We start from the raw sequence: 144,179 nt of genomic DNA, 5'->3' as shown, positions 1-144,179 counted from the left end.
TGGGGGGCGTCATGGAGCCCTTTTGCCTAGGGCACCAGTTGACCTAAGGCCACTCCGACAATAAGGAGAAATTAATCATAGGCACTAAACAGTCTATTATTGCAAAGTACCTTGCAAAGGTAAGGGAAAACAACTCTTAAACTTTACAAGAAAGCACTAGGAAGCCTGAAACTGATTCAAGCACTCAGCTCTCCTTGTCAATAAGTAGAAATTAATCATAGGCACTAAACAGCCTATAATTGCAAAGTACCTTGCAAAGGTAAGGGAAAACAGCTTTTAAACTTTACAAAAAAGCACCTAAACAGGCATGTCCAAGGGTCAGCTTCCGGTGGTTTCTCCTGTCCACCTGGTGAGTCTGGGCATACTGGGGCAGTGTGGCAACTGCCTCATGTACACAGAGAATCCTCTCCTCCTACCACCCAACACTACAACCTGCGAGAGACGCACTTACATAGCCAAACTGGAAGCAAAGCTCTCTCCAGCAAGATTGTGCTAGACAGTCAAGAGGAGAAGGCTAACACCTGCATTACACCTCAAGCAACTCATAACCCTTCAAAACCCACACCATCAACACCCACACATAGCAACACTAAATCCACATATGCAGAGGCCCTTAACATTAACCTGCCCAAGCAACAAGGACCTCCGAAGCCGAAACGCAAACAGACTCCAGTCACAACCAAAGTGACACATAGCTCACAGCACCAGTGTGCCACCCAGCAACAGCCCCTAAGGCAAGACAATGTACCCAACACTTTAGTCATAGGTGACTCTATAGTCAGGCACACTGATGTCCCACTCACCAGGCTGAACAAGGAGAAAATTGCAGTCAGCTGCCTGTCGGGTGCCCAGATCCGCCACATAACGCATGCACTCAAGTCACTCCACAACAAGTACAAATACAGCTCTGTCATTGTCCATGTTGGAGTGAATGACTTGAGATGTACCTCCCTGGACTACATGAAAAGAGACATAGAAGAGCTCTTGGATCATGTGACCCTGGCAGGTATGACCCTAACCCAGAGTAGCATCCTGCCTTCGCCCAGAATGATACCACAGTATAAGGACAAAATGATTGACTTCAACAATTGGCTAAGCTTCTGGTGTCATTCAAAGGGGATCCAGTATTTGTCTGCCTGGGAAGACATGATCAACAAACCACGATGCTTTGCCAGAGATGGTCTGCACCTGTCACCCCTGGGATTCAGGTTACTGGCTAAAGCTCTTGCCACCCCTATAGTGCCTTTTTTAGGCAAGGTTCAAAGGATAAAACCACCACCGTAACAGATACAAGCATGCAAAATCTGAAGATAATGCTACTCAATGCTAGAAGTCTAAACCTCAAAATGCACTCTCTCGAGGCACTCCTAAAAATGGAGAACATCGATATCTGTGCAGTAAAGGTGGAGGAGTGTCCATATTCACCAAGGATATTCACACCTCCAGGCTAGTTGCCCAACACAATGTATCTGAAATTCTCCAGGTGCAACTAACAATAGGTAAGACTGCAATCCAAATTGTAGCTTGCTACAGATCCCTCACCATGCCCCAAGATTCTCACTACACCTTTCTAAACATACTGGAAAATATTAGGATACAACCAAACACCCTAATACTGGGTGATTTCAACTACCCTGCCATTAATTGGGAAAACTACTTGGGTACCAACTTCTTTTCCCAATGGTTCTTGGAATTCATAAATTCCAACGCCCTGGATCAACTAATCCATTGTCCCACCAGGGGCTCCAACATCCTAGACCTGGTCATTACTAACATGGGAGATAGATGCTCCACACCAGTGGTCACCCCCTCATTGGTTAGGTCTGACCATAAGCAAATCACCTTTGACATCCACATCCCACCCCACCCCCCAATAAGGAAACCTCCTTAAAAAACTTCTCCAAAGCCAACTTCATGCTACTGAAGTCAGAAATGACAAACTTCACAACACCCACACAGACGGGATCTGGAAGTTCGACCGCAGAATCCTACACTAAGGCACTGTGCGAGCACATCCACTCATGCATGAATCATGCCATCCCAAATAGAACCAAGATGCTCTTCTCCAAAAAAAGGAAGCCAATCTGGTGGTCCCCTGCTATAAACAAACTATACAACAGAAGGAAGAAACTGTTGCAGAAAAGAGGAAAATCACAGGATGCAAAAAACTCCCTCAACAGCCTCAGTAAGAAGCTGAGATCCCTCATAAAATCCTCAAAAGCTAGTTACGAAAATAAAATTGCCAAAGATTCCAAAGACAACCACTAGGCATTCTATAATTATGTCAAGAATCTAAATGGCAATTCTCAGATCAGCTCTGAGCTACAACAGAATGGCATTAAATATACTGATCCCAAGGATATTGCCAATATCCTGGAAGATCAAATTAGTGTCAACTTCAACCCCCTCTCACCCCCTAAAGGGCCCATCTCACTACCAAAAGATTGCCAAATTCCGGTAATCATGGCCACGCAGGTAGAAACCGCACTATCCAAAGCTAAGAATACAGCATCCATGGGACCAGATGACATCCCAGGCTGTGTACTACATGAACTACAAAATGAACTGGCACCTCACCTAAGTGTCATGTTTAATCATAGCCTCACCTCAGGCTACGTGCCCACTGAGTGACACACAGTTACAGTTATCCCTCTCCACAAGGGAGGATCTGCCTTGGATCCCAGGAACTACAGTCCCATCAGTCTGACAAGCCTTTTCTGCAAGGGCATGGAACGCATTATCATGGAAGTTATAAACAAAGACATTGGCAACCTTCAAACACTGGACCCCACCCAGTTTGGGTTTGTGAAGGGCCGACCTTGTCTCCTGAATCTGATTGACTTCTTCGAATCAGTCTCCAGAGCTGTGGACGAGAGTAAGGTGGTCCACAAAGCCTATCTGGACCTCGCCAAGGCCTTCAAAACCATCCCCCACTCTGGAATTATAGATAAACTTACTAAGCTGGGCATAAATCCCTACGTCACTCGATGGGTTGCCAACTGGCTTACTGACAGAACCCAGACTGTAAAAGTAGCCAACTCCAAATCCAGCTCCAGACAAGTGACAAGTGGAGTACCTCAGGGTTCAGTCCTGGGACCACTCTTGTTTGGCATCTACTTCTCTGAAGTACAGGCCAACACTAAGGAACTCTGGCTAACAAAGTTTGCAGATGACTGCAAACTGGGAGCCATTACTGAATCCCCAAATAATGTGGATATTCTACAAAAGGGCCTTACAGAAACAGATGCCTAGTGCCAGAGCCATGGGCTCAAGCTTAATGCCAAGAAATGTATAGTTATCCCCTTTGGAAAAAAACATGTACACATGAATTACCACATAGGTGGCAGGACACTAAACATCAAAAGTGTGATGAGAGACTTAGGGACACAGGTGGACAGTGGTCTCACTTTCGATAACCACATCGCCACAACAGTCAGGAAATCCTTCTATGTGGCGCACCTCATCACTAAGGCCTTTTCATCCAGAAAAAAGGAGGTCATTGTCCCACTGTACTCATCCCTCATTAGACCCATTATAGAGTATAATGCCCCGTTTGGTATGTACCTCACAAGACATCAGCAACAGCTGGAAAGGCCACAGAAATACCTCACTAAAAGAATCACAGGCCTAAAGCAGATGCCATATGCTGACCGTCTAAAAAACACCAGCTATACTCTGTGGCATATCGTCTACTCAGAGGTGATCTCTGCTTAACATACAAAGCCATGTCAAACCCTGAGCTGTTGGACATGCTCCACTTAAAGAAATCCCAATCCCTCAGAGCCACACGCTCCAGGGATCTAAACCTTGTCATCACAATGAACAAAACATGCTGGAGGGATAGGTTCCTGACCCAGAGACTCCCCATACTCTGGAATAGACTGCCCATACAAGTCAAGCAGAGCACCTCATTGGCCCTCTTCAAAAGGAACCTTGATGACTGGATGGGAAATAGGAAATTCACCCCAGGGATCATGTCAGTCGCCCTGCTAGACAAGGGTTCAGAGAAGTAAATATTGTGGGAAGAAATATCCAGGGAATTGTTATGGCTAGGCTTGCATAGGCCCTAGGGCAGATAGCCTCGTACCAACCTATGAACCTATGAACATATGAACCTATAAGTTTGATGACTGGGGAAGTCCACTGGGCCAAGAAGAGCTGTTTTTCACTGGAGGCTTGGGGAGAAAAACTCCACAATAATTGCAAGTTACATTTCACATGTTACAAAAGGACATAGTTCATACAGCTACTTAAACATTTACAGATAAGTTCCATAAAACTTGCAATGGACTTGTCACAATGTTACAAAAATGAAAGGACACAATTCAATACAGAAATTTCAACATTTACATAAAGTGAATATTTTTGTTATAAACTCAATTGTAGGTTTAACATTTCAAAATATATAGCTACTAGCCATCAGTAGGTTAGGAAAATATTATGCATGGAGAGGGTAATAGTATATTTGAGATTGGAGAGTATAGTTCAACAGATATTACAGAGAAAATTATTTTTTAGTAGTGGAGGGATTGTTTTGAGTGGGATGAAGTAATAGTAGACGTAGTTGGATGATGGAGTCAGTGCAAGGTGGAATGGGTGGAATGGAGCGTGGCAAGGGGATTCCCATTTGGAAGAAAGATGAGACAGTAGCTGAGATTTGAAATTTGTATGGTTAGGTAAGTTCCATAGGTGTGTGGGGAGAGAGTTCCACTGTTTAGCTAAGTAGAGGGACAGCAGTAGATGGCCAGGAGGTCGTGCAGGTTTGTGGACCTAAAGGAGATTTTGCTTTTTGGATCTGAGTGAGCGGTTGGGAATGTAAGGTTTTAAGGAAGTAGTGAGAGCTGGGCAGTTGGCAGGTATAAAGATCAGCTTGTGGGCAATGGTGAGTTGTAGGTAACTGAGGTAGTTGGGTAGTTCAAGCCAGTTGAGGGTGAGGAGGGAGTGGCAGTGGTGGGAAGAGTTTTTTGAATTGGCTGCAAATTTGGAAAACTTGTGGTAGCAGGATTCAAGTTTGGACCGAAGGCCAAGATGGAGATTGGTGAAAAGAGGGCCACCATACATAAGGAAAGGGAGTAGGAAGGTGGATGCAAGAGTTTGACGGGTAGAGGGGCTTAGGAAGTGGTTGTGCCTGTATAGGAGACCTAACTTTTGGTGGATTTTCTTGATTGTGTAGTGGATGTAGGTGTCAAATTTTAGTCCGTCATCAATAATGATGCCAAGAAGCTTGGTGTTGGGAACAATTTCAAGGAGGGTATTGCTTTGGCTCTGTATGGTGAATGTGGATTTGTCAATGGAGTTTTTGGAAGGGGAAAAAAATTAGTTTGGTTTTATTTGCATTTAGTGCCAGATGGTTAGACTGTATCCAGGTGTCTGTTTTGGAGAAGGCTAGTTGGGTTTTTGCTAGGAGCCTGGAGGGGGAGAAGGCTGAGCAGATGATTGTTGAGTCATTTGCATATTGGATAATAGATGAGTCTGGGCTAGATTGGTGAAAGTTGTTAATGAATAGGTTGAAGAGAAGAGGGCCAAGAACAGAACCTTGTGGAACACCTGTGGGTGTGGGAAGGAAGGGGGAGGTTGAAGTTTTCCATTGGACAGCTTGTTGGCAGTTGGACAAGTAGCTGGAAAACCAGGCGATGGTGTTGGGAGAGAGATGTAGGATGGAGAGTTGGGATATAATTATGGTATGTGAGATGGTGTCAAAGGCATTTGACAGATCTAGGAATAGTGTGGATACGAACTTGACTGAGTCGCGTTTGAGGTTTATGGTTTCAAGAAAGGAAAGAAGGACAGTCATGGTGTTGTGGCCAGGGTGGAAGCCGTGTTGGGTAGGGGAGAGGAGATTGTTTAGTGTTAGGTGTGCCATGAGTTGTGCTTGTATTGTTTTCTCTAGTATTTTAGAAAGAGGGGAAAGGATGGTAATAGGCCTGAAGTTGGTGGTATCAGTATTTTGCCACCTTTGTGGAGGGGGATGATGTAAGCATGGCGCCAGATAGAAGGGACGTATAAGGGAATTCTCCAAGATACATCTATTTCAAACCTTGGACAATTCCTTGCAAATATGCTTAATTTTTCATATTTCTGAGACTGCACTTACTATTCTCAAACTTACAATGGGAACCCAGATTAACAGTATGTGTCAAAATATGGACTATTTTTTTTAAAACTAAATAATACAGAAACATTTGTTCTTGCCTTCTTATCTACATAAAATCCTAATATTGTTTGAATGACAAAACAGTTGTCGACTCATTTTTCCATATTAAAGAACTTAATTGCTTTAGACTGTGTTAATGTTCACAAAGATAACTGATTCTTAATCAAATCTTTCTTAGAAAATAATTATGTATAAGGTATATTCTAATGAAGAACTTTATTCTAACTGTCCCTCATAAACATTTAATTCTGGCTAGCCACAATAGTATCAGTATATAGAATTATAAGATATCATAGAATGCATTATCCAGTTTTGACTATTGAAACAAGTATTCAATTATATTATACTTCAATTTGATAAAACAATTAATTATTACAATTTTGAAACCTAACTAGCAATTATTTTGGAAACAATGTTTTAGGTTTATCTCATTTCTAAGATTGTTATATAACAAGTGTATGATTTTGCAAAATGGTTATGTCGCTACAACTAACTTCATTAACTTCATCTAGTTCCCCAAATATAATAGAAATATTTAGGATGTCTGTCATTTAGAGGCAAATAGTAGGCATATATTTTGGGACAGTAAATATATTTCCCCCTTATGGAATTTTCTGTCAATAATTTATATAAACCAAAATATCTTCAATTACAACTTCCTTGAAATTAAGCTATTTTCTGGATACTTGGGGATGACGTTTGTTCTTACCATTGAACAGACACTAAATTTATCTGCTTTGTTTTCATATTATATTACTGTGTAGTAGTTAAATACAATACCTGACTGCACTGATACTGAATGTCAAATGTAAGTAGGTATTTGTGGAATAATAACCAATGTTCATACCTCTCAACCTCTTATTGCAATAAATCTGGACAAAGCCTAAAATGATGGGAGGACAAAGACCCAAAAACGGGGGCAGATTTTAAATGTTGCTCTTAAACTTAGAAAGTTGCTAGAATGACAGAATTTGTTTTAGCATGCATTGTCTAAAGGATATGAAGTCTGAAACTCAAATGTATGTCATTATATATTAATCTCAATCTGCAGGAATTTGCCAGAAAACTGCAAATTTTATGAGGAACAGACCAAAAATATGACACACAATTCTGGATATTCTGTGAAAATCTGGACAGTTGAGAAGTATGCCAATATGGTTAAAATGTGGTAGCTATTTCAAAAGAGTTTGTACTGTAGAAACACTTTATTTTATTCCAAAATGTAAAATTTTAATTACATTTATTTGTTGACATTTTACTCCACCCAATTTATTATGATTAATAAAGAGTCAAACTTCGCAGAGTCTAAACCAGTGAGAGAGGATTGATTTACCTTATTGATAACACCAGGAATACTTTCCTATGTGATAGTGAAAAAGTCCCAAAAGGCAAAAGTGTCAAAACATTCAAAGGCTTCACTAACTCAGAGATCCACAATACAGCTGTGACCATTTATGTTACTATCCATTACTTCAAGGTAATGGATACATAATGGGAAATTGGTAACTAGTCCTTCATATAGGGAATGCCACTGAGAAGTTCAGTTAGGTCACCTATATACAGTAACCAAAGGACCAAAGTATCTGTCACTAAATGCTTGCTACTGTTTTTACTAATCCATCCACAATAATATGTTCCAAAATGACAAGGAAATATTGAATTTAGATAAGCTAAAGAAATGTTGTTCTTAGCAAAGCTATAATGCTGATGTATTTTTCCTGCAGCAGTTTCTAATCTCTTAATGTAAGTCACAACATTTTGTACAGCTTAACTCATCCCAATAAACCCAATTTAAAACATAGGACAAAGCAGATAATATAAAATAAAGATATAGACCTTGACTGCACAATGTATCCAACCTAGTATCTATTGACTGTTTTTCTGAGACAGTAGATGCCGGAACTCAGCCCCATTTCTCACCATAACCTCATTCCCACACACACCTATATCAATAAATATATATTGGACTAGACACACCTCTGCCTACAATCATAATATGTATGTGTGTATGTGTGTGTATATATATATATATATATATATATATATGTGTGTGTGTGTGTGTGTGTGTGTGTGTGTGTGTGTGTGTATGTGTGTGTGTGTGTATATATATATATATATATATATATATATATGTGTGTGTGTGTGTGTGTGTGTGTGTGTGTATATATATATATATATATATATATATATATATATATATATATATATATATATATATATAGTGTCAGTGGTGCAAGAGTTAGCTTTGGGTTCTATTCCCACACCATGATGATTGTGTACTGACAATGCAGTGAAGTATAAAGGGGATGCTGCACTCATGAATGTGTTGTCCTGCTTGAGATGGTGGTAGCTCAAGTGGATGTAAAAGATCTCATAGCACCAATTGAAAAGAATAGGAGGGAAGTTCCCAATGCCCTGGCCAAATTTCCCCAAGTAGTATAAATACGATGATGGGTCTCCCATGAAAAGAGGCTACTAGCCTAGTGGAACTAACCAGGTCAAGAAAGGATAAGTAAATAAATACAAATAAAAATAAGACTACTCACACCCATTAGAAACTATACATACCCCCTGCCCACTCTCAACCAGCAAAATGACTAGATTACTCATACCCAATGAACATCACTAATAACCCCTCCACTCGTAAGCCGATGAATCACCCAGTACATATCAGTCTTACTTCAATCCCCCATCTGTACAATACAGTAAAAACAAAATGAAAACTCCAGCAAAGCTAAAGCTTCCACTGAGTGACCTCCCAAACCTCTTGTATCAGAGGCACATGGGATATATGCAAATAATCCTTAGGAACATCAGATGTTCGGGAGGTCACTCAGTGGAAGTTCTAGCTTTGCTGGAGTTTTCATTTTGTTTTTACTGATTGTTTTTTCAGTGACCTTCTTACTTATTATTTTAGTTTGTTGTTTGGGATATTTTTGCAGTGGCCCTAATGATTATGGACATCAGCTGGGTGTAACAGCCCTGTGTTTCTAATGCTTAATCAAACACCCTGCTTGTGCTGTGCTGACAAAGTCATAACAAGGCCGAAATATGCATATCCACAGCTAGTGGGGTTTGGCTTTATTGGTCTGCAATTGTCCAGTAGAACGAAGAAACAAGTCATGGACATTCAGAATTGCCAGGTAGCTGAAACACCTGATGTTCATAAGGATCATTTGCATATATCCCATGTGCCTCTGATACAAGAGGTTTGGGAGGTCAGTCAGTGGAAGTTCTAGCTTTGCTGGAATTTTCATTTTGTTTTTATTGATTGTTTTTTCAGTGACCTTCTTACTTATTGTTTTAGTTTGTTGTTCGGGATATTTTTGCAGTGATCCTAATGATAATGGACATCAGCTGGGTGTAACAGCCCTGTGTTTCTAATGCTTAGTCAAACACTCTGCTTGTGCTGTGCTTACGAGGTCATAACAAGGCCAAAATATGCATATCCACAGCTAGTGGGGTTTGGCTTTATTGGCCTGCATTTGTCCAGTAAAACGATGAAACAAGTCATGAACATTCAGACTTGCCAATTAGCTGAAACACCTGATGTTCATAAGGATCATTTACATATATCCCATGTACCTCTGATACAAGAGGTTTGGGATGTCACTCAGTGGAAGTTCTAGCTTTGCTGGAGTTTTCATTTTGTTTTTACTGATTGGTTTTTCAGTGACCTTCTTACTTATTGTTTTAGTTTGTTGTTTGGGATATTTTTGCAGTGATCCTAATTATAATGGACATCAGTTGGGTGTAACAGCCCTGTGCTTCTAATGCTTAGTCAAACACTCTGCTTGTGCTGTGCTTACGAGGTCATAACAAGGCCAAAATATGCATATCCACAGCTAGTGGGGTTTGGCTTTATTGGCCTGCATTTGTCCAGTAAAACGATGAAACAAGTCATGAACATTCAGAATTGCCAATTAGCTGAAACACCTGATGTTCATAAGGATCATTTACATATATCCCATGTACCTCTGATACAAGAGGTTTGGGATGTCACTCAGTGGAAGTTCTAGCTTTGCTGGAGTTTTCATTTTGTTTTTACTGATTGGTTTTTCAGTGACCTTCTTACTTATTGTTTTAGTTTGTTGTTTGGGATATTTTTGCAGTGATCCAAATTATAATGGACATCAGTTGGGTGTAACAGCCCTGTGTTTCTAATGCTTAGTCAAACACTCTGCTCGTACGGTGCTGACAAGGTCATAACAAGGCTGAAATATGCATATCCACAGCTAGTGGGGTTTGGCTTTATTGGCCTGCAATTGTCCAGTAAAATGACAAAACAAGTCATGGACATTCAGAATTGCCAATTGGCTGAAAAACCTGATGTTCATAAGGATCATTTGCATATATCCCATGTTCCTCTGATACAAGACGTTTGGGAGGTCACTCAGTGGAAGCTGTAGCTTTGCTGGAGTTTTCATTTTGTTTTTACTGATTGTTTTTTCAGTGACCTTCTTACTTATTGTTTTAGTTTGTTCTTAGGGATATTTTTGCAGTGACCCTAATGATAATGGACATCAGCTGGGTGTAACAGTCCTGTGTTTTTAATGCTTAGTCAAACACTCTGCTTGTGCTGTGCTGATGAGGACATAACAAAGCCGAAATATGCATATCCACAGCTAGTGAGGTTTGGCTTTATTGGCCTGCAGTTGTCCAGTAAAACAAAGAAATAAGTCATTGGCATTCAGAATTGCTATTTAGCTGAAACACTTGATGTTCATAAGGATCATCTGCATATATCTCATGTGCCTCTGATACAAGAGGTTTGAGAGGTCACTCTGTGGAAGTTCTAGCTTTGCTGGAGTTTTCATTTTGTTTTTACTGATTGGTTTTTGAGTAACCTTCTTACTTTTTGTTTTAGTTTGTTGTTGGGGATATTTTTACAGTGACCCTAATTATAATGGATATAAGCTGGGTGTAACAGCTCTGTGTTTCTAATGCTTAGTCAAACACTCTGCTTGTGCTGTGCTGATGAGGTCATAACAAGGCCAAAATATGCATATCCACAGCTAGTGGGTTTGGCTTTATTGGCCTGCAATTGTCCAGTAAAATGACGAAACAAGTCATGGACATTCAGAATTGCCAATTAGCTGAAACACCTGATGTTCATAAGGATCATTTGGATATATCCCATGTGCCTCTGATACAAGAGGTTTGGGAGGTTACTCAGTGGAAGTTCTAGCTTTGCTGGAGTTTTCATTTTATTGTTACTAATTGTTTTTCAGTGACCTGCTTACTTATTGTTTTAGTTTATTGTTTGGGATATTTTTGCAGTGACCCTAATGATAATAGACATCAGCTGGGTGTAACAGCCCTGTGTTTCTAAAGTTTAGTCAAACACTCTGCTTTTTCTGTCCTGATGAGGTCATAACAAGGCCGAAATATGCATATCCACAGCTAATGGGGTTTGGCTTTATTGGCCTGCAATTGTCCAGCAAAATGACGAAACAAGTCATGGACATTCAGAATTGCCAATTAGCTGAAACGCCTGATGTTCATAAGGATCATTTGCATATATCCCATGTGCATCTGATACAAGAGGTTTGGGAGGTCACTCAGTGGAAGTTCTAGCTTTGCTGGAGTTTTCATTTTATTTTTACTGATTGCTTTTTCAGTGACCTTCTTACTTATTGTTCCATCTGTACTATATACAAAATTCTTCCTCATCTCTTGCACCACAACAATATCTATATAAAACAGCATTCTATCTATAGCTCAGCTAACTAACCCTTCGGCTAAACAACTGCAAATAAATCTCCCTACAGCAAACTCCTTTCATAACTATTCCCCTACTCCAACTTTCTTCTCACCTCCTCCAACAATGTGGTAGGTATCCACATTACTTTTCCTTCTTCTTACCTTAATAATTCTCAATAACTACTAGCTAAGCAAACTTAAATTCCCCACACATGTACCTATCCAAATATCTTCAATCCAAAAGCCAGAAATTATACCATTATTAATGCACACCCCTATTACATGCAGGGTCTATATTATATAGTCGAAGTTTCAAAACTTCGAACCTCACATAAGCCAACGCATATGAGCAAAGTTTGAAACATCGACTATATAATAAAATTTAAAAAAAACTTACCTTACCACTCTGAGCAGGGGGGAAAGCCCCCCTGCACCCACCACACAACCCCTACTTAAATATACCAACTCCGAGAACACACTTCAGTGCAGAAAGGGAAAATTTCCTATTTTGCACGTGAAAAGCCATTGACTTTCACCTTCGGCCTTTCCGACGTTCAATCGTATGATGTCGACCATCTATGATTCGAACATCGGAATGGTCGCTCATCTAATATAAACCCTTAAATGCACATCACACCCATCCAAAGAAGGTAAGTTACCTAATACAGCAATCACATAATTTCATACTCACAAACCTCAATCAGCAAACCTTCTACTTCTTTCAGCTTTTCCCGGTTAGGGGTCGCCACAGCGGATCACCTGTCTGCACATGATTGGCAGTGGAGTTTTACAGTGTCGAGTTGCCAGCCCAGCACCCAACCTTCCACAGAAGGCACACACATGCGCACACTCATGCCTAGGGCCAATTTAGAGTGTCCAATCCACCTACAGCATGTCTTTTGGGATGTGGGAGGAAACCGGAGCACCCGGAGGAAACTCACGCAACCACAGAGAGGACATGCAGACTCCGCAAAGAAGGCACCCCAGCCGAGGATCGAACCGGAGAACCTTTTGCTGTGAGGTGGCAAAACTAACCGCTGCACCACCGCGGTCGCCCAAACCTCAATCAGCAAACCAATTTACTCAAAACAACTACTGAAGGGAAAATAAAAAAAATATCTTTCCATACCAAGTACCTTTTGTTCCACCAAGAAACCTCTTGCCAAGTAGTGATATACACCCACATCTAGGACCCAAAAAATGCAAGTACAGCTACACCCTACCCCTCTAAAAACTGTTAACAGCTCTACTATGCTGCACTCCTAGACTGCTATACACAACACTCACATTCTTGTTATCAGAGAAACATGGCTAAAACTCCAGGTTAAGGATAAAGACATCCTTGCTTGCAACTAAAACATTATAAGGCTTGCCCATAAATTTAAATATGCTGGCAGAGTAGCAATCATATAAAAAATTCTCTTCCCCTCACTACATAGTCAACCTCTACACATAACTTTTACGCAACAGACCAAGAACTTTGTCTCCTTAATATTAATCCTCATAAAGGAATCTGCATAAGTGAAACCTTTATACCATCCAGTCAAAGCAATGTACCCCCACTCAAAAGAATACTCTACTGGGTAAGTAGCCAAATACATCAAGTATTTATTATTCTAAGTGTAAATTCTGACAGATCTGATCAGTTCTCTAAGTCCCCAAAATAGCATCAACCTATTAGGCCTAACACAGATAATATAGAAAATTACACCTACATGCTAAATCAACTATCAAAGTTAGAATACTAAATACTCACCTTAGACCCAAATAAAATAGCATCATCAAAGATACTTACATACTTCCTAAGAGATCACCATCCAACCTACATGCTCAGAAACTACCAAAAGTCTCAGAAAAGTATAATCTTCATTGCAGTAACAGATTTAACAAAAGTAAAGAAAGACCTCTTCTGTGAGATCAGTAGATATTGCAACTGGGCACCACTTAAAACCTTCTCTGTAGATAATGCAGTCTAATATTTTATTTCAAAAGTCCTATCTAATTGATATGGTAATAAAGAAAAGTTGGCCTTATTTGCAGATGACATTTTGTGCTTGACAAATCCAGAAAAGGACATTTCATTGTTGAGGAACATTTTGAGACAGTTACAAGTATTCTCATGATATAAAATGAATGAAGATAAAACAAAGACTATAGCCATGAAATATGTATCCACTCATGACTTGATTCAGTAGTAGACATGATAAAATTAAATATTTAGGAGTATGGATTAAAAAGACTTCTGTTATGGCAGCTAAATATATGTGGGAAGAGATTAAACAAAAAGTAATACAAAAACTGAGAAACTGGAAACTGGGTGTTTTTATTTATAGATATGGCTAGTTAAGCAGTGAAAACGTTTTACTCCCTTTAGTTTTATATACAGGTCAGGCATATTTTTTCAACCACAACAAAAGTTGTGGACAGTAATTAATAAAGAGTTGAAGGAATTTATCTTGGAGGGAAAGATGGAAAGAGTTAAGTGGGATAAGTTGATCTTCCCAATAGAACAAGGTAGTTTAGGATTACCTGATTTGAAGGGATATTTTAGAGATACACAGTTAAGGCTCATATACAGAAAAGATGAAGAAGGTTATGATTCAAAGTGGAAAGGAATGATGATGATGAAGTAGGGGGTTGTTCAACATATAAGGAGAGAGTAAGGTTTCGGATGCAAATCCTTAGGAGAATAATAACCACCATACAGAATATTATATTCATAATGTTGCAGAAAGATTCTAAGAACTAAGCCAACATGTAAATAGAGAATGGAGATTTTAAAAATAGAAATGATTGCAAGTACGGGTACAGAAAATAGGCAAGAGGGGGATGGAATTTACTGGAGAAAACTGGCAAAGGAACCAAGGTATTGAGAACAATTAAACAGAGAGGGAAAGGTAACAGTGTGAGATGAGACCAAGAAGAAGTTAATAACTGCAGGTTACAGCATGCCTTCCATATCAGGGATTGATATCAGAATATAGGCAAAGAGAAAGGGGGTCCTAAATGAAAGACCTGCTCTGGTAGATTTTTTAGTCATATCTAGAAGAGAAGCTGCTGTTAAAAGGGGGCTAATTAGTAGGGCATATAAAATATTACATGATAGGTATACAAATCAATCAGAGGAGGTTAGAAAAGATTGTGAAGAAAGACTGGAAAAGCAATTTAAAAGGGAACAATGAGAGGACATATGTATGGCTCCCAAGTGTGCAACAAAATCCAGAAGATTTAGGATTTTTGCTTGGAAGTGTTTGTATATGTATTTTATACTGCAAGTAGACATCAAAGACTTATTCCTCAAGCAAATATCAAATGTTGGAGGTGTAAAGGGGAAGAAAGAGGAAATTAGGAACTGTTCTTTGGGAGTGTAATGAGTTGGCAGATTTAAAAAATCTATACAGAGTACTCTATCAGAATTATTGGGGGAACAAATGGCTGAAAACTAAGTAAATGATTCTTTTGAGGTGGGACACAGGATCTGAATTGCCTAGACTTAGTAAGACCATATTAAGTTTAATTCTGTTGGCAGCCAAAAAGGTAATTACTAGAAAAAAGAAATACTTCAATATATTAACTAACTGTATTAGAAGTATTGTTTATTGTAAAAGAGATAAAAGAATTGGAAAATAGATCTTTAGAAAAGGGGGCAAGCAAATTACATAAAAATAAATGGAATTTATGCGAACAGGATATGCAGACTAATGTTCAGGAGGAGTGAGGTTTAAAGGAAGGCAGGAATTGATTGATGTACTGTATGTAATGTTGGACTGAAAGAGAGTTGTTATAAAGAAAGAGAAGATGTAATGTATAATCTGTGTAAATGAAAATGAATGTTAATATGGCTCGTTTTCTTTTCTGTTAATGGATGAGCGCCCATGTATTAAGTGATATTATAATAAAGGTGTTTAAAAATAAAAAAAGATCTATCTATAATCTGTGTAAATGAAAAAGAATAGTTGTGTAAAATCTTACGATAGCCATAGATGTCCTTCTCTTCTATGTTGCAGTATTCTTTATTTATGGATTGTATTCCACTCCATGACCCATCATCCGGCCTGTATACAAAAGCTTAATGCCACTGCCTGTACGTGGGACATTGCACAAAGGTACAGAGAACGTCAGCTATAAAAGGGATGTCTGCATGTACAATCCTCAGAATAAGGTAGTCCCATAAGGAAATAATCCAAAGGAAGTCAAAAAAGGAGTCATCATAGTAAAGAGCAAGATGTAGGAGGAAGGCTGGTGGGATAGAATACTGCAACATAGAAGAGAAGGACATCTATGGTCATGTACTTCTATTCAATGTTGCAGTATTCTTTACATATGGGAGAGTGAAAAAGCTGAAAGGGAACCCAGAGAGGGGGAAGGAGCATAGGAAGACTAAACAGAAACATTTTCCACAAATCTAAACAGAATTGCCCTGGCAAATCCCGCCCTAGATCTAGAGATAGTATCCAACTTATAATGCTTTATAAAGGTTTTAACAGATGACCAGGTGGCAGCTTCCAAAATGAAGTGAGCTTCTAGGTCTTTGAAGAAAGCCCCCAAGGATGAAAATGATCTGATGGAAGGGGCCTTAATGGAAGAGGATAAGGATCTCCCATAAAAATCATAGCAAAACATAATGGTCTTAGAAATCCATGAAGAGATAGTTTGTTTAGAGACAGGTAAACCCAGCGCCCTGGAATGAAAGGACACAAAAAGTTGATCAGACTTCCTAATGGACTTAGTTTTGTCAAGGTAGAATCTGAGTTGTCTATGTACATCTAACGAATGCAGAATCCTTTCACTAGATGAATGAGGGGAAGGGAAGAAAGCATGCAACTGGACAGACTGATTCAGAGACAACTCATTGACCACTTTGGGTATAAAGGAAGAATTACAGAAAACCAAATATGAGGGTGAAGCCATCAATGCCTGAATTTCGGACACCCTTCTAGCAAAGGTTAAGGCTACCAGAAGTACTGTTTTCCAAGTGCAAAACATTAGAGAAGCAGAAGCAGCTGTCTCAAAAGGGGCCTGAGTAAGCTTCTCTAACACACAGTTATGATCCCAAGAAGGAGGAACTAGTTTCCTGGGAGGTTTGAGTCCCATCTGGGGAGATATAATCTTTCATTGCTCTGAACATCACATCTCTGACTGCATTTAGTTTTGATTTGAAGCTCTGTATTTAAGGTCTGATCACTTCTATTCTGTATCTTATTCTAGTATTACATTTGTTTTGTTTTAAGTTTTCTGTTCTGTTGGAGTTTTAAGAGTTCTTGGCTAGGGTCAGTTAAAAAAAGTTACCAAAGAATTCCTTTGCAAACTGTGAATGGCATCACTTAATTAGTGTGTGTGTGTGTGTGTGTGTGTGTGGGGGGGCTGAGAAACAGCATTGCTCTTTTATTTAGAAATATCCGTATTTAGCTGAAGTGTTTGTGTATACTGCATTGATCTGAATGTCACTCATCTCTGACTGCATTTAATTTTGATTTGAAGCTCTATATTTAAGGCTTGATCACATCATTTTGTATCTTATTCTAGTATTACATTTGTTTACTTTTAAATTTTCTGTTCTGCTGAAGTTTTAAGAGTTTTTGGCTAGGGTCAGTTAAAAAAAATACCAAAGAATTCCTTTGCAAACTGTGAATAGCTTCAGTGAGTTAGTATTCTGATCCGTTTGTGTGATTCCTGTGTTTCCTGCTACACCATCTTGTGTTGGCAGGGGCCTGCTTGCATTTAATGAGAGTAAGTAAACTGATTGGAATTGGTCTGGCATAGGGTGTTGAGCTAAGAGCTCAGTAACAAATGTTGTTTGGTCAATTCCAGTGTTTCTATTTTACTTTAGTTTTTGTGGTATTTAAACCCAGCATTTGCATGGATTTGTGCTTGTTTCCCTGACACTCCTGCAGCTGATCTGTTTTAACCCTTTGCAAGGTATCTCAGTTGCATTTTTTCCCTTATAAGCACTCCTGTGTAAGTGAGGCCCTCACCACCAGCTACTTTATTGATTTTATCCAGCCCTACTCACACCTATAGGTACTCTCCTCAGATAGTACACACTCTACTATCCTTGACCTCTCTTCCACACATTCTGATAACCATGGACGGACAATTTCCTATGGTTTCTCCTGCTAGTCTGGTTGATATGGACATCCTGAAACAGTGTAGCAACTGCTTTATATACACAGACAACCCTCTCCTACTACCACCTAGGAACACAATATGCAAGAAATGCAATCACATTAAGAACCTAGAATTCTTGCAGTCTCAGTCACAAGCCAGTACATTTGGCACTGAGAAGGTTGTCTGCACAAACACTATGAACACCACACCTCTAACACCACCTACATCTGTAAAACATACTCCTACATATGTGAGGGTTCTCAACAAAAACATACCTAAACAAAAGAGACCTCTGAAGCAAAACACACACACATCACAAGCCACAGCACCAAGCATCACACATAGTACACACATCTGTGTCTCACAGCCTCTAAGGCCCGGCCACAAACCCAACATACTAGTCATAGGAGGCTCTATCGTGAGACACACAGATGTGCCCCCCATCAGGCTAGACAAGGAGAAAGTCATGGTAAGTTGCTTGCCAGGTGCTAGAATCCACCATATCATGCACACACTCAAGTCTCTTAACAACAGGTACTGTTATGACTATGTCATGGTCCATGCTGGTGTAAATGACTTGAGACATACCTATCTGGACTATATAAAGAGAGAAATGATTGAAATCACTGAATATGTGTCCCAGGTAGATATGTCCCTAGCCTTAAGCAGCATCCTACCATCACCCAGAATGATGCCTCAATACAAACAGAAAATGATTGAATTTAACAATTGGCTTAGTTTCTGGTGTCATTCCAAGGGGATCCAGTACCTGACAGCCTGAGAGGACATTATTGACAGGCCATGATGCTTTGCCAGAGATGGCCTTCATCTGTCTTCCCTGGGTTTCAGGCTTCTGGCAAAGGCTCTTGCCTCCCCCATAGTGCCATTTTAGGCAAAGTCATGAGCACAAAAATTACCAACATGAAAAATTATTTTAAACAAAATTTAAAGGTCATGTTGCTAAACGCTAGGAGTCTTACCATGAAACTGCACTCATTGCAAGCATTTCTTGCCCTGGAACAGGGGTCTGCAACCTGTGGCTCTGGAGCCACATGCGGCTCTTCCACCCCTCTACAGTGGCTCCCTGTAACTTTGAAAAATAATGGCCACTCTGCCACACCACACACACACACACACACACACACACACACACACACACACACACACACACACACACACACACACACACACACACACAGAGCGATTGAGCAATGGACTTTAAATATTGCTCTTGTAAAGTTAATAACTTGCTAGAATAACATGGTTTCTTTTACCATACATTCCACACACACTAAGAGCGAGTGAGCAATTCCTTGGCAGCATCAGCATCTCCTGAAAGGTTTCCGTACCTCTCCACCATACCTCTGAACTCTTACCACAAGAAATCTGGACAGAACAACAAAAAAAGGGAGAACAAAGGAAGAAAAATAAGGACAAATTTTAAATATTGCTCTTATAAACGTATAAACTTGCTCGATTAACACTTTTTCTGTTATCATGCATTACACACACACACACACACACACACACACACACAGAGCAATTGAGCAATGGACTTTAAATATTGCTCTTGTAAAGTTAATAACTTGCTAGAATAACATGGTTTCTTTTACCATACATTCCACACACACTAAGAGCAATTGAGCAATTCCTTGGCAGCATCAGCATCTCCTGAAAGGTTTCTGTACCTCTCCACCATACCTCTGAACTCTTACCACAAGAAATCTGGACAGAACAACAAAAAAAGGGAGAACAAAGGAAGAAAAATAAGGACAAATTTTAAATATTGCTCTTATAAACGTATAAACTTGCTCGATTAACACTTTTTCTGTTATCATGCATTACACACACACACACACACACACACACACACACACACACACACACACACACACATACACACACACAGAGTGATCAAGTGAAACCAATACAAATCTCAACAAAGGAACAAAAATAGGGACAGATTTTAAGTATTGTTCGTATAAACTTAGTTATTTTATATTCAGCATAATAACTATATAAAACTTAATATGCTGTGTTATCTTCATTTTATGGGTCAGATATTTTTTGTGGCTCTAGATGAATTTTGTTTGGTAGGAAAAGGGCCAAAATGGCTCTTTTGGTCGTGAAGGTTGCAGACCCCTGCCCTGGAGGATGCTGGCATTTGTGCAGTCACTAAAACCAAGTTCAAAGCTGTGGAGAGCACCCCAGCCTTACCAGGTTACTCATCCTAACATACTTTCAGACCCCAAATGGAGGGCTGCAAAGCCAAAGGAAGTGGAGTTTCAATATTAATCAAAGACATGCACACCTCCAGGCTGGTCAAACGGTATGATGCCCAGGAGACACTCCAAATTCAGTTAACTGTTGACAAAACACCTATTCAAATCATAGCTTGCTACAGAACCCCAACCGTAACTCAGGATGCCCAATCCACATATCTGGACTTATTTGAATCCATCAAGATTCAACCCTCTACCCTGATCCTGGATGACTTTAACTACCCAACCATAGAGTGGAAGACCTATTCTAGCCCAAACATGAATGCTCAGAGATTCCTCAACTTTGTCAATGCCAATGCATTGGATCAGCTGGTCAACACCCCCACAAGAGATGAAAATATCCTGGACCTGGTCCCAACCAACATAAGTAGACACTGTAGCACCCCTACAGTGTCATCCTCCTTGGTAAGATCTGACCATAAAGTGATCACTTTTGAAGTCACCATCCCCCCCTGCCCCCCCCCTCCGCCCATCAGGATCAAACAAAAAAACTTTTCCAAAGCTGAATACAATCTCCTCAGAGCAGGTATAAGCAGCTTCACAGCCACCGTCCCTTCAATTGGAACTAGACTCATGTCCAAGCCTACACCAGCAAACTATATGAGCTCCTCCATAGTTGTAAGGACTCAGCAATACCTGACAGGACAAAATCATCTTCCTCAAGGAACAGTAAACCTGTCTGGTGGACAGCAGCAATAAAGAAACTCTATAATAAAAGGGAAAAAAAATGCAGTCCAGGACCAAGAAGGAGCAGGTGTCAAATTGGAAGCAATCTCTCCTTTGTCTGAACAAGCAAATAAGGTCACTAGTGAAATCCCCTATGGCTAACTTTGAGTCCACATTGGTCACATCCACTAAGGACAATTACAAGACCTTCTCCACATATGTCTGTAATCTCAAATGTAACACCCAAATCTGCTCTGAACTGTTGATCAATAACACCACATACACAAATGCCATAGATATAGCCAAACTGCTGGCAGACAGGTTCAGTGAAAACTTCACCCCCCTGTCCCCCATCAGTAAACCAGGACATCCCCAGCATCTGCCCCCCTCCCCTCATCACCAGGGAGCAGGCCTTTAATGCCCTCTCAAAGGCATAAAATACAGTCTCCATGGGACCCGATAACATCCCTGGCTGTATCCTACATGAACTCAGACATCAGCTCTTAGCTCCATTAAGCACCCTATTCAACCAAAGCCTGATCACTGGTTTCATCCAGCTGAATGAAGGAGGAGATCCAGTGTCATCCCTCTACACAAAGGTGGAGCATCCACTGACAAAGGCAGTTATAGGTCCACCAGCCTAACTAGCCTAATCTGCAAGGTCATAGAACGCATTATCATGGACCTAATAAACAAGGACATTGGCAACCTCCAAACATTTGATCGCACACAGTTTTGTTTTGTCAAACAGATCATGCCTGTTAAACTTGGTTGAATTCTTCGAAACAGTCACCAAAGTCATGTATAAGGGGAAGATGGTGCGCACCACCTATCTTGACCTAGCCAAAGCCTTTAACACTATTCCCCACTCGGGCATAATAGATAAACTCTTCCAGCTAGGCACCAACCCATATGTTTCCAGATGGGTAGCTAAATGGCTCACTGATAGAACCCACTCAGTCAAAATAGGGAAAGCCACCTCTAGCAGTAGACCCGTAATGAGCAGTGCACCCCAAGGATCGGTACTGGGAACTCTACTGTTTGGGATATACTTTTCGGAGGTGCAAGCCAAAACCAGTGGTCTGTGGCTGACCAAGTTTGCAGATGACTGCAAACTGGGCACTGTCTTAAATTACCCCAGTGATGTGAACATCCTCCAAGAGGGCCTTACCCAAACTAATGACTGGTGCCAGAAGCATGGCCTCAAACTGAATGCCAAGAAATGCATCATTATCCCCTTTGGGGGAAAATGGCATCCCCACTAATTATCACATTAATAACAATGTACTAAGTAAGCAATCAGTCATGAGGGACTTGGAAACCCAGATAGCAACCTGACGTTTTACCACCATGTTGCCTCCATTGTACAGAAGGCTTTCTACATGGCCCACCTCATAAATAAGGGTATTTCATCCAGGAACAAGGAGGTCATAACATCCCTGTACTCCTCCCTTATCAGACCCATTATCGAATACAATATCCCCTTCAGCATGTACCTTGCCAAGCACATGCAGCAGCTGGAGAGACTACAGAGGATCCTGATCAGGAAAATCCAGGGTCTCAAACACCTATCCTATACAGATAGGCTAAAAGCCCTTTCCCCTCTACTCAGTCTCGCACAGACTGCTCAGAGGTGACCTGTGTCTGGCATACAAGGCCATCTCAGACACAGCCTTGATGGAGTTGCTGAAGATCTCTAAGTCAAACTCCACTCATGCAACCCACACACAAGGTCTTAACCTGGTCTGTGACATTAATAGAACTTGTGGTGGGATAGATTTGTGTCCCAAAGACTTCCCCATCTGTGGAACAGACTCCCTCTCCATGTCAAGCAGAGTACCTCTCCAGCTCTCTGTAAGAGGAACCCGGATGACTGGATGGGAAACAGAAAATAAACCCCTGAGATCCCAGCTGTGTCCTTGCTGGACAGGGGGAAATAGGTGCTGACTTTGAGGGAACATAGGCAAAATTCTTAGCTAGGCTTATATGGGCCTCTGGATCAATAGCCTAGTATCATCCTATGAACCTATGAGGTACCTGAAGTGGTAAGCTAGGATTCTGACTGAGTTGCTGCTTCCACCAACGTAGTTTCAAGCAGGGGAGAAGAGGACTCAAAACCTCTAAGGGATGAGCATGCTGGGACCAAACTGCCTTTAGAAACCACTGGAACTTATTCATATGTAGTTTAGCAAATGGCACCATGGGGATTGTAGAGGCCATGAACCCTAGCAGTCTCAGAAACTCCCTGGCCATGATGGAGGAAAGGGACAGAGGAGACTCTATGAATTCTATGAGAGAAAATGCTTTTTCTGAAGGGAGAAACACCATCATCAAGTCTGTCCTGAACCTGCACCCCAGGAAAATGAGATCCTGGCTTGGGGTCAAACTTGATTTCTTGAAGTTTATTGATAAACCTAAGCCCTGCAGAAAGGGAATAGCTAGGGCCAGGTGTTGAAATAGTAGGTCTGGACTGCTGGCCAGAAAGAGCAGATCGTCTAAGTAGGGGTAAATTTGAAGCCCTTTCAATCTCAAATAAGCAATGGCTGGGGCTAGGCACTTTGTGAATACCCTTGGAGCAGTGGAAAGACCAAAAGGCAAGGCAGAAAACTGAAAATACAATGAACCCACCAAGAAATGCAAGAACTTCCTGAACTGAGGGTGAATAGGGATATGCAGATAGGCATCCTTGAGATCCAGAGAAGCTAGGAAAGCCTGTGGTGCTACAAGGGGAAGAAGTGATTGCAGAGATAGCATCCTGAAGGAAGCCACCACCAGGAAGGTGTTCAAAGTTGAGAGATCTATGATAGGCCTCCAAGGACCGTCCTTTCTTGGCACAAGAAACATCCTGGAGTAAAACCCCCTTCCTTGTTGGTCTGAAGGGACAGGTTGAATGGTGCCTTGTTTGGAAAGTTGAGCAAGTAACTGAGGAAACAGATGCAGTTGACTGGAGTGTGTGAGGTATCCCCTGAAAGGGGGGAAGAGTCTTCTAAGTCACAACATATCCGTTTTGTATAACTGAAATCACCCAGTGATCATGAGTCGCTGACTTCCAGGATGAAAGGGAAAGAGGAAGGCAAAATGACAAAGTATGACTTGGAAGATGAAGTCGAGCATCACAGGGGGCTTTGTCTGGGCTGAAAGGGCTGCTGGGGAGAAGGAGCAGAAGCAACAGCCTTAGACTAACGGGGGTCTCCTGGAAGTCTTACATGGCCTAATTACAGAAGGAGTAGAAGAGGATGAGCGAGCAGGTTTCCTGATAAAGGGAGTCTTGGCAGGGAAATCCCTATGGAATTTAGGGACTGGGGAGATTAGCAAGTGCTTAAAATCCTGGAGCTCCTTTCCTTTTTCCTTCAGATTTTTAAAAGTTCTGCTGCCGCTTTGCCAAAAAGGACAGAATTGTCCAAGGGAGCATCAAGTGATTTGGCCTTGATGTCATCAGGGACAGCCTGAAGACATAGCCAGGAATGCCTCTTAAGAACAGAAACAGAACCTGCAGCTCTGGAAGAAGCTTCAACAGCATCCTAACTGCATTTGATTGAATGGTTATCAGGGATGATACAGAAAACAGAGAAAGAGTCAGTGACTTAGCCTCTGAATCAGGTAATTGGGAAAGAGCCTGGGTAGCCTAAGAGAGCAAGGCTAGAGCATACCGAGACGTGTATCTGGTAATTAATGTCTCTGATAGCCAAGGTGGAAGAGGTATAAACCTTCTTTCCTAACCTTTCCAAAATCTTACTTTCTTGGTCAGAAAGGAGAAACAGTGGAAGTTGCAATATTTGAGAATTTATCAGAGGTAAGGATACCACAGCTGGATCAGCTGAAAGGCATTTAAAAAGAAACTTGCAATCCCCGGGGACCTTATAAAAATAGTCAGGTCTTTTTCGGGCAGGAGCTTGACAGTCTGGAGTTTTAGACGTAGACTTAAAAGCATCAAAGAAGGCTGGGAGGACTGGAGTAAGGGCCTCCAACTGAAGCAGATCATAATATCTTTTTTTTGCTCCTCTGAAATTTGGAAATAATTCCACTTAAAGAATTCCCTCATTTTATTAATAATTTCCCTAAAGGAAAGCTCTTCCATGAGGGAATGCCCCCATTAGACTCTTCCTCTGGAGAAGCATACTCCAGAGGGAAAGGAATACGCTTCTCCAGAGAAAGAAGCATATTCCAGAGGGAAAGGAATTTGGGTAGAATATGCTAAAGAGTCTTCATCTGAAGAAGACCCCTCAGAGTTAGACTCTTGTACTGGATAAGAAGCACACTTCACAGAAGTGGACTCTTGAGAGGCAGATAGCAGAACAGGAGATGAAGAAAAAACGGGCCCTGAAATGGGGAAAGCAGAAGTTGGAGGTCTCAAGGCCATCAGATGCTTAATGAGACCCTCTGAGTAGGCATCCCAATTCGATGGAGACGTGGCAGGGGCAGTGGAATGCCTAGTCTTCTGCTTCTTAACACGTTTCTCTTGCGGAGGTGAATGGGCAGACATAAGCCTTACACCTGCCACTTTGTTAGGCAGAGAGGTAGGAATGGTTCCCAAGTCCTCCAAAATAACAAGCCATCCTGAACGGACATCTGCATTGCCTCGGATGTGCTCAGATCCTCACTTCTGATGGCTTCCACTGTGGTACCCAGTGAAGACATGGATCCTACCTATGAACACACTGCCGGGTTTTTATAAACCTCAAGGGGTACTTCAGTGAGAGAAGGCACAGCCAAAGACGGTTCATGCCTGGCTTTGCTGACTTTCCTCTTCACAGACAGCTTGGAAGAACTTGCTGAACCCTCTATCACATCCCTAGCCAAACATTAAGTCTCTGGTTTTCTAAAGAGAGATTTAAAGCCAACAAATGACTGCATAATGTCTTGGCTACAAAGGCCTGACAGAGCAGGACTGATGGTCATTTGTAGGCCCTAAACAAAACAAGCAAAGCTCGTTACTATCCTTATGTGGAATTTGCCTTCCACACCTACACTTGCCCTTCCTGGATGACATTAACAAAAACAAAAGGCAGCAGCAACAAATTAAATCCCCTATGGGAGACTTATCTAAAACTGTAAAGTGAACCAACAATATCCAGTGGCAGACTGAATGTACGAGCTGACCTTTCCGAATGGCGGCGAAAAAGTTCTGAAGATTGTACTTGCAGATCTCCCTTTTATGGCTGACGTTCTCTGTGCCTTCATGCAATGTCCCACATACATGCAGTGGCATTAAGCTTTTGTATACAGGCCGGATGTCAGGTTGTGGAGTGGAATACAACCCATATATACAGAATACTGCAAAATTGAACAGAAAGACATCAAATGTTAATATGGTTTGTTTTCTTTTCTGTTAATGCATGATCACCCATGTATTGAGTGATGATGTAATAATGGTGCTTAAAAATAAAAAAATGATCTATGTATCTAATCATTTGTTTATTTTAAACCTCCTAGTTTCAATTCATAAAAAATGCATCAAATTAATAATTACTTCTTAGCTAACTCTTTATAGTAAACATCTAACAAATTCCAGAAATATAGCACAGAATGTTTGGCATAAAGATAAAACCCATCCAACCAATGAATCTACAATGAACTCTGTAATGTACTCCAATATCTCATCCTCCAAGATAAAAAATACAATACGTCCATCTCCAGCAATCTCTCCACAAAAACAACAATTCTGGCACACATTAAACAAGTTCCATAGCCTGGTGACTTTCACCATGATTAAACCCATTGCAATAATAATTATTCCAGAGGAAACTTTAATCTATAAAATAAAGATTTGCATGCGCATGTCTAAATGAGCACTGCAGCTTTTCTTTTCTGCACCTGGTCAAGCCACTCCCTAAGGAAAGAGTCTTCATGGACATTTTATGACCCCTACATTCCATAGCCTGGTGACTTTCACCATGATTAAAGTATGGGTACTATGTTATCCTGCCAAATTAATACTAGAGAAGCATTTCAATTTGTAATATTTTGCTAGCAGTGACTTAAAGGACTGGCTTGCATGCTGTTAAGCACGCAGCTAGAGGAATCCCCCCTCCCCCACATAGTAGCACAGATTCTTTAGTAACCCTTTTTCTCTGACTCTTAAGAACATAATTGGATAAAAAAAAAAAAGTCATATACTTACCACAACGTTCCATCTGTGTTGTCTCGGCCTTCACTAAACCTTGTGGCAAGCAAAAAACTCTCAAGCTTCTCCCGTACCTATAATGCACCAACTCTAAGGTACCTCAGATCTTGTTTGCTGATTTTTTTTTTTACCAGAAATGAAATAGCTAACATGCATAAATATAGGAGATATAACACTGCATGTACTCTATACAGAAATAAGCTACATATCTGGAGCTCAATATAAGGACAATAATTTCCCTCTAAGGGCTCCTTCTTCCAGATTTTGTAAATAGAAAGGATGGGGGTTGGTGGGCGGGAAGTTGAGGAAGAATGAAAATGGACAACACAGATGGAACGTTATGGTAAGTACATGACTTCTTTATCTGATGTTGTCAATTTTCATCCTACCTCAACTGATGGGTGGACTCTAAGGAAGGATATTCCTGAGTACAGTTGAACCAAATGATGCTCTACCCCTGGAGACCAGATACAATTTGTAATGAGTAATAAAAGTATGGGTAGTAGCCTAAGTTGCTGCTGAACATATCTCATCCATAGACGCTCTGGAAAGAAAAACTGAAGAAGTTGTTATGGACCTAGTTGAATGAGCTCATGTTGGTTGTGATAAGGTAATACCCAATTTGTTATAGACAAATGAAATACACTCAGTTAGCCATCTGGCTAAAGTTACCTTTGCGACTGGTTTGCCCAATTTCAATTCTGCAAAGGAAACAAACAATTGGTCTGTTTTTCTGATGTATTTTGTTCTATGCAGGTAAAAACATAATTGTCTGTGAACATCCAATAAATGTAATATGTAGTCACCTTTGTTTGAAAAATTAGGGAAAATACTGGCAAATTAATGCATTGATTAATATTAGATTCTGATATCACCTTGGGAAGGAAAGAGGCATTAGTTCGAAGTGTCAATCTATCTTTGTGAAAGATTAAGTATGGAGGTTTTGCAGACAAGGCTTGAATCTCTGAAATTCATCTAGCAGAAGTAATTGCTACTAGAAAAATAGTTTTCCAAGTAAGATACTTAAGGACATATTAACTACTGGTTCAAAGGGGGAATGCATTACAGCTTGCAGTACCAAACTGAGATTCCATGGAGAAGTAGGGTCCTTAAATGGAAGTCTCAAAAGCAGAGTGCCTCGCAAGAAAGTTATACCCAATTTGTGAGGGGCGACTGAAGAACCCTCAAATCCAATGTGAAAATTTTATATTGCTGCTAATTGAACTTTAATGGTTGAGGGAGGAATTAGTCCCTTTAAAAAGTAAGGCTAAAACCTCAAGTATGTTATGTATCAGAGCTGAAAATAGTCCAACATGATTTTCTTGTGCTCAGCAAACAAATCCTTTCCATTTACCTGTATAAAGTTTTCTTGTTGAAGGTTTACGGGATGATAAAAGAATGTCAGACAGGGGAAGAGAGCATTGGTTGTCTAGCTATTAATGGAACTGGAGAAATTCGGCCATCAGCTTAAGATATGAGATGTCTGGATGTATCATGCCCATCGGGTAAGAGAGGAGATCTGCAGTCAGATCCAGGATCCAAGGTTGTTGAAATAAGTGAGGCCAAAGGAGAGGAAACTAAATCTGTCGAGGCCAGTATGGTGCAATAAGGATGACTTTGCTCTTCAACTTGACAGCTTTCTATAGAAATTTTGGAATTAATGGGATTGGTGGGTAGGCATAAAGCAGAATGGGGGGCCAAGTAAAGCATGCCTCAGTGATTCCCCCCAAGGGAGAATTAGGGCAAAGTAGCTGCTGCATATGTTGTTTAGGGAAAAGCAAAAAGATTGCAGCAAGGCTGGCCCCATCGACAAAAAAATAATTTTCATCACATTCTTGTTAAGAGACCACTCATGAGGTAGAAGAATGCACCTGCACACTTTGTCTGCTAACATGTTGGACTTCCCCAGAATGTGCATTGCTATGAGAAAGAGGATGGATGAGATCACCCATTGCCACACTCTGAGTGCTTCTTGACACAAGGGATTATGATCTAGTCCCTCCTTGTTGATGTACCACACTACTGACATATTGTCCATTTGAACTGCAGTTGTCCCTGAAGGGAGAGCATTTTGAAAGGCTTGCAATGCTAAAAGCATTGCTCTCATCTCTAGGACACTGATATGCAAGTTGGCTTCTTCAGGGGACCAAGCACCTTGAAATGTATTCCCCAGAAAATGGTCCGCCCGATCCCAATTGGGAAGTGTCCATTGTCACTATGGCCTTGGGCTGAGGGGGAATGAATGGATGGCCCTGTAGAATGCGATGTGACTGAATCTACCACCTGAGATCTCTCTTGCGTGTTCATAGGTTCATAGGGTCATAGGTAGGTACTAGGCTATTGGCCCTAGGGCCTATATAAGCCTAGCCAAAAAGGTACCCTGGCTTTCGCCACCCAAGAAAATTATTTTCCTGTGCCCCTGTCGAGCAGAGCCACAGAGGTGATCCCTGGGGAGAATTTCCTATTTCCCATCCAATCATCAAGATTTTTCTTGAAGAGTGTTAATGAGGAGCTCTGTTTGACATAGATAGGAGTATGGGATGTCCCTGGGACAGGAATATATCCCTCCAGCATGTTCTGTTTATTGTGGTGACAAGGTTTAGGTCCCTACAGCGTGTAGCTCAGAGGGATTGGGATTCTTTAAGTGAAGCATGTCCAACAGCTCTGGATTTGACATAGCTTTGTATGTTAGGCAGTAATCGCCTCTGAGTATTCGATATGCGACAGAGTAAAGATGGAGTTTTCTGAGATGGTCTGCGTAGGGCATCTGTTTGAGGCCAGTAATCTTCTTTGTGAGGTATTTCTGTGGCCTCTCCAGTTGTTGTAGATGTCTTGTGAGGTACATACCAAAAGGGGCGCTGTACTCTATAACGGGTCTAATGAGTGATGAGTAGAGGGGAACAATGACTTATTTTTTTCTGGATGAGAAACATTTGTGATGAGGTGTGCCATGTAGAAAGATTTCCTGACCACTGTGGCGATGTGATTATCAAAGGAGAGACTACTGTCCACCTATGTCCCAAGGTCTCTTATCACACTTTCGGTGTTAAGTAGACTACCACCTATGTGGTAGTTCATGGGTACAGAGTTTTTACCAAAGGGGATGACAATGCACTTTTTGGCATTGAGCTTCAGGCCATGGCTTTGACACCAGGCATCTGTCTCAGTGAGGCTCTTTTGTAGGATATCCACATCATTAGGAGTTTCGATTATGGCTCCCAATTTGCAGTCATCTGCAGACTTCATTAGCCAAAGACCTTCTTTGTTAGCCTGTACTTCAGATAAGTAGATACCAAACAGGAGAGGACCCAGGACTGAACCCTGTGGTACTTCACTTGTCACTAGTCTGAAGTCGGATTTGGAATCCGCTACTTTCACAGTGTGGGTTCGGTCTGTGAGCTAGTTGGCAACCCATCTTGTGACATAGGGATTTATACCTAGTTTAGTGAATTGATCTATAATTCCAGAGTGGGAGATGGTGTCGAAAGCCTTGGCGAGATCTAGATAGGCTGTGTGAACAACCTTACCCTCATCTATGGCTTTGGTGACTGCTTCAAAGAAGTCTATCAGGTTTAGGAAACATGATCTGCCTTTTACAAACCCGAACTGGGTAGGGTCCAGAGTTTGGAGATTACCAATGTCTTTGTTTATGAGTTCCATGATGATATGTTCCATAGCCTTGCAGACCAGGCTCATCAGGCTAATGGAGCAGTAGTTCCTGGAGCCCATCGTGGCTCCCCCTTTGTGAAGTGGGATAACCGTCGCGGTGTGCCATTCAGTGGGCACAAAGCCTGAGGTGAGGCTATGATTGAACATGGTACTTAAGTGGGGTGCCATTTCGTTCTGTAGTTCGTGTAGAATTCAGCCTGGGATATTGTCAGGTCCCATGGATTCTGTGTTCATGGCTGTGGAGAGTGTGTTTTTTACATGTGCAGCCATGATTACAGGAACCTTGCATTCTTCCGGTATAGAGATGGGCCCTCTAGGGGGTGAGGGTGGGGTAAAGTTAGCACTGAAACTATCTGCCAGGATGTTGGCAATATCGGTTGGTTCTGTATATTTAGTGCCATTGTGCTGTAACTCAGAGAAGGTCTGAGTGCTGCCATTGAGATTCTTGACATAGCTATAGAATGCTTTGTGGTTGTCTTTAGAGTCAGTGGCAATTTTGTTTTCGTAATAAGCTTTGGAGGATTTTATGAGGGATCTCAGCTTCTTACTAAGGCTGACCAGGGAGATCCTTCAGTCATGGGATTTTACTCTTTTTTGCAACAGTTTCTTTCTTCTGTTGTAGAGTTTGTTTATGGCAGAGGACAACCAGATTGGCTTCCTTTTTTTGGAGGATAGCATCTTGGTTCTGTTAGGGATAGCACAATCCATGCACTCATGTAAGTGCTTATAAAGTGCATTTGTGTAGGATTCAGCAGTCATACCTCTATTGTCCATCTGCATGGGTGTCATGAAGTTTGCCACTTCTGTCTTAAGAAGTGTGAAGTTGGCTTTGGAGAAGTTTTTTACGGTGATTTCCCCTAATGGGGGTTGGGGGTGGGATGTGGATGTCTAGGGTGATTAGCTTGTGGTCAGATCTGACCAACGAGGAACTGACCTCTGGTGTGGAACACCAGTCACCCATGTTGGTAATGACCAGGTTTAGGATACTGCTGCCCCTGGTGGGGTTGTGAATAAGTTGATCCAAGGCGTTGGAATTTATGAATTCCAGAAAACGTTGAGCAAAAGAGGTGGTACATGAGTAGTTTTCCCAGTTAATGGTGGGGTAGTTGAAATCGCCCATTATTAGGGTGTTGGATTATACCCTAATATTTTCCAGTGTATCAAGAAATGAGGAGTGGGAATCCTGGGGCATGGTGGGAGGTCTGTAGCAAGCTACAATTTGGATTATGGTCTTGCCCAGAGTTAGATGCACTTGGATAATCTCGGATGCATTATGCTGTGCAACTAGCCTGGAGGTGTGGATATCCTTAATAAATATGGACACATCTCCACCTTTACTGCTTCTGTCCGGGTTAGGTGGTAGGAATTATAGCCTGGTAATACATGGGTGCTCTCTAGAGCTTTGAACCAGGTCTGTGTCACTGCACAGACGTCGATGTCCTCCATTTTAAGGAGTGCCTCGAGTGAGTGCATTTAGAGGTTTAGACTTCTAGCATTAAGTAGCATTATCCTCAGATTTTGCTTGCTTGTACCTGTTATGGTGGTGAATTTGTCATTTGAACCTTGCCTAAAAAAGGCACTATAGGGGTGGCAAGAGCATTAGCCAGTATCCGGAATCCCAAGGGCGACAGGTGCAGGCCATCTCTGGCAAAGCATCGTGGTCTGTCGATCATGTCATCCCAGGTAGACAAATACTGGATCCCCTTAGAATGACACCAGAAGCTCAGCCAATTGTTGAAGTCAATCATTTTGTCCTTGTACTGTGGTATCATTCTGGGTGATATTTGTACTTGTTGCGGAGTGACCTGAGTGCATGCGTTATGTGGCAGATCCTGGCACCCGACAGGCAGCTGATAGTAACTTTCTCTTTGTTTAGCCTGATGAGTGGAACATCAGTGTGCCTGACTATAGAGTCACCTATGACTAAAGTGCTGGGTATGTTGTTATGTCTTATGGGCTGTGTTTGAGTGGCACACTGAGATTGTGGGCTATGTGTCATTTGGGTTGTGTTGGGGGGGGGGTGGAGTTTGCTTGCATTTCTGCTTTGGAGGTCCTTGTTGCTTGGGCAGGATTTTATTGAGAGCCTCCGTGAATGTAGGTGTGTGTTTTGTGTTTCTATGTGTGTGTTTTGGTGGTGTAGGTTTTGAGGGACTATGTGATGATTGTGGTGTGGTGCCAGTGTTTACCTTCTTCTCTTGGCTGTCTAGTCCAGTCTTGGGTGAAGAGAGCTTTGCTTCCAGTTTGGCTATATAAGTGCATCTCTCACAGGTTGTAGTGTTTGGTGGTAGGAGGAGTGGGTTGTCTGTGTACATGAGGCAATTGCTGCACTGCCCCAAGATGCCCAGATTCATCAGGTAGACAGGATAAAACACCGGGAGCTGACCCTTAGACATGCCTGCATAGGTACTTATTTATTAAGTACTAAAAAGTGCTTTCCTCTAGACAAGTGAGGAAAGTTGAGTGCTGTAATAATTTGTAGCTTATTTAGTGCTTATGAGTTCTTAACCTCTGTCACTCTGTCTCACTGTGCCTGTGGAATTTTTTTTTATCATAACTGAGTGCTGAGCTCAAAGAAACAGATTTGAGTGCGGAAACTAAAAAACTGGCTAGTTCTAAGTAACAAAATTAAGCTAGAAGGCTTCTTTCCAACAAAGAAAGATTTGGAGGCTCAGAAGCTTACAAATAGTCTTGGATACAGCAAATCTGTATGCGGACTAGAGTACTTACAGGAAAGGCAGGAAACAAACTTAAGAATTTTGTTTTTCTTCTTCTTCCCAAATGCTCTCTTTGTACACAGTAGGAGTGCCTGAAATCAGAATATGACCTCACTGCACTCATTTGAGTGAACAAATGAGATAAGCCCAGAAGGAGTATCCAAATACAAATTTACAAGAGGGGCGTGCAATTTCAAAGCCACCAAGATTAACACCAAAACAAGAACAAAGAGGGGGAGTGGGAACTAACTGTAGAGACAGAGAGCCACAATTTTCAGTTCAATTAATATTCAGTAAGAAACAAAAATACATAAAATGCAGTACGATTAGGGTTGCCAGATTTCTTTGTGGCTAAAACCGGACTAAGGTCACGCCCCTCGCATCACCCATAACTCCACCCATTCCCACCCACTCTCCCATCAATGACACGCCCATTTTATGACATCACAGTGACATCAGCTGATGGGAACACCCTCTTTTTCTGTTCCGGATGCCTGCTTTCAGCCGATTTACTATGCTTTTCTGTAAAAAAAGCATAGAAAATCAGCCAATTGTAACAAACACTGATAGTCTGTTTCTTTTTGTGAAACAGAAAAATGGAGTTTGTACAGTGTTTTCCCAATTTCCTGACTACCAGTCCAGAGCAGAGAATTGATTTGATTTGTGTGGATAGTCCAGAAAAAAACAGATAAGTGGCATTGCACATTGGCAGTGGCAACAGGGTGATTTCCAATTTCCCCACCTATTGTTCAAAGACTCAACGTTATGCTTAAATAGGGCTAGCCTAGGGATGGACTCTGCTCCACATGAATGGGAAGCTTGTTCCAGTGCATGGGAACCCTCCCTGAGACACATTTGTGTCTCATCAACATCACATGGCCTATTTATGTCACAAGCAAAATTTATATTTTTGGATATAATGGTTTTGATACTGTTCATTTTGTGGCTGTACAAAAGGTCCATTAATCAGTGCTGGATCCAAGGATGCCTTGTATGCCAGACATTCTTTCTCAGTAACCTGTTGGAGACCCGGTATAGTGATAGGGCTTTCAGGAGATCTGTATAAGACAATGTGTTTAGACACTGGATTCTTCTAGTAAGGAAGCTTTAAATATGTTCCAGCTGTTTTGTGTGTCTGGTCAAGTACATGCCAAAGAGATAGGTGCAGCTCACACATCCAGTTATTTTGTCAACTTCTCAGATTAACATCGCTAATATTTTAAAAAGTGTTCCTTGTACATGAGCAATGTCCTATAAAAAATGTAAATAAGCAACTCAAACATTGGCTTCTTACGAGTTGTTCATTCACATTAATCAGTGTCTAAAGCATCTCCCCAGATTCCACTGGTGGTGAAGTGCCATGTAACATGTGTTGTCTTTTTCATTCTCACTCCTTAACTCTTCCTCTTGCTCCTAGTAACCTCTTCCATCCTTCTACTTCTTCCTCATTGTACCTCCTCCTTCCTTCACACAGGTCAGTTTGCGAATTTTCATTCAGAAACTGAATCGTGTTGAGCAAAGACATTTGGCCATTCATAAAATGGCCAGTTGTCCTTGCAAACTTGTAGGAAAACCTATTCAGAGCTAGTCTTGACAACAAATCCATTAGACTCGGTTCAGTTTGGCCTGCTTTGCTGTGTTTGCTGCTTCCTGATGTAAATAAATGTTGTTAGAAATCTGTCAATTATGCAGCCTAATATTTGCATTGGAGTAGGCTAACTTCTGTGCAATATTCATTTGCTGAGTAAATGAACTGGTGCTTTGACCCTTTTCAGCCATAACCCAGGCCACAAGAGCAAGGACAAATAAATATATACAGAGACTAAAATAGTCAATCAGCTAATTTATTTTTGGAAAGCAGGAACAGACTGAAGTAGACAAAAAAAATCTCACTCAGAACATTCAAACTTTATACAGTAACCAATGGATGGGACTGAACTGTGTAGACCTGAGGGTTTGAAACAGTCTTAACCTCTGTCACTCTGTGCCACTGTGCCTGTGGAATTTTTTTTTATCATAACTTTCAAACTTTGTGACTTGAGAGCATCCCTCACCTATATGGACTGAGAGGGTGGACAACAGATTATGCTCCCAAAGACCTGTTCTTTCATTCTGTCTGAACACTTGTGGAGCAGCTCTGGTCTGTGGTGATGGTCATGGCGTTGTACAGCCATACTTTAAATGCACTTGTACTGTACATTCATAGTTGGAATGTGGTCACAGTTTGGGCACTGTGTGTAGAGTGTCCATTTTTAGAGTCTGTTAGGAATAGTGCATAGTTCAGTTGAAGTTCCACATTTGTGGTATTTGGAGTTCGACTGAGAAGCCCTGATCAGGCACTTGTTCTGTGAAATAACAGACTTAAACCCGGTGCAGGAATATGGCAGGTTAAAGAAAACTGACAGTTCACTTTTAACTGATTCTGGCGTAAGTCTGTTTCGTTCATCCATCCAAATGTTATTCATAACGCTAAACACACGCTCAACGGATGCATTCGAGACTGGAACAGACAGAATGTGCTGAACAAGTTTCAACATATTTGGTGCAGACTCGTGCTCGAAAAAACTTACACCAAGCCTCAGCTGTGCTTGCACAGCTATGGATAACATCAAACACTTCACTAAGAGCGCGCACTTCATCGTGCAGGCTGTCGGATGGACGGTGGGTGGATAGAGGCGTTTGCATCCAAATGTCAATCACTTCATCAAGCGAAGGCGATCTTGTGACACTAGTCAAAGACAGTGACTTGAAGTGACGATATGGGGAATGTTCAAATGCAAACCATTTGTTCAAATATGTCATTGCTCGCTTGTACACATTCAGAGCTTCAGTTATGAACTTCTCAATGAACTGCTGTGGTAGATAACTTTTGCGCAGAGCAAATGCTACCTTCATACCAAAAAATTTATCATCAGTCCTATTCTGCAGAGACAGCTTAAACTGTTCCATTTTAACGTACAGTTCACAAGCTGTTGTTGATTTGTTCTCAAGCTTTAAAATTGTCTCTTGAAAGGATGACATAAAGAAGTGTGTAAAATATAGATACAGCTACAACTTTGTTGGGCTGTCATCTGGTACCAGTTCGTTTTCCTGGTCCTTCAACATTTTCCATATCACTTTCGGACAATCAGCTTCTCCTTGAGACAAGAAATACGTTTTCAAAGGCATCCAGCACAGCAAAATTCGGTCAAGAGCCTTGAACAAACTCAACCAGCGCGTTGGAACATGTCTGATTATCTCGTGGTATTCAGACTCATAGAAATCAAAGTAGCTCTTCAGTTCTGCTCGCCTCAAGGCAGAATTGCTGAATTCAGCAAACACTTTCATGACGAAATTTTCAACATCAAATGACATGACCTTTAAAGCATTTTTCGCACAGTTATGCATAATGTGGTCATTGCAGTGTGCTGCAATAATGTTAGGATTCTCCTCTGAATCTAACTTCTGATAAACGGAGTTGTTTATGCCATAGTTTACCGATGCATTATCTGCGGCATAAGCAGTAAGATTTTGCCAAGACAATTTACATTCTGATAAAACACGACAGAGTTGATTCTTAACGGACTTAGAGTCTTCAAATGCATCCTCGTAAAAGTCAATAACACAGAAAGAAATTCCGTTCTGCGAGGTGAAGAACTGAACACCAACCGGATAGAATTTACGGTTCCCTTTGTTAGATGCATCAGTAGCAATGGAAAATGGCAAACCAGCATGTAGCTTATCAAGGACGAATTCTAGTGAAAATGGGTACAAAACATTGTTGACTATGGCGGAAACTTTTGTTCAGCCGCAGGTCATCTTTTTAACGATTTCCGAGTCATCAATTATAGACTTCATAACTTTGATACCACAGTCCTGTGCATTATATGAAATATGATGTCTAATTCCATGATACACTTCAGCAATTTCCGCTAGGGATACTTTGTGAGATGCCATACTGTTTGGCGATGTGAAAAATGTCTTCAGTCGTTGAGATGACGCACTAGCTTGGGAACAAATAGTATGCTTTTTAGTGCTTTGGTGTGCTGTAACTGCTTTTTTTCCATCATATGCAACAGTGAATGATGTTGCACAAAGCTTGCATCTAGCTTTTGTATCTTCTGTGCATTTTGTATCCATGAAAATTCCTTTCCCACTCTGCATTATAATAACAGATGTTTCGTTTTCGCTTCTTTGGTGGGGTAGACCTGTCTGACCGTGTAGTTGGGCTGCCAAAACTCTCATTATCGTTGACACGGACACCGTTATTCCTGTCTTCCATAATAACAGTACTAATAAATAAAGTACCTGCAGACAGTGACAGCAGACATATAATGAGTTAGTTAAACTTAAAGACAAAAAGCTGCGTTAATAAAGAGTCTACAGAAATACTGTGCAACTAATTTTGCATCACTGAAGTATCTGTTTCTTATGAAAGGAACATCTGCTTGTTAGTGTCTATCCCCGGACTGGTGCAAGGCTATACTGGCAGAGTCTACTGTCTAGTAGCATCGGGTATTCCCACACCACGGTGTCCCACAGTCCCACTGATAAGCTAGAAGGCTATGTATGTTATATGGGTTGGAGACAGTGGCATTGCCAAAAAGGCAGGAGTCCGAGTTGGACGTGGCAGAGTTAAAGATGTTAAGATTTGCACTGGGTGTGACAAGGGTGGACAGGATTAGAAATAAGTATATTTGAGGGTCAGTCCAGGTTGGAAGGTTTAGAGACAAAGCCAGAGAGGCAAGATTACATTGGTTTGGACATGTGCTGAGGATGGATGCATATTGGGAAAAAGATGCTAAAGATGAAGCTGCCAGGTAACAGGAAAAGAGGAAGTGGCAGCACCATTCTGTGCTTTATTGTTTTGCCTTCTGGGTCATCATATTGTTTTATTCTGAGGAAAAGAGAGGAAGGCATAAGATAAGGTTTATGGATGTGGTGATGAGAGAGGACATGCAGGTGGTTGGTGTGACAGAGCAAGATGCAGAGGACAGGAAGAAATGGAAACAGATGATCTGCTGTGTGGCGACCCCTAATGGGAGCAGCTGAAAGAAGAAGAATATGAGTAGTTGCGTTGGCTGCCCTAAACACCAAAATCTAATCTGATGCCCTACATTATTATTAGTATTATTATTATTATTATTGTTTCCCTCTCTCTCTCTCTCTCACACACACTTAATACTCAATATATACCATACAAAAATTATAACTGACCCCTGCCCTGGGCCCTGACTCTCAAACTCTCATCATCTCCTTGCTAAGTTCTAAATGTTTACTTGCAGTGTCAGTGTTCAACAGGTAACACACTTGCCTTTGGTTCTTGAAGATGAGAAGATTGTGAGTTCTAGTCCCACTTCAGGTGACTGGACTAATTTTTTTTTTCCATTACTGACACTGTAGTGCAGTATTAAGGGATGCTGCACTCCTCTGAATGTGCTGTTCTTCAGATGAGACATTACACTGAGTTGGCAGTACCCAGGTAGATGCACAAATATATTATAGTATTTCTCAAAAGGACTAGGGGCAAAAACCGGACAGCTGGCAACCCTACGTAATCCCTATTATAAGCTATTGGAGGGGGTACCAAAAAGATCATCTGTTTTGTCCTGGTAAAATACCATCTTAACAGCTGCAGAACTCACCTTTGGATACTCCAGCCACTGTCCTGCTTAAATTGCCATGTGCATTACATATTTGCATGCCTTTGGACTACTGTTATTGGTATCCAGAAAGAACTCTTAACAAGCAAGCAAGAAAATACTACCGGCTGCTCAGGAGTAAAGAAAATCCTTATAATGATAAATGTGAAACTGGCAATGTAAGCATTATACAAAAATGCTGATAGTAGATGTGACGATAGGAGGTACTGCCAGCCATGCCTGGTGAAGTAGGGCAGTGGATGTGTAACATTATGCCAACACAGCTAGCTGGAGTTTTGTAAAGAATTATATTTCATTTGTATATCAAACTGATTTGTACAGATGCTTGTGTTTAAACATGTGTTTGTAAAGTTGCTTATGTCAAAATGTATCAACAGTGTAGCCTGCAAATGTATCAACAGTGTAGCCTGCTGGAAAAAATTTACATGTATTATTGCAACTGAATTAAATGTATATCTTTTGATATACATGCATTCCAGCAAAACTACCATTGTTTGCTAGAGAATGGACATGGTGGATGGGAGTAACCCTAGCTGTTATCCTGGACTTCAGTAAGAAATCAAAAGATGGTCAATGAAAACTGTCAATCACAAAACAGTAAGCACTACTACGTACTTCTTAGTTATTGATACAGCAGACTAGGGCATGAAGTTCGAATTCAACTGACTGAATATAGCACGTTAAACAACTCCTTTACTGAACAGAGAATTCCTTACAAAAAAGACTGTGGGGGCACAAGAGCAAAATGTAGAATAGGGAGACTACATTCATGTGACCCAGTATCCATAAACATTACACATGCCCAAGCCAAAGTTTAGAGATGGACCACTGACAGACAACCCACTACAGATGGAAAGTTGTCCATACCACCAACCTCAGATGGATAAAAGATTCTGACTTTGACTCTCAAAATGTACAATAACCAAATAACCACAATGACTATTCAGAGGCTGCCAAAATCGGGTGGTAGCTACAGCAGGAGGACAGCCTGTCAACAAAGCCTGTCCATGTTAGTTCAATGAAACCAGAGGACTAAAAGCAGCACTACAGAGATCTGCATACGGAAATCAAATGGTCAGAATTAAGTGATACTACGCCACACACACACACACACACACACACACACACACACACACACACACACACACACACACACACACACACACAGGGTGCCTATTGAAATTCTCACAACTGTGATCCTAGGGAATGCAGGCCTCGAAATACAAATGTGAGGGAAAACAGAGGCATGTCAAAGTAATCCTCTTACTCAGGGATACAGCAGTCTCAGAAGCAGTCTCTAAGTAAAAGGGTACTGGGGGACTAGCCCCACTTTGAGTGGTATAGAGAGCAAAGATCTCCTGCAAAAATGCTTCAAGAGTGTATAAGCAAATTTCAGAATTTACTATTTTTTTAATTTATTTGTGGTGCTTGAATTCACATTTACCATTAGCAGCCTATAAATACACTAAACCCACACACACTTGTATTTTATACATGTATTTCTCTCTCTCATATAGATTTTATAAATTATATATATATATATATATATATATATATATATATATATATAAAATAGACACACAAACATACACATACTATATATATATATATATATATATATATATATATACATATATATATATATATACGTATACATATACAGTTCAGAGAAACTAGAAAGCAAACTCAATGAGTTGGAATACTGCTGCTGTAGAAACAAGTTAAAGGTTACTGGCTTGCCTCAGGGGAAGGAGGACAGTAGCACTTTATATTTCTCCAGACAGTACTGGCATTCTGGCAATGTTTCTGAGGAATACTGTTGTGTGTATTGAGAGACCTCACTGAATTACACACCCAAAGATAAATCATGCCTGTCTGTTATGTGTGTATTGAGAGAGCTCACTGAATTACACACCCAAAGTCAAATCATGCCTGTCTGTTATGTGTGTACTGAGAGAGCTCACTGAATTACACACCCAAAGTTAAATCATGCCTGTCTGGTCATTTTACACTAAAACTTTTACACTAGTCTGTACTAAACTAAAACTTGGAATAAATCAAAACTGTCTTTGATTAGTGCGATCTTGGAGTTGGTGTATTTAAGTAGGGGGGGTGGGAGGCAAAGCTCCCCACTTTATGTATTCTTTCAATTATTTTTTTCTTTTTCTTTCTTTTTTTTTTGGAACAGCGATTTTTTTCCCTTGGTAAGAAATCCCTGTTCTGAGCTTTTGAGATTGTAAGCTTTTGCTTACATGGGGTCAATTATTCATCATTCGCTTTTTTAAGTATTCGATGATATAATATAGACCCGAGATATCAATATAAATGAGTTTGAATGTATGTGGTTAGGGGTCTGCTGACATAGCAGAATAGGTATGAGAAAGGAAGGGTAGCAAGACAAAAATTACTTTTTTAAATGGGAATGTATATAGAGAGGTTGAGGTTAGAGGAGTTTAAGCAAATTAGTAACCTGAAGGGAAGGCTGAGAGATACTATTGATTAGAGATAAATATCAATCTGATTGTAGTATATAAGAGAAGACTGCAGGGATGAATGGTAAAGGGAGTTTTGGTAATGAATGTCTTATTTACTGTTGGGAAAGGGGATCTGACTTGAGTGTATATAGAGCAAGGCACTATTGGAGGGAGAAAGGTTGTTGGGAATGATGCAAAATGTTAGATGGAAGATGAGAGCAGGTAGACAATATTGAGAGTGATTCTGTAATATTATAAAGTTGTTTAGGGAGGTATAGTTATGGGGTGTCGTGGGTGACAGGTGTACATGTAAAGTATAATAGCAGAGTTAGGTGTACTGAATGGGAATTACACTAGAGTAGTATAGTGGGCTTCTCACACTCAGGCCAATTATTACATGAAGCAATTAGTTTAGAGCTGTTGCTCAGCAATTAGCATGGAGGCACAAAGTAAACAGCTTTTTTTCAGTGCTGTCATAGCAATAATTTCTGACAGAAGCATAATTTTTAACAAGAGAACAAACAAAAACTTGGCAGCACTTCAAAAACACATTTTGCTCTAAATTTGAAAATTTGCAATGGCCCGTGATGACAGATGCTGTCAGTGACTATGATAATAAAGTTGCAGAAGGATATAATTTCATCAAGAAATCATCTTGAGATTATTAGACATAATTCTGGAACGCATTAGCTTCATCATGATTTATATCACTCAGAATTAATACCTCTTACTTAATGACAGTAACTCTCAATATAGCCATTGTGAAAATGTAAGGCTACAGTTTTCTTTGTCCACATTTTCTTGAGTTATATGACATTTCTTGCCATCTTACCAACCGTGAATGCTTAGAACACGTGTGTGATTACTACTTACAATATACGAAACTTAGAAAACTGTATATTTCTAGCAGACTGTGTTTAGCTGTTCAAACATATCAAAAGCTAGCAGTGAAAGTCTTGAAGTGAACATATATTACCAAAGGAGACCAGGTTGAAGAAAATGAAGATGGTACAATAAAAAGAGAATCTGAGGTATTGAAATATTATTGAATAAAATATACTTTTGTAAGGACATGTTTTAAACATTGATGATATGGATGAAATCCAGTCTGTTTTTCTGTACCTCTTCTGTACCATACCAAAAAGAAATCCGGGCGGCACAGTGGTGCAGCGGTTGACGTTGTTGCCTCACAGCAAGAGGTTCTCCGGTTCGATTCTCGGCTGGGGTACCTTCTGTGTGGAGTTTGCATGTTCTCCCTGTGTTTGCGTGGGTTTCCTCCGGGTACTCCGGTTTCCTCCCACATTCCAAAGACATGCATCTGGAGCATTTCTCCCCAGGCCTCCGCTGAAAACAGGCTCTGTGGAACCTAGTCGGACATTCCCGGTCAACAAATGTTAAATAAATAAAATAAAATAAAATCCATTCATACAGACATCCTGCCTTTTTAAGACTTTTCTTTCATCTACACCATTTTTTAGAGGTGTTTATTGTATCTCTGGGTTACCTTTTCCACCATCCACTAATTTTCTCACCGTATTGAGGACAGGCTGCTATATGGTGATGTCTGACTTATTAAAACAAAAAAGAGAGAATAATCTGACTGACCTGTCACCTGACCTAGGCTGGTATCTAATTATTATTTCTGCCGTAGCCCGTAGACTTCACTATCTGTCTGAATTTGAAAGTTTTTACACTGTCCAGCAGTCCGCGTACGTGGTGGTGGTGGTGGTGACACACACACCCCCAAGTCTTGGGCCGGCTCTTGCTCTTCAATCACACGCTGGAGCCTGGAACTGTGCTGTGCTGCTTAAAATATCCGCTCAATTTATTTCCATTCCACCACACTGGTGAATGGAATAAGCACGCACACACGAGCTGATTGATGACTAAAGCCAGCCCGTACTTAAAGGAAAAGGGAAGAGAAGAGAGAACATGGGCGGCAGCGATAATTTGCACTGTGTCTGCGAACTGAATTTGCGTTATGTTTCAGTTTTTTTACTTTTCAGTCCTCCTTGACTCCTGACTGCACAAAAAAAAAAAAAAGAAAAACGGACTTCATTAGTCCGGTTTTGAAGATTTATTTCAACCGGACAATTTCACTGAAAACCGGATAGTCCGGTCAAAAACCGGACAGCTGGAAACCCTAAGTACGATATGAAAAAAGTTCAGATAAAAGTGAACTTAAATTCAGTTATACATCCAGTTGATTGCAGGCAGATCTTAGCTGGCCAAAGCTCAAGTATTTAGCAGAAAGAAAACAAAATGTGCCACTTATATAAGACAGGACAGCCCCTCAGCTGAAACACAGAATATCAAAGTGAAACAACCCCCTCTGCTATCAATGGCTACACTTCTAACAATATCTCTGTAGAGCCACAAGCTCTCGGTAGAGACAAAGAGCCACAATTTTCAGTTCAATTAATATTCAGTAAGAAACAAAAATACATAAAATGCAGTACGATATGAAAAAAGTGCAGATAAAAGTGTACTTAAATTCGCTTATACGTCCAGTTGATTGCAGGCAGATCTTAGCCGGCCAAAGCTCAAGTATTTAGCAGAAAAAAAAATATACCATTTATATAAGACAGGACAGCCCCTCAGCTGAAACACAGAATATCAAAGTGAAACAACCCCCTCTGCTATCAACGGCTACACGTCTAACAATATCTCTGTAGAGACACAAGCTCTCTGTAGAGACAGAGAGACACAATTTTGAGTTCAATTAATATTCAGTAAGAAACAAAAATACATAAAATGCAGTACTATATAAAAAAAGTGCAGATAAAAGTATACTTAAATTCGCTTATACGTCCAGTTGATTGCAGGCAGATCTTAGATGGCCAAAGCTCAAGTATTTAGCCTAGGTTCATAGTTGTGTACTAAGCTAATGACCCTGGAGCCTTTACAAGCCTAGCCCATAGGATTACCCTGGTACGTGCCACACATTTCCCATTGCCTCTGTCAGGTAGAGCCACTAGAGTGATTCCCCAGGGTGAATTTTCTATTTCCCATCCACTCATCAAGATTTCTCTTGAAGAGGGCCAGTGAGGTGCTCTGCTTATCTGTATGGGAAGTCTCTTCTAGAGCATGGGCAGTCTCTGGGTTATGAACCTGTCCCTGAAGCATGTTCTGTTGATTGTGGTAATGAAGTTGAGGTCTCTGGAGTGTGTGGTGTGGAGGGACTGGGATTTCTTTTGATGTAGCATTTCTAACAGAACTGGGTCAGACATGGCTTTGTAATTCAAGCAGAGATCGCCTTTGAGTAGGCGACATGAGATAGAGAATAGTTGGAGTTTTTTCAGTCTGTCCATATAGGACAAGTGTTTAAGGCCTAGGATCCCCTTTGTGACGTACTTTCGTGGCCTCTCCAGTTGTTGCAGGTGTCTAGTTAGGTACATGCCAAATGGGGCATTGTACTCAATGATTGGCCTAATGAGGAAAGAATAGATGAAGACAATGACCTCTTTCTTCCTGGATGGAAAACACTTAGTAATGAGATGTGCCACATAGAAGAACTTTTTGACCACAGTGGAAATGTGGTGGTCAAAAGAGAGGTTGCTGTCAACCTGTGTTCCCAGATCTCTTATAACACCTTCTGTGTTTAGTGGACTACCATCAATGTGGTAATTCAAGGGAACTGGGTTTTTCCCAAGGGGGATGGTGGCACATTTTATGGCACTGAGCTAAATGCTATGGTTCTGACTGGTCTCAGTGAGGCCTTTCTGTAGGAAGTCAACATCACTTCGGGAGTTAATAATAGCTCCCAACTTGCAATCTTCTGTGAACTTTGTCAGCCAGAGTCCCTTTGTGTTTTGCTGGACTTCAGAGAAGTAGATACCAAACAGGACAGGACCCAGGACCGAACCTTGTGGGACTCCGCTCATGATTGATCTGCAGTCTGACTTGGAGTCAGCTACTTTCACACTGTGGGTTCTATCTATGAGCCAGTTTGCAACCCACCTAGTGATATAGGAGTTGATGCCTAGCTTAGTGAGTTTTTCTATGATTCCTGAGTGGGGAATGGTATCAAAGGCCTTGGCCAGATCAAGGTAGGCTGTATGAACCACCTTGCCTTCATCCACAACTCTGGTGATAGACTCAAAGAAGTCGACTAAGTTGAACAGGCATGATCTACCCTTCACAAAACCAAACTGTGTGGGATTCAAAGTTTGGAGATTCCCTATATCTGTGTTCATTAGGTCCATGATGATGCATTCCCTTGTTTGCATATCAGACTAATTAGGCTAATGGGGCGATAGTTCCCAGGGTCTGTAGTCGCTCCTCCTCTGTGGAGAGGGATGACTGTAGCAGTGTGCCAATTGGTAGGGACAAAGCCTGAGGTGAGGCTGTGATTGAACAGGGCACACAGGTGAGGTGCCAGTTCACTCTGTAGTTCATGTAGAACACAGTCAGGGATATTGTCAGGTCCCATAGAAGCTACATTCTTGGCCTTGGACAGTGCTGTTGTAACCTGTGCAGCAGTTATACTGGGTGCCTGGCAATCTACTGGTATTGTGATTGGTCCTTTGGGAGGGAGAGGAGGTAAAGCTGGCACTGAATCTGTCGGCCAGTATATTTGCAATATCTGTTGGCTTGGTATAAGAGGAATCATTGTGCAGTAGCTCAGAGCAAATCTGGGTATTGCCATGGAGATTCTTTACATAACTCTAGAAGGCCTTGTGGTTGTCTTTACTATCTGCTGCAATTCTGTTTTCATAGCTAGTTTTAGAGGATTTGATGAGGGATCTCAACTTTTTGTTGAGGCTGATAAGGGGGTTGTTCCAGTCTTGGGATTTTACCTTATTCCACATCAGTTTCCTCCTTCTGTTGTAGAGTTTGTTTATGGCAGGGGACCACCATATTGGCTTCCTTTTTTTGGAGGAGAACATCTTGGTTCTACTGGGTATGGCGCGATCCATGCATTTGTGTACGTGTTCGTACAGTGCATTGGTGTATGATTTGGTAGTCATGCAACTATTCTCCATTTGCATGGGTGCCATGAAGTTAGCCCCCTCTGTTTTTAGGAGCCCAAACTTAGCTTTGGAAACGTTTTTCATGGTGGTTACCTTTGTGTGTGTGGGGGGGGGGGGGGGATTTCCAAGGTGATTAGTTTGTGGTTGGATCTAACCAGGGAGGAGTTGACTACTGGTGTAGAACAATGGTCGCCCATGTTAGTAATGACCAGGTCAAGGATGTTGCTACCTCTACTTGGGGTAAGAAAGAGCTGGTCCAGGGCATTAGAATTGATGAATTCCAGGAAACGTTGGGCAAGTGTATTGGTAAATGAGTAGTTTTCCCAGTTAATGGAGGGGAAGTTGAAGTTGCCCAGTATGAGAGTGTTAGGTTGGACCCTAATATTCTCCAGGTACTTAGGAATGTGAAGTGTTAGTCCTGGGACATGGTTGCAGACCTGTAGTAAGCTACAACATGAATTGGTGTCTTACCGAGTGTTAGCTGCACCTGAAGTATCTCAGATGCGTTATGTTGGGTTACCAGTCTAGAGGTGTGCGCATCCTTTATGAAAATGGAAACATCACCGCCTTTGGAGTTTCAGTCCAAGTTCTGGGGCTGAAAGATGTGGAATGAGTTATAGCCTGGTAGTGCAGATGTGCTTTCTGCTGCCTTGAACCAGGTCTCTGTTACAGCACAAATGTCGATGTTCTCCATTTTAAGGAGTGCTTCGAGTAAGTGCATTTTAAGATTTAGACTTCTGTCTGGGTAATTCAAATCAGAGTTGACATGGTTTTGTAAGGTATCGACCATTGTGTTGCTAACACCCATTGGAAATTCCTCATGCAAAATCTGGCTAAAGGTACTAGTGTTATCACCACTGACACTGGTCCTAGAGCTTGAAGGACCAAGCAGGCTGAAATCTTGGTAGTGCAGATTATTTTCTTGACCTTTGATCTTATAGTTTGAACCCTTGAGGAGGTCATTGAATCTATCATTGAGTTTGTGTTGAAAACTGCTCCTATGAATTCCAAATGTTGAATTGGTTACAGCTGAGACTTGTCATAGTTTATGGTTATCTCCAGATGAGAACAAGTCTGGAGAACCTGATTTCTTGCCATTATCAATTGATGCCTGGTCAGGGCATTAATGAGCCAGTCGTCTAGGTATGGAAACACTCAGAACCCCTGCAGTCTCAAGAGAGCTGCTACTACTGACATACATTTGGTGAACACCCTGGGGGCTCTGGTGAAACCAAAGGGCAGAACTCTGAACTGGTAATGACTGGCTCCCAGCCAGAAGTGTAAGCAACTTCTGGATCATGTGTTCATCTTTATGTAATTATGTAATAGTACATATCCTGAAGGTCTATTGAGCACATCCAGTCATCCTTGGCCAAAAAAGGTAGACTGGACTGAACCATGACCATCCGAACTTGGTGTGTCAAACTGACTTGTTCAAGTGCTGAGATCCAAAACTGGTCTCCAGTCCCAAGTTTTCACTGGCACTAAAAAGAACCTTGAGTAAGTTCCGAATTCTATCTGGTCTGACAGGAACTCTTGGATGACTCTTTTTTCCTAGCAGCTTTTGTATTTGAATTGCTGCTTCTTCCCTCTGATTGGGTGGAACATCTGGGATTTTCCTTCAGATTAGAGGGGGAAGGGAAAAGGGTATTATATAGTCTGGATATAATTCTCTGCACTCAAGTATCTTTTATTATGTCTAGCCAGGCTCTCTGGTGCAGGGATAAACTACCTCCAGAGGGGTGCAATCAGGCCTCATTTCAGGAGTGCTAGTAGGGTCAGCCCAAGAAAGAATCTCTGAACCCCTGGTTTTGCAGGTCTCCACTGCTGCTGGGGCAGCGTCAACCATTGCAGTCCCCCTGTCTGCTCCTGGAGAAAGTTCTTCCACGTGTGTCCTGGTAAGGACCCTGGGATTTCCTGAACCATATCTTTCAAGCACCTCATTGATTCCTTAAAAACAATGTCTGAGGTGCTGAAAAACATACAACCACTGCAGACAGTGCCTTCCATCCTTCTCACACCTGGAAAATGTGTCTTTCACTTTGGGGCCAAACAAAGACGTGTCATCAAAAGGAGCATTAATGAATGAAGACTTGAAGGACTCTGCAAAATCACATTAAGCGCATCCAGGAATGTCTCCTGATGGAAATTCCTGAACCCACTGCCTTGAGGTTCCTTCAGCTACATTTGGAATAAGCCTCATGGATGAATTCAAATTAGATTGTAGGGAAGCCAAGTGAGAAGTCACAGATGATTGGATCTCTGCAGAAATGGATCTTAAGAGGGTATTTGATAGCTCCTTTATCAAATCCCTCTGTAACCTTGTAAAATGTGCCAAATAATTCAGCGTCCATAAGGCAAAGGTCGCTGATGTATAGATGTGCTTCCCAAACCTGTCCATCAGCCTAGATTCCCTGTTAGTGGGCTGAACAGTGGAATTCTCTTTGGCAAGTTCCTTTTTGGTGGCTGCCACCATGACCATGGCATCTATGGGCACCCCTTTACCCCCAACTTCCTTATCTGCAGGTGGTGCCATATTCTTATCCAGTCTCCTGGGTATGGGTTCAACTATTCCAGATTCCTTCCACACCTGCCAAGAGATTAACTCAATAAGCTCATCGGTGGGTGGAGTAACCCAGGAGGTAGATGGGCCAGTACCGAAAGTCTCCAGGAATACTGACTCCTCAGATGAAGGGTTGCTTGGTGTCCAGACACCTCTCTGTTTTAAGATCTCAAGGATATCTCCAAATGAGACATCTTCAGGAGGTGACAGAGGGGACCATTCACCTTCATCAGTCTGTATCATTCATGACTGACTCTTGAGGAGGGTTCAAGTGCTTCCTCTTGCACTTCTTCTTCCTTGGGACCTCCTCAGTGGGATGCTCTGGGGAGGTATCAGAAGAAACTGTAATACCCTGATGGAAAGCCTGGGGCTCTCGGACTGGCTGTCCCTGTGGTAAAGAGTGATGAGGCTCCAAGCGCAGAGACATCAAGGTAGAAGGTTGAAGATCTGAATGGGTTGGATCCGTGCATTCTGCCAAGGCAGAAAACACCCTCTTCACAGCCTTGAAGGCAGAGAACTCTGGAGAAAGAGCAGACCTCAGATCCAAAAAGACAAGCTTTTGGACCGCCGTCCTCTCCTGTTCCGAAAGCAATCTCCCTGAGGTGGAAGCCAGAGCTAAGCTATCTAGTGACAAAGCTCCTAGCTAGAGAGATGGTTCTGACAACTTTGGAATCAACTCTAACACCCTGGATCTGACAGGGAAGCTATAGCTCTGAGAGCCCTCCAGATCTGACAGACATGGGGCACTCACAGTAAACGTTGGATTCAAAGATATTGCCATCTTCAGATCCAAGCTAGATAAAGCCAGAAGGCTCCGATCCAGGAACTCTGAAATAGACAAAGGAATCAGAGGAGGAACTTGCAGTAGGGATGTAGTTGAAGGATGGACCTTCTGAGCCAAGGGGGTAGGAGCCAATAGGGCACCCGTCTGACTCTGCGCCAAGAAGCTCTTACACACCACTCTCTCCACATCTTCCTCTGTCAAACTTCTGGAAGAATGAGTTAAAAGTATAGAGGGTGATCTAGACTGGTGACACTCCAAAAAAGTGAGGGCACCCTTGAAGGCACCAGATTGGCAAATGGCGAATATCTAGTCCTGGGAAAAGAAATACGGCTACAGCTAGTCGGCTCTGATAGGTTCTTTGTCAGATCTGAGGTAGTCATGTCCATCAGTTTCTTCTTTTTCTGATCTGAGGGTTAGGTCAGATCCAGCTTAGATCTTTTTTTTTGGATGGCTCCAAAACTGGGGTGGATGACATAGAAGGTTTTGGAGATGATGTTTTCAAGTCTTTACTCTTACTTTTGGGAGACTGATCTCCAAATATAGCCTTTCCAAAGGCAGAAGGTAGTAAGCCTCTCAAGATAAGCTTATTTTTCCTTTCTACAAGGGCCCTAGAGTTGAACCCATGGCAGATGGAACAATCTTCTTGAAGAAGTAAAGACCCAAGACAATAAACACAGATGGTGTGGACATCAGACATAAGAAGCCTGTGCCCACATTTAACGCACTTTTTAAATCTTGCGGGGCCTTTCTCCACAATAACTATCATTATAAAAAAAGCAAAATTAGGATAGAACAGATTTGTTTTATATTAGGACAGCAAGAAAGAAGAAAAAATACCAGCAATGGTAATTGCTACAAAAGTATAGAGAAGTAAGGAAAATACTAACAATAGTATTTTAAAGTAGTAAACACTGTACAGTAGAGAAGGTAAGGAAGAATAGCTATATAAAAAGTAAGGGATATTAGAAAATATTAAGATCTAGAAAGTTTACAAGATAATTATATCACTTAGCTGAAAAAATGCTCGAGTACTATGGTCAACCATGTCTTTCGCAAAAAGTGGCAAACAAGATCTGGGGAAACTTAGGATTGGTGCATTATGGGTAAGGGAGAAGCTTGAGAGTTTTTTGGTTGCCACGAGCTTTAGTAACAGTCTAGTCAGAACCAAGGATCAGATGCAAACCCCTCAGTTGAGGATAGAATGAAAATTTACATCAGATCCTATTTTAACGTGATTGTCACTATTACTATCTCCATATCCCTCTTAAGCTGGAAAAGGTCTGTCTAACTAAACTTAGATTTTTGAAAATAGAAACTTGGCAATAAATAATTAAATAACTAATCAGCACTATTGCCTACTCATGGACAGCATTAAGAGATCTCTCATATTTTGGAAATTCATACCTACCTACCTTAAAGCTATTTCTGATTGTTTTTCTTGTACTTCCACCACTATTGTGGGCCAGCCCGCTCTGTTCCTGTTCCCACAATCTCCCACCACTCCTAAACATACACTCTAGGAACTCCACACAGCTTTCAAAACTCCAATCAGGACATCCCACTAATTATCCCTGTTCCTCCAATCAGCAGGTTAACCTCTCCCTCTATCCACTGTATCCCCTTAACTCATATATCCGATCCTGCCTTCTACCAACTGACTGACTCATTACTTCAAACACACTCACATGTGTATTTCCATTCAAGCTAGCACTCACACTGAATGACTATACAAAATGGCACTGATCTCACATGCATTCAGTAACTTATATGCGCATGCTGTCTGACTACAGTGGCTGACTAGGTAAAATCTACACACTGATCTACACTAGGGGATGTTAATGTAGACTAGCAAACACTTTCTTCACAATTACCAACAAATAGTATCAACCTCTATGTTTTTTCTCAACTCATCAACTGTCCTACTTGATACAATAAAGATCATACTCAACAATCCATTCTAGACTGTTTTCTTGTGTCCCATCCTAGTAATTTTACCACCACAGGCACACTGCTCAGTACCCAAAGTAATCATCTACCCACATTTGCCCTCAGAACCAATACTCACTTACCAAAAAAAATGCCACGAAATATGTCTGCAATATAACTTTTCTCAAAACAAATTAAATGAACTATTGATGAATATAAATTGTTCACCCCTGAAACATTTCCCTCTAGATGAAGTAGTACAGTATTTCAACATGACTTTTCCAGGTATACTTAATACCCTTGCTCCTGCATACACAAAGACAATCAAAAACAATCCTGCACCTTGGCTAACCAAAGAATGTAAAAATCTAATGAGAAAAGGGACATAGCCTGTGACCACTGGAAACAAAATAAAAATGATGAAAACCTGCTAGTATTCAAACAACTCTGCAAACAAGTAAATATGCTAGTGAACAAAGAGAAACAGTGATACTACACCCACATCCAACAGAAGCATAGATCTAACTCCCCCACCCAAAAAAATAAAATTCTGGTCCTCCATCTCATCCCTACTTAATCCCAGCATCAAAAAAGAACACAAAACCTCCTCTGATACCCCACCTTTATAAATAACTAATGACTTCAACAATCACTTTATACAATCTATAGCTTCCCTGATCTCAAAACCCCCTAACCCAAGCTGCACCTCCTCTACTTCCGCATCTACCATCAATCCTGCTTCATCTTCACTCCCTGACCTTCTTCATCATGATTGCCTAAATCCCCATTCTAGAAACTCAACCAAATTCTCCTTTCAACCCATCCCAAGTATAATAAAAAAAAAACATTGCATAAACTTAAACCTTGCTCTTCATCTGCCGATAACCTATCACTTCACTACCTTAAGTTAGCTGCTGACTCAATTGCATACCCCATCAATATTCTTATCAACAGATCTGTCTTGGAATCCTTTGTTCCCAATATCTGGAAAATGTCACATATTATTCTTATCCACAAAGGTGGAAACTCTACTGAGCTAATTAACTTCTGACCTATAGCTATTCTAGCTCCCATCTCTAAAATACTGGAAAATTGCATTCACTGCCAGCTTATGCAGTATTTACTACTATTTTTAGTGTAATATGAAACAATTCAAGCTTACACTGAAAAACTATCTATTCAGCTCATGGAACTTCCTATGCCCCACAACCAGCAACTAACCTCCTATTTTGTTTACTTTGTCTATCTCCTCTCTCCTTTCTCCCTAGCCATCCAACCTTCTACTAACTTAACACATCCTTCACCCCCTCATAATCTGTCTCCCTCTTTTTCCTATATCCCTTTCCCAATAATTTCTTTCACAATATAACACTCCATACTATCCCCTAAAACCTCCTCTCTATTTCCAAACATTTCTTTTCACTTTTATATCTTACTTATTTGCTTAATTATCTGCACTATTATTCTTAACATTTACCTGTCCTTTCCCGAATTATCAAATGTTTCTGTGTTTCCTAATACCTACACAAAACATGCAAATTGCAAATGAATATTTTATACCTTTTATAATTATCTCTTGTATCTATAGTGCAGTTTTAAATATGATGCTATGTAGTATCTGTCATTCCATGTCATTGGTAATGTTTGATGTTTAAATAATAAATGGAGCTTTTCTCCCTGGGCCACCACTGAAAATGGGTTTCTGACCCAGTGGGACTTTCACGGTTACCAAATAATCAATCAATCAATAAATAAAATAATCTACTGAACCATACACATCATCATTTCTGTTCAGGCCACAGCACTTCTACAGCCCTCCTAGCCTTCACTGACACTGTAAAAAGGGATAAAGATGCAGGTAACTTGTAATGGTCCTATTCCTCAACCTACCCAAAGCCTTGGACACAGTCTCAAACTCCTTACCCCTGGCTAGACTCTCCAACCTAGGACTTACACCTCCTGCCTTACAGTGGTTTTGTAGCTACCTAAAGAATCAAAAACAAGCCATAAAATAGTTAAACACCTTCTCTCCCTTTCTGCACACCCCCCCCCCGGTGTCCACAGGGTTCCATCCTTGGTCCCTACTCTTTAACATCTTTACAAACAACTTGTACACCTCCTCATCCCTAGGAAAACCCATTCAATATGCAGATGACTCTACTATTATCTGCACCTCTTCTACACTTCCCCAATTTCACTGCATTACACAACAAACCTTTACCTCCATTGAAACCTGGCTCACTAGCTCTCAACTCTACCTTAACCCTAAAAAACAAACTCCTTCTCTTCATGCCAAAAAATCACTCTCCAGTCATAAATCAGATCAAAATACAATCAACAGGCAATACTGTTATTGAAATTGTCCACCACACTAAACTGCTAGGAGTCATCATCGACAATCAACTCAAGTTTGATCTACACATCCAACATAATATTAAGAAAACCCACCAGAAACTACGCATCCTCTATAGGAATAAACACTCCCTGAATACATCAACCAAAGCTACTCTTGCTAAAACCCTCCTTCTCCCCTCCCTACTATATGGTGCCACAATTTTCATTAACCTACAGTCCTCTATCAGAATCAAATTAGAATGTTGCTACAACAAAGTGGCCAAGTTTGCCACTAACTCTAACACCAAGACACATCACTGTACAGCATTACATATGCTACAATGGCTTGAACTCCCTAACCACCTTCTTTATGTGCAACTCTCAACCTTGCACAATATCATTTGCAAACCTTTGGAATGCCCAATCACATAGTCAGACCTTACACTCCCAACAGGACCTTAAGGTCTGAAGAGAAACAACTCCTTGATATCTCCAGAGCCTCAAAAGTGCCAGTTTCAAAGCTTATATTTTTACTGTGCTGCTAAAGTTTGAAACTCGCTCCCCATATCGACATGGACAATCACAAACCTGGAAGCCTTTAAATCCTCCCTAAAATCACATCCAAGCAATATGTGACTGTGTTCATGCTCAACTGCTGGCTAATTTAACCTCAACATCTCCTCCGCTGGATGATTTTCTCCTGCTAACCTTTTCTCTCAGCTTCTTCCCCTGACTATTCACTACCTTCAAAGCAATAGACCTTTCAGCTATTTCTCGTTCCTTCATTCTTCCCTAATCTCCTAACTATTGCTTTCTCTCCTTTATGATAACGTAGTGGCTGTTCTTACATCATATCACTGTGTCAAACTACAAGGCTGAACTGAGGTACAACATGTATTTACCTATGAATGAATGAATGAATGTAATATTCTTATCTTCTATGTTCATGAAGAAATGAATGTACTACATGTTATATACAAGGAAGTTTGTAATATGTTCTCCTTTTTTTAATTTCAACAAGTCTTTTGGGTTTCTAATACCATGACGGGAATGATGCTCATTCCTAAGTCAAAGTGTGATTAAAGTTCAGGAAATTAGTACTGTTTCAGTCTTTGATGTCAGCCAAAAGTGGTCTTCGCAGCACCCACAATGTGCCCAGTAATGACTCCTTCGGCAACTCGTATGGAGTTACATGGATTGGTAACATATCTAAATACGACTGTAGATTCTTTTTTATAAGACCCGTTGCTCCTTCTACTATTGGAACTGTCTGGGTATCTTTCTTCCACATTGCTCTCATTTCTGCCTACAGATATTGATATTTTATGACGTTGTGTCTCTCTGTAAGCAAGACACTGTAGTAACCAATGATCAATGCTACTCTTTGTCTTCTTTTCTTGGACCACTATATCGTTTTTCTAACATCTGTCTTTTGAACTGTTGGTAATGGGTGATCCCACGTGATATAAACTTCATCATTTTCTATTATGCTTTGTGGCTCATGTTTCCAGTGTTATTCAGTCACTTCAATACCATAATGTTTGCACAAACCCCAATGCAACATCTTACCACATTATTATGCCTTTCAGTATACAGTCCTTCTGCCATTAGTATATCGCAGGTTTACTATCAAATGACTGAAAATCAAAAGACTGAATCCCAAAAAGACTGAAAATTCAAAATATTGAATACATTTTGAATGCCAGGGGCAAGCTTCCCTGCACCCCCCACAACCCCTGCTAAATTTATATTCCAACTCCAAGATTGCACAACAGTGTAGAAGGGGAAAATTCCATCATTCAATATTTTGAATTTTCAGTCTTTTTGGGATTCAGTCTTTTGATTTTCAGTCATTTGATAGTAAACCTATATCGCAACCAGCAACAAGGTGTGCAACTGTTTCCAATTCGGTTTTACAAAACCTACATTTGTCTGTTTCTCTCACATGTTCAATGGACTTTGTAAATCAATATGTATGTAGCCCACTATCTTGGGCTGCTAATATTAACTTTTCATCTCTTGGTTTTAATTCACCTCTCCTTAACCATTCCTGCATTCGGTCCTGAGGTTCTTCCAGAAGTTTTCTATACTTGCAACTATATCTATGCTTTTTCCACATTTCTTGCCTTCTCATCTGGTCCTTCACCTTATATTCTTTCTTTGGTGTTTTTGGCACATTCAGTTGCTGCCTGAGTTTTATCTCCTTCTGGTTTGATTTACATTCCTGCTTGACACCGATATGCTTCTGCTAAATTAAGCAGAGAAGTCATCTTAGATTTATTCTCCTCATGGTTCAACACTTTCACTACATTTGGGACTTGTGATGTCAGCAAATATGTATGGAGTCCCACAGTTGCTGATCTGTACATATGATCAATTTCAAGGAGGCCCATCCTTCCTTCGGAACAGGGAATATATAATCTTGGTATACACTTGTTGTTTTTCTTTTGGCTTTTCATGGTTAGGGGTCGCCACAGCGGATCTCCGTTCCGCTAATGACTGGCAGTAGATTTTTACGGAGCCGAGGTGCCAGCTCAATGCCCAACCTTCAACAAAGGCATGCCCATTCACGCATGTCTTTTGAATGCTACTCGACCGCTGGGAGGACATGCAGACTCCACACAGTAGGCGCTCCAGTCGAGAATCGAACGGGAGAACCTCTTGCTGTGAGGCGACAACGCTACAATCTTGGTATACATTGATTTTTATAAATCATTTGGTGAGCATGAAGCATCCTTCTTGTTTTACTATCTAATCTATCCAACATGTTTTGGGGCCAGTCAATCACTCCAAAACTGTAAGTTAGGACAGGAAGAGCAAATTGGTTTATAGCTTGGATTTTGTTCCTAGATGTCAGTGCTGTTTTCAGGATGAATTTAAGTCTTCTGAAGTATTCCTTACCAAGTTTTATTCGCATTTGTTGATGTTTTATTGTTGATCCTTCATCAATTCCCAAATATTTATACACTCCATCTTGCTCAAGTTCTTTTATATCACATTCTTGTCCCAAACTGATGTTTTCCTGCCTTTGCAGTTTTCCTGCTTTAAAGGTTGCTTTTGCACATTTATCAAAACCAAATGACATTCTTATATCATCTGAAAAGATTTTGACAACTTGCAGTTGTGCTTTCAGTTCCTCATCTGATGGGCTAAACAGTTTTAAATCATCAACAAAGAGAAGATGCAAAGTCTTTACACTTTGTTGTTTTCTCGGAGCCAAATTATAGCCATGGCCTAAGCTGTTATGTAAACAGCTTAATGGGTTAAGGGCAAGGCAGAATAGCAGTGGTGACAGAGAGTCACCCTGAAATATCCCTCTTTGAATTTTTATCCCTGGGATAATAATTTGTCCTTTATTGTGGCTTAATTGCAAAGTGGTCTGCCACTGTTTCAAATTCACTGTTAATATAGTCGATCAGTGTAGGGTGTATCTTACATTTTTAAGCACTCTTTTATCCATAAATGTGGGATACTATCAAGTGCTTTTTTTGTAGTCACTCCATGCCATACTTAGATTCTTCCCTTTTTCACAATTCTCCACTATGACTTTATTTCACAACAAATGATCCTTTGCTCCATATGACTTTTTTTTGCCCTTTTGTTCTACTGCCATAATTGAGTTTTCTTCTAAATGACTATAAACTCTGTAGGCATCAATTTTCGTATATAGTTTATACATCGTTAGAAGGCAAGTTATTGGTGTAGAATTTTTAGGATAACTTGCAGGTTCACTCTTAAGTAGGAGCATTGTTTTTCCTGCTGGATCCTGTTGGTTCAGGTTGGTGTTTGTTCGGGCTTGTGCATATAAATAGTTCTTACTCATGGCTAAATCTTCGTTTAAAGATGTTAATACTTTCAGCCAAAAGTTAGGTACTGCATCTGGGACTGGAGTTTTCCAATTAAAGGCTTTTCTTAACTTTGTTTCACTCTCTCTGGCTGTTACTTCATCCCCATTTCATATCCTGTACCTTTAACCCTCTTATTCTTTCTTTTACTACTTTTATCCATTTAGCATCTTTGTTCTGTTACATAGGATCTTCATAGATACTTCTCCAAAATGTATCTATTGCTACTTTTTTTTGGCGGTCTTTCAATTCCTTTTACCTTATTTCCCAATTCTGTATAAAATGTTTTGGGTCATCAATAAATTGCTTATTTTGTACTTTTTCTTTATAGTTATCTTTGTATCTTCTACGTTTTTCCGCCTGTGCTGAAATTTTTAGTTTGTTATTTGCGATAGTGCATGATAGATCCTGGTCTGTTCTAATACTGTGCATTGCTTTTATCACATCTATCTTTCTTAGTTTTTTTGTTGATCTGTTCCCTCTTCTACAGTCTTCTAACAGTGACACTTCTTGTCATCGCTGCCTTATAGTTTTCTCTATTCAATATTTCCATGATGGTATTCGATTTCTCCCCTTCCTTTGCCTCACTACCCTTTGGTTCTTGTGGTAAAACTATATTAGTTATTAATTTTGCAGCACAGTAATGTTCTCCCTGTACGTGATTTAAAATGCTATGATAGATGTTTTTCCATATGTTTTATAATTTACTATTTCACTATATAAAGTTATGATGTAGTAATATATATGTACAATGTGATCTGTAACTTGGAGCTTTTTTCCTCGGACCTCTGCTGAAAATGGGTTCTCTTGACCCAGATGGACTTTCCCAGTAAACAAATGTCAAATAAATAAATAAACAAAAATAACTAAATAAATAAAATTTGTTCTTCGTAATATTTGTGGTTTTCTGGCAAATCCCTGAGGATTGAAGTCACTGAATAATGACATACATTTTCAGACTTCATTTTCTTCAGAAAATTCATGCTAATGGAAAACCTGTTATTCTAGCAACTTTCTAGGTTTATTAGAGAAATATATAAAATCTGCTGCTGATTTTTAGCCTTTGTCTCCCCATTATATTTGGCTTTGTCCGGATTTCTTGCATTTAAAGGTTGAGAGGTATGATGTCTCTTCATAGATTCACAGATTGTTACTAGGTTAATGACCCAAGGGGGTTTGTAAGCCTAGACAAGTTTTCTCGAAGGAATAATAATGTCCTGTATCCAAACAGGACATTGAGGGCCAGGCATTTATAAACTACCTCTGTCCATAAGAGACATGGGTGCCAGGCATGGTGTAAATTTCCTATTCCCCATCCACTGGTCTAGGTTGAGCTTAAACTGGATAATAGACAAACTCAGCTTCAAGTGAATGGGAAGCTTGTTCCATACGACAGGCAGACTGTGGAACACATATCTGTCTCTCCAGCTTGTTCTGAGTCACAGATAAAATTCAGGTCATTAGACTTTGTATTTCTGGCACTCTTTGACTTATAAATATGCAGGAGATTCATAAGTGTGTAGTTTGCAGATGGCTTGTCAGCCAGGCATAATTGATCTTCAGAAATCTATAGGAGACTGAGTAAAGGGAAAGGGCTTTAATGTGCTCTGCATAAGGCAGGTTTGTTACTCCTTGTATTCTTTTTTGTAAGGAACCTCTGAGGTCACTCTAGTTGCTGCATATGCCTGATTAGGTACATACCAAAGGGAGAACTGTATTCTGTGATTGGTCTGATAAGGGCAGAGTATAGTAGGCTAATGACCTCTTTGGACCTGGATGCCATGTCCTTAGCTGTAAGTTGCGCAACATAAAAAAGATTTCCTCACCACTGTGGTGGTGGTCGAAGGTAAGGCTACTGTCTACAAGTGTACCCAGATCTCTGACCACTGGGTCGAATCTTAGGGGCGTATTATCAACATGGTAATTATCCAGGATGCTTAATTTCTGAAAGGGTACAATTATGTATTTATTATCTGTCTCACACAAACAACTAATCTCTGTTCTCACTAACCTGATTGGTTTCACAGCTATCTAACTGGCAGCCAACAATCAGTTGTCTGGCATAATGACCGATCTCCTCGACTTCCTGTAACACTCAGTGTTCCCCAAGGCTCCATCCTTGGTCCCCTACTATTCTCACTCTTCACCAATGATCTGTTCACAGCCACCAAGCATGCTTCTCTTATACAGTATGCAGATGACTCCACCCTCATCTGCTCAGCCCCAACTATACCTGAACTTCACAAGATCACACAGAAAGCCTTTTCATCTGTAGAAAGCCGGCTATCTAATGCCCAGTTATTACTCAACCTGAGCAAGACTAAACTCCTTATCTTCCAACCCACTAAATCTAACCCAGTTATCCCCCACTTTAATATTTTAACCAAAGACAATACCATCATCTCTCCAACAGAACACACCAAATTACTTGGTGTTGAGAGTGATAACAATCTCAGAGTTGATCTCAGATTTGACACTCACATTTCTTTTACCATACAAAAGGTTCAAAAAAACTAGGTGCATTGTACGTAAACAAACAATTCCTCACCAAGACAGGCAGAATTTCTGGTGCCAATTCCCACCTAATCTTCACTTTACTCTACACCTCTCCTATACTTACCTACCTTAGACAAATAGACCTAAACAAGCTCAAGGCTTATAGGTTCATAGGTTCATAGGTTCATAGTAGGTTATCTGCCCTAGGGCATTTATAAGCCTAGCCAGAGTGTGTTTGGCTTTCGCCACCCATTTTAAATTAATTTTGCTATGCCCTTTTTCGAGGTTAGTATACTGTGCCTCTGTCTAACAGTGACACAGAAGTGATACCCGGTGTAAACCTACGATCTCCCATCCACTCATCAAAATTCCTCTTGAAGAGAGTCAATGAGGGACTCTGCCTAACCTGGACTGGGATTTTATTCCAGAGTGAAGGGAGCCTCTGGGTTATGAATCTGTCCCTCCAGCATGTCCTATTTATTTCAGTGCTGAGGTTCAAGTCTCTCGAGTGCGTGGCTCGATGGGATTTGGATTTTCTGAGGTGCAGCATGTCCATTAATTCCGGGATGGACATGGCTTTATACGTCAGGCACAGATTGCCTCTGGGCAGGCAGAATGCCACTGAGTACAGCTGGAGTTTCTTTAACCAGGCAGCATATGGCATCTGTTTGAGCCCTTTGATCCTCTTGGTGAGGTACTTTTGGGGTCTTTCCAGTTGCTGCTGGTGTCTGGTAAGGTACATCTGAAAAGGGGCATTGTACTCAATTATGGGCCTGATGAGGGATGAGTAAAGAGGCACGATGACCTCCCCTGATCTAGATGTGAATCCCTTCATGATTAGGTGGGCTATATAAAATGTTTTTCTAACCACTTTGGCCATGTGGTTGTCAAATGAGAGATTGCTATCAACTTGGGTCCCCAGGTCCCTAATTACTTCTTCTGTACTTAATGGATTACCACCTATGTGGTAATTTGTGGGCACTTTGTTTTTGCCAAAGGGGATGACTATACACTTTTTGGCGTTTAGCTTGAGGCCATGGCTCTGGCATCAGTTGTCTGTTTCTATGAGGCCCTTTTGGAGGATGCTTGTGTCGGCTGGAGAGTCGATTATGGTGCCCAGTTTGCAGTCATCTGCGAACTTGGTCAGCCACAGTCCTTCCGTGTTGGCCTGTACCTCTGAGAAATATATACCGAACAAAAGAGGTCCCAGGACTGAGACTTGTGGGACGCCACTTGTAACTGGTTTGGAGTCTGACATGGCTCCAGCAATTCTAACCATATGGGTTCTGTCCTTGAGCCAGTTTGCAACCCATCTAGTGACATAGGGGTTTATGTTTAAGCTGGTGAGCTTATCTATAATGCCTGAGTGGGGTATTGTTTCAAAGACTTTTGCGAGGTCCAGGTAGATTGTGTGGACCACCTTCCCCTCGTCAATGGTCTTGGTGACTGTTTCAAAGAAATCAACCAGGTTTAAGAGGCAGGATCTGCCCTTAACAAAGCCAAACTGGGTAGGATCCAGTGTCTGTAGGTCCCCAATATCTTTATTTATGAGGTCCATGATGATCCTTTCCATAGCTTTGCAGACCAAGCTAGTCAGGCTTATGGGGTGATAGTTTCCAGGATCCGTTGAGGCACCACCTTTGTGGAGAGGGACCACTGTTGCTGTATGCCACTCTTTGGGTACATATCCTGTAGTAAGGCTGAGACTGAACAGTAGTTTTATGTTTGGATTTAGCTCTTCTTGGAGTTCATGTAAGACGCAGCCCGGGACACCGTCTGGTCCCATTGATGCTGTGTTTTTTGCTTTGGAGAGGGCGGCTCTTACCTGAGCATCTTAGATGTCAGGGGGGCAGCACTCTGCTGGGATAGATATTTGCCTTTTTGGTGGGGAGGAGGGGGGAGTTTGCACTGAACCTGTCAGCTAGGATGTTGGCAATGTCTGTGGGTTCTGTGTATTTTTTGTCATATTGGACTAATTCTGAGCATATCTGGGAATTCCCACCTAGGTTCCTAACATAACTAAAGAAAGCCTTGTGATTATCCTTAGTGTCCTGTGCAATTTTTCTCTCGAAGCTGGCCTTAAGACGATTTTATGAGTGCCCATAGTTTTTTGCTAATACTGATCAGAGATGCCTTCCCTTTTTGGGATTTTGCTCTATCATGTAGTAGCTTCCTCCTTCTATTGTATAGTTTGTTTATGGCTGGGGTCCACCAGACAGGATGTCTGCCTTTGGAGGATTGGGTCTTGGTTTTATTTGGGATTGCATGATCCATGCATTCCTGAAGGTGTTCATAGAATGCGTTTATAAAGGATTCTGCGGTCTGGGCCGTATTTTCCACAGGCCCAGGGGCTTTGAAGGATTCCACCTCGGTTTTGAGGAGTGTGAAATTTGCTTTAGAGAAGTTTTTCACTGTGGTTTTCTGGGCAGGGGGTGGGGTCGGGATGTGAATATCCAGTGAGATTAGTTTATGGTCTGATCTTACCAGTGAGGGATACACTTCTGGTCTGGAGCATAGAGTCCCCATGTTGGTGATGATCGGGTCCAGTATGTTTTTCCCTCTTGTGGGAGTGGTAACAAGTTGTTCCATAGCATTTGAGTTTATAAATTCTAGGAACCTTTGGGCTAGGCTGTTGGAGCTAGAGTAATGCTCCCAGTCTATGTTTGGGTAGTTGAAGTCACCCAATATAATGGTGTTTGGAGAGACCTTCATATTTTCCAGTGTTCTGAGGAAGGCCGAGTGGGATTCCTGGTTTTGGGAGGGTGGTCTGTAGCAGGCTATAAACTGGAAGGCAGTTTTACCCACTGTTAGTTGCACATGGATAGTCTCTGATGCTTCATGCTGTGCCACCAACCTGGAGGTGTGGGTATCTTTGACGAATATTGATACTCCCCCTCCTTTTGTGGTTCAGTCCAAGTTTTGGGGCTGAAAAGCATGGTATGAGGTATAACCTGGTAGTGCTGGGGTGCTCTCAGGAGCCTTGAACCAGGTTTCTGTTACTGCACAGATATCGATGTTCTACATGCTAAGGAGAGTTTTGAGTGCGTGCATCTTGAGGTTTAGACTTCTGGTGTTGAGTAGCATTACTCTTAGTTTCTTATCCCTTGTGATACCTATGGAGGTGGGTTTGTCTTTTGAGCCTTGCCTAAAAAAGGCACTATGGGGGTAGCAAGAGCCTTTGCCAATATCCGAAAGCCCAGGGGTGACAGGTGCAAGCTGTCCCTAGCGAAGCATCGTGGCTTGTTGAGCATGTCATCCCAGGCTGACAGGCATTGGATCCCCTTTGAATGACACCAATACTTAAGCCAATTGTTGAAATTGATCATTAAAATTGCTAAGTTTGCCACTGGTACATCTTATCACAGCACCACTGTATCTCACTTAGAGAACTTGACTGCCTTGAACTTCCTCAACTTCTTCACCTGAATCAACTCTCCCTTGCCCACAAATTAGTAAACCATCCTCTTAAAGTCCCATCCATTCAAAACCTTTTCCAGCCCTACTACTCCACTAGACCTCTATGCTCCAGTAGCAAAAATCGACTTCTAGTGAACAAACCCAAGAACTCAGCCGGAGAACTCCTATTCTCTTGTGTCATATCCAGATAATGGAACAATCTACCCCCCTTTATAACCACACTACCTTCTTGCAATCACTTCAAGACTGCACTAAAAACTCACTTAAAAAGTCTCTGGTTATCCCCATGCATCAATCCTGACTGGTAACCCTCCTTTTACCTCCCATTCCTCTCCCCTCCCCTAGCCACCGTGCCTCACACTGTCTGATCATTGCATTCCTTCATCTGCAGGCTCTGGCTCACCCTTTACCCTCTCCTTCCCTCCTCACTCAATCTCTCAGCCCTGTTATAACATGCTTAACTACCTCACTTCATCTCAACTCCAAATACATATCCAACTGACTTACACCTATCTTCCTCTCACTACCACATATACTACTCACTCAATCCCCTCTCTTACTCCTCTATCTTCCCCTTCCATCCCATTAGCCCTTCTAGCTTGTTCCACCTTCATGTGGAGCTTCTGCTTTATATCTGCTAGAGTTCAGTGCAATATTTGTATATAAAATTTAGGTATATGAGTTTAGAACAGCATCTGTTTGAGCTTAGTACTATTTGTATATATATCCTACCTTTATTCCTAGCCTTTAGCTAGATACTGGTATATCTATTCATTACTATGTTTCATATTGTATGTATAGCTAATGTTTGCTGCAGTATGTATTATTTGCTACTGTAAGTATATTCAATTTTTCTTCATATACTCTGCTGCTCATTTATTGTTCTGTGGAGCTTTTCTCCCCGGGTCTCCACTGAAAAAGGACCTGTGTCCAGTTGGAATTTCCCAATAAACAAATGTAAATAAATAAATAATAAATAAATAAATAATTATCATTGCGTTTAAAACCATGGCTTTGGCACCATTTGTTAGTCCTTCTAGAGGAATGCTAGTATCTGTAGGAGAGTCAGTGATAATCCCCGGCTTACAATCATCTGCAAATTTAGTCAGCCATAAACCTTCAGCATTTGCTTCCATTTCAGAGAGAAATAGATGCCAAAAAAGAGCGAGACCAGTACAGAGCCCTGGGGGCTCCACTAGTGACTGGCCTCTTGGTGGAGGTGGTCTCACCTATTTTTGACCTCCTGGGCCCTATCACTGAGCCAGTTGGCTATCCAGCAGGTGATAAAAGGGTTTATACATAAATTATTGAGCTTTATCCATAATGCCTGAGTGGGTTATTTTATCAAAAGCCTTGACCAGGTCGAGGTAAGGTGTGTGTGTACAATCTTACCTTTGATTAATGATCATAGGAGGTTACTACACTAATGGCTCTAGGGCCCTTAAAAGCCTAGCCATGTTCTACCCTTATTTCAACTATCAGCACCAACTGCCCCTGTCCAAGAGGGACACAAGTGGAAATCCCGGGGTGAATTTACAGTTACCAATCTAATTATCCAGATTGCCTTTGAAGAGGGCCAATGAGGTGCTATGTTTGACATGAAGAGGGAGTCTATTCCAAAGGTGTGTTAACCTCTGGGAGACAAATCTGTCCCTCCAGAAGGTTCTATTAATGTCACATACCTGGTTAAGGTCTTTAGGGCGAGTAACAACAATACCACCAAAAAACCCATGTACCATTTGACTTGCGGATATGCAGCATTTCCAATAAAGCAGGGTCAAAGATTGCCTTAAATGCAAGGCATAGATCACCTCTAAGTAGTCTGTATGAAACAGAATAAATTGACAGTGATTTCAGATGATCCATATAGAACAGATGCTGAAAGACCTTGAATTTTCCTTGTGAGGAACCTTTGTTTCACTGCAGGTGCTTGGAAAGATACATACCAAAAGGGCCGTTGTACTCAGTTATTGGCTGATGAGGGAAGAGTACAGAGAGGTTATAACTTCTTTTTTTCTGGATGCAATGCCCTTACTTATGAGATGAGCAATATAGAATGCCCTTCTTACCACTGTGGAGACATGGTGATCAAAGGTAAGGTTGCTGTCAACCTGTGTGCCCAGGTCTCTCACCACTGAGTGCATGCTTAGGGTGTTGTTATTGATGTGGTAGTTAGCAGGAACATCGCACTTACTGAAAGGGATGATAATACATCTTTTTGCATTGAGTTTCAGGCCATGACTTTGGCACCAATCATTTGTTTGTGTAAGACCCTCTGGTAGGATGGTGATATCGTTTGGAGATTGTATGATCGCAGTCATCAGCAAACTTTGTCAGCCACAGACATTTAGTTTTAGCTTGTACTTTGGAGAAATAGATTCCAAACAGAAGAGACTGATCCCTGTGGAACACCACTGGTCACAGGTCTGCTTTTGGAGGTGGATTCCCCTACTTTGACTATATGGGTTCTATCAGTGAGGCATTTAGCAACCCATCTAACGATATAAGAGGTGGTATCTAGCTGGTTGAGTTTGTCAATGATGCCTGAGTGGGGGATAGTGTCAAAAGCCTTGGCTAAGTCTAGGTAGGCTGTATGCACAGATTTCCCTCATCCAGGGCCTTGGTGACTATCTTGAAGAAGTCCACCTGATTTAACAGGCATGATCTCCCTTTGACAAATCCAAACTGAGTAGGGTCAAGTGTTTGGAGATTACCTATATCTTTGTTGATAAGGTCAATGATGGATTTGCTCCATGGCCTTGCACATAAGGCTAGTCAGGCTAATAGGTCGATAGTTCCCAGGATCAGTGGAAGCACCACCTTTCTGCAATGGGTTAACAGTGTCTATTTTCCATTCAGTTGGGATGAAGCTGGTGCTTAGACTATGACTGAAAAGAGTACCCAGTGGTGTTGTTAATTCTTGTTTGAGCCCATGTAGGAAGCAACCTGGGATGTTATCAGGTCCCAAAGATGCTGTGTTTTTGGCCTTAGAGAGGATGTTTATGACCTACTCTTTAGAGACACCAAGTAGAGGACAGGTGGTAGAGATGTCATGGGGTACATGTGGTGGGGACAGGGGAGTGAAGTTTCCACATAAACTGTCTGCTAACAGGTTAGCTATGGCCACAGGCTCAGTATATGTGGTATCATTAGCTACCATTTTGGCATAGATCTGGGCATTTCCTTTTAGGTTATGGATGTAATTAAAGAATGCCTTATGGTTGATCATAGTTCAGGAAGCTAACTTGGATTCATAGTTTGCTTTGGAGGACTTCAGAAGAAGTCTTATTTCCTTATTTAAGCTGAGGACGGAATGTTTCCAGTTTAGGGCTTGTTCCCTCTTACTCTTAGACAGCGATTTCTTCCTCTTATTGTAAAGCCTGTAAATGGCAGTTGTCCACCAAGCTGGTTTTCTTCCTTGAGGAACTTGTTTGTTCCTATCAGGTATGGTCAAGTCAGTGCAGTTATACAGGTGTTTGTGGAAAGCATCGGTGTAGAACTCGGCATAGTTGCCTGTTCCATCTGAGGAAGGAGGTGCAGTAAAGCTATTTATACCATCCCATAAGAGGTTATAGTCTGGTTTGGAGAAGTTTTTTAGTTTAGTTGCTGCTGGGGGGGAGGGGGTCAGATGTAATAGTTACTTCAAATGAGACTGATTTGTGGTCAAATTTCACTAGGAATGACCTCACTGTGGGGTGCTACAGTGGTCTGCCATATCGGCATATTGGTAAGCACCAGAGCCAGGATGTTGGCACCCCTTGTAGGTGTGTCAACCAGCTGGTCTAGGGCATTGGAGTTAACAAAGATGAGGAACTTTTGGGCAAGTGAGTTAGAGCATAAGTAAATTGCCAAGTCAATGGATGGGTACTTAAAGTCACCCAAAACAATGGTGTTGGATGTATCTTGATAGACTCAAGTAGATCTAAATAGACAGGTATCCTGATTCATGGAGGGGGGTCCTGTAGCTGGCAATGACTTGAGCAGGTATCCTGCCAACAGCTAATTGCACCTGAAGTATCGCCAGGGAATCATACCTTTTAACCAATCTGGAGTTGTATTTATCTTTACACCACCTCCTTTAGTTTTCACACCTTCAGTTTGTGGTCTGAATGTGTGGAAGGAGGTGTAGCCCAGTATGGCTCGGGTGCTCTCCACAGCCTTGAACCAGGTCTCCGTAACTGCACAAATGTCTATGTCTTCCAAGGTGAGGACTGCTTCTAGTGAGTGTAGTTTTATGTTAAGACTCCTAGCGTTTAGCAGCATAACCCTGAGATAGTTTTTAGATGGAGTTTTTACATCGAGAATTTTGTCCTTGAGACACTGCCTAAAAAAGGTGCTATGGGGTGGCAAGAGCCTTAGCCAGTAGCCAAAATCCCAGGGGTGACAGATGAAGACCATCTCTGGCAAAGCATCGAGGTCTGTCAATCATGTCATCCCAGGCTGACAGATACTGTATCTCCTTAGAATAACACCAGAAACTATGCCAATTATTGAAGTCAATCATTTTCTGTTTGTATTATGGCATCATTTTAGTTTAAGGTAAAATGCTGCTTAAGGCTAGGGACATACCTGCCTGTAGCACATAGTCCAACAGCTCAGTCACGTCTCTCTTCATATAGTCCAGCGAGGTATGTCTCAAGTCATTCACACCAACATGGCTATGATAGGGGTATACTCTTTATAAGATCTTATTTTACCTAACAATATGTGTTTTATGATAGGTATTAAAAGAATTGTTTGTGTATGTTTTTTCTTTAAATACATAATGAGATGCTGATGTCACATACTTCTTAGGGTATTCATTTGTGGTTTTTATTTGATGAAGTCTTGTCATTGTCTGAGACGAAAACTCTAAGAATAAATCTTGGGGAACGAGTCCTTGGTTCTGTGTGGCCTTTTTGTGATTTCAAGTGTTTGTGGAATTTTATGCTATGTCTATGACAGAGTCATAACAGTACCTGTTTTTGAGAGACTTGAGTGATTATGTGATATGGCGGATCCTGGCATCTGACAGGCAGCTGACAGTGAGCTTCTCCTTATCCAGCCTGCTAAGAGAGACAGCTGTGTGTCTCACTATGAAATCACGTATAACTAATATGTTTTGGTTTTGTGTTTTGGCTTAAGGGATTGACAGGTGAGACACTGGTGCATGAGCTATTAGGCATATTGTGTTCTGCAGAGGAAGTATTATGTGTAGCATGCTTGTGTTTGTGTTTGAGAGGTCTCTGGTGTTTAGGTATATTTCTGGTGAGGACCTCCGCATATGTAGGTTTGTGTGATGTGATTTTGTGTGGAGTAGGAGGTGAGATGTGCATGCTAACAACCTGCTCATTGTCATATGTACTGACTAGTGTGAGAGAGAATGGATTCAAGGTTGTTAATATAGTTGCATCTCTCATATGTTGAGTTAGTGTGGACTAGGAATAGAGGGATGTTGGTGAACATGAGGCAGTTGCTATACTGCCTCAGGATGCCCATGTCGACCAAGCTGGCTGGAGAAACTCTGGAAAATTGTCCATCCATAGTGTTAGGTCAGGAAAAGAGGTCACACTTAGGAATGGCTAGTGTCTGAGAGGTGTGTTGGTACCTCTGAGGCTAGACTTAGTGTTACACCTGACAGTAAAGCAGGGCCACAAAAAACCTCTGGAGGACCACAAGCAAAGTGCTAAGAGAAATTTTAGCAAGCAAAATATTTGTGTCTATAACCACCAATGTGGTAACCACTGCTACACAGCAGTACACAATGGTGCATCACAAGAAGTAACACTTTTAACTCAAACTAGCCAGTAAAGAACACTGTCTGAGCTCTAGTCCAGTCGCCCTCAATTAGATGGGACCAAGACAGCACTCTCTTCCCACAAGGGTGCAGAAGGGCCTTCCCCAACAAAGATGGCTCGAATGTAATGCTCATAAGTTACAAAACAGACCCAGAAACAGCAAACATGGAACTAGGCTATGCTACAACTGAACTAGAACACTATACAGTAAAATGTGGCAAATAAAAATTCAGACAATTCAAACAGACAGTAGAATACAAATACAATTAAAAGTACTATATGAGAGCATAAACAGGCACTTAAAGTTAGTTGGGAGCAATGGATGCCTCAGATCTTTCAGTATGTCAGTGAAGAGCTAGTTTTAGTGCTCAAGTGATATAAAACAATCTAGATTCAGGAAGTCTGAATGATTATTCTTTCCATGGCCTTACATATGAGGCTGGTAAGACTTATGGGCCTATAGTTACTCGGATAAGTGGCTGGACCTCCTATATGCACAGGAATGACTGTAGCCATCTTCCATTCCTTAGGCACAATACCTGACTGTAGGCTCCAGTTGAAAAGTTTTTCAAGTGGATCAGACAGGTCATGTTTCATGCTGTTTATTAAACATACTGGGATATTATTGGGGTCCATCAATGTAATGTTTTTGGCCTTGGAAAGTGCATTGATGACCTGTTCCCTAGTAATAGCTGGGGGGATTGTGGTACGCAGTATTTCCTTTGGACTATGGGGGGAAGTGGGGGGAGAAATTTGAGCTGAACCTGTCAGTCAAAAAGAATTGCTTTCACTTCAATGTGAGTGATGCCATTTACAAAAAGTTCTGTACATTATTACAATTTCCCTTGAGGTTAGCGACATAGCTGTTGAAAATTTTGTGGTTGTCCTTTGCCTGAGAAGATATTTTTGCTTCAAATTTAGCCTTTAAAGTATTAACTAACCCTCTTAATTGCCTGTTTAGATTGGCCAGGTGGATTTTAATATATATAGCTTTGTTCCTCTTATGCTTGGCCAAGATTTTTATTTTCTTTTGTTGTATAACCGATTGGTATTGTGATTTCAGCAGGGTGGCTTGTCTTTTGAGTTTGCCTTATTCATAATACAAGTGGGAACAGCTCACTCATACAGATATCAGTATGGCAGTACAGAGATTTTGTAAACAGCTCAGCATATGCTATGGTGTTTACTGGATTGGGGGGTGCTTGGAATTTAACCAAGGTGTCACTTATTAGAGAGAGGTTAGCCTTGGCATAGTTCCTAAAGGTTTTTGGTTTTACTGGATCCCTGGATTTCATTTTTAAAGTAAAACTGCCTTATGGTCAGATCTGACAAGCGAAGACATTACATTGGGTAAGGAACATCACCCCCCCCCCCATGTTCACGAGTACAAGGTCAAAGATGTTTGTACCCCTGGTAGAAGAATGGACCAACTGTTCCAGGATGTTGGTATTAACAAAGTTTAGGAATCACTGGGTTTGTGCATTACAAGTGGTGTAATATTTCCAATCTATAGAGGGGGTAGTTGAGATCCCCCATGAATATCATATTGGGTTGAATGATGAAAGACTCAAGTACATTGAGATAGGTAGTACGGGTTTCCTGGGACATGGAGGGGGACCTATAGGCTGCAAAGATATGGTATAAGACCATGTCTATGGTGAGTTGCACATGTATGAGTTCCAGTGGGTCATACACTTTAACTAATCTGGATGTGAGGTTGTTTTTTTATATTCACTGAGACTCCTCCACCTTTAGTTCCCTACTGTGCAGTAGCTGGTCTAAAGGTGTGAAAGGCATGCCTTGCATTGCTGAGGTATTTTCTGTGACTATAAACCATGTCTCTGTTACTACACAGATGTCTACACTTTCCAGGGAGTAGAGATTCTTGTTAAGACTTCTAGCATTAAGCAGTGCCACTTTCAGATATTCTGTCATAGGTTCAGTTAAGTTAGGATGTTTATCAGTTTGGCATTGCCTAAAAAAGGCACTATGGGGTGGAAAAGGTCTTTGCCAATATCCAAAAGCCTAGAGGGGATAAGTGCAAACCATCCCTGGCAAAACAGTGTGGTCTGTCAACTATGTCTTCCCAGGCCATCAAATATTGTACAGCCTTGGACTGCCACCAGAAGCTAAGCCAATTGTTAAAAATCAATCATTTTTATTGGCAATGTAGCATCATCCTTGGAGAAGGTAGTATGCTGCTCAGTGCTATGCTCATACCTGCCTGAGACACTATCAGTCAGCTTGATCATGTCTCACTTAATATCATCAAGGGAGGTACATCTCAGGTCATTAACACCCATGTGGACTGTAACAGAGTCATACTGTTATCTGTGGCTCAATGGCCCGAGTGCCTGTGTGACTTGATGGACCCTTGCCCCAGAAAGGCAGCTAACTGTGACTTTCTCTTTATTCAGTCTGATGAAGTGGACATTGGTATGCCTCATTATAGAATCACCAGTGACCAGTACATTTGGCTGTGCATTGGTTTGCCTTAAGGGCTTAGCAGCAGAAGCACTGAATACAGTGTCACTATGCATAGCTGTGGGTGACGTTTTAATGGAGTGTTTAAGTGATGGCTGAGGACCCTTTCTTTGATTGTACTGTGCAGGAGGTCTTAGTGTTTTAGGAAGGTTACCTGTAAGTGCCTCAGAATAAGTAGTTTTATGTGTATGGTGTTTATTCTGTGGAGTAGGCATAGTGCAAGTGTCACTGACAACCTCTATAGGATTAGGTTTAGTTGTATGAGTTTTGCTCCAGCGTTAAAATGTATTTACATCTTTCACATATTTTATCTGTTTATTAAGAATAAGTGGGCTGTCAGTGTAAGTGAGGCAATTGCTACAATGCCTCAGAATCTCCATCTCAACCAGACTGGCCACAGAGAGGGTCCGAATGGAGAGATGATAAAATCAGCAAAAGGAGAGAAGTATTGCTGGTGTTCAATTCATCCTCAAGTCTTGATGAGTACCTTCACAAGGTGGACTCTGTTTTTTACAAAATTTCACCAAGACGACACTGATATATAGATCATATTTTGTATAGCGTCTATCATAGACAGAAATGGGTTAAAAAATAAAGAAGATACTGGGTGCACAAGTCCCAGGATAAAAAAGTGCCCAATACTGGTAGGCACACTGGTACCAGGACTGGAAAAAATGACAGTGTGGAATCCTCAAGACATGGAAATATTCCTACAATAGGGTTAGACCAGGCCCAGGAGAGGATAGCCCCCATGTTGTAGAAGGAAGTTGCAGTTCACAAAAATCACAAAAACCGACAGGCCAAAAAAGAGCTATACTTAGAGGAAAGAAAAATACTTCCACAAGAAAAACCATCAGAAGCTTCAAATAAAAATTTGTGTTCATTAATACAACAGATCCATGAAAAACACTATTTAGACTGACAAACCTCATGCCGTTTGGAAAAAGAAGCGACTGAGTAAGTGCAAAAATTTAAAGAAAAAAATTTAGAGATGTTTGAAGGGTATAAAAAAGAAATATGGACATGGGAAAGAAAGAGAGATCTGATATGGTGCGGTATTTATGCACAGGAGAAAGCCAAATTAATCAACATAGAAAAGGCAGCCCCAAAGATATTCAAAGAGAAATATAGGCAAAGGCATCCAGATATGGAAAATTTCACAATAAAAAACAACTTAAAAAAAGTAGAAGTTGCAGTTATGGAATATTTGCAAAGTGAAGGATTCAGTGTAGAAAGTCTAACACAGGTTATATCACAGCATGATGGAACAACTAGTCCCCAAAGTAAGGAGAAACAAGACGAACAGGACATATCTGAAGAAGAAATATGGACATTGGAAAGAAAGAGATTTAATATGGTACAATATTTAAGCAAAGAAGAAAGCAAAACTAATCAATGCAAGAAAAGCAGCACCAAAGATATTTGAAGAGAAACACAGGCAAAGACATCCAGATATGGAAAATTTTACAATACAAAAAATAAGAAAATAAAGAAGAAAAGAGGATTAGTAATGGAGAATTTAAATAAAAATTGAGGTTATGGATTACCTGCAAAGTGAAGGATTTAGTGTAGGAAATTTAACTAAAATAACAACACAACAGGATAGAACAATGAACACCCAAATTAAGGAGAAACCAATGGAGCAGTCAGTTAACATATGAAGATACTTTGGAGCCTCCCATAAGAAATCAGTACAAAGGTTCAGTTGGGGCTATACAGCAAGAGGAAGAACAGGAAAATGTGGCAACTCTGACACAGTTAATGTCATGGAGTGATAGGCCAGTGAGTTCCCATATGAAAGAGCAACAGATGATACAGGGTGAAACTGAAGACAATGTGATACAGGAAGAAGCTCTGGAACTTTCTACAGAATGCCCGCAGGAAATGGCAGACAAAGAATGTGCACTCAGTTTAGAAGAAAATGATCTAAGAGAAGAGTTGCTTGATTCAATAGAGACGGATAGACATATTAAGATCAATGAGAGAACTAGACTGCAGAAGATCAATAAAACCTAAAATGTTACAAATTTGATATAACAAATGAACACAGTAATTAGGACTGTACATAGAGATTCATGTGATATAACAGAAGTAAATAGAATACATTACTGTGCAGCCAAATTAATAAGATATAAGGTTCTACCACAAGAACATGTTAGTAATAGAAAGGATGGGGAGAAATCGAATGCCATCATGGAAGTATCAAATAGACAAAACTATAAAGCAATTAAGACAAGAGGTGTCACTGTTAAAAGGGTATAGAAGATTGAATAAATCAACAAAAATACTCAAATAGATAGACATGATAAAAGCAATGCACAGTATTATAACGGATCAGGATTTATCATGCACTGTTGCAAATAATAAACTAAAAATATCAGCACAGTCAGAAAAACTTAGAAGATAAACAGATAAACAGAAAGGAAAAGTACAAAATAAGCAAGATTATTGATAAACCAAAAAAGTTTTATAGAGAATTGGGAAACAAGGTAAAAGGAATTGAAAGACCACCAAAAAAGAAGAAATAGATACATTTTGGAGAGTAATTATGAGGGTCCTGTGGAACATAACAAAGATGCTAAATGGATAGAAGAAGTAAAAGAATAAGAAGTTCAAATGTACAGGATATGAAATGGGATGAAGTAACAGCCAGAGAGATTGAAACAAAGTTAAGAAAAGCCTATAACTGGAAAACCCCAGGCCCAGATACAGTACCTAACATCTGGCTAAAAGTATTAACATCTTTGCACGAGGATTTAGCATGAGTAAGAGCTATTTATATGCACACCCCGAATAGACACCAGCCTGGCTAAAAACAGGAATAACAGTACTCCTATGTAAGAGTAAACCTGCAAGCTACACTAAAAACTATAGACCAATTACTTGCCTTCCATCAACATATAAACTATACACTGGTATTGATGCCAACAAAGTTTATAGTCATTTAGAAGAAAACTCAATTAATAGCAATAGAATAAAAGGGTACTAAGTCATATCGAGCAAATGATCATTTGTTGTTAAAGTCATAGTGCAGAACTGTAAAAAGGAGAAGAATCTAAGTATGGCATGGATAGATTACAAAAAAGCATATGATAGTATCCCACATTCATGGATAAAAGAGTGCTTAACAATGTATAAGATACACCCTACAATGATAAACTACATCACAGTAGCCATGAAACAGTGGCAAATAATTTGCAGTTAAGCCATGACGAAGGACAAATTATTATTCAAGGGATAAAAATCCAAAGGGGATATTCCAGGGTGACTCTGTCACCGCTGCTCTTCTGCCTTGCCCTTAACCCATTAAACTGTCTACTTAACAGATTAGGTCATGGCTATAACTAAACTAAACTGTCTGCTTAACAGATTAGGTCATGATAACCTCACTTTAAATTAATGATTACTTGTGTAAACAACAGCAAATTTAGCCACAATTCTATATGCCTGTTTTCACTCTCCTGAAGCTAAACTGCTTATTTCTTTTCTCACTCCTTTGAATGTTACTTGTTGCTTGCAATCCCTAACTTCCTTTGTTATTAATCATGTAATAAAACTTTGTATTGTGGAGCTTTCTCCCCGAGCCTCCATTATAAGTATTCTGTAATTAAACTTTAATGTCTAGCTTTTCTCCCCAAGCCTCCACTAAAGTAACCTCCCTAAGCCCTGTGAATTAAATTGTAAATATTTTATTTCTCTTTTCTTTAGAATGCTACCTGTTGTTTGCAATCCTAACTTTCTTTGCAACTAATCATGATTTTTTCTTTGTAATTAACCACGTAATTTTCTTTGTAATTAATCTTGTAATTTTCTTGTAATTTAATCATGTACTTAAACTTTGTATTGTGGAGCTTTTCTCCCCGGGCCTCCACTGAAAACAGGCTCCCCAGGCTCAGTGGACTTCCCCGGTCATCAAACTGGAATAAATAAACAAATATAATTTGGCTCCTAGAAAGCAACAAAGTGTAAAGACTTCTCATCTTCTCTGATGATTTAAAACTGTAGAGCTCATCAGATGAGAAAGTGAAAGCACAACTGCAAGTTGTCAAAACCTTTTCAGATGATATAAGAATGTCATTTGGTCTTGATAAATGTGCAAAAGCAACCCTTTAAAGCAGGAATGCTGCAGCACCAATTAAACATCAATCTGGGACAAGAATGTGATATAAAAGAGCTTGATCAAGAGGGAGTATATAAATATTTGGGAAATGATGAAGGAACAATAAAACATGAATAAATGCAAACTCAGTAAGGAATATTTTACAAGACTTAATTAATCCTGAAAACAGAGGTGACATCTAGGAACAAAGTTTAAGCTATAAACCAATTTGCTCTTCCTGTCCTAACTTACATTTTGGAGTGATTAACTGTCCCCAAAAGGTGTTGGATAGATTGGACAGGAAAACAAGAAGGATGCTTCATGCTCATCAAATGATTTATAAAAATCAGAGCATACCAAGATTATATACTCCGTGTGCCAAAGGAGATATGGGCCTCCTTGAAATTGATTACATGCATAGATCTGTAATCGTGGGACTGCATACATATCTGTTAACCTCACAAGGCCCAAACATAGTGAAAGTTTTGAAATATGAGGAGAATAAATCTAAGATGACTTCCCTTGGTCCAGCAGAAACATATCGGCATCAAGCAGGAATGGTAATCAAACCAGAAATAGATAAAAATCAGGCACTAACTAAATGTGCCAATAAACAAAAGGAAGAATATAAGGTGAAGGATCAGTCGGGAAGGCAAGAAATGTGGAAAATCCATAAATATAGTTGCAAGTATAGAAAACTCCTGGAACAACCTCATGTTGATCAGCATCAAATGCAGGAATGGTTAAGGAGAGGCAAATTTAATCCAAAAGATGAAAGGTTAATATTGGCAGCCCAAGATACTGGACTATGTACATATTGATTTACAAAGTCCATTGAACATGTGGGAGAAACTGACAAATGTAGGTTTTGTAAAACAGAATTGGAAACAGTTGCACACCTTGTTGCTGACTGAGACATACTAATTGCAGGAGTGTATACTGAAAAGGCATAATAATGTGGCAAGACGTTTGCACTGAGGAGTGTGCAAACATTATAATACTGAAATATGTGAAAAACACTGGAAATATGAGCCACAAAGCATCACATAAAATGATGAAGCCTACGCATTACCAACAATTCAAAAGATAGATGCAAGAAAACCAGATATAGTGGTCCATGAAAAGAAGACAAAAGTAGCATTGGTCATTGAAATCACTAGACCCAGTGACTACAGTGTCTTGCATACAGAGAGACACAAAGTCATAAAATATCAGGATCTGCAGACAGAAATGAGAGTAATGTAGAAGAAATATACCCATACAGTTTCAGTAGTAGTAGGAGCAATGGGTCTTATAAAAATAATCTACAATTGTATTTAGATATGTTACCGATACATGTAACTCCATACGAATTGCAAAAGGAGTCATTACTGGGCACACTGCGGATGCTGCAAGGTACACTTCTGGCTGACATCAAAGACTGAAACAATACTAATTTCATAAACTTTAATCATACTTTGACATAGGAATGGGGTCCATTCCCACCATGGTATTAGAAATCCAAAAGATTTGGAGAAACTAAAAAGAGAGAGTCTGGAAGTGCATATCCATGCTACTGATCTACTAGGGAGGAGAGAGGGAAGTTTAAATATTGAACAAGTCAATAGACAAGGAAATTAATGAGAGCAAAGCTCAGCTGTGTACAAACTAGGTGATCTAGTAGTTACAAAATCTGTCTAGAATAATGCCACAAGAGTGTAGACCTCAAACGTTCCTAATATAAAATAACTGGTTTGGAGTCCAAGTGTTTAAACCAGAACAAAGGCACTTAGAATAGCAAGCACAATAAACCTTCACCAGTAATTCCCAACTCAGAAGGGTGGAAGCTACCCTCTCCTCACACAATAGTGTAGACCACTAACCTTCTTAATGTAAAATAACTGATTTGGAGCCCATGTGCTTAAACCAGACCTATGACACTTTTAGAATAACAGACACAGTAAGCTTTCAACCAGCAATTCCAAGCTCATAAGGTCATAGGCTATCTTCTCCTGCCACAGGAGTGCAGACCATAAACCTTCCTAATGTAAAATAACTGGTCTGAAATCCAGATTACAATAACAGACACAATAAGCTTTCAACCAGCAACTCTTAGCTCAGAAGGGTGGAGCCACAAGAGGGTAGACCACAAACCTTAATGTAAAATAACTGGTCTGCAGCCTAGGCACTTAAACCAGAACTAAGACACTTTTAGAGTACCAGACACAATAAGCCTTCAACCAGCAATTCCCAATTCAGAAGGGTGTTAGCTACCTCTCCTCCCACAAATGTGTAGAGGAAAAACCTTCCTTATTCAAGATAACTAGTTTAAAGCCCAAGTGCTTAAATCAGAGCTATAAAGCTTATAATAAGTTACAATGTAATTAGGCTACTAACAAACAGTAATAAATGCAGCCAAGTAAATGCAACTGAACAGTTTAAAAATGTGCAACAAAAACATAAAGTAGGAATAAGCTCGAATAGAATAAAAGCAGCTGAATAAAGTGCATTTTTAGTAAGTGGGAAGGTATGAAACAGAATATAATTCAAATTTAAGAGGCTAAGAAGAAGGGCCTTCCCAGTTGATCTCTCAATTCTCAGTAGAGTAAGCTGATGAAACTGGGAGGAGTGTCTAGATTCAGATTTATAGTAGGAGCAGGCAACTCAAAAAACACCAAGTTTAAAAGTACAACAGCAGCAGAGTGGGTGAATGGGAAAAATAAAATGCAGCCAGAGATCAGCAATAGTCAGGCAGAGAACAGCAAGTCAGACAAGCACTACAGCTAAATAAAGGTACCACTAAATATTTGCAGTTAAATAAGGAATGCTGTTTCTCAGCTCCTACTACTAATTATCTGGATGTTATTCAATGTCTGCAAAATAATTATTTTCTAACTATCCCTACTGAAGACCTCTTAAAACTCCAAAAAGAACAAAAAACTTAAAACAAACTGCAATATAAGAAAAAGATAAAAAAAAACGGAAGTAACCAAACCTTAAATGAATAACTTCAAAATCAAATGCAGACAGAATTCAGCAATAGTCAGGTACAGAACAGCAAGACAGACCATACTGCATGTTATTGTTGACTTTTCTTATAGCAACTTCTGTTGCATACTACAGCTGTGATTTGCACATCTCACTGTAACCATGAATACTGTTGTTTAAAGTGCTAACCAATAGTTTCATATTCTATCTTTCACAGTGCTGCTCTGAACAACTAAATATAATTTATTGTGCTTATGATTTGCAATCTAAAATAGGCCTTAAACTAGGTATCATATGTTCTTACTCTATTATACTCCTTTCAGGTATTTTCCTCTGTTTTTACCGATCATTGTAAACACGCTTGTACTAACATAACTCGTATTTTTGTATAACTGTATTTGTATTTTCCCTGCACATATTGGAACTTTTCTCCCTGGGCCTTTGCTGAAAATGGATCCTTAACCTGTTACACTTTCTCTGTAAACAAAAGCTTTGTTGACTTATTTATTCGTTACACATTTACTGGATGCATGCTCTGTAACTGAAGCCACTTGCAGAAAATACTTTAGCAATATTACCAACTAAATGAAAGCCTTGGTGGATGAAGGGTTTCTGTAACAAAGCACTGAGATGGCCATGCATGTCAGTATAAACTGGGCTATTAACATAATTCCCCATAATTGTACAACTGTGGAATTTGTCTACAAAAGTAAAAGGAGTGTGAATGGTGAAGTCCTCACAAGGAATGCAGAGGGGCATAGTCCCCTTCAAAACATTCTCTTTGTGGTGTTTAACTGATGGTCAGTTGTTTATGCATTATGTTATTACCTCTTACTTTTTGTTGTAGTATGTGTTTGTAGTACTGTAAAGTTGTTAACAATTATGGCTTTAGTTTACTGATTCTTTGGGATTCGAATCCACGTAGTCTAATGCCTTTCATTGTTTAAAAGTACTGCAGGACAGTGGCATATACATGCTAGCTATCTTAAGTTTGTTATATTTACCTACCATGATTTCTGCCAGAAGCCAGTTAAGCTCAAATTCACTGGTACTAACAGTCAACACTAGAAGAGAGGTGTGCTATCTGTACTGGACAGTTGTATTACTTCACCTCTAATCCTACAAATTAAAAATTTTCATTTATTCAGTGTAAATACTCTGCTATGAGTAAGTGCTCAGAAGAAATGTGCAACAGACAATTTACTTTACCATCCTCATCAAGCATAAATATAATTGTAATGAATTGCACTGGTATTGGCAGAAACAGTTTTACAGGAAGATAGTACACAATATTTCATACAATAATTGGCAGCTTAAGCCACAGTTAATGCAGGCACAGAGAATGTGCAAAAGTGTTTGTCCAAGAAGAAGAACCATGATATTACACTGGAAATGACTGTGGTGTTTGACAGTGCAGTGCAAGCTTTCATTACATGACTATTTATCTTTGATCAAATTAGACTTTACTGAAGGTGTGTATGAAAACCTCCAACCAGAAGTACACCCATGAAATCACCTTATCCTTTCTATCCCCTAACCATTCATTCCTCAGCCTCTTGGAAGAGGTTGGGTACATCTGTTTTTGTGGCATATTTTGTCCTAAGTCTTGTACTGAAATGTTTACAAAATAAAATAATGGCATATAAAAATGCAAAACCAGTGCCCTCTTTAAGCACCACTCCATATACTGACATGCTCCCACCACACACCACCTCTACTCAAACTCATCACCTATATAACCACACCCACACTATTACTCTCACAGACTGCAAACTCCTGTCCCCTACCCAAACATTTACCCTCAAGCACGAACCAATAGAAGACCCATGAGATCACTTATCCTTTATGTCCCTCAACCACTCATTCCACTCCTCTCACTGGCCCCACATCCACTACTCCATACATTCTACACCACAATTTCCACTTCTCCACAACAAATGTTTCCCAACTCATGCTCTTCCACTTTGAGCCTACCTCAGTTTTCAATCAACTCCCCCCAGCAATTGCAGTCATACCCTCTTTTCCTTATTCCACTACACCCATCTTCTGGTCTCCTAAAACAGACATAGATTATGGTATCAGTCCGCTACCCACCCACAGACCTCTGAAATTTCCTGAGCTTTGTTGTACATGTTTCCAACCTCTACACAGCTCCATCATATATGTAGCTGGTCCATATATGGAGTCTCACAACTTCAGCAATGCCAATTCATACCTTCTCTTTCCTCCTCAGGAGTTAGTATACTACTTATGTGCTATGCACATGTACATTGGCCCCAGACACTCACAGACCATCTGCTCTACCTCTACCATTTGCTGCCCCAACTTCTACCAAGAATCCTTCTTCCTCCCTGGCCTAGTTTCTCTGCAGTGTGCCCAAAGCCACTTCTCCTCCCCTGTATCCCTAAATATGTGTCCAGTCCTCCCCTTCTTTACCACCTTAAACTGGTCAGCCTTACCAACTAGTCCCATCCCTTCCACCCTCATTTGCTCACACTTAAAAGCTACCCGCCATCATTTCCAAAGCTTTTCATACACCAGCCAGTCCCTCTTTGGTGCCCCAACCTAACACAGGCATCTTTCAATATCATCAACTTTCCTTTTTTTGCTTAATACTCCAGCACCTAAAACACCCTCTTCATTACCAAGCCCCAACTTCCCATTACCAAAAACAAATGAAACAGAGTCCAAACTGGATGAAATCTTTTTTTTTTTACAAGACATTCGAAAGAAGTCCTTATGGGAAGCTAAGATGGCTACAACTTCCCAGTACCTGCACAATCTCCTCTTCCTTCTACCTCTGTTTAGCATAACCCTCTTCTCACTACCCAGTTCCCCTTTCTTCTCTAGTAATTCCACATCTCTTCTATTTACCTTATCTAAGTACCCCCTCTCAATGCTTCACAACACACATCCTGCCCAATCCCTAATCTCTATCAATCCACCTATCCATGTTTATCACAATAACATACCTCTTCAGATCTGGCATAACACCACCAACCAGCTTTATCGGACCTCCTTAATCTCACTTGACCTATATGACTCACTATCCTTCTTCACAGAGCTCTCAGACACTTTCTGCCTACTTGTTAGCCTCTTATCATCTGGTAGCAAGGCTACATATTGAGCTAACTATACCAAAAGTGGCACTATCATCACCATAATCAAGTAAATTCTTCTCAGCAGCAATATTACTTTCTCTAATCCCTCTGTCCAACAAGGTGCAGATGTTCTGCATACTGTCGATCAAATACCTACTCATAGTGCACTGCCCTCCATTGCTGTACAAGCTTTTAGTCCCAAATATTTTACCCCACTCCTAAGTGCCAGTAAGCCCCATCCCACTCTGCTGCCTCCACTATGAGATCATCACCAATTTCATTTTTTATACCCAAAATCCGGACTCCTTCCCAGATGCTTCAATGAACCTCCCTCATCTCTGAAAGCAGCCTACCTACACCTTTCAATGCCAGCATACCATAATCTGCATAAAGATAAAAGGTCTACCTAACCCTCTCACATACTTCCCTCCAACACTCCCACACCTTCTCCACAAATACTTCTGTAAACAAAATAAATAACACAAGGGATAAAGGACAACATGCTTGGCCCCAGTTCCCATCCTTTTCCTCTATGAAAACTCCCAATTTGCCACAGCTTAGCTCTGCATTACTATACAAGTCAAACCATTAATGAGCCCTGACTCTAACCTTACTCACTCATAACCACACTTTGAAACACTCTCTATGTCAAATAATATCAACCATCCTACATTTCCTTGTTTCCTTTCTAATAATCCATAAACTCTACCAACTCCAAATAATTACTGTCCAAAATCTGCCCTCTGACAAAACCAATCTGCCTTATATTTCCCAACTTTAAAATAACTTTCTCAAGCCTTGCAATCACTATCTTAGCAAAAACCTTAGCATCCATGTTCATGAGAGATATGGGTCAGAGGTTCACCAAGCCATCAAAGTCCTTCTTCACCTTAGAGATCACTACAACTGATATCTCATTTGCTAGCTATTGCAAACTCCTCTCAATACCTCTCTAACATAAGAGCTTCAACATCTACCACACTTATTGGCCCACTACCTTATAAAAGACAGTTGGAAAACTCCTTTGGCCCATTTGATTTTCACCCTTCAAATAACCAGTCACTACCACTAAATCCAGGTCAATAATATTCCTGCCTACAGCTTTCTTAATGATCCCCCAGTACCTTCCCTTTTCCTATCTAACTTTAAACAACACCTGATTTTTTTTCTGAATTGTTTGTAAATCCCACTTAGATGAAATACCCTCCACCAGCTAGTTCTCATTATTTATCTGATTACCCTCCACTCTCTCTTTAATTTTATTTTGGTAGCATCTAGCAAGGATTTAACATTGATCACTTGAATACTATACAGAATCTGCTCATAGATAATGACTGGGACTTGTGATACTGTGAACTGTGTTGCTTTCCTCATAATGATTGATACAGCTCGTATATTTCCATGGATGTATGCACAGCTTTAAAATATAATAGAAGTTGTGTAACCCACATTTGGATTCTTTGACACCCTTATCACTATGCACTGTATTATTTTCCATCTTATGTGCCATAGCAATACAGCATGAGACAAGAAATAAGGACCACTTGGTCCACCTACACTGTCAATTCCTCCACCTAATGGATTTGCATTGCCCTAATTAACTATATTTTTCATCCAAACCAAGATTCCTAAGTGGATATGGCTTGTGTATATTCCAGAAGCTGCACTTACCAGGCTGAATAAGCAGAAAATCAGTTGCCTATCAGGGGCCAGGATCCACCAAGTCACTCATGCACTCAGGTGACTGATCCACAAGTTCCAGTATGACTCAGTCATAGGCCATGTGGCTGTAATGACTTGAGAGGTACCTCCCTGGACTATATGAAGAGAAAAACATTATGGAGCTTTTGGACTATGTGTCAGGCTGGTATGAGCCTAGATTGAGCAGCATGTTATCTTCACCAACCTTCCAAACATAGACTGTACAGCAAAAGGAAAAAAAAATTGTAGCTAAAATTGGGAAGTACAATGCTCAGCAGGATAAAATCACCCCATCAGACTAAATACACTTCTAAGAGGGCAAATTAAGTCTAACAAAGCTAATTCTGAGGTAAAGACAGCCTCCCAGGCCAAGAACAACCATAAGGCTTTCTTTAGCTATGTCCAAAATATCAACAATAGTACATAACAGTGCACACAAATTACAGTTGAGTACGTCCTACTTACATGTAACAAAAGATGTTCGAATTCCTCACTGCCTCAGTGGTATTTTGTGTTATCTGCCAAGGTAACCCAGTTTTCAAAAGCTCAGACTCCCTTCCATCTCTCATCCTGTGATTGCTGATTGGCTGGGAATACCCTGAAAGGGAAGCCTTCAGCTTTCCTTTGATAACCATGTTGCCAGAATGGTTAGAAAATCCTTCTATATGACCCATCTGATCACAAAAGGGTTTGCATCAAGATCTAAGGATGTAATGGTGCCCCTCTACTCTTCACTCATCAGACCCATTATTGAGTACAATGCACCAATTGGAATGTACCTGGCTAGACATCTCCAGCAGCTGGAGAGACCACAGAGGTACCTAACCAAGAGGATTACTGGCCTCAAACAGTTGCCCTATGGAGCACGACTGAAAAAGCTAAGACTGTTCTCTGTTGCATACTGCTTTCTCAGAGGCGATCTCTGTCTAACGTACAGAGCCATGTCCAACCCAGAATTGTTAAACATGCTCCATCTTAGCAAAACCAAATCTACTCGAGCTACACGCTCTGGGGATATAAACCTCAACACAACAATGAATAGAACATGCTGGAGGGATAGATTCCCTTCGCAGAGACTTCCCTTACTATGGAACAGGGTCCCGATCTACATAAGACATAGCCCCTCACTATCACTCTTCAAGAGGAACCTTGATGAGTGGATGGGTAACAGAAAGTTCACACCGGGGATCACACCAACAGCACTACTAGATAGGGGCCAAGGGTACTAGCTGCTAGTACAAGGGTCTAGGGAACTACTAAAGGGGCGGTGAATACCGCACAACATGGCTGGGCTAATATATGCCTTTGGGCAGATAGCCCAGTACCAACCTATGTACCTATGAGGTTCCCATTCAGAAGCCTGAAACATCATAAGCCTGAAAATCAAAATCCTGAAACCAAAAGCCTGAAAATTCAGAATCCTGAATACTCAAAATCCTGAAAGCCCAAAATCCTGAAAGCCCAAAATCCTGAAACTCAAAATCATGAAAACACAAATAATGCTAATATGTCACTATAAAGACACTAATATCTACCAACTGACCCTGACCCTAACCCTAACCCTAAGGTCCGTCACTATCGCACACTCACCTGACCCGCGCCCTAACCCTAACTCACTTAAACCACCCCTAACCCCAATATTTGTCACTATTACATACATGCCTAACCTGCGCCCTAACCCTAACTCACTTAAACCGCCCCTAACCCTAACATAAAACCAACCGCACACTTACCTGACCCCAACGCATGACCTAACACCACAGGGCTAACAATAGCAAAGCCACAATGACATCAGTATGTCTATTTTGTGTTTTCAGGATTTTGAGTTTCAGGATTTTGGGCTTTCAGGATTTTGGGCTTTCAGGATTTTGAGTTTTCAGGATTCTGAATTTTCAGGCTTTTGGTTTCAGGATTTTGATTTTCAGGCTTATGATGTTTCAGGCTTCTGAATGGGAACCACCTATGAATATAGGAAGCAAGTGTTCAGGCTTTATCACTACCACAAAGAAGGAGAGGAAAATACCTGAAGCCAGAATCATCTAGCAAGAATACATTTGCAGCCAATCACAACACCATACAAAAAAACAAATACAACAGCAACTGAACCAATGAGGGTGAAACATACCTCAGTGATACAAAATCTGGGAGACAGATGGTGGGTGCTGACACTGAGGCAGTGAGTAATTCAAACATACACTAACAGGTATTTAGTACTTATGTAGCCATACTATGGTCATCATTCACACTGCTTCAGTGGCATTTTAGGTAGATTCCCAAAGCTTCCCCTACCTGAGAGGTGGAAGGATAAGCATCCAGCAGCCCTTGGAGAATGGTCTTAAAAAAGCCTGTTCTGGACCTTGAAAAGAAATCCAGTTTGTAGTGCTTTGTGAAGGTATAACCAGAGGACCAGACTGATCCTTCTAGAATGTTTCTAGAGTCCACCCCTTTGCAATATGCCATTGAGGAGGATAAGGCCCTAACTGATTCAGCCTTAACCTTGCCTGGATGAGATTTACTATGGTGGGAGTAACTGAAAACAATAACCGAGGACAACCATTGTGCAGTAGTTTGTTTAAACACAGTTTGATCTTTCTTAGCCTGTATAGAAGACAAACAATTGTTCAGCATTCCTAAAGGACTTTGCTTTGTCAAGGTAGTAATTGAGCTGCCTGTGCACATTCAAGGTATGCATAATATTTTCTCCCTTGTTTTTTTTTGGATCAGGCAGAACATTAGGAGATTAATAGCTTGATTCAAAGTAAATTCTGAAACAACATTAGGCATGAATGATGGATTATTGTATAACACAACCCTGTCCTTCTGAAAAATCAGATGGGGTTAGCCCACCATGAGAGCTTCAAGCTAAGAGGCTCACCTTGCAGATGTCAGAGCAATAAGTAAAATAGTCTTCCAAGTAATGAACCATAAAACAGCCTGAAAGGCAGGTCCAAAGGGAGGTAAGGTCAATTTTTCAAGAACAAAGTTGAGATCCAGGGAGGACGAATTGGCTTTTGAGGGGAGATGAAAGAGAAGCATCCGTTGGCAGATAAGCTGAAATGGCCACAGGATACACATTGATAGAAACTTATAATAAGCTATCACTAAGTAACTCACACAAATCAAAACCAGAGGGGTGTAAACCCTTTTTGGACCTATGTTATTGGCTAGACACTACCTAGAAAACCTTCCACTTGTAAACATAAGATGTTCTAGTTGTAGGTTTTCTTACCTCCTTATATACCTGCTGCGTATTCTCATGGAACAAATGCCTAAAGTATATCAAAACAGAATCATTCAGGCTGCCAGTTGCAATTGCTCTAAACTGCAATGTACCATTTGCCCCAGATGGTGCATGGGCACATCCAGTCTATGAGGAAGCTTGTAGTAATTGTCCTTGGCCAATTTCATTAAAAGGGAAAACCAACTTTACCTGGGCTAAAAGGGGGTTACCACAATGATCTTTGGGAATTTCTTCTGAATTTTTAAAAGTACCTTGTGAATCATTGGAAAGAGTGGAAATATATACAGGAACATTCCCGACCATGTCTGTCTTTCAAGCATGGCTGCAAGGATGTCTTGAACTGAATTGTTTCAGTTTTCTGTTTTGGAAGGAGGTGAACAGATCTACTTGAAATGTTCCCCACATCTCGATCAGTTCCTGGAAGACCTTCCAATTGTGAGAGTCTACACAATTTGCCTAGTGTGTCTGCCATTGTGTTTTACTCTGACAGAATATATGATGTCTGAAGAGTCAGAGAATGCTATAGAACCAGCTCCCATGCCATCACTGCCAATTGACTAAAAGGGTACGACCTTGTACCCCCTTGCTTGTTCGGGTGCCACATCATGGTAGTGTTGTCTGTGATCACTAGAAGAGGACCTGGAATCCAATAGTGGTGAAGAACTTTTAAGGAATGAATCACTGCCAACATCTCTTTTACATTTATGCACCTTGGCATGTCCTTAGGATCTCACAAACCTTGCACTTGAACTCTCATGAATACTGCTCCTGAAGCAAAATCTGAAGAATCCATCCGGACAAATTGGACTGGGGTCTGAAGACAGAAAGGGAGTCCTTGATTCACAGACAGTTGATCCCCCACCACTGCAAACTTCCTATTTCACAAATCCCAGTACCGGCACCTGAAAATCCAAGGGAGGAAGGTGCTGGATCTAAGTACCATTGAATTTTTATCATGTGTAGTCTGGCAAGTGGTATCATGAGGATCATTGATGCAATGAGGCCTAGAATTTTGAGGAACTCTGTTGCTAAGGCCATGTCTGGAAGAGAGAAATCTATGAAAATGCCCTGGTAAGTCATAACTTTGTCTTTTGGCATTCAGCTTTTTCTAAGGACTCCAAGCACCTGGATATAGAATCTGCACAAACCAGCAAGTCATCTAAATAAGGAAAATGTGGATGCTTAGGGTTCTGCAATAGGTAACCACTGCGACCAGACACTTTGTAAACACATGAGGTACAGTAAATAGCCCAAAGGGTAATGCAGAAAATTAATTAATTAATTAAAGCCAGACATACAAAATCTCAAAAATTTCCTGAAACTGGCAGCAATATGAATATGATAATATGCATCTTTGACATCTAGAGTCACCATGGAACTGGTGTGAAGTAACAGTAGGACTATAAGTTGAGCATTTTGAATTTTTGTAACTTTTACAAATGTGTCTAAAAGGGCAAAATCTAGGATGGGTAAGCAGGAGTGCTCCTTTTTTGGTACCAAAAAAGATTCTGGAGTAAAATCCTTTGCCTTTGTGTATTGCGTGCACTGGTTCAATGACCACTGCTTTTAACATGTGATAGAGTACTGGAGGAAACAGCTCTGCCTGGCCTGGTGGGTGTGGGAGGATTTCCCCTGAAAGGAGGAAGATTTTCTATCCAATGCCAAGTGTGTCCTCTCCAAGGAATTCTCAAAACCTATTTGTCTGATATTATTTGCTATCCAGTTGCAGGGTTGCGAGAGAGCCTGCGGGAAGGAGGAGAGAAGGAAGGGCAGGAGGGTGTATAGGGGTGCTCTGTGATTTGGTATAGTCATTCCTTTGCGTGAAATTGATTCTTTTTTAGAAAGAAACCCTCTCTTATTTGGTTTAAAAGAATTATGCTACTGACTTTTCTTGTTTGGATCTCTGACGTTTGTTTGGCTGGGATCTTTGTTTGTTCTGCCCCTTGAAGGAAGACTTGGATACACAAAACATCACATTAATTTGCCTGTATACTGTTTGAGAATCTGTGTACCAGAGGACCCAAACACCAATTCAGACCATAAAGGTACAGTCAAAATTTCAGCTTTTAAATGATCATAGAAATTCTGATCATGTAGCCAAGTATACTGTCTTAATACAACAGAAGAAGCAACATTTCTTGAGACTGTATATGTATATTTAAGCACACCTCTCAAAGCATGTTTTAAAACTCGAGTCAAATTAGAAACAATTTAATGCATATACAATTTCTGATCTGCAGATAAGGATGCAGAAAAATCATCTAAACTGTACGTACACTGTCAATAGGTTCATATTACGCTAATGACCACCAGAGCCTTTATAAGCCTAGCCATGCAGCTCAACCCAGTTGTGTCCCTATGTATCATGGGCATTTATTAGTAGGGGGTATGTTAGTTAGGAAGTTTCTAGACATTATGTGGGGGTCTAGATGAGCTTAGGCATTACTATCTGCCTCTCTCTGTCACAGGCATGGGAGCCAGACCTTGGATGAATTTCCAACTTCCCATTGGATGAATTTCCAACTTCCCATCCATTGGTCAAGGTTACACTTAAATAGGGTTAGGGATGATGGACTCTGCTTCACATGGACAGGGAGCCTGTTCCAGAGCATGGGGATCCTCTGACGCATGTATCTGTCTTTTTAACAGGTTTTATTATTTTTCAACAAAATTTAAATCCTTGGATCTAGTGCTTCTAATGCTGTTCATTTTGGGACTGTGTAGAGATCCATCACAGCTGTTTCCAAAGATGCCTTGTATGGCAGGCATAGATCACTTCTCAGTAATCTGTAGGAGCCTGGGTTTTAAGTTGGTCCATGTAGGATAATATGTTTATACCACAAATTCCCATGGTAAATAACCTTTGAGGGCATTCCAACTGTTGCATATGTTTAGTCATGTACATGCTAAAGGGGGCATTATATTCAGTAGCGGGTCTGATATGGGCCAAATAAAGTGGCACTATGACTTCCTTGGATCTGGATGCCATGGCCTTACTTATAAGTTGGGCAACATAGAATGCTTTTCTTACTACCTTGGTCACATGTTAGTCAAAGGCCAGCTTACTGCTTACATATGTTACCAAATCTATGACTGCCAGGTCAACTCTTAGGGGTGTCTTATCTGTGGAGTAATTAGCCTGGGTGGCAGTTTTACCAAAAGGCACTAGCATGCATGTCTTGGCATTGAGTTGTAATCTGTGACTAGTCACTTTTCTACGTTAGACCCTCTTGTAAGATGTTTGTGTCATGGGGGACTCTATGATAGTTTGCCTTTCCAGTTGTCTGTGAACTTGGGCAGCCAAAGGCCCTTGACATTAGCCTTTACTTCTGAGAAGTAGATGGCAAATAGGAGTGGTTCCAGCACAGTGCCATGATTTACCCCACTAGTGACCAGTCACTTAGTGGAGGTAGTATCAATAATCCTGACTTCCTAGGTCCGGTCTGTGAGACAGATGGCAATCCAACAAGTTATGTAGGAGTGTATGCCAGTTCAGTGAGTTTGTCAACTATACCCGAGTGGGGTATTTTCTTATATGCCTCAGCCACGTCCAAGTAGGCAGTATGCACTATTTTCCCCTCATCCATTGCCATGGTGACCTTCTCAAAGAAGTCAACCTGGTTTATTAAGCGTGAACTTCCCCTGACAAAACCAAACTGGGTTGGTTCTAGTGTCTGAAGGTTGTCTGTGTTTGCTGAACATTTCCATCATAATTAGTGTGACGGCCCCTCCTCTGGGCCAATAATCAAGGAGCCTCAATCCTCCCCACTGACACCGGTGATGGATGTTCACTTGGAACAAACATGGCTACACATAGTATTTTCAGATGCAGTTCTCTGCACCAAGTACAATTTCCCTTAAAAGCCTCACCAGGCCCCAAATAAGACTCCACCTTTTTCTCTGTAGAAACCAGTGCTCTGCGTCCCTGTTCCAAGTAGCTGTCACACACACACACTTTGAGATTTGATTAACACACACATGAACACACGCGCGTGCGCACACACACACACACGCGTGTGCGCACACACACACACACACACGCACACGCACACACGCACACACACACGCACACACACACACACACACACACACACACACACACACACACACACACACACACAAAACTAAAAAAGGCTGGCACAGATTTATTTGTTCTGCTACCCTTTGCCCAGGTAGTTACACTGCCACCAGCCAGATACTCTAAGGATCTTACAAGGGTACCCAATAATACTGAGTAAAATTAATACTAATACCAATGGTAATGTTGACCAAACAGCAAGGCTTTCAGGACCAGCCACAGTGTCACCAAACAAATATAAGTACTCTCAAAGGTTATAATATTCTCTAAAAGACCATCCACAATGAACAGTTTAAATATATTCAATAATAAATAATAAAAAGAATATGAAAATGCCAAATATCTGTTTAAAATAAACACCAGAGTTTCAGCCACAGGAAATATTAAAAATAACACAGATGGATAGATTCACACAGATACAGAAAAACAATGCCTAACTAATCTCACTATATTTTCCTGACTGCTTAAAGAATTATTGTTCCCTAGTTAAGTTACTTACTACAGCAAGGCAAGATGACGTGGGTGAGTGGTCCTACTTTCTCAGGTTTCATCAACAGACTGCTGAGAGCTGAGTGACATATCTCACTAATATCTAAATATCATTTCAATGTTGGCTATAGAATGACATCACATCTGGTACCCACACTGCTTCCTTTACTAGAAACTTGAGCCAAGATCTTGCACATACGTGTCATAATTCCCACACATAGAGCATTGCTAAGATGTGTTATACCATCTGGAAGCTGTAAAACAATTTTAACCCTTTCATTCTTCCTGCAGAGCTACTAAGTCAGGCTTCTCACAGACATTTTGCCTCTGGCTGCAGTCAGAACTGTGAGATACAATGTTTATGGCGTAAACCGGGTTATTTAATTTCAGACTATTTTTCAAAGTTAGCTAGACTGAGTTTAACCTGTTCTCTTCTAGTATCCTCTGTTACAATATATTCATTTCAACAATTACAATACAGTCTGTCCAGTAGGACCCACTCTTGGTACAGTTTTTATTACAAGCAGTTTTACAAATACATTTTCAACCCAAGCACCTGTACAAATCAACTTGATATACAAATGACGTATAATTATTTACAAAACTCCAGCTAACTAAGCTGACATATGTTACACATCCACTACCTTATTTGTCCTGACATAGTTGGCAATACCTCACATCATCACATAGCTCCTCCCTTTGAAGACTCAAGGTAGTTTTTCCAGTGACCCAGGAGAAATGTGGTTTGACAGAAATGAGCCTGTCTGGGAATACATTAACCCATACACTGTCTTCAGAGTCCATCTGCTGCTGACCCCATCACAGTGCTGCACTAACATGTCACATGCCTGCAACCCTAGGCTCCACCTTAATAACATAGCATTTTTCTGGCTGGCTATATGTAGCCATAGATCCCCTCAGACTCCTCCTGCCACCCACTGCAAATACTCAGCACCAGGGCTTCCCTATCATGGTAAGGCTTCATCATGTTAACATGGTACAATCTGTGCCCCTGCCCTTGCCTAGCAGGTTTACCAGGTAGTTAACATCACTAACCTTCCTTACCACCTCTAAGGGTCCCTCCAAAGCTGCCTGCAGCTTACTGTGTATGACAGAAATGAGCACCATAACCTGCTGTCCCACAGTATACTCTCAGACTTGAGCATTCCTGTCATAGCAGGCCTTTTTCCTGTTGTTGGGTTTCTGCCAGGTTCTCCTGAGACAAGCCCATTAGTTCCCTAAGCCTTGTCCTGATGTTTAGGACATATGCCACAACATACTCCTTGTGGAATTCACACTCACCCTCCCACTCATCATGAATCAGATCTAAAGGTTTCCTCACCCTATGCCCATACAGCAACTCAAAGGATGAGAAACCTGTGGATTCCTGGGGTACCTCTCTGTATGCAAACAGCAGGTGGGGCAAATATTTGTCCCATTCTCTCTTAACCTGTTCTGCAAATGCCTGTAGCATAGTCTTTAGTGTAAAATTTAACCTCTCCACAAAACCATTAGTCTTGGAGTGGTAGGCAACAGTCTTTAGGTGTTTCACCCCATGGCACTCCCACAGACAAGCCAGCAGGTCTGACATGAAATTGGCACCTCTGTCAGTCAGTATTTCTCTCAGGAAACCTACCCTGCTTAAAATCGCTAACAAAGCATTCACCTTCTCTGTCTCGATGGAGGACACAGCCACTGCCTCAGGGTATCTAGTAGCATAATCTACTACCACCAGGATATACTTCTTCCCTGTGGAATGTGGGATACTCAGAGGCCCCACAATATCCATAGCTACCCTCTGAAATGACTCCTCAAACACAGGCAAAGACATCAAAGGAGCTTTGACCTTATTTCCTGCCTTGCGTACCTTTTGACACTGCTCACAGGTCCTGCAGTACCCTGATACGTCCCTTGCAATTCCAGGCCAATAAAGGTTCTGTACAATACATCTCTTGGTATGCTTTATGCCCATATGACCTGCAAGAGGAATGTCATGGGCTATGGCTAGAAGTGTCAGACAGTAGGCTCTGGGCACTACCAACTGCTGCATTAATCTCTCCTTCTAGCCCTCCCTCAGGGGTCCACTCTCTATACAGTAACCCTTTGTTCCAGTATATAGACTCTCCTTTTCCTTGAGAATCAGGTGCCTCCTTAGCTACCTCCCTCAAGCCTCATAGTGTAAGGTCCAACAGCTGAGCATGTCTCAACTCTACCTTTGTGATCTTTCCCAGCTACCCTTCCACAGGAAGTCTAGTATCTTCAGACAGCGGTGTCTCACTGTCAGCCTGGGTACTACTATTCACCTCTGCCTTTGCAGTCACCCTGTCCAAGGGAGCATCAGTACCTACTAGCAGCTATGGCTCATCTTCAGGCTCACTGCTACAGGGTAGCTCCCTCCCTGAAATAGCCACTTCACCAGTCCCAGCTCCGGTGTGGGGTCTGTCTGGATCTTCTCCGGGATACCAGACACACATGCCTATCTCCAAGCCTGACTGCATGTCACTGCATGTACACAAGGTACTGCATTATCAAAATCATTCCTTATCAAGACATCTACAGGGATATCCTCAAACACACCTATTTGCTTGCTTCCTTTTCCACCCTCCCAGTCAAAGTGAACCCTGGCCAAAGGTATTTGGAATGGGGTCCCCCTTAAAGCTCTGACTGGAATGGACTGCCCAAGCAAGTGCTGCTCCTGTTTAAAACCACTGCAGACTTCACAATGATTATGTCAGAGGCTGTGTCTCTCTCAGCAGTGGCCTGTTTTCCATCAACTAAGCTAGGATATAAGCTCCGGTGATAGTCTGGTACCCCTGCTGTCTCCAGACAACTTACCACTGGCATGCTGTTATTCCCACTTGCTGGTTCCCCCACTCCCCCACCTTTTGTTCCCCACCTTGCTTCCATCAACACCTGTATGCTACATGGCCCCACCGGTTACTACCTATGTGTTTGCTGATCATTTCCATCATAATTAGTGTGATGTAATCCAGAAACCTCAAACCTCACCACTTACACTGGTGAGAGATGTTCACTTGGAACAAAAAATCAGTTTGCTATACAAATGACGTATAATTATTCTTTAATTCTTTCCGACTATGCTGGCATATGTTACACATCCACTGCCTTACTTCTCCTGAAATAGCTGGCAATACCTCACATCATCACAATTAGTTCCATGGATTTGCATATTAGACTAGTCAGACTAATAGGTCTGTAGATTCTGAGGTTGGTTAATACTCCACTCTTGTGAAGTGGGATACTTGTTGCAGTCCTCCATTCTTGTAATTCAAAGCCTGTTTTGAAGCTATGTTTGAAAAGGAACTCAAGTGGTCCTGATAGATCATGTTTGAAGTTATTTAGGTGGCATACCAGGATATTGTTGGAGCCCACTGATGCTGTGTTTTATCCTTAGTGAGTGCTGGTAGGACCTGCTCCCTGTTAATAGTTGGTGGAGTTATGCTAGTAGGTATTTCATGGATGGAGATGGGGGGGTGAAGTTTGAGTTGAATTTGTCAGACAGCAAACTTACTATGTTGCTGTGCTCAGAGAAGGTGGCAACGATGACCAACAGTTCAGCACAATGATATGTGTTGCCTTTGAGGTTACAAACATAGCTGTAGAAGGTCTTGTGGTTGTCTTTAGACTGTGAAGCTATTTTGACCTCTCAATTGACCTTGTTGGACTTAATTAGTGCTCTTAGTTTCCAGTTTAGTTTAATTGAGAAGCTCCTATCAATATGGGAGTAGTTCCTCCTGATTTTAGCGATAACTTTTTTCCTTTTGTTATATACCCTTTTAAGGTTAGGATTCCACCAGTGTGGTTTGTTTTTAGAGTTTGTTTTAGGCTTACTTCTAGTAGGTACAGCAGCCTCTATACAGCCATTTACACGACTGTGCAGGGTCGCTGTGAACAATTCTGCATTGGGTGGTATGAACTCAGGGTTGGGAGGAGCAGTGAATTTTTATAAACTATCACTTAATAGGATGTAATTTGTTTTGAAATAGTTCCTGTTACAAGGTTTGCTGGTGTTACAGAGTTGATTTTTATTTTTAAGGAGACAGCTTTGTGATTCAACCTTATCAGTGAGGATATGACACTGGGGAGAATGCAGCATTCTCCCAGATTGGTGAGTACCAAGTTCAGTATGTTTGATCCTTTGGTGGGTGTGCACGCTATCTGGTCAAGGATATTTGTATTCATAAATTCCAGGAATCATTGTGCCCGTGAATATGAAGCAATGTATGCTTCCCAGTCTACATAGGGGCAGTTGAAGTCTCCCATAAACAGGGTATTTGGTTTAATGTGAGTGTCTCCAGTAGGTCTAGGTATGAGCTATGGGACTCTAGGGACAGGATGACCTATAGCTTGTTAGGATATTGTATGGGATTTTGTCTGTGTGGTTTGCATATGGATAAATTTCAGAGCATCATCCTGTTTAACCAACCTAAAGTTATGTTTATTGCTTATATGGATTGAGACTCCTCCATCATCTGTGCAGCTGATGGTCTAAATGTGTGGAAGGCACTGAAGCCTTGCACTGCCAGAATACTTTCTGTGGATTTAAACCATGTCTCAGCAATGATACAGATGTATGTATATATTCTTCAGAGTGAGGAGAGCTTATAGGGTGTGGTGCTTCTTGTTTAGGCTCCTAGCATTGAGCTGTAACAACTTTGGGTTTCTTTGAGTTTTATTGGCTACGTTGGTAGGTTTGTCATGTCAATTTGGCATTGCCAAAAAAATGCTCTAAGGGGGAGGATAAAGTTTTAGCCAATATTTAGAAGCCTACGAGAAACAGGTGCAGACCATACTTTGCAAAGCAATGTGGTTTGTTAACCATATCCTCCCATACTGACAAATATTGAATCCCCCTAGAAAGACCCCAAAACTAAGCCAATTATTGAAATCAATCACCTTTTGTTTGTACTGTCATATCATCCTTGGTGAAGGTTGAGCACTGCTCAATGCAAGACACATACCTGTCTGAGACACATATTCAGAGAGATCAACAATGTCTCTGTTCATATAGTCCATGAAGTACATCTCAGGTCATTAACGCCAACACAGACTTCTACAGAATCATACTGGTACCTGTGGTATAGTGACCTGAGTGCATGCATAACTTGGTGGATCCTGGCACCAGATAAGCAAGTAACCATTATATTTTACTTGTACAGTCTGGTAAGTGGGAAATCTGTGTGTCATACAATAGAGTCCCCTATGACAAGAGTCCAGGGTAATGTGTTTGCTTGCCTTATGTGTTTTTCTCTTGGGGATCCACTGGGTGTATTCACGTGTGGTGTTTGGTGTTGCTTTTGGTGAGTGCTTTAGAGATTGCTGAGGACAGGCATTGCCATTTATAGGATTAGGAGTTTTTACTGCCTCAGTATAAGTTGGTCTCAGTGTGCGAAGGACACTCTGTGTGGTAGATGTACTGTGTTTGTGTGTTCCTCACAACCTTGTTTGTATGCAAGATTTTTGTATCCAGTGAAATTGTGTATGTGCATCTCTCCCATGCTGTGTTTGTTTTTTTAAGGAATAAATGGTTGTCTGTGAGCATTAGACAATTGCTACATTGTCTCAGGATGCCCACATCTATCAAGCTAGATATGGAAATATTTGGAAATTGCATATCCATGTTGCCTGGACCTGTTTGGGTGGGCTACTGTAGGTTGTGAACTGGGTTATACAGAGGTCTCCTTGGGTGGTCTCTGGGGTTTGGCACTAGACTACGTTAAATTGTGCTAAGATTTGATAGTAGTGCTATTTAATGTGCAAACTAGCTGCTCTAAGTTTGTCTCTGTGCAATGGCTTTGTTTTAATCACACTAAGGTGCAGGTTTCAGTTTTAATGGTAGTTTTATAGATAAAATTTACTTTCTGGGTGTTTGTGCTGTACAGGGCACTGCTAACCTCTTGATGTAAAAACACCAAGAGAGATTGCTTGCAAGTGTAATGCTGTAACAAAATAACTTAAACAAACTACCTTGACAAGGCAATTTCAAGTATTTGGGACCTTTAGAATGATTTAAATGCAAAATCAACAAATAAAGTGAAAATAAAGCAGTAGACGTCTAACCAGTTAACTGAAGTGCAAAACACAGGCATGAGTGTCAAAGAAGGCAGGAGGGTGGCACTGAATTGAGGAGAAAGCGACAGTTGACACAATACCCCGAACTCATGTAGAAAATGAGAAAAAGGGGGTTAATCATGATAAAGTGCAAAACAATAAAATAAATCTCTTACCTGCCAAGGATGGAGTAGGATTAACTCCGGACCCCTCAGAGTGTGACAAGAGTGCAAAGCAGATGGGGGCACTGGGAAAATAAGCAGGAGACAATTTGTAATACAGAAGGTTTACTCAAGTGCAATACTGGTTTACTGAGTCGAAACTTACTAATATAGAAATATGGAAAACAATGGGTGGCAAAGTACTTAAAGAGGTTATACAACAGATAATATCAGTGAATGAGGGGAGGGACTTTGGAAGTCAGATTAACAGTGGAAGCCAGAGATACAGCCTTTTAAAGCCAAAACAAGATAAGGGTAAGATGCTTGGGTAAAATTTTCAAACTGGAGCACCAGTCCCATGGTTAGATTTTCAGAAACCTTTAACTTAATGTTTTAGTGGGGGCTGGGGCAGGCTCAAAGAACAGGTGGAAAACAGGTATACAGAAATGCATTGGAATGTAATGTTAAGCAGATATATACAGCTATAAAATGTACTGAAACACAACTCCAGGAACAGAATCCACACTACTGCCAGTACTGCAAACCCATCACAAACTAAAGACACCAGCCTATGCAGATATTTGCCATTAACATTGTAATATATGACTAAATGAGGCTGAAATCTGGCAGTAGATCACAGTATCAGTCTTGTTACAGGTGTGAATGAAGCTACAAGACTCAGACCCCAGACTAGGTTCAAATTACAGAAAGCTACCTTTTACATGTAATTCTACTTTTGCAAATCAAAGTACTGCATAATGTGTAAGTAATGCTAAACTCTTGCAGTAATACACAATCTTCCCACAACTGCAAATGAAGCTACAAGACTAAGGTCCTAGAACAAACAAAAAATGCAAACAGATAACTTTTGGGCTAAAGCATGGACAAAAAGCAAATTTAAATAAAAGCATTTTTACTTTCATTTTTGATGAAAAGCGTACATCTCACACTTTGGGGCTTTCCATACCTCTCATAGTCTCAAACAAAAGACCAAAATACACTGAAACTCACATTAGATAAATACTAAGCAATCAATCTAAATCTATCTCAATAATATGAGGTCAAGGACTTCCAAGATGGCTGCACATTGAATAACAGCTTAATTCTAGCTCTCCCAGTGTGAAAACAGAAAATTAGGAGAGAATGCCAGTAGATTTATATTTCTGGGTACATTTCAGTAACTGGCTAGTAAGTACACTGCCTGGATGCCAGGAAAAAAGAAATACAGAAGACCTAAATGAAAATCAGCTACAAAAGATGAGTAAAAAAACACTGATTGGGAAAAGTGCTGTAGCTGTTCAGCAAAAAGCAATGCAAACTCTAGACATGACTTACAGTAACCTAGTGGAAGGTATAAGACAACTGTACACAGACCTGATTAATATTAACAAAACACTAATAATTCTAACTGAACACTGCTTATAGGGAGTTTATCAACTCAAACAACATAAGGCTGGTAAAGATGGAAGAAGCTTTAACGAGATATTCAGATGAGGTGATAAAACTGCAAAAATCAGAGGTTGAAATGAAGAAAAGGCTAGCTGAATATGAGACTGCTCAAGAAAAGATGTTTAAAAAACTAATAGAATTAGAGGACAAGAGCACATAGGGAAAAAAGAAGTTATGTACTCACCATAACGTTCCATGTGTGTTGTCCATCGTCACCTTCATTCTTACCAGGTTGGGTTCGGATCCAATCCTCGGTTCCGACACAGGTTTTATATGCAAGCTCGAGGTCTTCCACTAGCTCGTAGCAAACCCTATCCCAGCATGCACTAGATAAACTCCCCAGATCTTGTTTGCAGTTATAATAACAGTAAGAAACATAAACACAGTTTAATAATTCTAGAGTGCAATAAAGAAGGTCAGGGAATAATGATATCCAATCGTACCAACTCAGTCTTCCAGGAATAAAAATGGCCGGGGGAAGGAGGGTGGGATGTAAGAATGAAGGCAATGATGGACAACACACATGGAACATTATGGTGAGTAGATAATTTCTTTATGTGTTGTTGTCCAATCTCGCCTTCATTCTTACCAGGTTGGGAATGTCCCTAGCACCATCTTCCTTGGGTGGCTCAAGGGAGAATATTCTTCAGAATTGTGGACCCAAAAGAAGCCTTGTCCCAGGAGGCCAAATCGACTTTGGTCTTGCCCATGTTGCAGGAGCACAAATGGTATCAACTGGTAGTTTGGTCAGAAAACTGGAAGAGGTGGAAATGGCTCTTGTAGAGTGGGCTTTAACTCTATGGGAGAAGATCTTTGTTCTGAGACTTATAAATGAAGGTTATGCAATCTAAAAGTAATTTTGAAAGTGTCACCTTAGAGACTGAAGTACCTTTCTTTGAAGCTGAAAAAGATATAAAAAGCTGGTCAGATTTTCTGAAGTTCTTAGTCGTGTGTAAACAGAAACATAATTGTCTATGCACATCCAGTCGATGTAACATGTCTTCTTCTTCTTTCGGCTTTTCCCAGTTAGGGGTCGCCACAGCGGATCACCTTGTCCGCTCATGATTGGCAGTGGAGTTTTACAGTGTCGAGTTGCCAGCCTGGCACCCAACCTTCCACAGAAGGCACACACACGCACACACTCACACCTAGGGCCAATTTAGTGTCTAATTCTGCCTTATTCTTGTAATTAACGTAAAAGACTGGAAGCTCTATAGATTGGTTCAAATTAGACTCTGAACATACTTTTGGCAAAAAGGAAGGGTTCATTTGTAAGGATACCTTGTCTCTGTGGAAAAGCATGTAGGGGGGCTTTATTGACAAGGCTTGCAGCTCTGACACCCTTCTAGCAGAGGTAATTGCTATCAAGAGAATAGTTTTCCATGTTAAAAACTTGAGTTTGCAAGATGATGCTGGCTCAAAAGGGGGAAAAATTAATGAGCTAGGATGAAATGTAAGTCACATGGTGCTGGGAGGGTCTCTGATAGGTGGTTATAGTAATAAAGTACCTTTAAGAAATAGCTTGCATAGCCTATGAGACATAAGGTTGAGGCCAGACTCCCCTATATGAAAACTAGATATCGCTACTAATTGAACTCTAATGGTAGCTGCAGCTACACCCTTGTTGAATAATTTTGCTAGGAATTTTAGAATGGAACTGATTGGGGCAGTAAAGGGATCTATGTGGTTATGAGAAGTCCATAATGAGCATCTTTTCCATTTGCTTCTACATATCTTTCTTGTTGAAGCCTTATGAGAAGAAATTAGGATATGTTTAACTGATGAAGAGAGGTTAGGAAACCTGGCTATGGTTGAATAGGAGCAGCCAAGCTGTCAAACTGAGAATCTGAAGGGAAGGATGGAGTATTCCTGACGCATAAGTAAAAAGGTCTGGAATGAATCCAAGGCTCCTCCCAAACATGAGGCCACAGGAAGGAGAACCAGATTTGACAAGGTCAGCATGGGGCGATGAGTATCAAGTCCTTTCCCAAGCAACTGGCTTTCTGAAGAACTTTGGGTATTAATGGAAAGGGAGGAAAAGCATAGAGGAGACCCGAAGGCCAATCGTGAACAAGTGCATCCCTTGGTGACTCCTCTGCAGGGGGGGGGGGATAAGGGCAAGCTAGCTGCTGCATTTGACATTCATGGATGTCACAAAAAGGTGGCAGCAAGGCTGGCCCCATTTGTGGAAAATCTTTTCTGCTACCTCTTGTTTTAGGGACCACTCGTGAGGCATCAGAAAAGCTCTGCTGAGTCTGTCTGCTATCACATTGGTTTTCCCCAAAAGAAAGCATTGGGAGGTGGTCACCCACTGCCATACTCTCAGGGCTCTCGACAAAGGGGGTAAGATCTGGTTCCTCCTTGTTTGTTTATGTTCATAGGTTCAAAGGTTCATAGGTGTGTACTAGGCTAATGGCCCTGGAGCCTTTACAAGCCTAGCCCATAGGATTACCCTGGCATCATGCCACCTGACCTTAGTTCCTAGTGCCTCTGTTGAGTAGAGCCACTGGAGTGATCCCCGGGGTGAATTTTCTATTTCCCATCCACTCATCAAGATTTCTCTTGAAGAGGGCCAGTGAGGTGCTCTGCTTGACATGTATGGGAAGTCTGTTCCATAGCATGGGCAGTCTCTGGGTTATGAACCTGTCCCTTCAGCATGTTCTGTTGATTGTGGTAATGAGGATGAGGTCTCCGGAGCATGTGGTGTGGAGGGATTGGGATTTCTTCAGATGTAGCATTTCTAACAGAACTGGGTCAGACATGGCTTTGTAAGTCAAGCAGAGGTCACCTCTAAGTAGGTGATATGAGACAGAGAATAGTTGGAGTTTTTTGAGTCTGTCTATAGGACAAGTGTTTAAGGCCTAGGATCCTCTTTGTGAGGTACTTTTGCAGCCTCTCCAGTTGTTGCAGGTGTCTAGTGAGGTATATGCCAAATGGGGCATTGTGCTCGATGACAGGCCTGATGAGGGAAGAGTAGAGGGAGACAATGACCTCTTTCTTCCTGGATGCAAAACCCATAATAATGAGATGTGCCACATAGAAGGACTTTCTGACCATAGTGGCAATGTGGTGATCAAAAGAGAGGTTGCTTTCAACCTGTGTTCCTAGATCTCTTATAATGCCTTCTGTGTTCAGTGGACTATCATCGATGTGGTATTTAAAGGGAACTGGGTTTTTCACAAGGGGGATGACGACACATTTTTTGGCATTGAGCTTAAGGCCATGGTTCTGATACCAGTCATTAGTCTCATTAAGGCCTTTCTGTAGGATGTCAACATGACTTGGGGAGTTAATAATAGCTCCCAACTAGCAATCGTCTGTGAAATTTGTCAGCCAGAGTTCCTTCGTGTTGATCTGGACTTCAGAGAAGTAGATACCAAACAGGAGAAGACCCAGGACCGAACCCTGTGGGACTCCATTTGTGATTGGTCAACAGTCTGACTTTGAGTCAGCTACTGTCACACTGTGGGTTCTATCTGTGAACCAGTTTACAACCCACCTAGTGATATAGGGGTTGATGGCTATCTTAGTGAGTTTTTCTATGATTCCTGAGTGGGAATGGTATCAAAGGCCTTGGCCAGATCCAGGTAGGCTGTATAAACCACCTTGCCTTCATCCACAACTCTGATGACTGACTCAAAAAGGTTGAGCAGGCATGATCTATCCTGTACAAAACCAAACTGTGTAGGATCCAGAGCTTGGAGATTCCCTATATCCTTGTTTATTAGGTCCATGAAAATGCATTCCATAGCTTTGCATATCAGACTCGTCAGGCTAATAGGGCAATAGTTCCCGGGGTCTGTAGTCGCTCCTCCCTTGTGGAGAGGGATGACTGTAGCAGTGCACTATTCGGTAGGGACAAAGCCTCAAAGCCTGAGGTGAGGCTGTGATTGAACAGGGCACACAGGTGAGGTGCCAGTTCACTCTGGAGTTCATGTAGAACACAGCCAGAGATATTGTCAGGTCCCATAGAAGTTGTATTCTTGGCCTTGGACAGTGCTGTTTTAACCTGTGCAGCAGTAATACTGGGTGCCTGGCAATCCACTGGTATTGTGATTGGTCCTTTGGGGGGGGGGGGGTTAAAATTGGGACTGAATCTGTCGGCCAGCATATTGGCAATATCTGTTGGCTTGGTATAGGAGGTACTATTATGCAGTAGTTCAGAGCAAATCTGGGTATTGCCGTGGAGATTCTTTACATAAATATAGAAGGCCTTGTGGTTGTCTTTACTATCTGCTGCAATTCTGTTTTGATAGCTAGCTTTAGAGGATTTGATGAGAGATCTCAACTTTTTGTTGAGGCTGATAAGGGAGTTTTTCCAGTCTTGGGACTTCACCTTATTCCGTATTAGTTTCCTCCTTCTGTTGTAGAGTTTGTTTATGGCAGGGGACCACTAGATTGGCTTCCTTTTTTTTGAGGAGAGCGTCTTGGTTCTGTTGGGTATGACAAGATCCATGCATTTGTGTATGTGTTCGTACAGTGCATTGGTGTATGATTCGGTGGTCATCCAACTATTCTCCATTTGCATGGGTGCCATGAAGTTAGCCACCTCTGTTTTTAGGAGCCCAAAGTTAGCTTTGGAGAAGTTTTTCATGGTGGTTACCTTTATGGGCGGGATGTGGATTTCCAAGGTGATTAGTTTGTGGTCAGATCTAACCAGGGAGGAGTTGACTATTGGTGCAAAGCAACAGTAGCCCGTGTTAGTAATTACCAGGTCAAGGATGTTGTTATCTCTAGTGAGGGCAAGAACAAGCTGGTCCAGGCCACTGGAATTAATGAATTCCAGAATGCATTGAGCAAATGTATTGGTACATGAGTAGTTTTCCCATTTAATGGAGGGGTAGTTGAAGTCGCCCAGTATGAGAGTGTTAGGTTGGACCCTAATATTCTCCAGGGTGCTTAGGAACATGGAGTGTGAGTCCTGGGACATGGTTAGGGATCTATAGCAGGCTACGACCTGAATCGCTGTCTTACCCAATGTTAGCTGCATCTGAAGTATCTCAGATGCATTATATTGGGCTACCACTCTGGAGGTGTGCACATCCTTTATGAATATGGAAACACCACCACCTTTGGGGCTTCGGTCCAAGTTTTGGGGCCGAAAGGTATAGAATGAGTTATAGCCTGATAGTGCAGGGATGCTTTCTACTGCCTTGAACCAGGTCTCTGTTACAGCACAAATGTCGATGTTCTCCTTTTTAAGGAGTGCTTCGAGTGAGTGCATTTTGAAATTTTGACTTCTAGCGTTGAGCAGCATGACCTTCAGATTGCATTTCTTTGTAGCTGTTTTGGTGGTAATTTGGTCTTTGGAACACCATCTAAAAAAGGCACTATAGGGGTGGCAAGAGACTTGGCCAGTATCCGGAAGCCCAGGGGTGATAGATGCAGGCCATCTCTGGCAAAGCATCGAGGGTCTGTCAATAATGTCATCCCAGGCAGACAGATACTGGATCCCCTTAGAATTACACCAGAAACTTAGCCAAGTGTTGAAATCAATCATTTTCTGCTTGTACTGTGTTATCATTCTGGTTGATGGTAGGATGCTGCTCTGGGCTAGATGATCCGAGAAGTCCTCCATGTCTCTTTTCATATAGTCCAGAGAGGTATGTCTTAGGCCATTCACACCCCATGTACAATGACAGAGTCATATCTGAACCTGTTGTTGAGGGACCTGAGTGCATGTGTTATGTGGTGGATCCTGGTGCCTGACAGACAGCTGACTGTTACTTTCTCTTTATTCAACCTAGTGAGTGGGACATCAGTGTGCCTCACTATCGAGTCACCTATGACTAGTGTGTTGGGCATGCTGTTTTGCCTTAGGAGCTTTGGTTGAGTGGCACACTGTTTAGGAGAGTTATGTGCCTCGTGATTAGTGTTGTGTTGTGGTGGTCGAGTGTGTTTCTGCCTTGGAGGTCTCTGATGTTTGGGTATATTTTTATTGAGAGCCTCAGCAAAGGTGGGTGTGTGGTTTGTGTTTTTATGTGAAGACAGTGCTGGTGTGTGTTCTGGAGGGCTATGTGATCCATGTGGTGTGGTGCAAGTGTTGATGTTCTCCTCTTCACCAGGTATTCCAGTCTTGGCTGGAGAGTGTGTGGCTTCCAGTTTGGATACATAAGTGCATCTCTCACAAGTCTGAGTGTTGGGAGGAAAGAGGAGAGGGTTGTCAGTGTACATGAGGCAGTTGCTACATTGCCTCTGGATGCCCAAGTTCACCAGGTTAATAGGAGAAAGCACAGGGAACTGACCTTTAGACATGCCTGGAGGGGTGGGCATTAATAAAAAGTACTGGAGCTGTTTCCTTGTAGAACGTACCATACAACTGACCTGTTGTCTGTACTGCAATAGTTCCCAGCAGAAGAGAGTCCTGGAATGCTTGCAACGCCAGAAGTACCGGTCTCATCTCTAGGACATTGATGTCAACCCAAACAAAACAAAAATGCTACTATTTACTCCCATATGCAGAGCCGCTCCACTGCATTTCACTGTTACATCTAGCAATGGTACTATAATTACTCCTGATTCCACCACAAAACTACTTTCAGTACTAATTGATAACAAACTCACCTTTGAACCCCACATTAACAACACTATAAAAACAGTAAACAAGAAACTAGGTTCCCTCTACAGGATCAAACCATTTATAACTCCACTAACCAGGACCACCATTGCCCGTACCCAGTTAATCTCAACCCTACTATATGCTTGCCCTATCTACACAAGACTATGCAAAAGCAATCTGAACAAGCTAGCCAGTTCATACAATAACACTGCTAGATTTGCAACTAGTTCCACATATAGAATCCATCATTGCAATAATCTGAATCAACTAGGATGGTTAGAATTGTCAAATCTTATTCTGTTCAATCAACTAACTATTGCCCATAAGATACTGCATCATCCTACAAATACTCCTATACTTACTAACTTAATCTCCCCCTACTTTAACCTGAAGACCCTGCGCTCATCTAATAAAATACTGGTAAACACAAGTAAAACCAATAATCTAGCTGGAGACTCTCTGTTCTCTAACACAGTGGGCAAAATCTGGAACTCCCTCCCAAATGACCTAACCTCCCTACCCTCAACTACCTTATTTAAAATCAAACTCAAGCCATACCTTAAATCACAATGGCTGTGTCCCTGTGTTAACCCAGACTAACTAACTCCCTTGTCACTAGACACTAATCGCCTCATCCACTTTAACTCAATGATCTTTTACTAACAATATAGTGTGTTAACTCTTTTAGTGTAATATTGACCTATTTCACATACCTCATATATTATTGTCAGTATAGCTATACCCAATTTGCAAGTAAGATTGTGTTTCTTAATTACTCAGAAGCTAAAAATGTAATTTACTAATATGTACTTGACATTGTCCTTATTGTCTTTCATCCCTTACTAATAGGCTTTGATGTAATGTAATGTACTTTTTGTACTTGCCAAATCATGGTAATGTACCTATGAAATTGTATTTTGTTTTTTTCTATTCTAATGTGTGGAGCTTTTCTCCCCGGGCCTCCACTGAAAATGGACATAAATCCAGTTGGACCAGCCCGGTCAACAAATGCAAAATAAAAAATAAATAAATAAATAAATAAAATAAATGGGTCTCATGATCCTGCCAGGTGCCTTGGACGGTCTTTCCTAGATAATACCCCCCACCCTATCTGAGAGGCATCTGTGGTCACTGTGGCCAAATGTTGGAGAAGTACAAATGGTGACCTAGTGTCACATGAGTGGAGTAAAGCCAACAACAAAGGCCTTTTTTGCAAGTTTCTGTTATCATTATTTTGTGGGACATCTGCAATTTCTGCATGGACCACTGAGTGGACAGTAGGTACTGGAAAATTCTCATGTGTAGATATGCTAAGGGGATCAGGATTATTGCTGCTGCCATGATACCCTAGACTTTTAGGACTATCCTTGCTTAAGCTTTTTTCTTTGTAAGAAGATTTAAAACCTGATGTCGTAGAACTTGAACTCTTTCTGGAGGAAATCTGGCCATCATGTTTGATGAATCCAGTTCTGCTCCTATAAATACGACATGCTGAGAAGGTAGCAAGGCAGATTTCTTGTAGTTTATAGTAATTCGTAGGTGAGAGCAGAGCTGCAAGGCGCTGTCTCTTGCTTTTATTAGTAGATGTTCAGTGGTGGTGGTTAGGAAACAGTCATCTAAGTATGGAAGCACCCAGAATCCTAGGCATCTCAAGTGAGCCGTGACTACTGCCATACATTTGGTGAACACTCTGCGGGCTGTAGTGAGGCCAAAGGGCAGAGCTTGAATCTGGTAGTGGCTGGCTCCCAGCCAAAAGTGCAGGTGTCTCCTCGACTGCCTGTCCATTTTTACGTGGTAATACGTATCCTGGATGTCTATCGAGCACATCCTATCATCTTGTCCCAGAAAAGGGAGTTGTAACTGCAGTGTTACCATCCAGAACTTGGACTTTCTTACTGATTTGTTTAGATTCCTGAAATCCAGAACTGGTCTCCAATCCCCTGTTTTCTTTGGAACTAAAAAGAATCTTGAGTAAGTTCCATTTCCTATTTGGTCTGCAGGGACTGTTTGGATGACTCATTTGTCTAGCAACTTTTGAATTTGCAATGCTGTCTGTTCCCTTTGACTGGGTGGAATGTCTGGGATCTTTTTTATATTTGGGACGGGGAAGGAAAAGGGTACGGAGTAACCTTTGGATATGATGCTTTGTACCCATTCATCTTTTGTTATTTGTTGCCAGAACTCTGGATACAAAGATAAGCAGTACCCAACTGCCTCCAGAGATGGACAGTTGGGCCTCCTTTCATGAGTACTGAAAGGCCTTACCAAAATAAAATCCTCTGTCACCCTGATTCTGCAGACCCCCTGTGCCATGTGGTTGGTGTCTTCCATTTGTACTTCCCCCTCTGCCCCTGGGGAAGACTCATCACATGTGTTCTGGAAAGCTCTCTGAGATTTTCTGAACCACATTTTCCACTTCCTTTCTGACCTTTGGGATAAGGCCTGGCAGGTAGAGAAAAACAGACTTCTATGGTAGACAGAGTCTTTCCTTCCTGCTCACACCTGGTTAATGTGTCCTTGACTTTGGGTCCAAACAGTGATGAGCCTTTGAATGGGCATTCACAATGGAAGATTTAAAGGGCTCCACAAAGTCACGCAAGCACATCCAAGAATGTCTCCTTAATTAAATTCTTGAACCTGCTGCTTTACTTGCTCCATCTGCTGAGCAAGAAACAGCCTCATGGAGGAGCTGACAACTAAGTTTAAGGTAGAGAGCTGAGTGGAAACTTTATCTGAAACCCCTTCAGCTACTGAACCTTGGAGAGTATCTCCTAGCAATTTCAGGAGGTCTCTTTGTAATCTAGTAAAATGGGTAAGGTAATTCAGTGATCTGAGGCAAAAGTCGCTGAAGAAAAATGCGCTTTCTATATCTGTCCATTGTGCGAGACTCCTTGATCTGTGGATGAACAGAAGAAGATGTCTCTGAGAGTTCCTTCTTGATGGCTGACGCCACCACCATAACCTCTACTTGGACATTCTTAGTTAAAAAGGTTTTGTCTGGCGGGGATGTTATAAACTTATCTGGAACTTTCAGCTTCATTGAGGTCCATATCAGAAGTGATGGACTCCTCCGGAGAGTCTAAATGCTTCCTCTTGCATAATCTCTTCCAAGAGACCTCTTCAGAGGGGTACTCTGAACAGGTTTCAGAAGAGTGGGGGGGATGTCCTGTGGGGCATCCTGAGACCTAGGATCTCTGCGTCCCTGTGGATATAATGCAAGGATATAGAGGCAGACACCGGTGCATTTTGGGGTAGAATGTCCACAGATGACAGCAGAAAAGTATGTGGAGACAGTACTCTCCTCATCACCTCAAAAGCCCCACATCCCTGATCTGAGGATATTCCTGAATCTGAAGAAGTTGAACGAACACTTGGGATCAAGGACGATGGTCTTGAGTCTGAGGTTGGAGCCGAGCTCACCCATGCTGATACCCCAAGCAGCAAGGATAGGATCTGACAACTGTCTGATTTGACTCAACTCCCTGGACTCCACTGGAGAGCATCGGCTCCTAGACTCCTTGAGCTCTGATGGAGCCGAGGATGTCAGAGCAATGGTCGGATCCAAAGATCCCATTATAGGTCTCGGGTCTGATGGTTCCACTAATATCAGCTCAGGACATTCCGACTCTGAAGTCTGAGGTCAGATTGGAGGAGGAATCGGAGCAGAAGGGGAGGATCTGGTCAGATCCAAAGCCCTCGGGGTTGGATCCAATAACAGCTTGGCCAGTGCCGGTGTCCTTCATAGCCTCTGTACCACTCTATCCACGTCATTGTTATTGGATAGGCTCCTGGAAGACCAAGTAGAGGGGGCTGAAGACTTGGAATGTTGAAGTACTGGTGATCTTAGAGTAGGGGAGAAGGCTCCAAGACAGGGGACCAGCTGTGCAACTCAAACTCTACCGGCACCAAAACTGATGGTGTTGGAGCTGTAGATTTTTCAGATCTGACAGACTTGGGATCCAGCGTCAAAATTTTGGCAACCTTTTTTGAAGGCTCTAATAGAGCACTAGAAGAGGAAGATCTCTTCTCAGACTTGTCTGATTTTGAAGTTGGAAATTGGTCAGTCTTTGATAAACCAAGACCTTCTTGTATTGCTTCTGAGAAGGGGGGGTTTAAGAGACCTCTCAGTATCAATTTGTTTTTCCTCTCCAGGAGAGCCCTGTTATTAAATGAATGACAAATAGAGCAAGACTCCTCGAGATGGACAGCTCCTAGGCAATAAACACAAATGTGTGTCTATCAGTTAGGGACATTTTCTGTCCACATTTTTCACATTTATTTGAAACCTGACAGTTTTGAATCTTTAGAAGATATCCTGAAAGAGAGATAGTAACAAAGGAAATTAGCTAGAGAAGTTTTTTTTAAAACATCAACAACTTAAACAGTAAAACTTAACTATGAAAAACAGATATAGAGGATGAAGGAAGGATGAAAGGAGGGCACAATCCTCTAACTTAAATAGGCTATGCCCAGGAGACTGAAAGGGAAAGAGCTAGCCCTCTAACTTAAATGGGCTAAGGAGAAGGCAATTCTCTAACTTAAACAAACTGTCTTTAACAAATTTCCTGGAAGAGAAAAACAAGAGGAATAAGAGTCCTTTAACTTAAACGGGCTATTAAAAGTCTTAAGGTAGAAGCCGGGAGAGGGACAACAAGGTCTAGGTGAAAGATGATAACCAACAGCAGAAAAACCAGCCACAACAAAATGGAAATAACTGACCAGCACAATAACTAGCTATTTTAGTTAAGTTATAGTGAAGAATAAGCAATTTCCAACAGTAGTGATTATAATAAAGAGTATACTTAGCCAGAGCCAGTAGAACGAGCACCCAATCTTGTTTAGCAGCAAATGAGATCTGGAGAGTTTACCTAGTGCATGCTGGGATAGGGTTTATCCATAAGCTAGTGGAAGACCTCAAGCTTGCCTATAAAGGCTGAATTGGATCTGAGGATCAGATCCGAACCCAACCTGGTAAGAATGAAGGTGAGACAGGACAACAGCACATCCTGAGATGTTCTGCTGTACCAGAGAACTGGTAGGAACAGACTGTATTACTTTTATGAAAGCACAAATAAGCAACTGGACTGGTATTCCACAGCAGAAGTTGTTAATTGAAAGGGCACATTGTATGTCTGCTCCAAATCTGGCTATGAGAAAGCAACCTAGACCTTTAAAGATGCAATCCTACCAGTGGAAGGACTTGATTCTGACAAAACTGTGGCAGAAAGACAAAGTACTAATAGTGGAAGACAGCAGAGTGTGTGGAGAATGATTGTTCATTGTACACCAGGCAGAAAAGGAGTAAGTGTATTCCACTGTTCATGGAATGTTGAGAAGCAGGCATGTGATTCAAACTGCTGTACCCAGTTATCTTCAAAAATATTCTTCCCTGGAAGGACAAAATAATTTTCTGATGAAGTACATGCTAATGAGGAAATACAAAAGTTTGTCCAACAAAAAGTGAGCTGTAAAACAGAACAAGATTCTGCTTCTTGTTCCTTTGATGATAAAGACCACAGAGAGACTGTTCCAGTGAAACATTTTCCAATGTTTCAATGGAAAATACTTGAGAGAAGGAAAAACCACAAGAGTCAACTAGAAGAATTGAGAGTACATTGGAAATGAAGCAGAGACAGGATTTGGGAGATGGAGTTGAACAGGAATAAAACTAATAACTTGAAAACTTACAAATGTGGTATTACAAAGCAATAATTATAATTGCGAAACATGGCAGAATAAGAAAATCTGGAAATATTGGACTCTTTTGAACTTTGTTAAACTTGTAGGGGACTCTAAAGCATATACCTACTTCATGTCATTAATGTTTGGAAAAATACTTAAGAAAGGGAAAGAAGAGGAAGAAAGTAAAGTGTAAGCAAAACATTTTTTTTCTTAATGGTACTATTTTTATAGTGATTGATTTTCTTTGCATACCATAAAGCAAAGAAAGCAAAGTTTTCTCAGTTATTTTTGAGTCTAATGGGGATACTAATATAAACAGATGCTCCCTTTTTTTCTTTTTTTCTTTCTTCCTTCCTCTCTTTCTTTCTCCTTGTTCAGTTTTAAGAAATGTAGGCACTGCAAAATAAACAAAAGAAAGAAAAAAGAACAAAAGTCTGGTTAAAACAACATGATAAAAGAAAAAATAATGTGCTTTTTCTCATTCTTGCAAAAGTGGAATGAATGGATTAAGGCCCTTAGCTTGCTCTAGAAACAAATTTTAAGAGAAATCCAGTAAATGATAAAGGACACTGAATATTATACAGCTTTTTTCTAGCAAATAAATGTACACTTAGTAGCAATTTTGTATCTGGTTCTCATGTCTCTAGCATACAATCTTATAAAGAGAAATGGCTAGGAGATAATGTTCCCTGAAAACATTCAAGTGTTTACTCAGCTAGGAGAGCTATAAAGATAAGCAAAACCAGACAACACTCAGATGAAGCACAGACTGCACCATGCATCTTACCATGAATAACCTTTCTTTTAGTTTAACTCAAGTCTGTGAGAGTGGATGTCAGTTTTAAACATTTGTTCTTATTAACACAGTAAAACTTCAATATTTGAAGATATATATAGTTTTGTGTGTTATTAAGTTAATAGATTTTTTGATGGCTTTCAATAAAAAAAAGTTTTGTAAGATGTAACATAGGCTCAAATGGATATGACAAGAAACAACAAAATAAAAGATCAACCTGCCAAACAGTGTATGCGTGTAACATAAAAGTTGAAACTAGACATTTAACAAAAAAGCTGTTACACATAAAAGGTGGGAATAATAACTTTTAAATACAATGATGTTTTCTGTAATGTCTTTAAATGTCAATGGTCTCACAGATAAATACAAAAAAGAAAGACTAGTGAACTATATTAAAAAAAATGTACAGTGCAAATACCTATGCTACAGGAGACACGCTTGGAAAGAACTGAACATGTGAATGTGAATTTGATAAAGAAAGGTTTTTAGGATGATTATTCAGTGGAATACCTTGAATAAAGGAAAAGAGGAGTACTTATATTAACTGCAAGAGAAGGTCCAATGATAGAAGAAGATAAAAAAGATAATAATGGTAGTTTTGTAGTACTAAGGGGCTACTAGCAAGGGAGGAGGATTACACAGGCATGCATTTATATTCCACCTAAAACTGCTATAACAGAGTTTAAGAAAATTCTGGGAGTAATAATCATCTTTTAGTAAGGAATACTGCTTATAGGTGGGGACTGGAATTTGATTTACAACAGTTACAATATCTCTGGGGGGCCAGAATGGAAAATATAACAAAGGAGGGTAGATTGTTCAAGAAATTTATGAAAATATTTGGCATAAAATATGTGAATTCAGTACTAGGAGCTCGGAGTGAATTTACATATTATTCCCCAAAATACAAAAAATTTACTAGGCTAGACAGACTTTACATTTCACAGGATCATGTACAACATTATACTTCACTTCACTACTTTAATTGAAGGTCTTGATATGCACTCAGTAACTATTTCAGATCATTTACCAATAATAACTAGAATAAACAGCATAGCGGTAGCGTTGTCGCCTCACAGCAAGAGGTTCTCCAGTTCGATTCATGGCTGGGGTTCCTTCTGTGTGGAGACTGCATGCCCTCCCTGCATTTGTGTGGGTTTCCTCTGGGTGCTCTCGTTTCCTCCCATGTTACAAAGACATGCGTCTGGAAAATTTCTCCCCGGGCCTCCACTGAAAATTGGCTTTGTTCCAATTCTGACTTTCTCGGTTAACAAATGCTAAATAAACAAATAAATAAATAACACAGGGTAATAAAGTAATAAAAACACCTATCTGTTGACAAGAGAGGAATTTAAGGAATGGGTAGTGGAAATTATTCAGGGGCTATTAGAGAAGACAGAAATCTCTTCTGAAAATATAGCTGCACAGTAGGATAAAACTAAAGTGGAGTTTAAAAAATATGGTGGAAATTAAAGAAAGGGAGATATGGTTAATAAGTAACAAGAATTATTTAGACAGACTGACAAATGTTAAATGTATTGCAAAATAGGGGGAATCTCACAGAACAAGAACAGGAGCAACTACAGAATGCTAAACAGAAAATAAAGTATTACCTCGATAATATGCATGAGTTTAGAAAGATTGCTGTTAAGGAACTGTTTTTTGATAATAACTCTAGAGCACAAAAAAGTTTTAGCACAACGACTCAGGCAAAAGAAAGTAGAAAAGGGTGTCACCAAGCTTAGGGAGCCTATAACAAGGAAGATAACAAGAGATCCTGTAGAAGTATTAGAAATAGTTCAGAAATTCTATGAAAGTCTGTATAAAGCAGAGAAATATGAAAATCAAGAAAAAGTACAAATAGAAATGTTTATGGAATAATTAAATAGGCCCAGGTTATATGTAGACGAGGCTCAGTTACTAACAGTTAACACAGGAGGAGATGAGATAAAAATTGTGATGTATAACCAATCTACAGGAAAATCCCCAGAAACAGATAATATTCCTGTAGACGTTTGGAAGCTAGAAGGGAAAAAATGATAAAGATCTGGAATGTTTTGTTTAACAGCATTTTAAGAGGAGAAGTACCATCATCCTGGAAAAAAGCAATGGTAGCCAAAATACCCAAAGAGGGTAAAGATCCATCAGATCCAGCTTCATACAGGCCCATTTCAATATGAAACCATGCTTATAAAATGTTTATGCCTATAATGGTGAAACAAATGGCAAAAGTGATGCCAAAATTAATAGATATGGATCAATGTGGTTTTGTGGAAGGGAAGTTAACATTCAACAACATTAACAAAACACTAATGATCCAGAGAGAAGCAGAATGTAAGAAAATACCACTGCTGTTGGTGAGTCTTCATGCAGAGAAATCATTTGACAGGGTAAGCTGGGACTTTATGAACAGGGCAATGGAAGCATTTGCATTCTCTGATAAAATTATAAGGTTGATTAGGGGGATATATGAGGGATCAGAGGTGAAAATTAAAGTGGGTAGGTTCCTCTCTGATAATTTCTGCTTCAGAAGAGGAACCAGGCAGGGGTGTCCTCTTTTCCCATTGTTACTTGCATGATATTTAGAACCACTGGCAAAGAAAATATGGGACTTAGAAATTCAAGGATGTAATTGGTATGGTAGTCAAGAAAAACTGTATCTATTTGCAGATGATATTACTTTATACCTGATAAAACCAGAAAAAGACATTACAGTGTTGTGAAATATTTTGAGACAGCTTCAAATCTTTTCAGAAATTAATGAAGGTAAACAAAGACAGTGGCAGTAGATTATATACCTGCACACCATTTGGTTCAGCAATATCCATATTTATGGGGACATGATAAAATGTAAGTATTTAAGAGTATGGATTAAAAACGATTCTGGTGTGGCAGCTACGGATATGTGGGAGGAGACTAAAGAAAAGATAATACAGAAACTGAGAAATTGGAAGCTCTGTTAAATGGGTAAGGATAGTAAGATACAAGCAGTTAAAATGTTTTTAGTCCCTTTAATCTTATACACAGGTCAGGCATATTTTTATCAACCAGAAGATAAGTTGTGGATAGGAATTAATAAAGAGCTGAAGGATTTTATCTGAGAGGGGAAAATGGCAAGAGTAAAGTGGGATAAGTTGATTCTTCCAATAGAACAATGCAGTCTGGGCTTACCCAATTTAAAGGAATACTTCAGAGCTACACAGTTAAGACTCCTATACATAGCACAAGCAGAAGCCCATAACTGGAAACTGATGATGATGAAACAGGGAAGAAGCTCAAGAAACAAGGAGAGACTTGGATTTTGGATGCAGACCTTTAAGGAGAATAACAATAATCATATAGAATATTATATTCATAATGTAGCAGAAAGTATTCTAAGAGCTAAGCCATCATGAGAATACAGAAAGGAGATTCTGCCAATAGGGATTATTCCAGTTAGGGATACAGGCAATAGACAAGAGGGGATAGGATTTATTGGAGAAAACTGGCAAAGGAACTAAAATATTGGGAGGAAATAACTAGAGAGGGAAATTAAATAGAATGACACGATGCCAAGAATTTATTTAGACTGCAGGTTGGAGATCGCTTTCCCTATCAAGGTTTGATATCAGAGTATAGGGAAAGAGGAAGAAAGAGAGGGTCCTAAATGAAAGACCAGAACTTGTAGAGTTTTTAGTAGAATCTATAATAGAAGCTGCTGTTAAAAAGGAATAATTAGTAGAACATATACAATATTGCATGATAGCTAGAAGAATTAATCAGAGGATTGGGAAGAGAGATTGGATAATCAATTCACAAAGAAACAATGGGGGATATATGTTTGTCTCCCAAATATGCAGCAAAATGTAGATGATTTAGGATATTTGCTTGGAAATGTTTACATAGATAATTTTATACCCCAAAGAGACTTCAGAAAATGTTTCCTCAGGTGGACAGCAAATTCTGGAGGTGTGATGAGGAAGAAAGAGGTAACTGAGAATATATTCACTGGGAGTATAATGAGTTGGCAGACTTTAAATATTCCCTGCAGATAACTCTATCAGAAATAGTAGGTGAGCATATTGGTGTAACAAGGGAAATTATTTTTCTGAGCTATTATACATAATCAGAGGTGACTACACATACTAAGGCCTTTCTGAGTCTAATTATGGTGGTTGCCAAAAAAGCAATTACTAGAAAATGGAAATCAAAGTCTAAACCTACTGTACTAGAAGTAGTGAATATAGTAACAGAGATAAAATAACTGGAATTGGGATCTTTAGAAAAGGGTAGGAGCAAATTACATAGGAAAATAGGAATTGTGGGAACAGTACATACATTGGAGAAATGAGGTTTAAAAGAAGGCAGAATTTGAAATGAGCTATGTAATGTGACTGACAATCATTGGGTAGATTATAAGTGATGTATAATGTTTGTAATTATAATTATGTCAGTATGGTTTGTGATGTAAAATGCTTGCAACTAACATTATGTCAATATGGTTTGTTTTCATATATATAAATGCATGACTGCTTATGTCATAAGTGATAATTTAATAAAGATGTTTCTTGTTAAAAAAATAATCTGAGGTTAGAATCAAACCCTGTACCTTGTGTGTGTGTGGGATGAAAAGGTTAAACATTATACCAAACTCACTGTATAAAATAAATTTCCACAAGTGGTCTCTTACCCCAGACTACTCTTCCACCTAGATTAGTAGAAAGTGACATCCTTCTCTTCTGAAGATTTAACCATTTTCTCTGTTTATCAGGGGCATTGGACTAAATGAAGCCATGGGCTTTATATTTCTGCAGGCAGCTGGGGAGACTGCAGCTGTGCAAGCAGTCAAATAAGAAAAGAGATTTGCATATCTGAGGAGACCATATATTTTCTCTGAGCCTTTTTAGACACTGCTAGACTACATGCTGGTGTATTGCAGGCAGCTTTATAATCATCTTCCAATGCCATGTAGAGATGGGGGTTAGCCAAAGAATTGGGCATCTTATCCTCTATAAGGTCATATACCCTGCTTAGCTCTGGGATAGTTCCTGACTACTCACAAGTAAAAACATCACTAAATCTATTAATTATTGGAGAAAAAGTGAACACTTGTTTGGACTTAAGCTCAGGTACACCTTCCGGAGAATCAGAGAAGCTGCACTCAGTGTCACCTAAGAAATTACCATTGTACTCACCAAATTCCTCATCATTCTCTGAAACAACAGAAAGATCTCTAGCCATAATACCACTAAAACCAAGTATGGGAACACAACCACCAGAATTAGCTGTCTGCAAGGCAGTTTTAGCCATGGAAACCACATCAACCTTATTATCAGCTGTATGATGAAGCTTTTTTTTTCTTGTGAACTTCACTACTAGATTAAATATCTTGGGACAGAGTACTATGTATGGCAAGTGGTCTCTTACCCCAGACTACTCCTGCACCTAAATGGTTTGGTTGTCCCATAACTGCACCAAGTAACATAACAGCCCAGGTGGATGTGTCAAAACCCCTCATTCCATAGTGGATCGCAAAGTTACACTAGAGGAAGCCAAAGCAAAAGGAAAGTGGTTTGCAGGCTGAATAGTGGCCCCAACAGAACCATTAACCGTAGGCTGAAGCATATTTGTATTTTCAGGTGCAACAAGATTTGGTGGGGGGGGGGGGTACCAGAGTAAGGATCCATCAAGTCATGGGAGAGAACACCGGCAAGAATAATAACTGGCAATGAATGAGGGCAAAATTGTGCATACTGCCTACTTTGACCTGGCTATGGCATTTGTTACAATACCTCACTCAAGAACTGTAAACAAACTCACAAAACTATTCATTAACTCCTATGTTACATCTTGGATAGTCAGCTGGCTCTCAGATACACCATTGTTTTACCCTCAGCTAAGCAAGTCTCATAATTTGCATGCCTTTGCACAGATGGATTCTTCAGAACATCCTAGAACATCATGCTATACTGCAGACAGAATCTCACCAACTTTACTATTTCACCTTTTACAAATTAATATTGAGTCTAGGACATCCATTGCAATGACCACATCTTTAAATCCCAAGTTTGTGCAATAAAGTAGAACTGAAATTCCTGTGTTCTTTGGCACATTTTGTGGACACTCTGTATGCATATGGTTTTACACCCTGCATCCTTGTTACTTATATAATCAATTCTAAGGCTGTAACACCTCATGGAAATGGAAATATGCCCTTCTGTAACCAACTCATATTTTAACTAACAGTGTATTCATACAAAAGATGCCATCCTCCAATATTTCCTAAAGTCCACTTTAGTACCTCATTGCATTGACTGCCCAACATTTCGGTGATTTCACGTCAAACATAATTTTGTATAATAGTGGTTAACTCCTTAATATTTACAATAAAATTCTGTTGGCATTCCCAACACCACTACCTGATAGATCTGATGGTTGAATATGATCCTCTTAATTTCATGTTGGAAATCCAATTCATGCTGGTCTGAGTTAAGAAGGCCTTTGTTGCACTTCCATTATTGCTATAGCATGAAAAAAAAATGTCATTAATTGTGTGACAATACTTGTCTGTGCGTTTACATTTGCACAAAATAGAGACATAAAATGTTTACACAATTCTATTTCTCTAAAAAAGCACTATTTATTTTTTGAAAAGAGAAGGAAACAGGCATATGACATACAAATTACATGACTAAGCCTCTTTTCTACATTAGCATAACTATGCACATGAATGGTGTAGGTGGGGGAACATTTAAAATTCTTTTAAGATTGTATAGTCTGAAATGCAGAGTATCTTGCTCTTTCCTGCTCCAAAACAAGAAGGAAATGTCAAGAGGTGTATTTGTTTCCCTCTTTAGTTCTGGGAAAGAGCTATTAGGCATGGCATTGTCATTTGATGGCATATAACAAAGGTCAACTGCACAACTGCACAAGACAAGACATTTATTTTGAAGCTCATTGTAGTAACAGCGGCAACTGCAAAGATACAATGACCTTCTCTGACAGAAAGGTGAAGACTGTAAATTATGAAAAACAACTTTGGAAGTATGTGCATTATTTTAATTTTGCAAGTTAGTCTGCAGAATGTGATTCAAAGGCTCAACTCAGCTATGCTGGGACAACTTGAAAATAAGCCCATAATTCACTTGACAAGTGTTCATGGTTACTAGGGTAACATACTGAAAAATATGCTTTGTACGGAAAACAATGATTTCTGATGCCAGTTCAGGTATAGATACTTGCAGTTATAAAATAAGCAAACAAAAAAAGGAAGGAGATATAACAGTTCTGCTATCCAAAAGCAGTATTTATTTATTTATTTATTTATTTATTTATTTGTTTGACATTTGTTGACCGGGTTAGTCCGAATGGGAAGCAGCCCTTTTTCAGAGGGAGGCCCGAGGATAAAAGCTCCAAAAAGTACAAGTTGCAATAGTAATCAATGACAGAGTTACAACTATGAGATCTGCCGCGGTGGTGCAGTGGTAGCGGTGTTGCCTCACAGCAAGAGGTTCTCCCATTCGATTCTCGGCTGGTGTGCGGGGAGTGCCTTCTGTGTGGAGTCTGCATGTCCTCCCAGCGGTCGAGTGGCATTCCAAAAGACATGCGTGAATGGGCGTGCCTTCGTTGAAGGTTGGGCATCGAACTGGCAACTCGGCACAGTAAAAACCTACTACCAATCATTAGCGGACCGGAGTTCCGCTGTGGCAACCCCTAACCGGGAAAAGCCGAAAGACAAACAAAAACAACAACAATATGTATGAGATGTGTGTTGAAACAACATGCTATAAAATGGTCATTAAATTGAAAATAATAAGTTTCCACAATACAAACTTAAAAATAACTTTATGTCCAAACAAATCCTCCATCATAACCGCAGTTCCTATATTTACAGTGAATAAAAAGATTGAGCAGAGCCCAGAATTTAAAATGAAATAAACTAATAAATAAAACAACAAAACTAATCTGTTAACAAAGAGGGATAAACACCCTATTTTTTCTCCAGATGACAGAGACTCAAATGGCAGTCTGGACACAGGAGGAAGCCAGCATGTAGAGGTGTGATTTGAACAGGAATAGCCAGTTCACCCATCTCAGAGAGAGAGAGAGAGAGAGAGAGAGATTTGTTTTTGGAGCATGAGGAAGACCTCAACTTCCACATTTATTCTGTGGATATAGCACCATAAATCGAATGATGCGTGTATGGTAGCATGAATACACCTATTATCTGCAAGCATTTACGGAAGCTGAGCCACAGTGTGGGGAAGCAAGTACATAAATAAAAAGAAATCACACATTTCACAGTAGATGATGACATCACCTTCAGCAATAAACTCTTGAGTCCATGGGGAATTAATGGGCCAATGTGCTTTTGCCCTGATGAATGAATATGTCAGTACAGCAACTAAAAATGAAGAGTGATTATCATGGGGCTAGAGACATACACACAAAAAAACCCAACAAAATCAAATACATTCTGTAATTATTATACTTTCTTTGCATACAAACTCATTAAAAAGTAAATTAGACAGTGCCTGCAGTTTTCAGTAGACCAGAAATCAGCTCATTATATAATGGCTAGCACTTCCTGATGACATAAGGACACATTACTTTGCTGAGATTTTTGTTTATAGTGCAGATAAAATATTCATTCATTCATTCATTCATGGATTTATTTATTAATTTACTCTTTGTGGTCCAGGTTAGTCCTTCTAGGCCAGTGTCTTCTTTTCAGGGGATACTCACGCTAGTATTCATATTGACTAAAGGATATTTTCCAGGGCACCAGGAAAATTCCCCACTTTTTAGTAAGTATAATGGGATCTGAACTACCATCAGACAGATGAGACCTCAGTTTAACATTTTTTGCAGCACCCCCTTTATGCTGCCCTGCAGTGTCAGTACTGGACAACTGGGAAATTCAACCAAACACCTGCTGTGGAAATGGAAATCACAGCCTTTTGATCTTCTAGCATCAAAGGCAAGTGTTCTACCAGTTGAGCCACAAGGGAAAGGAAGTTTTATGTCTTAAATATAATTAGTAGGAATAATCTATAAATGTCCAGGTTTGGCTGGTTGCAATACGCTAACAACTATTTTCAGTACATTGAAATTTATGTTTATACAACTTTCTTTTTCTAGGTTGTAAAAATGATCTTACTAATGGTTAGAATGATCTTAACTCAGGGAATTTCTAGCTTAGTGAAGACTTGCTGCTTAATATGTAATTATACTTAAAATTACAAGTAGTAACAACCCCAGGGTATGAACACGAGGAAGGAGTAGGTTCAATGCAATGAACAAATAGACATGTTAAATCTTGAAACATTACTATGTTTTTATTCAATATATGATTTTCCCAATTTAGGATTGTAGGAAGCCAGACACTATCCTGGTAAGAAACAAGCATAAGACAGGAACTAGTATTGCAGAGAACATCAGTCCATTACAGATCATACACATATACACAAAGAAGAAATCTGATTGCTGTGGATATTCCCACAATCTCAGGATGCTACTTGACCAAATAAATTTTATGAGTTCAGTTTGAGCCATTCCCATTTTATATAATTATATAATGGAGTGTAGTAAACTAGTACAATACAGCCAAAAAGATACATTTGGTGTAAACAGAAACAAGTGAAAATATACATTTGGTGTACAAAGAAAAGAAACAAGTAAGCCCAGGGATATCATTGGAGTTAGTGTTAGCCCCACTGGGTTCACCCTCACTGTGCTTGGGCTCACTCTGCTCCCCTCCCTGCCCCCTATTCCCACCTGCCCCACTAGTGCTACATTTCAACCAAACTTAGCCACTCCCCTCATACTAACCACCAATCACTGAATCTGCCCCACACCTGTACCCATTTCCTTTTCTTCCACTATTCCACATCCTGTAAAGCACAGTCTTTTATCTAACTACCTTACAATCACAAACACCTCTCATCATCCACCACACCCACCCCATCCCAAGCAGATCTCTCACTCATGACCATACCCAACCAAACCATGCCCAAACTACCCAAACCCACATACATACACCTCTTACTATTGCTCCTAGGTGTATCCACCCTTCCACTGCTAACTTCTATCACCAACCACCAAAAACAACTTAATTTTATCCACATACCAAGAAAAATTACTTACACTAACATTATTACAACACACCTTTTTACTCAACTAGTCCCATATCACTACCAAACCTTCTTTATTCACCACTATGCACACAGATTACAACCATCACACTACCAGTCCCAAACAACTATAAAGAACTTTAAGACCCTAAACAAACTACTCAAACTCTATTTTTACCTCAGAACCCAACTCATTAGCTGTGGTGATATACACCCAAACCCAGGCCCACAAAATCTAGGAGCCCCAACCCTCAACCTGAATGATACCCTACTCCACTGAGACAAATCCACGCTCCTCATTTTAAATTTAAATGTCAGAAGTATACTAAACAAAGTCCATGGCCTTCATGCCCTACTCTCCTTTTATCAACCTGAGACAGTCATACTAACAGAGACTTGGCTTAAACCAGGCAACCACAACAATGAAATCACTCCACCAGTTTACAATATAATTCGTAGTGATAGAATAGGTAACAAAAAGGGGGTGGTGTTGCTATAGTGTATAAATCTCACCTCATCCTTGAGAAAGTAGACATAACAACCCCAGACCTCGATAAAGTTGAACTCACTCTTAACAAAACTAAAACTTAATGATAATAAACACATAAATATCATAGGATGCTAATCCCTCCAGGCAACAATATCCCCATTACAGAAAAACTCCTAGAATGGATATCTAACTCCCTCCCCCAGGAAAGCATAGTATTAAGAGACCTTAATACTGATTGGCAAAACTGTTTCAGTCATAACCCACTCTCCCATATTAACCTACATGGCCTAACCCAACTCATCACTTCCCCCACAAGAACAGACAAGAGAACCAAACACCAATCCACTCTAGATTGGATACTCCTATCCCACCCATCACTGATATCCCTAGCAGGGTCTCTACCAGACACCCTGAGTGACCACCAAGCCACATTCTTACTCAGATCAAAATCACCACAACTGACCCAAATATCTACGCACCTAATTAGAAACAAAAAAAAACACTTCAACAGCTCCAACTTTATAAACGACCTAAAAATGTGCAACTGGACCCCCCTAAAAAACTTACCTCTTGATGAAGCTGTACTATATTTCAGTACTACCTTCTTAAACACCCTTAACCATCATGCCCCCTCCAGAACAACAAGAATTAAAACTAAATATGTCCCCTGGTTAACCCCAGACACAAAATCCCTCCTCAAGATAGAAACAAAGCCTTGACCAACTACCTCAACAATAAATACCAAATGAACAAACAAATATACGTTGAACTACGTAACAATGCCCAAAAGCTCAGCAAATAGACAAAACATCTTACTGCCAAAAGTTACAGGACAAGCACAGGAACAACCCACAAAAATTTTGGGCAGCAATTAACTCTATTCTACAACCAGGTAAAACAACTACCCAAACCCCAAAAATAGATAAGAAACCAAGAAGACATGCCCACTCAATTTAATAAATACTTTACAGAAACCATCCAGACCCTTGCAAACAACCAACCCTATGACAACATCCCCACCCCTGCAAATCCACCCCCACCCCAACTAACAATTGCCTCAAGTTCAGCTTCCACCCAGAACCAACCAAATCCATTGAAAAACTACTCTGCAAGCTCAAACCAACATCTCTAGCCACAGATAAATTACCCGCTGAATACCTCCACCTGGCTGCAGAAGACATATCATATACTGTCTCCATCCTAATTAACAGTTCCATCTCCAAGTGTATAGTAGCCAAGCTAAGGAAAATATCACATATCATCCCTCTACATAAAGGAGGAACCTCCCTGGAACTCAATAACTAGAGCCCTATAGCCATACTCCTCCTTTATCTAAAATTTTAGAGAGGGTAATACACAAGCAACTAATGAAATATATCCTAGAAAATAATCTAATAGCAACTCAACAACATGGCTTTAGACCCTTCAATAGCACCACCACCGCACTAACAGAATTCACCAACATTGTCAATACTCACAGAAACAATGGACTCCTTGTTTCTGCCACCTTCTTTGACTTGTCCAAAGCATTCAATATGGTTAACCACAATAAACTCCTTCTTTCACTAGCAACTCTAAACCTTACCACCCATGCCATCTCCTGGTTCAAAAACTGCCTAGAGGGAAGGAAACAAACTGTTATGTGGCAAAACCAACTCTCCCCCTCCCTACCAGACTTCCTAGGACTACCCCAAGACTTCATCCTGGGGCCACTTCTTTTTACCCTCTTCACCAATCAGCTCCCAAACAGTATTCCTAAAGCCTCAGTAGTGCAATATGCAGATGATACCACCATAATATGCACAGCCAAATCAATTGACATCCTTCGCTCCCTAACACAAGAATGCTTTTCCCTAGCAGAAACTTGGATTACAAACCAAAGGCTCATTCTGAACCCAAGTAAAACAAAGCTAGTACTCTTTAGCTCCCACAGAGCCACACCTCCCACTGATTCTTCCTTCATCTCCTCCTTTAACAAGACCAAAACTACCCCCACAAATCATACCAAACTCTTAGGGGTTGAAATAGATTATCACCTTAGATTTGACCTACATATTTCTATAACCATAAAAAGTACATAAAAAACTTGGCCTACTGTATCACAATAATAAATTCCTCACTAACCACTCCAAAATTACAATAGCGAGGACTCACCTACTATCTGCCTAACTTTATGCCTCCCCCATGCTTACAAATCTCCACAAATCTGACCTAAACAAACTTGATAGTTGCTATAATAAGATAGCAAAATTCGCTACAACCTCTCCCACCAGAACACATCACTGTGAATGCCTAAAAAAACTCAATTAGCTAGAACTACCACTACTACTTCAACTCAATCAACTATCACTAGCCCACAAAATAATACATAACTCTGAAAACAACCCAGCCCTACAAAATCTTTTGCAACCCTATACAACCACTAGGCCCTTGAGGTCTAGCACACAAAACCTCCTCAAAGTAACCAAATATAACAATGAAGGTGGTAAGTCTGTCTACAGCCACTGTATAGCAGAAATCTGGAACTCCCTTCCTGCCCACATAACTGACAAAAAATCCCCATCACAGTTCCAGAAACTTGTTAAAACTCAATTTTTGAATAATTGACTGTGCTCCTGTATCCCCCCTGGCTAATGTCTCATTAGAAAACTTCACCTAACTTAAGTAACTCTGCTAAGCCAACCAATCATAGTAATGTACCCACTTAGGACTGTTAATCTATTGCTCATCCCATCTCTCCAGGAGTTAGGGAAAACTACCCCAGCAATGTTGTGCTTTCCATAAGCAGCTAAAACCAGGCGAAGACATATAGTAAATCAGTTTGTTATCCTTCTCAACTATAGCGAGCATCATCTGCTCTCTCGAAGCCTTATTCTACGTCTCTCTGCTTTTACTCTGATAGTAAATCTATCACAGGAATCCTAAACTTAGGAATATCTTCTAAAATTTAATATTATATTGTAGAGAATGAATGTATCCTATCCGTACCTCTCAAGACATCTGCAACAACTGGAAAGGCCGCAGAAATACCTCACTAAAAGAATTACAGGCCTAAAGCAGATTCCCTATGCTGACCACTTTAAAAAACTCCAGCTATACTCTGTTGCATATCGTCTACTCAGAGGCAATCTCTGCTTAACATACAAGGCCATGTCAAACCCAGAGCTGTTGGGCATGTTATACTTAAAGAAATCCCAATCCCTCAAAGCCACATGCTCCAGGGATCTAAACCATGTCATCACAATAAACAAAACATGCTGGAGGGATAGGTTCCTGACCCAGAGACTCCCCAGACTCTGGAATAGATTGCCCATACATGTCAAGCATAGTGCCTCTTTGGCCCTCTTCAAAAGGAACCTTGACGATTGGATGAGAGAAAGGAAATTCACCCCAGGGATCACGCCAGTTGCCCTGCTTGACAGGGGTCCACGGAAGTAAATAGTGTGGGAAGAAATAGAAAGGGAATTGTTATGGCTAGGCTTGTATAGGCCCTACGGCTGATAGCCTAGTACCAACCTATGAACCTATGTTAGTTAATATGTATGTCAAAGTCTCTTCTATGGAAATTATATGTCAAAAGTCTGTCCTTAAAACTATGTTTTGTAAAAAATTGTTCTCTTGGAGCTTTTCTCCCTGGGCCTCCACTGAAAATGGACTTGTAATCCAGTTGGACTCTCCCGGTCAACAAATGCAAAATAAAAATAAATTTGTGTCTTTCGGCTTTTCCCGGTTAGGGGTCGCCACAGCGGAACTCCGGTCCGCTAATGATTGGTAGTGGATTTTTACGAACCGGGTTACCAGCCCTGATGCACAACCTTCAACGAAGGCATGTCCCATTCACGTATGCCTCCATACAGAAGACGCTCCAGCTGAGAATCGAACGGGACAACGTCTTGCTATGAGGTGACAACGCTACCGCAGCACCACCACCGCAGTGCAAAATAAAAATAAATAAATAAATGTTATTGAGAACTACACTAAGCCTAAACCTATCAAGAATGCCCCGCAGGAATGTTTGCTTTTGCCTTACCTTTTTAATTTATACACAAACCCCCTTTTTATTATTTCACATAAAAGTCCTATATTAATTTTCCTGAAGTATCCATGATTATTATTTCTTTTACTGCCTTGGAAAATGATGTGAATACTTGATTTCAGTTCCAAAATATGATATATCTAAGTATTCTTAAACCAATTAGAATAGTTTTTAATCTTTCAAACTACACATTACAACTAGATGTCTAGACATGTTGATACTATTTTTTTCTTTTTGATGATTATAGTTTACTAAAAACTTTTATTGACCAGAAATACATAGGACATTTCAGAGGTTCTGAACAATGGAAAGGCATCAGGTATCAGTTTCAGCAAAACTAAAGTACTTAGGAATTACTTTTTTATAAATAACAAAGAATATCACACAGATAACATATTAAAATGTTGGAATAATATTAAACACGATCTTATGAAACACATGGGTGTGACAGTTTCTTCAGTTTTGAACATTTTTGTTACAAAATTAATATTTTAATAATTTTGCCTTTTTTCTATTAATTCTCCATGTCCAGAGATCCCTAAAAGATATTAAATTCAATAAAAATTGAACTGATAAAATTTATTTGTTCTCACCCATCAGTTCCAGTAGAACATCATGAACTGTCTACACCAAAATCATTAACAGGTTTTAAATTACCAGACATCAACTGGTATTACTTGGCTACAGGATAAACTTTTTGAAGTTAAATTACTCTGTTAAGGATGATAAGGATTCTGGGAGAAGGTTCTTAATTGGAAAAAGCTACTCTAAAGATCTTTAGGTACTTTTCCATTAAACCCCTACCACTTTGTGCTACTGTGTTTAGCTGCTATTCTGATTTTTTAACTGTTTAAAGTGAAAATGAAAGACTTTGAAAGAGTGGGTGTCTCCTGTCTTGATTTCACAAGTGTCTGGAGCCCATTTTAGACAGATGGCATTTGTTTCCCAGGAAGTCCACCGGGCCAAGCAATGCCCCTTGTCAGTTGAGGCCCAGAGAGGAAAGATCCACAAGAAACACAAACAGAATATATAGTACAATATTGCCTAACATCATCACCAAGTATCATCACGTGTCACGTAAAGGCAAAATACAGTGTACGACATATACAAAACAGGGTACTTAATCCGAATAATAAAACCCTAAAATATAAATAAATAATAAATGTTAACTTTCAAAGCTGAAATCACCTAGTCACTAGCAGACAGTTGAAAACCTGTAGTTCAAGCAGCAGTATTTGTGTGACTATCACAATGTGTACCAAATACCATATGACTGTAGTCAAACGCAATAAGGATCAAGTATATGGACGTTAGAGGGTTAAACAGGAGTAGGTCAACCTGGGGGAAACATCAAACAGCCAACGCACTATGTCCATAAACACCACAGCTCACCAAGTCACCGATAAATGGTTAAAAAATAATTTTAAATCTGCTTGCAAAGGACATCTTGCTGCAAAATAAAACTCAGTTTTGCTACTAATATCCAGGTATCACTTTTTTCCTTTACTAAACTGTTGAATTAGGGTTTCCAGACTTGCAGAATAGCGGCAAAACACAGCAGCGTGAAGTGGTAGGGGTTTAACGGAAAAGTACTGATCTTTATAAATACTGGATTTAACCACCTATCATGAACTTTTTTTTGAAATCCAAATGTTAACAAACTTTAGAATTTAAAGCCCAAGAAATTCTGACAATTCTCCCAATTCACTGTTAAGTTAGTGAGATCCTATGTTTTCAGTCAAACTGCAGCCCTAGCTTTGTAATATTTTTTGTAACAAGACTTGAGCTGTGCAACCTGGTAGCATTAGAAGTCTTTTCCAGTGGTCCATAGAGAGTTTGCAGAATGTAGCAGCTAGTCGATGTTGCAAGATAATGTTAACATTTCCAATGAAAGAAATGCATCCATTTTCACAGTGAATGACGCAGAAACATTGTCTCAACAGGTAGCATACTAACTAGCCTTTGGTGGTAGAAGATCAGAAGGCTGTGGATTTTATTTCTACACCAGATTTGTTTGTGTCTTTCGGCTTTTCCAGGTTAGGGGTCGCCACAGCGGAACTCTGGTCCGCTAATGATTGGTAGTTGATTTGTATGTGCCGAGTTACCAGCCCTGACGCACAACCTTCAATGAAGGTACACCCATTCATGCATATCTCCAAGCAGAAGACGCGCTAGCTGAGAATCGAACCAGACAGAGTCTTACTGTGAGGCGACAATGCTACCGCAGCACCACCACAGCGGGTTTTTATCTCTACACCAGGTATGTTTATTAATTTCCAATACAAACACTGAAGTCCAGCTTAAGAGGGGTGTGCTGTACTCCTGAGTGTGTTGTCCTTCCTATGAGATGTTAAACCAAGACCCCATTTGCCTGAGTTGGTGGTATCACAGGTGGATGTAAAAGATTCCATAGTGCTTATTTGTTTTGTTTTTTTATTTCTATTTACATGCTTACACAAACTATACATCAATATACCTACAAAATATAAAAAACAGCTCCATTTATATAAAGAGTACACCCCTAAGCTCTCTCTCCTTGACCAAATTATCTTCACAATTAGTTTCTGTTTTTTTTTCAGTCCAACAACAAATCTCTATATTTTTCTTTTTTTTTTTTATAAATTCCCTTTGTAGCTGTTAAAAACATTTTATACTTGACTTTAAAGCTAAACAACTACCCTGTAAGTGATTTTTTTAAAAAAAGCAGCATATTTAAATGTTCCTTCCATAATTGTGATGATTCGGTCATGAAAAAGCCTTTTTGAATGCACTCCCCTGTCATTCTCTTTATCCATTTTCCTTGCTTAATAACATTATCATCTTCCAAATTATCCACACAGATAACCATATGATCTGAAAATACAGTCATTACTACTCTACCTGATCATTCTCTTATACCTGCTGACACTAAATAATCAGTTTTGGTTCTAAAAACCCATCTTTTATAAGTATATTCTGTTTTTCTTCCCACTCTTACCCAAATTCAGTGGGCCAGATTAAAAAAAAAGTTGCTCCTGATTCTGAAAGACTTGCTGTCAGTGTAAGTGTGGTGTAAGGCCTGTCTATAAACATGTTACACGGGGGTCAGATTCCAAAAGAATTGCTCTCAGTGGAAATCTGCCCTGATTCTGAAAGACATGCTCTCAGTATAAGTGGATTACTTTGGTGTAAAGCCTATCTATAAACAGACTTACAGTGGGGAGCAGATCACAAAACACCTGCTCTCAGTGTAAGAGGTCACTTACACTGTGAGCAGATCTTTTGGAATAGGGCCCAACATATCCTTTACCTTTTTCATATTACTATTAACTTTCCATCCTCCATTAATTATATTACAATTGAAATCTCCTATGACTATAATATCCATAGTAATCAAAATACAAGTAATCAGGTCCTCAAATAACTGTTTTTTCTCTCTCTCTCTACAACAGATGTATGAGCATAAACCACTACTAATCTGAAGACCTTCTTTTCCCATTTAATATCTACTACTGTGTCCCTTCTTGTTTTAAAATTTACATAATCCAAAACTTTTCTGCCTCCTTCAAAAGAAATGCCACACCAGAACAAGTACTGGGGCCTAATTTATATATTGTTTTATTTGCCCATATCCTTTCAACTTGAATTATTTTGTCTTCACTCAAAATATTATAGCCAATAAAATTATTAAATCTACATCCCACCTTTTACACCATTCTAAAACCTCCGCGCATCATTAATAATGCTATTCACATTCAGAGATACCAGCCTTAAAACTTCTCTTTTCTTTTTTTTTTATTTTTTTCCTTATTTTTCCCCTATTTCCTATAGAAGTTTTGTTTAATTGCACTCATTCTTGTTCACTCTCTTCTCCTGAATCTTCTTTATATTTGCCTGTATCTACTGGTACAATATTACTTTGCTCACTCGTGGACTTTTTGTAATATAACACTTTAAACATTTGTTACTTTTACTTGCTCTAGCACTTAATCACCATCTTCCCTATTTTCTAGCACATCTTCACTATGTATTGTTACATTACTTTCTAGTACCCTATCAGTATGCACTTCTTCCCTTTCTACTTCCATGTCTTTCTTACAGTCAAACCAAAAATAGCCTGACCTTTTACAAGGTCTGCATTCTGCATTATATTTGCTTACTGTGTATCCTTTTTCACCACATCGGTTACATTTAACATTTTCCCCACAAAAAGATGTATTACTTTATCAGCCTCATTTGTAACAGTATTTATACCACCCACACCTATCATATTTTGTTTTTAATATATGTTTTCACATTATCACACAAGTCTTCTAAACATTTTTTATATCGGCATCCACAATCTCATCTGTTTTTTTAGATTGCAAAAAAAAACATTCTTGTTTAATACAGCCTTTGTCCTGTAGCAACATACCTATTCCATGGAAAAACATTTGCTTTTTGTTCACTTTTAAACTAGAAATAGTCTGTTATTACTTCTATTTCAAACATGATGCCATAAAAAGTCTCTTTACCGTGATGTATGAAAGATCTTACATTTTTTGCACCAAAACCTAGTGGCACCGCCATATTGTCCCATAATTTATATCTATATAAGACTTCAATTGGGTTACAAGCAAATCTGATCCACAACTGACTGTAGATGGCTTATCAACCCCTCCTCTCCAGAGGAATACATCAACTGGTGCAGTTTTTAGAAAAACTTTTTTTTTCCGGTCTTCACAGATGTATGAGCGTACTTCCAGTCAAATCTTAATGATTTTACAGTGAGCTCTGCCCTGTTTATAAGGTCTTTATATGGGGAGGGGTCAAAATATTCAGGTGTTTTAATTGGTGGAGGTAAAATACACCTAATTTGAATATGTTGGTGGAGGTAAAACACACCTCATTTGAATATAATTAGAAGTTATGTACCTACCATAACGTTCCATGTTAGTTGTCTTCTCTCGCTTTCTTTCTTGCTGGATGGGTTCGGAGCCGATCCTCGGCTCCGACTCGGCACTTGCTTAGCTTGAGAACTCCTTTTACCAGCTCGAGGCAACCCTATATCCCATGATGCAAGGCGGGACTACCTCAGATCTCGTTTGGTAGCTAAAATACCCTGCTAAGGACTAACCTAGTAGAACTAGGAAAAACAAGTTCATAACAAAGGACTCCTCTATTGAAGACTCAGGAGGGAACAACCTGAGAAGAGGAAACTCTTCAAGATCTGTCCAGGCCAGGGGGCAGGAGGGAGGACGAAGAAAGAAGGCGAGAGAAGACAACTAACATGGAACGTTATGGTAGGTACATAACTTCTAAATGTTAAGTTGTCAATCTCGCCTTCATTCTTGCTGGATGGGACCGCGTCCCTAGCACCTGTGTCCCGGGTGGCTCAATGGAAAAGACTCTTGAGAACTGTGGAACCAAAACTGGCCCTGTCCCTGGAGGCCAAATCTAATTTGTAATGAGAGACAAAGGTATGAGGAGTGGCCCAAGTAGCTGCTGCACAAATGGTATCAATGGGTAGTCTATCCTGAAAGGCTGCAGAAGTGGATAGACTCCTGGGTGAGTGTGCTTTCGGTTTAGAAGGTAGTTGCTTGCCTCTGAGCGAATACACGTAAGAAATGGTGGAAGACAACCATCTGGATAAGGTCACTTTTGATACTGGGAGACCTTTCCTGTTTTCTGCATAGGAGACAAATAATTGGTCTGATTTCCTGAATTGTTTAGTTCTATGCAAATAGTACCTGAGCTGACGATGGACATCCAAAAAATGAAGCTTTTGTTCAGCTCTGTCAGAATAATTAGGGAAAAAGACTGGTAAATCGATAGATTGATTAATATTAGTTTGAGAAACAACTTTGGGGAGAAAGGACGGATTTGTTCTCAAGGATACCCTGTCCTTGTGAAAAACCAAGTAAGGGGAACGGATGCAGAGAGCTTGAATCTCGGAAACCCTTCTTGCTGAAGTGACAGCCAGTAAAAATATAGTTTTCCAGGTCAATAACTTCAAGGAATATGAAGCAGACGGTTCGAAGGGTGGTAAAATCAAGGATGCTAACATTAAATTCAGATCCCATTGTGGAGGAGGATGTTTTATTGGCGGCTTCAGGAGAAAAACTCCTCTCAGAAAGGCTTTGCATAGTCTATGTGACATAATGTTATGATCTTGTAAGCCAACATGATACTTGGAAATAGCCGCCAGTTGAACTTTGACTGTAGATGAAGAAGATCCTGACTGAAAAACTTCAGCCAGGAAATCTAAAACAGAATGCACAGGAGCAGTAAAGGGATCAATATGTCTGGAGTTTGCCCAAAGGGAAAAACGTCGCCACTTGCTAGCATAAACGGTTCTGGTGGACGACTTTAAAGAAGCTACTAAGATATCTCTGACAGGATCAGAGATCATAGGAAGCCTGGCTAGGGAAGGAAGTGGAGCAACCAAGCAGTGAGGTTGAGAGAATGAATGGCCCGGTGCTGTTGACCCGACAGGTGGATCAAAAGATCCGGAACTGGGTCCAGATGCCAAGGCTGCACCAGGAGGTGACGATGCAGAGACGGAAACCAAATTTGTCGAGGCCAATAAGGGGCAATGAGAATCAACTTGGCCCTCAAAACGGTGGCTTTCTGAATGACTTGTGGAATCAAGGGAAAAGGAGGAAAAGCGTACAGAAGTCCCCGGGGCCAATCCTGGATTAGAGAGTCTCTCAGGGGTTGGCCTGGTAGGGGAAAGAGGGTGAAGAAGTCGGGGCACTTGCTGTTTTGGGGTGTAGCAAAAAGATCGCAACAAGGTGTGCCCCACTTCAGAAAAATCTGGTCCACTATAGATTGATTGAGAGACCACTCGTGAGGCATGAGAATGGCTATGCTCAGCCTGTCCGCCAAGAGGTTGGACCTGCCGGGGATGTGCGTTGCTATCAGAAACCGATGAGAGGAGATTGCCCATTGCCAAAGTCTGAGAGCTTCTCGGCACAACGGATAGGACCTGGTCCCGCCCTGCTTGTTGATGTACCAGACCACGGACATGTTGTCCGTTTGTACTGCAATAGTCCCCACGGGAAGAAAGTCGTTGAGGGCTTGCAACGTTAAAAGCACCGCTCTCATCTCCAGGACATTTATGTGCAGATGGTATTCTATGGGTTGCCACGTCCCGTGGACCATCCTGCCCTGATAATGCCCCCCCCCACCCGATCAGAGAGGCATCCGTAGTGACTGTGGCAACCGGAGGAGGGGGAACAAATGGTCGCCCTGATGAAGAAGAGGGGAAGATATCCACCAGTTCAGATGAGTCCTGCACGATTGTGTGACTAAGATTTCGTGTCTCATCGGAAGACTGTGGAACGACCACTGAGTGAATAACATCCACTGCAGAAGACGCATGTGGAAGCGAGCCAGTGGTAGAAGAACAATGGCCGCAGCCATAAGACCTAGAACTTTTAGTATCAATCTGGCTTTGACTTTGCTGCTCTGCAATAAAATCGAGCGTATTTTTGGATGTCCAGAATTCTCTGATCTGTTAGTCTGGCTAACAACTTGACGGTGTTTAATTCTGCGCCTATAAAGGTGATAGATTGGCAAGGCCGCAGAGAAGATTTTTCGAAATTCACTGAAATTCCCAAACTTTTGCAAAGCTGCAGAGTGTAGTCTCTGGACTGAAGAAGCTGACGCCTGGTGGTGGCGGAGAGGAGCCAGTCGTCCAAATAAGGAAACACCTGGAATCCTTGACGTCTCAGGTGAGCTGTGACCACTGCCATGCATTTGGTAAACACTCTGGGGGCTGAAGTGAGGCCAAAGGGCAGGGCTCTGAATTGATAATGACTGGTCCCTAGCCAAAAGTGGAGAAACCTCCTGGAGCGCCTGTGAATCTTTATGTGATAGTACGCGTCCTGAAGGTCTATCGAGCACATCCAGTTGTCCTTGCCCAGAAAGGGCAAAATGGACTGAAGTGTGACCATCCGGAATCTTGCCTTCTTGACAAATCTGTTTAGATTGCTTAGGTCTAATATTGGTCTCCAATCTCCCGTCCTTTTGGGGACCAAAAAGAATCTCCAGACTGTTCCGGCAGACCAAGTAGGATCCGGCGTCTACTACTACTTTTTTCTAGGAGCTTTGTAACCTCCTGTTCTGCCAAATCCCTTTGACCGGGTGAGATGTCTGGAAGGGATTGGTGAGGTACGGGATACCTTTTGAAGGGGATTTTGTAACCCTCGGATATGATCGACTGTACTCACATATCTTGTGAAAGGGAACGCCAGGCTACTGGGTACAGCGAAATCCTTCCCCCGACTGCCTCCAAGGGTGGACAGTCGGGCAACACCTCAGGGATGCTGAAAGGGCTTCTCAGGAAGAGACTCCCTGTTGCCCTGGTTCTGAGGACCCCCTCTGCCCCTAGGGCGGCGTTTATTATTGTTACCCCCTCTGCCTCTGGGGGTAAACTGCCCACGTGTGTCCGGCGCTGCTCCTTGGGCTTTGCGGAACCACATCTTCCCTCCCTTCTGACCCTTGGGATAGGGTCTAGAAGGGGTGGAAAAATGGACTCCAACGGCAGAAAGAGTTTTGCCGTCCTGCTCACACCTGGTCAAGGTTTCCTTCACCTGAGGTCCGAACAAAGCCGAACCGTCAAAGGGGGTATTGGTGAAGGATGCCTTAAAGGGGTCCGCAAAATTACAAAGCCGCATCCAGGCTTGACGTCTAAGAGCCACTCCTGTGCCTGCGGCTCTGCTCGCTCCATCGGCTGCATAGGATATGAGCCGCATGGAGGAGTTGGTTAAGGAATTCAGGATTGCTAGCTGTGAGGCAATCTTATCTTGAGCCCCAGCAGCAGAAGGATCCTGGACCACTTCACCTAGTTCCTTGAGAATATCTCTTTGAAGCCTGGTGAAGTGACAAAGGTAGTTCAGCGAACGCATAGCAAAGGTCGCTGAAGAAAACATCTGCTTTCCATACCTGTCCATGGTCCTAGAATCTTTGTTAGGAGGATGGACAGGTACTGAAGGATCCGCAAGTTCCTTCTTGGTGGCCGCCACCACCATAGCATCCACAGAGACGCCCTTAGAAAGAAACTGCTTGTCTGTAGGGGCCGTAATAAATTTGGATGGTCTCCTGGGGACCGGTTCCACAGAATCTGGAGCTGCCCACGCCTTCCGAGCCACTACCTGCATAAGTGGGTCGAAAGGCGGAGACACCCAGGAGGTGGAGGGTCGGGATCCAAAAGCCTCCAGGTATACCGACTCATCCTCGGAGGGGTCAATGGAGGGCCAATTCCCCCTCTGTTTGAGGAGCTCAAGGATGTCTGAAAAGGAGACATCCTCAGAGGGGGACCGTGGGGAACCCTCCGACTCATCTACGTCGGTATCAGATGTAGTAGACTCAGGGGAGTCTGTGTGTTTCCTCTTACACGTCCTCTTCCGAGGGGGTTCCCCTGCAGGATCAGGAGAAACCTCAGAAGAGGAAGTTATTCCCAATGGGGAAACCAGGGGCGATGGATCCCTGGGCCTGAGAGCAAGAGGCTGGCAAGAGGCGTCTACAGGCACCGAAGAGGGAGGAGCTAAAGGGATGGACCGTTGACCTGGCTCAGGTGCCAGGACACTCCTCATCACCTCAAAGGCTCCCCTCCCCGGGAGGCCGGAATATTCCCGTTCGGAATTCCCGGCTCCAGTGAGAGGGAAAGCTCTAAGGCCGATGTCGGTGCCGAGCTTACCAAAGCCAAAGCCCCGAGAGGGAGAGCGGGGTCGGACAAGGGTCCGATGCCACTAGCCCCCTCGGAGCCGACAAGGGAAACTCGACGACCGGATCCCTCCAAGGAAGGTCTCATGGAAGAGATCGGAGCCGAAGACGACGGAGCCAAAAAAGGATGTATCGGCACCGGCGCCGACACGGTCGCTGTCCCGAGAAGCTCTGGCTCCGAACTCTGAAGGGGAGTCGGAGGAGGAAGTTCAAGGGGTAAAGTAATAGCCAAAGTCTGTTGAGATGGGCTATGGAGCATTTGGGCCAGTGCCTGCGACTTCAACAGCCTGCTTACCACCCTCTCTAAATCGTGGTCAGACAGCCTGGAAGATCTCGAAGATCGGCTCCGATGACTCCGCTCCGACAAAAGAGGAGACCCCGGAGCAGAGTGGATAGACTCCAAAGAAGGGGACCGAGATCTCTTCCTGGACGAAGCCATCGGAGCCGACGTCCTCTGGGTTCCAGATGGAGCCGAAGGCTTCTCGGCTCCGATACTGGATAATATGTCGGCTCCAGCCGGAGCCGACAAGGCAACAGCAGATTGGGTGTCGGAACCAATCGGAACCGACCCTACCACCTGAGAAGAAGAAAGATCGGCTCCGGCCGGAGCCGATCTCGACTCCGAAGGAGTCGGAGCCACCGGGGAAGGCTTAGAAGTTGTAGCCTAAACCTTAGGTGGCTTGGAAGGTTTACTAGACCCAGTTTTAGTGGGTGAACCTTCTGGCTTTAGTAAGCCACGGAGGATCAATTTATTCCTCCTTTCCTGCAGGACTCTCTGGCTAAAAGAGTGACATAAAGCACAGGAGTCCTGCAGGTGTAAAGGCCCCAGGCAGTAGACACAAGAAGTGTGACCGTCTGTCAGAGACATTTTCTGACAGCACGAGTCACACTTCTTGAAGCCTGAGACCTTTACTTCCTTAGACATAGTCCAAGAAAAAAGTAAAAATAACACTCACACACACCCCAAACAGTCACACAATTAACCCCAACAAACACAGACACACAGACAGGGATTAAGAAGGGAGGCCTAGGCCTAACTGAAAAAATTTTTATAAAAACTAGAAGTTTTAACTATATGGGGAAATAGGGTGGGCTGTATAAACACTACACACTATAAAAAGGAACAAGGGAGAGATAAACCCTGACTAAGCTGTTTAAAAAATTCAAACTCACCTCAGCTGGCAAAAAGGAGACCTCTTCGCAAAGCGGCAAATGAGATCTGAGGTAGTCCCGCCTTGCATCATGGGATATAGGGTTGCCTCGAGCTGGTAAAAGGGGTTCTCAAGCTAAGCAAGTGCCGAGTCGGAGCCGAGGATCGGCTCCGAACCCATCCAGCAAGAATGAAGGCGAGATTGACAACTTAACATCAAATGTCTACTAATAGGGTATGTCTACCAATGGGGTAAAGCATCCACACTGTCTAATCCTTCCCAATCCTCTTACAGTGCTGTATTATATATCAGTATCAGTTAACCAGTGGTGGCTGGTGACTTCAAATCAAAGGGGGGGCTGCAGGAGACACTTGCATGGGGTGTGGCAAAGTAGAAAGGGGTGGAGTTAACTTCACAGGGCAGATCTATGGTCCAGTTGGATCAACGCTAATTGTGCTTACCATTTTACATAAAATAATTGCTCAATCACTATTGCACATGCTAAATAGTCTACCAAATACTAGACTAAATCAATCGCATTTCAGACCTAATGAGGTGTTTAGGTTATATATCAACACAAAAATGTGGGCGACCATGGTGGTGCCGTGGTTAGCATTGCCGCCTCACAGCAAGAGGTTCTCAGGTTCGATTCTTGGCTGGGGTGCCTTCTGTTTGGAGTCTGCATGTCCTCCCTGTGGTCACATGGGTTTCCTCCGGGTGCTCCGGTTTCCTCCCAAAGGCATGCTGTAGGTGGATTGGACATTCCAAATTGGCCATAGGCGTGAGTGCATGCATGTGTGTGCTTTCTGTGGAAGGTTGGGCGTCGGGCTGGCAACTCGACACTGTAAAACTCTACTGCCAATCATGATTGGACAAGCGATCCACTGTGGCGACCCCTAACCGGGAAAAGCCGAAAGAAGAAGAAGATCAGCACAAAACCAAAACATCTCTAAACAGTAACAAAGTAGTTGGTCTTGACTGTATGAAACTATTATGAGTACACATGATGTAAACATACATTGCACTGTATCAGGCAGTCTCATTTTTGTACAATGCCAAGTGAAAAGTAAGATTCAGAAATCCCACTGTACTATCTTAATTTATTATTCACAGTTCCAGGTCACTCCAACGCCTAATGTGCCAGTGGTTCTGATACACATTGACACAGGCTTGTATGACTGCTGACCTTAACAAAATACACTTTAATCATGCAAATCCAGAATTACAACAGTAAAGAGCAAGGCCAGTCAACTCAAGTCATTCACAAACAGCCCCCCCGTCCCCATTACCGAACAAATGTATCTGTGTTGACCCTGCCAGGATTAAATTAACATACTTTCATTAATTTCACTTAGTTGACAGAAACATTAGTCACAACTTATTTCTGTCAGCTCACCTTACACAAATGCATATTTAATATTATTTATTTTAATTTTGTTTACCCAGCTTTGTCCAACTGTCTTTAGTCAAAATACACCTTTTCAGCATATGTCCGAGGAGAAAAGCTCTTAACATATCACACACATTTTTAAACAGACATTCAGTATATACATGAACAGATATGAAATAACATACAGTTAGAATGACTCATATATTTGATAATTAGATTACATTCATCTGAAAGTGCAGACTACCATTACAGTCTTGCAAAGCCAGAATTACAACAGTAAACAGCAGGGGCAGTTGCTTCATTCACACATAGCCCCAGTCCCTAATGCCCACTCCACATACAGTATCTGAGTTATCTTGTGAGGTCAAAATTATAAAAAAAGGAAAAAAGACAGCACTGCTATTAATATATGTATTTTTTCACATAAACAGTAGCCAGAGTTCAGAGCTTGTGGTTGATCTTACTTCACTCAAATGCATGTTACTCTTGCAATGAAAGTCAGAAGTACAATAGTAAGACCAGTCATTTCATTCACACATACTTTGCATAGCCCTCAGCCTGACTGCCTACCCACAATATCTGCTTTGAGCCTACAAGGTTCAAAATAATGAAAAGAAGACAATGATTACATTACTGTATTTCTTTCACATCACCTAGTCAAGAGCTTGCAAGTAATCTTACTTCATTTCACTCATGCACTTTAGTCATGCAAGGCTAGAGTTTCAACAACAAGAAGGCATTTGTAAGTGATTCAGCGGTTTGAGTAATGTTTACCACTGGCTCAGGGGCCTTAAAGGAGACCACACTAGTTTTTAGAAGTGTGAAATCGGCTTTTGAGAAGTTTTTCACTGTGGTCTTTTTTGTTTCAGGTGGGGGCGGGATGAGGACCTCCAGCGAGATTAGTTTATGATCTGATCTCACCAGTGAGGGGTATACTTCCAGTGTTGAACATTTTGATCCCATGTTCGTGATGATGAGATCAAGTATGTTTTCTCCTCTTGTGGGGATGGTGACTAGTTGTTCCATGGCATTTGAGTTTATGAACTCCAGGAATCTTTGGGTTAGAGTGTTCGGGCTTGAGTAGTGTTCCCAGTCTATATTAGGGTAGTTGAAGTCACCTAGTATGATGGTGTTTGGAGATACATTTATCCCCTCCAATGTTTTCAGGAAGGCCATGTGAGGTTCCTGAGTTTGAGAGGGTGGCCTGTAACATGCTACAAATTGCAGAGCAGTCTTGCCTATGGTTAATTGCACCTGGATGGTCTCCGATGCATCGTGCGTTGCCACCAAGCACCTACAGGACTGCATGGATCAGGCAATCCCAAACAAAACTAAGACTCTCTGTACCAAAGGCAAGCATCCAGTCTGGTGGACCCCAGCCATAAACAAGCTCTACAACAAAAGGAGGAAGCTACTACAAGATAGAGCAAAATCCTTGAAAGGTAAGACACCTTTGATCATTATAAGTAAAAAACTAAGAGCTCTCATAAAATCATCCAAGGCAAATTTTGAGAGAAAAATCGCCAAGGACTCTAAAGACAATCATAAGGCCTTCTTTAGCTATGTTAGAAACCTAGGAGGAAACTCCCAGATATGCTCAGAATTAGTTCAAAATGATGTGAAAATTACTGAACCTACACACATTGCTAACATACTGGCTGACAGGTTCAGTGCAAACTTCTCCCCTCCCCCAAAAGGAGAGATATCTATTCCAGAGGATTGTAGCCCCCCAAACATCTCCAACGCCCAGGTGAGAACTGCCCTCACTAAGGCAAAAAACACAGCATCCATGAGACCGGATGGTGTCCCCGGCTGTGTGCTTCATGAACTCAACGAGGAATTAAACCCACAGTTAGGACAGCTGTTTAATCTTAGCCTCACCTCAGGATACGTACCCAAGGAGTGGCACACGGCGACTGTGGTCCCACTTCATAAGGGCGGTGCCTCCACAGACCCTGGAAATTACCACCACATTAGCTTGACAAGCCTTATCTGCAAAGCCATGGAGAGGATCATAATGGAACTCATAAATAAAGACATAGGGAACTTGCAGACTTTGGATCCAACCCAGTTTGGCTTTGTCAAAGGCAGATCCTGCCTCTTAAACTTGGTTGACTTTTTCGAGACAGTCACCAAGGCCATTGATGAGGGAAAGGCAGTCCATACAGCCTACCTCGACCTGGCAAAGGCCTTCGACACAATACCCCACTCAGGTATCATCGAAAAACTCATCAGCTTGAATGTAAACCCATACATCACAAGATGGGTTGCAAACTGGCTAAGTGACAGAACCCACAGGGTCAGAGTTGCTGGAGCCATGTCAGACTCAAAGCCTGTCACAAGTGGTGTCCCACAGGGCTCAGTCCTGGGTCCACTCTTGTTCGGCATCTACTTTTCTGAAGTACAAGCAAACACAGGAGGGTTATGGCTGACAAAGTTTGCAGATGACTGCAAACTGGGCGCCATAGTCGAAAACACATCTGAAGATATCCTCCAGAAGGGCCTCACAGAAATGGATAACTGGTGCCAGAGCCATGGCCTGAAGTTAAACGCCAAAAAATGCATAGTCATACCCTTTGGGAAAAACAAGGTTACCCCAGCTACCATATAGGTGGCAATCCACTGAGCACAGAAAAAGTCATCAGGGATCTGGGGACCCAAGTTGACAGTAGCCTTTCGTTTGACACTCATGTTGCTAAAGTAGTTAGGAAAACCTTCTATATCGCCCACCTGATCATGAAGGGATTCACATCTAGATCAAGGGAGGTCATCGTCCCCTGTACTCATCACTCATTAGACCTATGATTGAGTACAATGCCCGTTCGAATGTATCTGACCAGACACCTGCTGCAGCTTGAAAGGCCCCAAAAGTTCCTCACCAAAAGGATAAAGGGTCTCAAAAATATGTCTTATGCTGCCCGTCTGAAAGAACTCCAGCTCTATTCAGTCTCATACCGCTTGCTCAGAGGTGACCTGTGCCTGACATATAAGGCCATGTCAAACCCAGATTTGATGAATATGCTTCACCTCAAAAAATCTAGATCCCTCAGAACCACAAGGGCGGGAGACTTGAACCTTGACACGGTTATAAATAGAACGTGCTGGAGGGACAGATTCATCACCCAGAGACTCCCTATGCTATGGAACAAAATCCCGGTACATGTGAGGCAGAGCACCTCGCTGGCCTTGTTCAAGAGGAATCTTGACCAATGGATGGGAGATCGCAGATATACCCCAGGGATTACTTCAGTGTCACTGCTTGACAGAGGCACAGAAAAATGATAGGCATGGTTTTTATTCAAACTAAAGGGGTGGCGAAAGCCACATAACTATGGGCTAGGCTTATAAATGCCCTTGGGCAGATAGCCTAGTATGAACCTATGAACCTATGAACCTAAAACATTCACACACCATACCAATCTTTTTTGACTGACCCTGCAAAAAGATTAGGTTAAAAAACACATTTCATCCACAAGTAGCCCCCCCCAAACACACTGCTTTCCTAGTATCTGTTTGACCCCTGCTACAATATTTTTACTAGAACAAATATATCCACAGTCAAGCAGCTTCCAAAGCACACTGCCTCCTTAGTATCTAGTTAACCCTGCCAGGATATCATATTAAATAAACCCATGAACAGCCCCCAGAACACACTTCCTCTTTAGTATCTTGTTAACTGTGCCTGGATATTATATTACAAAAAATATTAGCAAACAGTCCCCAATACACACTGCCTCCTTAGCATCTGGTTTACCTTGCCAGGATATTTTATTAAAAAAGTATCCATCAACAGCCTCCCCCCCCCCCCCCAAAAAAAAAAACACATTGCCAACCTACTAGTATCTGGTTGACTACTGCCAGAAACAAAATGCATAAAGTCAAGTGTATCTGGTTGACCCTGCCATGAAAATAATACATGTTTCATCTGACTGACTGATAATAATTATTTTCAAGTCAGTCAGTTCACAATTAACTGTAAGCATTTTTTTTTCTCACATCATCCAAAAATGTATCTTGTTCATGTTCCAATGACTGCACAGTGCAATTAAGGCACAGGAGTGAAACTTCAATGGTTTCCATTCTTTATACACTTACCTCAGCAGCCATGTCATGTACGTAGATTACATGACAGACTACTGACCCTAACAGTCCATTTTCATAGGTTCATAGGTAGGTACTAGGCTATCGGCCCTAGGGCCCATACAAGCCTAGCCAAAAAATGTACCCTGGCTTTCGCCACCCAAGAAAATTATTTTCCTGTGCTTCTGTCGAGCAGAGCCACAGAAGTGATCCCCGGGGTGAATTTCCCATTTCCCATCCAATCGTCAAGATTTTTCTTGAAGAGTGCTAATGAGGAGCTCTGTTTGACATAGATAGGTAGTCTGTTCCAGAGTATGGGAAGTCTCTGGGACAGGAATCTATCCCTCCAGCATGTTCTGTTTATTGTGGTGACAAGGTTAAGGTCCCTAGAGTGTGTAGCTCGGAGGGATTGAGATTTCTTTAAGTGGAGCATGTCCAACAGCTCTGGGTTTGACATAGCTTTGTATGTTAGGCAGAGATCGCCCCTGAGTAGGCGATATGCGATGGAGTAAAGCTGTAGCTTTTTGAGACGGTCTGCATAGGGCATCTGTTTGAGGCCAGTAATCGTCTTTGTGAGGTATTTCTGTGGTCTTTCCAGTCGTTGTAGATGTCTTGTGAGGTACATACCAAAAGGGGCATTATACTCTATAATGGGTTTAATGAGTGATGAGTAGAGGGGAACAATGATCTCTTTTTTTTCTGG

This window comes from Protopterus annectens, chromosome 1.part1 (assembly GCF_019279795.1).
Source record: "Protopterus annectens isolate FY-2018-M chromosome 1.part1, PAN1.0, whole genome shotgun sequence".
Taxonomy (NCBI): Eukaryota; Metazoa; Chordata; order Ceratodontiformes; family Protopteridae; genus Protopterus; species Protopterus annectens.
This window is presented reverse-complemented; position numbering follows the sequence as displayed.